Below are 136,777 nucleotides of genomic sequence, written 5' to 3'. Positions count from 1 at the left end.
TGCCGATGTGTCATGGGAATCGATCACGTGCTTTTTAGATGTAGGTCACATGATCCATATTGTTCTTAGACATGAAATATCCTACGGTCAAACAATGTTGGAGTAGGAATGATTAGGAAGTAAAAATAGAATTGAACTTCAAGGTATATGTTTCAAAATTCAATGTCAACCAATTTTACCCTGTCGACGCAACCGGCCTCGTGTGTAGTTGATCATAGTAAACCGTCATTTTTATTCGACCTTTCGTACTACAGATCTGTGATTTTGACCATTTGTTTTAGTGTTGTGACAATTATACCTTGTCAACTCAACTCCTCTGAGACCGTTTAGACATGAACTATCATACTTAGTAGAAGTGGTTGCCATCATCACTATATTATGCCGTCCTTTTAGTCTGACTACTTTGCGGGACTTATACTATTTTTTGGATGTATTGTATTATTGTCACCTTATTAATGCAGCTCCTCTGAAACCATTGGACAAAAAATGGTGAGATTGTTTGCCGTTATGTGTAAAAAGTAAAATGGCAAAAATATCGAACTCCAAGTAAAATTCAAAACTGAAAGCCTATTAACGAATGGCAAAATCAAAAGCTCAACCACATCAAACGAATGGAAAACAACTGTCATATTCCTGACTTGGTACAGGCATTTCCGTATGTAGACAAGGCGGATTCAACATAATTTTAGAGCTAGCTAAATCTCTCACTTGTGTGACAGTCGCATAAGATTCCAATTGACCCCATCATACCGTAATTTCATTTGACCATTGTAGTGCTATGGGTCTTCTTCTATAATTTGACAATCGTACCACAATTACATATTGTGACACACAATTTAATTCCTTCATTTTTATGGCGCAGGTTACATTTCCCTACGGCGTAGAAAATCGTGTTATATATTGACTTCAAAACCATATGGTTTATATAGGTACTTTTCTGTGGAATATAGACCATAAGTAGATACTTCCACTGTCGGTGTCATAATATAGCGTACTTTACCCTGATTCTGAAAATGTAAGATAATTAGACTCTTTCTAATTTCAAATTAAGGATGTTTGCTACTCTGTTTCAAAATAACAAGCTTTTTAAAAGACTGTTAGGAATTGAAAGTATATATATAAAGGAACTAAAAAAGAAGAAAAAATGAAGGGTAAGTGTGCTTGTTTTCGAGATATAAGCCATTGAAATCTGGCGGGAAATAATTCTCTCTAGACTTTTCATACATTTAACATGAGCACCCTTTTTTCAAAAAATATGAAAAAATAACAAGGATTTTATAGGATTTTTAAATATGGCTTTTTAAACTATGTGTAATAAAATTATGAAAAGAAAACTAGGGGTTAGTGGGGATTTTTTTTTTAAATGGCACTACATGGATAAAACCAGAGGATTCAGAAAATGTTTCAAAATATTCAAAAACAAGAGAAGCGAACATCCTTAAAACATTTCAGTGGTAATAACACCTATAAGAAGTCATATAATTGATTCAATTAAATGTATCAAATGAGCATTGCCAAAACCTTAACATCCATTTATACTTATACTTTATAGACACAAAAGACGCGATAACAAAAAGTAAAATAACAAAAATACCGAACTCCAAGGAAAATTCAAAACGGAAAGTCTCTTATCAAATGGCAAAATCAAAAGTTCAAATATATCAAACACATTAATTGAATGGAAAACAACATAATCATAATGACATAATATTGACATATGACCTCGATATCAGATTCCGAGTTATATCCAATGATTTTTAATGACTTGGTATCAGCTGATATGTATAAAACTACTTAAGTTAAGATTTGTTCCGAACGGACGGAATTTTCTACATGTCCTACGATAAATTAGTACCACGATTCGAAATCTTAACTTAAGTGATTTTATGCATATCAGCCAGGTCTTTGCGATTTACGAAATAAGGGGAAATAACACCTGTCAAATGTCGCTGGATCACTTCAGTCAGAACTGACCAAGGTTTTATAATGATATAACTTTGGTAACTGACGAGAAACGATGACACGAGGGGTGCACCTCTTACAAAGAAAAGAGTTAAGCAGGATAAGTTTCAAAATTAAAACAAATGTTCGATAGCATATGACAATAATCCGAACAAAACCAAAAGGTATTTACACAGAAAGGTGGAAAGACTTAAAGAACTAAATAATATAACCAGATACTGATTCATTATTTATATATCCGGTTTCACAATATCAAATATTCTTATTAGTTTTTTTTTCAGGCAGATATATTGCACACAATGATGAAGATATTGGAATCCGTCGTTATTTTCCTATCTTTCAATTTTGTAAAACTAGAAGTATCTCCAAATTTTGCAAAATGTATAGATAAGTTTTTCTATATGAACACTGCACCAATATTACAAGGACTGGTCGGTTCAACTCAAATATGTCAACGACTTGGAAACCAATATTATTACGCTACTGAATATGACACAACTAACAGAATTCCATACTATAGCTTATACACATTGTCGTTTGACAAGTGCGGCAGTCGCTATGATGGTTGGTTTGTTGAGCCTCAACTAGCCAACAAAAATGATCCAAGTATGGTACACATTAGCAGGGCAAACAACAATATAGCAACTTTCGGGATTAGACAAGCAGTAAATGTCGATTACACACGTAGCGGTTATGATAGGGGACATTTAAATCCACAGCTATACAATTGCGAAACTGAAGACAGTAGAAAAACGACAAATTCTTTAACCAATATCGCACCTCAAGTTCCTACATTTAATAAAGGAATATGGAACAAATTTGAAAACACTCTGTATGACATATCAAAAAAGTATTGTAATTTTGTAGGAGCAAGACGTTATTATATTACAGGCGTTCTACCGAGCAATGATAGGTTCATAAGTAATGGAAGAGTGAATGTACCTGATCACTACTGGACAGCCGTATGCTGTGATTCCTCTGGTGCGAATGGCGCCCTCCGTAACGAGGGGTGGTCGGCAGGATTTGTAGGTGGAAACGTTAATAACTCCTCAATTTTTATCTACTCAATACAGAATTTTTTACCAACCACCTCAACTACACTGTTTGCAGATTATAAAGATCAAAATGGAAATACAGTGAAAAACTGTCTGTTCAACCCGACTAAAGCGGACAATATTATTAACGAGATTGCCAGTACCGACGATCGCTTTATTAAAGAGAAGACTTCTTTGTTTAGTCGTGTATGTAAACATATTTACAATGGAGCGTGTTACCTTTATAATAGACTGTTTGGATAAATATGTCCATTAAATATGTCCATATATTTACTTGTTCTTTTAGATATAGTTATATGTTTTTTTATTTACTCAATAATATCCAAGATACTAATTGTATATACCCCGTGTGGTTTCATTAAAAATTTATGTAAGCTATGGTTGTGTTGTGTTTTGTTTTATTTTGTTTTTGTTTTTTATCAATGCAGTAGGGTTATAATATTTTTCACAGCAGATGTACTATCTCACGGGTTTATATTGGTTACTAGTAATTATTTGTGGTTCTTTATTGCTTGTCGTGCATTCTGTTTGTTGTTGGATAGTTGTGTTATCTAGTCAATAAAGATGTGTTGTGCTTTATAATAACTACTATATGATGTTGTAGTAATATGCATATGTGTGATATTGTAATATTACTAGGAGAATGTTACTATCAACATGATTAATGAGCATCTTATACGGTTGTGTCATACCAAATAAAATGTTCTTGATTTGTGAACCACTATTAACGGATTTGTCTATTATGTTCAGATGTACATTTATCCTTTGACTTCGTACTTTATTTGGTATTTTAAATTTTCCGAGAGTCACTGATGACTCTTTTAAAGGCGCGCGTCTGGCGTAAAAAACTTTAATCCTGGTATCTATGATTAGTCGATTTATTGATCATTTTTTATAAATTGATATAATTGCTTAATCTTTAGTTTTCTATGTTGTGTCAAGTGTACTTTTGTTTGTCTTTTTTATCTTTAGCCATGGCTTTGTCAGTTTATTTTCGATGTATGAGTTTGACTGTCCCTCTGGTGTCTTTCGTCCCTCCTTTACCTTCCAATAACATGATTAATGAACATGGTATACGGTTTTGGCATATCAACTTAAATGTTCATGTTTTTGAGAATCACTATTAACGTATTTCTCTATTATGTTAAGATGTACACTTATACTTTGACTTTGTACTTTACATTTTTATCCGGTATTTCAATAATAAAAAAAATCGATAGTCATTGGTTGGTCTTTTATATAAAAATTTGTTATATACATTGATTTTAATAACTCGTGGTTGTAATAATAAACGTTGTCACCCTCACGTCAATACGACGTCAATGAATATACAATTATGATTTTATTTCAAAACATGACAGTTACGCAATGTTTGAATTGATTCAAATATTGTACGTTACCCATTATGTGAGATGGGATAACTTTACGTTATATCAAACTAAATGATCATGAGCAATTCCTTTGTGAAATTTTGTCTTGAGCGTATTGATTTACAGTCCTTTTTTGGTTTGGGTGCTCACAAAATTGTAATAACATTCGCTAATTAAAATTTGGACACAAATATGCTTGAAGAAGGTTAATTGTTTCAGAAACAATCACCGAAATATTGTTTTCTCATAGATTTATACCCAACGTTGTCATGTACTCATAATTCATAACACCCATTTGTTCACCACTGAGTTAGTTTACATGTATCATCAGTCATACTTCAAAGTAGCCTACAAACTTCGAACAATAGAAATTGCATCTAAATCGGTTACAAATATTGAAACCCAAGTACATCTTATACAGAAATTCAGAGGTGTCCTTTGTTTTAAATAAACTCTATTCAAATGCTTACTAGCTTGCATATTTCAGAACAATCACACGAATATATAATTGAATTTTTCAATTATGAAATGAATTGTAAATTTCCTATCAAAATGCATATATCATTAACTTATATGCCTTTGTTCTATCAGGAGCCACTTAATTTCGTTTTATGTTGTGAGCAAGTATGGGATAATCCTCATCCGGAACTGCCACAGTCTCCCTTTGAGCTTCCGGTTGGCGTTTTATATCTGTACGATCTATCAATATAGATATATAACATAGTATTCAGATTTCAAATTTTTGTTTTCCAAACTATTTAAATTATCTTTATGCAAAATAAAACATTTCTCTAAAAATCATAAAAAAATATTTGCATTTATTTTGCAGTATTTTTGTACAGATTGTAAAATCTTTCCGTTTTTTTTTTTTTTTTACTTAAGAATTGAATGCTTCTTTTTGTAAATTTATTGGGGTGTAAAAGCGTTGACCGAAGTCCATTTTGTATGAAGCGCGGAAGCGCTTCATTCTAAAAATGTGCGCACGGTCAACGCTTTTACAACCCTATAAAGTTACAAAAAGAAGCATTCAATACTTATAATTACATTTTTAAGCTATGATCATGAAAACACGAATTTTATATATTTTTTTATTTAATTCACCTGTGCACTTTATTGTTGGACCACGTGTTATCATGAATGAAAAGTTGTATTGAGCAATGCAACTGATCACGGAATAACATGTGATGTGCAGTTACCCAATCAGAATAAAGTATTATAATGAAACATACATCTAATGTAATTATTTATTGATATGAGTCATTTTGTACCTGATGCAACATTCGGTGTACCAATATTCAAATGGTGCGTTTCCGTGTATATTGTCAAAGTCAGGTAAAACCTATCGTTTGAAGTAGCATAGTAGACATGACCCTCGCCTCTTTTGTTCTCTTTCGACAACTTTCTATATCTGTGACAAAAGTAATAGCTTTTGATTGGCTGGCAATAACTGAGAGGCACTCCAAGATCATATTCAATATCCTTGTAAAATACAACAGCTATGGGTGGATGCATGTGCTATCAGTGACACCCTTATGGATCTAAACTGTTTGCTTGCAGCAAACAAAAAGTTTGCAGGAACACAGAAAATAGTGTTTGCAGATGTTTGCCGCTAGCTGCAAACTTCCGGCAAACATTGCAGCTTTTTGCTGCAAGCTTGCGGCAAGTTTGCAGAAACATCAATGTTTTCCGTAAGATGGCCAGAAAGTTTACGATAATAAAGAATGTTTGTCGCATGATTACAGAAAACTTTGACCATTCTATATGTATACCGCAAGATTGCAGAAAATTTTGACCATTATATATGTTTGCAAGAACATTGCAAGAATTACACAATATTGACTGGGCATGTCTAGTTGGCACTTCCTGAAAGCTAACAATTTGAAATTGTGGCTAGGTCATGTTGGTTGTGTTTGGAAAATGTATTTCACATATAAGAGATCAAGGAGGCATTTTGATTCAATAATATATAGGATATTCAGTTACTATGTAATTTTGTAAGTACAAATAATGTATGCATAGAACTGTATGTTTTAATATATAAATTAATGTCATCATCATACATAATTAAGTATGCAACTATACATACATGTATGGGTGTTTGAAAAACTTTAGCTATTATATAAGTTTGAATTTTGTAACTGGTGTACTGTACCATGTTTATTAAAATTAAGTTCAATTCTGGAATGCAATTATAACCTAGCTTTATATTCAATACACACTAGAACACACCCGCGAAATCGCGGGCATACAGCTTGTGAACTGTTGTAGGATGATTTTTTGTAAAAGATATTATGTATGAAGAATTTCATAAAAGGTACCAAAAGCCCTCTCCCTTTTTCCAAAGTCAGATATTTGTTTCCTTTCTATTAAATTCAATTCATTTTCGTGTTTCTGGCTTCAGACTACAATTATTCTTCTCCTTTGCTACAATGCTTCGTTAAATCAATTAAAAATTTGCACCGTTTCAAACATGTAATAAATGTAACTGCTTGTATATAGACCATTATGAGTCTAACAAAATATGCTTCTAGGACAACCCTTCAGTGCTTTTTCTTTTAAGAGCCTTATTAACATGCCACTGGTAGGATATAAATCATGTATACATGACCGACTAAGGCTAATTTGAGGGGTGGTCGGAGGGGTCCTGATCCCAAAATCCCGGGCTTATAACCATGAAATCCCAAGATGCAGAATTTAAAGATGTCCCGAAATCGAAAAATATATTCCCTGATCCCGTAAGGATCAATCCCCAAATCCCGAGCTTAAAAACCCCCGATCCCGACGCCCCGAAAATGGTCCTGCCTCCTCTAATCTCTACATTACTTTCATTTTTGCCAAATCACTATTTTCCCTTTCACCAATATTTTGTTTTGCCCCATTTATGGGCATTATGTTTTCTAGTCTGTGCATCCATTGCATGCGTTCGGTCGTCCGTCCGTCTGTCTGTCCCGCTCCAGGTTAAAGTTTTTGGTCGAGGTAATTTTAGATGAAGTTGAGCATGTTTTACTTATTTTAATATATATATGCAAGTAGTATGACACCTTAAATAGTAAACATTTCAAAGAAACAGTAGACAGAATCAGACTTTCTATACTAACATAGAAAGTCCCTGGCAGAATACAGAGAGTCTCTATATATTAAAGTAGTATAATCGTAGTTTACATGTAGATAAACGCGAAAAATAATTGTCCTCTCTAAGGAGGTAGAATAGTTGTGATTCTTGCGATCTAAACACCATGATATGGAGAACGCTCAGTCTAAATGGCTTATCCATTTTTTCATTTTTGTTATCTATCATACGGTTGGTTGTACTTGTGTCTCATGTTTTACTTATTTTAATATATATGCAACTGGTATGACCCCTTAAATAGTAAACATTTCAAAGAAAACAGTAGACAGAATACAGAGAGTATCTATATATTAAAGTAGTATAATCGTGGTTTACATGTAGATAAAGGCGAAAAATAATTGTCCTCTATAAGGAGGTATAATATTCCAGTTGTGGTTCTTGCGATCTAAACACCATTATATGGAGAACGCTCTGATTGGCTTATTTATTTTTCATCTTTGTTATTTATCATACGATTGGTTGTATTTATGCATATTTCAAACCGGAAATCATATCTATGACTAAAAGTCAGTTTGATGACGGAATCATATCCGGACTCCTTTTTTGTCGTTTTTTTCCCAAAATAACAGGTATTAGAGCAAGGTGTATATGGCGATCAACCTTAGCGATCAGCCTTCGTTTGTTTCCATTACAAAACATTCAGAATGGTTGGGAAACTATTTTATTTTTATATTAATTAAACTAAAATACTATTTAAAATTAATTTAGTGTTATTTTTTTACTTTCAAATAAAAAAAATTGACATTATTCTGTAAATCGGAATAAACAAATTGAGGGAGAAATTATTTCGAATAAGTTTTCAGTCAAACGCATGTGTGATCAAGACAATCTAATATTTTTGGGAACCACGATTGCCTACATACTGACACTGACACTTGAACATAGAAAACACTTTTAAGGATGAGACAACGACCATGCTTACAGTAGTGATTGGGTTTTTAGATTAAGTAATATATTATTGTGTTATTTTTTCAATACAGCAAATGAATAAACTGACCACTGTACTATAAATTAACAAATTTATACAAGACAGGTTGAAAATCTTGTCTCCTAATTTCCAGGACTACATGGTATATTATGCAGGAAATGGTTGTGCTATACTTGTGTCACCTTTGGCAAGAGTACCTAAATACATGAAATAGGATTCAGATATACATTTCAACAGATATTTAATTTCAGTTGTTCGTTTGTTCATTTTATCCATCTCATAAAATTTGTAATAATAACAATTTGTAAATAAAGGCAACAGTAGTATACCGCTGTTCAAAACTCATAAATCCATGGACAAAAAACAAAACCGAGGGAAACGCAATAAATACAAGAGGAGAACAACCACACAACATCAAAATGCAACACACATAGAAACGGACCAAGCACCAGACAAAATCCCACGAGAGCAACGTCAACAAACATAACATCTAAACCAAACACATGAATTTGGGTTAGAAAAGTACCGTGACACGTCTTACAGTAATGTGAACCCACACTCAATAATAAGAGGAAATGTAACACACACTGAAATGAGCTATGCCATATTCCTGACTTGGTACAGGACATTTTTATGATATTTTAAATAAAACTTAAAATAAAGAATGTGATAAATGTTTTTTGAATTTAAACCATATGATCCAATAGACCTTATCGCTATTTGAACGCCATTTAATGAATGGCTGTTATTTATTTTGAATTTATTGAACCATAAAACTAGTTTTTGACTTCTTCCGCGAAGCGGATTATGTAAAATGTGAAGAGTCAAAAATTAGTTTTATGGTTCAATAAAATCAAAATAAATTATTGCCATTCATTATAAATAAATTTCTATCAAAAATAAGGCTCAAAAAACTTTTTATATTTTTTATATTAACAATAACAACGTACACACATCATGCACATGTTGGCGTTTGAATACACAACGTCAGAGTGGGCATGTCGCCAGCAAAATTGACAACATTGAAAATAAAACTAATAATTGTAACCAACCAGAAGACAGTAAAAACACCAAATTCATTTTTTACTGGATATCGCACAGGTTCCCGTAAAATTTTTACGTCATAAAACAAAACATCTAACGCTACAATGGAAAAGCGATTGTTGTATGCGTCAAAAGTTCAAGCGGCGGGGTTAGCGGGATTAGCGACAAGGTGTATAACATGTATGGTCTGGAACATATCTATAGACTATACTTAGCACCAGCCACTGATCCAGAATTTTTACACCTAATTTCAGTTCAGCTTCTTGGGGTGAACACTTAATTCTGGAGGCCTGCGAGACAAATTTATTTGATTAAAATGGATAGGGACGATACTGTTACATGTAATGCAGTACAAGCTGATGTTGTTTTGTCACATACACATGTATCAGTGGCATGTTTGTCCAATTTCTGTACTGTACCTTGTATTCTTTCACTTTAGATACATGAAATAAACTGAAAGTCATAAATCATGACATTTTCTAAAAAATCCACATTAGCTGTTCACACAATTTTTGTTTCTCATATGATTATGGCTAGATTCTTTGTGTTCATTTGCAAACATTGACACGATTGACGTCTCTCTGCATTTTATGCAATACAATGGCAGGTGAGTTTGAAATTAAATAAGGTTAACAGGTGAAGATGCCTTTTTTTGTAGGCTGCCATCTTAGTTTTGTGAGTTGGTTTGGTTTGTTTTTTTTACTATTTTGATGTTTCTTTTTCATATGGACTCCACAACAGCTGCTTTTAGGGCCAGGTTGATCAGCTGGGCAGTTGACTAACCAGAACGATGTGTTTATGTTAGATGAATCATTGAATCTGTAGTAGATGACTGCATTCTGCACTAAAGCTAAATACACATAGCCCTCAGACATCTGGGCAGCATATGACACTCGCCCATCCACAATCGGTTTCAGAGTGTTGCTAACATGGGTCTACTTGTAAGGGAGCCTCATAAACTAGTTTGTCGTTTAACCATCTCAGAATGTGTATTGCAGTCACATTCCAATGATGTATTGTTTGACCTTATGGGAAATAAGAATTACTTTGATAGGTTCTGTTTGTTTTCAAACGTTTCTTTAAAGCTACAAGAATTACACAAATTTTCTGATAACATACACACATGAACAGCAGTCGTTTCTACGATGTCAATTGCAGATTTCAAAACTTGAATGTGTATGATTGTGTAACCAAATCACCATGTCAATTTCAGCATACATTTAAAATTGAAAAATAAATGCAGAAAATGTGAGTTTTTTTGTCTTTCAAATCACAACCAATATACAGAATTAATTGCAGGATAAAGACAATAACTGTTTAGTGTCTTTTAATACATTGTATTAGCTGTATTTTTTTTACTTGCTCGAAACAGGAATAATAGCTTGCTAAAGCTTGCATTACACCTGTTTCCTAGCTTCATACAAATACAGCTGATATTTAAAGACACTAAACAGTTATTGTTTATGAATATGTTATCACAAAGATATAATGGTTGATCCCTTAACAAACCCTTAATTGTAATTAAAATAACATGATATTGTGACATGAAAACAACAGAGCATGAAATATCTCTTTGTAAATATATTTGGTAGCTAAAGACAACATGAAGGGTTCTACATGTTCTAGCTGCAGTATAAAAAGTGAAAAGAATATGAAATCAATGAGCTAAATACCAATCTTTTGTTATTTGTCTCTTTTTGGTAGCACAGAATCACCAAGAACTAATTTTATTAATCTTAGTATTACAAAATTATATGCATTTGCCTATACTAACAACATTATTTTGTCAAGTGTAGAGTTGGCAACATTTTAGCCCATTTTAATGTTAAAAACAGTATTTGGACACAAACTGAACTGAAGCTTTTTTTTACTTTTGTACAGATATTAGAAAGGTGAAATGTGTGCTCAATGGTGGATTGGAAAAAGAGGTAGCTGACAAATCAAAAGGAAAAAGAAGATTGAAACGTGAAAGGTTTTTGTAAATTATTTATATAAAATGCCAAAAAATTATTTAAAGTAGATTTGGTGTCTTTTTCTCAGCATCCCAGTTGGACATGTTCCAAAGGAAATTTCAATGATTAAAAAAAACATGCACAACCAGTGTGTGTTTTATCAAATGATCAAGGCTGTTATGGTTTAAAATGATCCCTTTTCAACCTCTCTATTGTTGGTTGTTCTATCAAGGCTGTTATGGTTTAAAATGATCCATTATCAACCCAATTATTGTTGTTTATTCTATCAAGGCTGTTATGGTTTGAAATTATCCATTATCAGCCTTACTATTGTTGTGTGTTCTATCAAGGCTGTTATGGTTTGAAATTATCAATTATCAGCCTTACTATTGTTGTGTGTTCTATCAAGGCTGTTATGGCTTGAAATTATCCATTATCAGCCTCACTATTGTTGTTTGTTCTATCAAGGCTGTTATGGTTTGAAATTATCCATTATCAGCCTTACTATTGTTGTTTGTTCTATCAAGGCTGTTATCATGGTTATGGTTTGAAATTATCCATTATCAACCCCACTTTTGTTGTTTGTTCTATCAAGGCTGTTATGGTTTGAAATTATCCATTATCAGCCTCACTATTATTGTTTGTTCTATCAAGGCTGTTATGGTTTGAAATTATCCATTATCAGCCTTACTATTGTTGTTTGTTCTATCAAGGCTGTTATGGTTTGAAATTATCCATTATCAGCCTTACTATTGTTGTTTGTTCTATCAAGGCTGTTATGGTTTGAAATTATACATTATCAGCCTTACTATTGTTGTTTATTCTATCAAGGCTGTTATGGCTTGAAATTATCCATTATCAACCCCACTTTTGTTGTTTGTTCTATCAAGGCTGTTATGGTTTGAAATTATCCATTATCAGCCTTACTATTGTTGTTTGTTCTATCAAGGCTGTTATGGTTTGAAATTATCCATTATCAGCCTTACTATTGTTGTGTGTTCTATCAAGGCTGTTATGGTTTGAAATTATCCATTATCAGCCTTACTATTGTTGTTTGTTCTATCAAGGCTGTTATGGTTTGAAATTATCCATTATCAGCCTTACTATTGTTGTGTGTTTTATCAAGGCTGTTATGGTTTGAAATTATCCATTATCAGCCTCACTATTGTTGTGTGTTCTATCAAGGCTGTTATGGTTTGAAATTATCCATTATCAGCCTTACTATTGTTGTGTGTTCTATCAAGGCTGTTATGGTTTGAAATTATCCATTATCAGCCTTACTTTTCATGCTATTGTTGTTTGTTCTTTCAAGGCTGTTATGGTTTGAAATTATCCATTATCAACCCCACTTTTGTTGTTTGTTCTATCAAGGCTATTATGGTTTGAAATTATCCATTATCAGCCTTACTATTGTTGTTTGTTCTATCAAGGCTGTTATGGTTTGAAATTATCCATTATCAGCCTTACTATTGTTGTGTGTTCTATCAAGGCTGTTATGGTTTGAAATTATCCATTATCAGCCTCACTATTGTTGTTTGTTCTATCAAGGCTGATACGGATTGAAATGATATATTTTAACCTCACTATTGTTGTTTGTTATATCAAGGCTGTTATGTGGGATTTTCAAATAATCTAACTTGACTGAAAACAACAATTTAACTTCATTTATAAAAAAGTGATTATTAAAAACTTCAAATTCCAATGTTAATTTTTTGTAGGGGAAAGTCCGTTAAAATATGACAAATTAATTGTTTCACAATATATACAACAAAAAATGTATCATATTTCTTACTTAGTACAAGTAAACGTTTTTTTATGCTAACTCAACCTCCCACTTGTATGACAGTTATTTTTAGTTTATAGCCAAAACTGTGGTTACCTACATCCCAAATATACATCACAATTGATTAAATTTTAATTTCAAGCTGAATTGTAAGTTTTTGAAAATATCGTTGTAAAATGAATAATAGCATTGAAAGAATAGTATTTATATTTCTTTATTTTGTCAGGAAAATCTTCAATTTGATGGACAAGAAATTTATAATAGTCTATTAAAGTCAATGCATGCTATTGTTCCTGTTGACAACCAGTACAGAGCGTTTTTAATGCAAGACTACAACATATGTTAGAAGACGTTAAAGGTAAAGAAAATTGTAAATATTACTGACATTACTGGTTTTGTTTTCAGTTTTAGAATAAATATGGAGACTTCATTAACTATTTTCTTCATTAACATTTTCCTGCTGTTAATGAATCCTCTAGTGATGGAAATATTGTTTTTTACCAACCACTAACCAGTACATATAAAGTCTTCATCTGAAGGAGAATACAATTATTGTAGATTGGTTCAATTCCAATGGGAGACAACTCTTGTACTATTCTACTTATTAACATTTTCCTTTAAGATATTTAATCCTATGGTGATGGAAATATTATTTTTTAACTAACCACTAACCAGTACATAAAAAGTCTTCATCTGAAAGAGAATACAATTATTGTAGATTGGTTCATTTCCAATGGGAGACAACTCTTGTACTATTCTACTTATTAACATTTTTCTTTAAGATATTTAATCCTATGGTGATGGAAATATTATTTTTTAACTAACCACTAACCAGTACATAAAAAGTCTTCATCTGAAGGAGAATACATTTATTGTAGATTGGTTCAATTCCAATGGGAGACAACTCTTGTACTATTCTACTTATTAACATTTTCCTTTAAGATATTTAATCCTATGGTGATGGAAATATTATTTTTACTAAGCACTAACCAGTACATAAAAAGTCTTCATCTGAAAGAGAATACAATTATTGTAGATTGGTTCAATTCCAATGGGAGACAACTCTTGTACTATTTTACTTATTAACATTTTCCTTTAAGATATTTAATCCTATGGTGATGGAAATATTATTTTTACTAAGCACTAACCAGTACATAAAAAGTCTTCATCTGAAGGAGAATACATTTATTGTAGATTGGTTCAATTCCAATGGGAGACAACTCTTGTACTATTTTACTTATTAACATTTTATGGTTTTGTTATTTTCTTCTTTAGTACCAAATAAAATCTGTTAAAAATAGGATGACACTTTAACATCTATTTCTTAAAAAATGTGTCATGAAACAGAGATGAAATATTTCATTTTTATAATCAACAGAGTGTTGTCAGCTGAAAACATAGAAAATGTGACACTTTATTTATTATATAGAATTTGTGTAAAATATAATTATTATTTGAAGAATTAACAGGAAAAACTATTTACCAGAAAAAGTTGAGACTGATTGTTTGCAGTTACTTATCCTTTTTGTGAGTTTACTTCAGAAACAATACACAGAATTTTTCAAAATTACTGCAGTAAATAATGTACAACAAACAATCACAATTACTCTACCCATCTGTACAAAAACTAGACATACAAAGAAAGGCAATGCTGAAACGATGCATCTTCTTTTACAAACATGCACTTATTATAATAGTATGCTGTCCAAATCCTGAGTTACACACATTGGTATGCTGGTTTATTAGGAAAGTTACTGCAGCTTATATAAAGGAATAATACCTTGGATATGTGGAAATAAATCATATGATTTCTACACACAAAAAGAGATAACAAAAATTAATTGCTATGCAAAATCAACTTTGCTAGGAAGTTTCAGATGAAAGTTTGAATCAAAACTTATCAAGAGGCAATGTAACTTGTATGTAGGAATATTTTGATGTTGTCATACAATGAAAGTGTTATATGCAAATGCATACTTCATTTCCCTGAAATAGTATGGTTGATATGTAAAACACTCGTTGTTAAGTAGTTTCTAAGCAAAATACCAGTCTGAAACTGCTGCATGGAACAAACCAGTTTGTTCGTATCAATAACATGTTTTCAAAAACTAAATGTAAGTAATGGGGGCAAATAGATATAGTAAGTGCTGAAATAGTATGGTTGCTTACTAAATTTCATTGAAAATAACACTTTATAACTGATGCATCTCAAAAACTAGCATGTACATGTTGTCAGACACTCAATGTAACAGTTATTTGTGCAAAAACATGCATAAAACGCCTGCATAAAAAATAGTATGTTTGCTCTGTAAAATCCATGTTGGTAGGTAGTTTCTACGCAAAGTACCTGTCTGAAAGTCATACATGGAACAAACTAGCTGGTATGTATCAATAATATGGTGTTGTCTAACGCTAAATGTAACGGTTACTTGTGCTATATCATGCATGAAACGCCTGCAATAGTATGGTTGCTAAGCATAATACAATAACTTACGATGTTTAAACTTAAAGGAAATAGAAACCCTTATACAGATTAAGATATAATGTTATTTTTAAACATAATATACCTTAGGGAGCTACCATTTCATTTTTATGGGGGGGCTAGGATGATATTTGAAAAAATTAGGCAGGACAGGAGTTTTGAGTAAAATAAAAAGGCAGGATGAGACACTTGCAAAAAAAAAAAGTCAAGACGACAATTTAGGTAAAAAAAAAGTCAGGATAAACTAAAAAAAAAAGGCAGGACCGAACAGAGTGAAAAATAAAAAGGCAGGACAGATATTACAGCTAAAAAAAATGCAGGACAAAATTTTTCATCCTAGCCCCCCCATAAAAATCAAATGGTAGCTCCCTTAAAAAACAGAGAAAAATTTCTTTGACAGAAAGCAGACACTGCAAGTTTGAATTTATGAATAGGTTGCCATGCAACCATCAAGTTACGTGGACAACTAAAAGTTGTTATTTCTTTTTGTAGTACCTGTCCAAGGGCTATAGATTACATGATACTTGGCATGATACAATCTATAGCCCTTGGGCAGGTACTACAAACTATGAATATGAACTGGTTCTAAGAGGGCACCAAAAATATCATTTTCATGAATTTTCCCTTCTTGAATATTTCCGGTCTAAATTTGAATCCAGACTTATAATCAAGGCAGTACATGTACAAAGACTGTTGCAACTGAAAGATTAAACTTTTTACCTTTGTTATACCCAGAATAGGTGACAACAGAGACATATATACGTGTATATATGTCTCTGGTGGCAACTATAGACTTCTACATTCAAAACGGTTTCGTATTTTACCTATTCAGACTTTCAGATGTTGACAAGTAAGGTAAAGGAAAATGATGAGAACATTTTCAAAATTTATGTTTTTCTAAATGAACTGTCTGGTACTTGGAAGCGGAATATGAATTGTAATTTTTAAAATGCCTTTTTACATCGAGATGACCGTTTGGTCATTCCGATGTATTGCTATCCCCTAAATTTACATTATGCAAATTAGTTTTGGGTTTTCAACCAATCTATAAAAATTAAAGATCCGCGGACATTATCTAGTGCAAGATAACATTACTACTTATCACTTGTTTCAAATTCACTTTTTCAATGGATACGCTAAAAAAAACCACACACATTTAAATATTAAAATGTTTTTCCGTTAGATATATTATTTAATATAAAAGTAAAAAAAATATTGCACACGTACCGACAATTGAGTTAAAGGTTGCGCAAGAATATCTCAAGAACGTTTTACGACACTCCTGGCAAGGACCGGTAACTCTGTAATTGCTTTTTTCGGGAAAATATGAATGGCTTCACATATCCAATCTTTTAGAAAATTCGATTTTTTTTTTTACAGAAGAGTGGCCACCATGCACGTGCACTGCACTATTATAAGAATGATATACACAATTATGTATACATGCAACTATTCAATTAATATAATATATAAAAACAAACCAGTGTATACTCTGGGACTATTATTATATTAGTATAATAATCCCAGGTACATGTATACTGATTTGTATCACTACAATATAATAGTTATTACGGTGCTGTTGAGTTTCCTGTCATTTATTCATCATCCACGTATTATCAACTTATATCAGAAAAAAGAATCTCTCTGTACATTAACCTCAGTTTCACAGCATTAAGATTAAGGATTTTAAAAGCATAAAACATATAAGATTTTGTAAAGTATTTGACTATTGACATGGCACAGTCGGTTTTTTTTTCTTCATAGCAACACCATTGTAAAATAGAAATTATTTGATAACCTAGTGATGACAGAGTTTATAAATTGCTCATCCAAACTATCGGTTTATCTATCAAGTTTATATAGTGCGGCTGGGAAATATGATTTATGAGACTAAACTTCATAATATGTAAATGAACTTAAAAAACCGAGGCTCCTGCCTAGGGACAGGCGCAAAAAAATACGGCAGGGTTAAACCTGATTTTGAAATCTCAACCATCCCCTATACCTCTAGCCAATGATATTTAAAAAACACATTATCAATAGGCTCAGAAAAACTCCGAGTGCGATGTCATAATTGACTAAAAAAACTAAGCAAAATTACAATAATACATAAATCAACAAATGACTACAAGCAGTTAGTTACATACCAGCCGAAGACATCAATCAAACTAATTAAAAGTTTATGTCTTCATCATTAGTTGTTTAAAATATATGAGAGGAACATAACCCGCATCATGCCAACAACTGGTTTTTAGAATCAATGTGTTTATTTCCAATGCAAAGACCTTATGAGTGAATCAAAATAGCACAAAAATACACAATTCTTAAAAGACCTGAGTCGTGACAGCAGTATTGTAACCATATCACTTCCGAAAACAAAATTTGAAGGTTTGTTAGCTTTTGAGGTGAATGCCGAAAGTTTTGTGCTTTGTTAAGAATATTACCCAGAAATATTTTATGTGAAATACCTGAATGTATAATATGTCTGCATGTTGATTTTTATTTACGAATGATGTACTTGTACCGATGATAAAATTTAGTAAATTTTGATATATATATATAACCATAGGAGATCAAATAAGTGAATATAAACAACTATAGATGACTATACTAGGACACCCGGAGGAGAGATGTAATGCTCCGTATAGAGAGATGTCCAATATATTTTAAACGTTGTACAATGACTTTTGCATTCAAATAAACAGACACCAGAAAACAATAAAAAGTTAGATTTGCTTACAGCGGTTTTATTAATGAATCATTGATCTTTTGTTTTAAATCAATATGATTGTAAAAATCGTTTTATGGATAGATATAGGAAGATGTGGTGTGAGTGCCAATAAGACAACTCTCCATCCAAATAACAATTAAAAAAAGTAAACCATTATAGGTCAATGTACGGCCTTCAACACGGAGCCTTGGCTCACACCGAACAACAAGCTACAAAGGGCCCCAAAATTACTAACTAGTGTAAAACCATTCAAACGGGAAAGCCAACGGTCTAATCTATATAAAAAAAATCGAGAAACAAGAAACACGTATAAATTACATAAAGATGTACTCTTTAATCTTGTAAGTTTTCCCATTGATTCACTATTGAATTTGTGGTCATTTAGGACTCGAGCATTGTATAATTCACTATTGCCTGTTGATTGATGTCTAGTAGCAAATATTTCATGTATATTTAGAACAAAAGAAAAAAATGCTATTAACTATTATTGTACAGCTTAGTTAATTGATTAGTTAGCGATTTCGTTAGTTCTTTTTTAGCATTATATGATACATTTGGTGTGATTATACACGATGTGCACAGCAAATTAAAGCAAGTTATTACTAAATCAAAGCACAATAAAGATTTACAGAGTTCTAATATACCAAAAGTGGTTTTCAATCTCCAAAGTCAAGAATAAACCGTTTGTTGCGGTGTTACATATTTGTTTTTCGTTCATTTTTGTACATAAATTGTGTCGTTAGTTTTCTCGTTTAAATGATTTTAGATTGTTAATTCGTGGTCTTTTAAAGTTGACTATGCATTGCAGTGTTGGCTTTGCTCATTGTTGAAAGCCGTACTGTGACGTATGATTAATTGTTAATTTTTGTGTCATTTGGTCTCTTGTGGAGAGTTGTCTCATTGGCAATCATACCACAGGCTTTTTTTTAATAACGCCAGGGCTGAAACAGAAAAAAAATACCAACAGACAAACAACAGTACACACAACAAATCATGGAATACCGAGGACTTACCCCCCCCCCCAAAAAAAAAAAAAAAAACCCAACAAAACACAAAACAAAGCTGGGGTGATCTCATGTGCTATTGAATGAGTAAGCAGGTCCTAGTCCACATACGGCACCCGTTGTGTTTGTGTAGGAAATGCAAAAGAGAATATAAGTATAAGAAGATAGGTCAATATCAGAAAGAAGAACAAACGGAATTAACGGAGGGCTAATTTCCAATTCGCCACTTGGAACTCTTGGTTTGATAGCTTCCTTGTGAACAGCAAGGAAATATAAGCCCTGGAAGATATGATTTGCTTCTTTTCTTTCTTGCTCGGGCGTTTGTATGAAGTCCGCCTAATATAAAGAAAAGAACAAGTCGACAAGAAGAAGAGCACAGTTAATTCCCATCAGAATGCAGAGTTTTTGTTGAACGTGCAACTCATGTGTAGTTGTCCTTACCCTTGGATCAAAGTAGAGGCTGATAAATCCCATTGTATTCAGGATCAGCCTTCATAACAACCATTAACAAAGTAGAGGCTGATAAATCCCATTTTATTCAGGATCAGCCTTCATAAAAACCATTAACAAAGTAGAGGCTGATAAATCCCATTTTATACAGGATCAGCCTTTATAAAAACCATTAACAAAGTAGAGGCTGATAAATCCCATTTTATACAGGATCAGCCTTCATAACAACCATTAACAAAGTAGAGGCTGATAAATCCCATTTTATTCAGGATCAACCTTCATAACAACCATTAACAAAGTACAGGCTGATAAATCCCATTTTATACAGGATCAGCCTTCATAACAACCATTAACAAAGTACAGGCTGGTAAATCCCATTTTATACAGGATCAGCCTTCATAAAAACCATTAACAAAGTAGAGGCTGATAAATCTCATTTTATTCAGGATCAGCCTTCATAAAAACCATTAACAAAGTAGAGGCTGATAAATCCCATTTTATTCAGGATCAGCCTTCATAAAAACCATTAACAAAGTACAGGCTGATAAATCCCATTTTATACAGGATCAGCCTTCATAACAACCATTAACAAAGTACAGGCTGATAAATCCCATTTTATTCAGGATCAACCTTCATAACAACCATTAACAAAGTACAGGCTGATAAATCCCATTTTATACAGGATCAGCCTTCATAACAACCATTAACAAAGTACAGGCTGATAAATCCCATTTTATTCAGGATCAACCTTCATAACAACCATTAACAAAGTACAGGCTGATAATCCCATTTTATACAGGATCAGCCTTCATAACAACCATTAACAAAGTACAGGCTGGTAAATCCCATTTTATACAGGATCAGCCTTCATAAAAACCATTAACAAAGTAGAGGCTGATAAATCTCATTTTATTCAGGATCAGCCTTCATAAAAACCATTAACAAAGTAGAGGCTGATAAATCCCATTTTATACAGGATCAGCCTTCATAACAACCATTAACAAAGTAGAGGCTGATAAATCCCATTTTATTCAGGATCAGCCTTCATAACAACCATTAACAAAGTAGAGGCTGATAAATCCCATTTTATTCAGGATCAACCTTCCTACAAACATTAATAAACACATAGAAAAATGTTAATAAGTAAAATAGTACAAGAGTTGTCTCCCATTGGAATTGAACCAATCTACAATAATTGTATTCTCCTTCAGATGAAGACTTTTTATGTTACTGTTAGTGGTTAGTAAAAAGTCATATTTCCATCACTGTAGGATTGAATATCTTAAAGGAAAATGTTAATAAGTAAAATAGTACAAGAGTTGTCTCCCATTGGAATTGAACCAATCTACAATAAATGTATTCTCCTTCAGATGAAGACTTTTTATGTACTGGTAAAATGTGAGTAAAAATAATATTACCATCACCATAGCATTAAATATCTTAAAGGAAAATGTTAATAAGTAAAATAGTACAAGAGTTGTCTCCCATTGGAATTGAACCAATCTACAATAAATGTATTCTCCTTCAGATGAAGACTTTTTATGTACTGGTTAGTGGTTAATAAAAATAATATTTCCATCACCATAGGATTAAATATCTTAAAGGAAAATGTTAATAAGTAAAATAGTACAAGAGTTGTCTCCCATTGGAATTGAACCAATCTACAATAAATGTATTCTCCTTCAGATAAAGACTTTTTATGAACTGGTTAGTGGTGAGTAAAAATAATATTACCATCACTGTAGGATTAAATATCTTAAATGAAAATGTTAATAAGTAAATTAGTAGAAGAGTTGTCTCCCATTGGAATTGAACCAATCTACAATAAATGTATTCTCCTTCAGATAAAGACTTTTTATGTACCTGTTAGTGGTTGGTAAAAAGTCATATTTCTATCACCATTGGATTAAATATCTTGATGAAAATGTTAATAAATAAAATAGTACAAGAGTTGTCTCCCATTGGAATTGAACCAATCTACAATAAATGTTTTCTCCTTCAGATGAAGCCTTTTTATGTATCTGTTAGTACAAATAATATTTCCATCACCATAGGATTCTATAACAGCAGGTAAATGTTAATGAGATCAGTTGTCTCTCATGTAGCTTTTTGTAAAAACCATACTTCAATCACCAGGGGATTAATTAACAGCAGGAAAATGTTTATAAGAAAATTGTACATGAATTTTCTCCTGTTTGAATTGAACCAAACTAATATGTTTTATCTACATATAAGTAAAGCCACTGACTAAACATTGAACTGTAAAATGAATGCAAAGACAAGTCAAACTACTTACCAAATGCATGTACAGCAATATAAAAAAAACATATAGTCCGGCGGCTTTGTAAAAAATTGTGCACATCCTGTTACAAGCATGAAATTTTGCATAGACCTTCCTCAAGTATTACTCTTTTATTTCAGATAGGGAGGCATTTGAAAAAAATGTCTCACTTCCGGTAAAATCCAAAATGGCGGACGTTATACTTAAATCAGCCCAATATCGAAGCCTAGCCTGTAAAAATGTCCTATTATCATGCTACTATCATAATATTTGGTACAGACCTTTGTGTTTTACTACTTTTGGATAAATTATATAGATTAGATGTCTTCAGAAACCCCACTTCCGGTTGAAATCCAATATGGCGGACATTGTACTTAAATAAGCTTATTTTTTAGGGAGGGTAATTGAAATGTGTTTTAACGTATTGCTACTATAATTACATTGTGTATGAACCTTTCTTTGGTGCTTCTGATGGAGACAATGTATAAGACATATGTCTTAAAAACCCTTACTTCCGGAAGTATCCAAAATGGCGGACAGAGAAATATCAATTTTTTATTCAAATTTTCAACTTTCTTCAAAATGTAAAGAAAATGATTTTATTTTGTGCTGGTCATTAAACTTTTGGCTTTAAGTTATCCCCAAAACCTCTTATTCTAGCATATTGTAAATGCTAAGATATAAAGTTGACACTTCCGGTAAAAATATGACGTAACTTTTAAAGATGAGTCCTCAATCTATTTCTTCGATGTACAGTTTTGGATAGATTGATTTAAACAAAATAAAATCGCTATAGTACTAAAAAATATTTAAAACTACTTCTATTTGGCCAAGAATACATGCTTATTCACAATCACCACCACATGCACACAAGGCAGTGCACGGGAGACCCGATTTTACACATTAAAAATAACTGCGGCATCCTTTCTTACATCCATAATGTACAAGCTTCTGAAAAAATGATGAGGTCTCAGAAAGAGTTTTTTTTAAAGGGACCCTCTTTGTCCCTTCGCAATCCATTAGTGACAAGACTAGGTAGCATAAGAGTCAATCCAAAGCTCGTCTCACTAAACACCTGCATTAGTATATTACACGTTTTACATGCTTGAAAAGACAAGAACAAGTCGTGGGAATAGCCTCACTTAAAATGAGATTTGTGCAAAAATTGACTTTCTTGGCTCGTTAATCATGTTAGATCTGATAAGTTTGTACAGTACTACCCCGGTGATTTAGGCTGATCAATCATCATTCTTTATGTTAAAGTCACATCTTCAAATACCATTAATGTCTCCCATGCAGTCTTTTTTTTCCTTTTCAAGCAAAGAGAGAACAGTATCACAACCCGTCATAAGGTATTGGTCAGAAATAAAAGTGTGTGATCACTCATTGCCTAGTGCATTAAAAAGGCCATTGATAGATATTAATCCAAAGATTTTTGCCTCCCCAAATACAATCAATAGTTCGTTTGCCCCTTTGTTACGGAATAGCGAAATACTGGTAGTTTTAACGCTGCTAAAAGAAGCAAGGGCAACATTTAGAGGAAAGGGAATACACAGACGAACCCAGGATTAAAAACATCCTCAAAGATGGGAAAGTTTTCTGAGAGATGACGACAGTAAGAAAGAACTTTTAAGTTTTCATTCATAGGAGCTTGCTCAATACAATTTTGAGTACAAGGTAGTTGAAGCAACAAATGCTCAGGATGTTTAGTGTTATCCACCACTTGATGATGTTTCAAGTTTAGCACCATGTTTACACGAAGAGACTGACACTAGAATCAAGATAGATGTGTCTGATGCAGTGAAACATAGACTTAACTGAGTCATGACTCAAACAGTCGATACTGATGTCATTGCTGTTTCCCTATTCCGTGACATAGGGCAGACAAACTTTGGTTTGCATTTAGAAGGGGAAAAGTGTAAGATATATATCAATCAATGACCTTTCAAATACACTAGGCATTAAAAGATAACACGTTCGCTGGAAGAGGAACTGCGTTGGTGACATTAATGGAGTTTGAAGATGTGACTATAGCATTTAGAATGATGATTGACCAGCCAACATCACCATATGGATTTGATGTTTAATGTCATTGAAAACGATACGTGGTTTTGTTGGAAGATAAAAAAAAGAAACAGATTAGGTTAACAAGGCAGGAAAATATGTGTTTTTGCAGAATTTATTAAGATGCGAGAAACAATACCACAGTCTTTGTAAATGTTGGAAATCAGCTCTCCGATTGTGAATTGCGGCCTACTGAGTATGCTGATTGGGTATTATGTCCTTACCTAAATAAAATACCTTGAAACTGAAATACGAGTGGATGAAGTCTTGGATGCGTATGGTAGTTATAGCAACAAATGGTCAGGATATTCTATCTTATCCACCACGTAATGTATTTCAAGTTCAGCACCAAGTTCACATTTAGAGGCAGACACTAAAATCATGGTGCATGTGTCTGATGCAGTGAAACACGCACTTAAACGAGTCATGATTCGAACAGTCGTTAATGATGATGTTGTCAATACTGTTTCGCTATTCCGTGACATAGGGGTAGACGTTGTGTTTGGGAGGGCAAGAGACTTTGGATTAATATCGATCAATGGCCTTTCAAATGCACTAGGCAATGAGTGATCTGGGTGATCTGTAACACTTATTGTTATCCGTGTCTTTACCTGTTGTGATATGGTTCTCTCTTTGCTTGAAAGGGGGGAAAAGACTATGTGGGAGACATTGATTGCATTTGAAGATGTGACTTTAACAAAAGGAATGATGATTAATCAGACTAAATCACCGGGGTTTTACTGTAAGATCGCACTAACTTAGCAGATGGGTATAACATGGTTAACGAAGCAAGAAAATAACTATTTGCGCAACAGGGACGGCTTTTCGAGGCTATTCCCTCAACTTGGTCTAGTCTTTTCCAGCATGTAAATAATGCAATATACTTATACAGGTGTTTAGGGAGACGAGCTTGGGATTGGCTCTTATGCTACCCACTCCAGGCGGGGACAAAGAGGATAACTTTTGAAAAACTCTTTTTGAGGCCTCATCATTTTGTCAAAAGCTTATACATTGTGGATGTAAGAAAGGATTCCGCGGTCATTTTTAATGTGGAAAATCGGGTATCCCGTGCACTGCCTTGTGTGCATGTCATGGTGACTGTGAATAAACATGTATTCTTGGCCAAATAGTAATAATTTTAAATAATTTTTAGTACTATAGTGATTTTATTTTGTTTTAATCAATCTATCCAAAACTCTAAATCGAAGAAATAGATTGAGGACTCATCTTTGAAATTTACGTCATATTTTTAACCGGAAGTGTCACATTTATATCTAAATATTTACAACATGCTAGAATAAGTGGTTTTGATGATAACTTTAAGCCAAAAGTTTAATGACCAGCACAAAATAAAATAATTTCTTTATTGATATTTCTCTGTCCGCCATTTTGGATATACCCGGAAGAAAGGGTTTTTATGACATATGTATCATGCATTGTATCCATCAGAAACACCAAAGAAAGGTTCATACACAATGTAATGATAGTAGCAATACGTTAAAACACATTTCAGTTACCCTCCCTAAAAAATAAGCTTATTTAAGTACAATGTCAGCCATATTGGATTTTAACCGAAAGTGGGGTTTCTGAAGACATCTAATCTATTTAATTTATCCAAAAGTAGTAAAAAACAAAGGTCTGTACCAAATATTATGATAGTAGCATGATAATAACACATTTTTACACGCTAGCCTTCGATATTGGGCTGATTTAAGTATGACGTCCGCCATTTTGGATTTTACCGGAAGTGAGACATTTTTTTCAAATGCCTCCCTATCTGAAATAAAAGAGTAATACTTGAGGAAGGTCTATGCAAAATTTCATGCTTGTAACAGGATGTGCACAATTCGTCTGAAATATGCTTGTAGCCGCCGGACTAATAGCTGGAAATGCTGTTTCTGCAGAAAATCTTTACACCTAAAAATATTTTTTTTAATTTTTTTTCACAAATAATCCATTAAATAAGAGATAATAAATTTAATAGAAAATGCATATCTTGTAGTAGACAGCATAACCCTTATCCAAGGTATCCAATTCTAAGAACTTTAAGAAGTATTTCAAATCTAAATGACAATAAGAATAAATTAAGAACAATAAAAGTGAGGCAACTGAAATTTAAACTTAATCTGAGTTTTGTGGAAAGATGCACTGTGTATGAATGACATATAACATTTGTTTGATGCAATCTGGATTAGAGACAAAAAACGAAAAAAATCAGAATTTCTATCCATGTGTAAAGGATTATAACTCTAGATTGGTAAAAGAGAAGCCTTGATTTGTGTTTGTTGTAATAAGCATAGGGTATAAGTTTTATAGCATTTTGTTTTGGCAAAATGAAGTTAGAGAACAGAAACCAATTTAGAGATGTACAGACTTACAGACAAGGCTTAAACTTAATGTCCCCTCAGATATGATGGGAACATTAAAAATAGAACATTTCAGTTCATGCTTTTATACCACTTTCCTGTGAGAATGGTTTTAAACCAGTCATTCTTGGGGCCCTTAAGCTTCTGTTCCATCTTCCATATGAGCCAAGGCTCTGTGTTGAAGGCCCTACTGTGACCTATAATGGTCAACTTTTACAAATTGTGACTAGGAAGGAGAGTTGTCTCATTGGCACTCAAACCATATCTTATTATTCTGTATTCATGATTTATAAGAAAATGTTTTTCTCTTTCTTAAAATATTTGTTTGAGTCTTTTGCCTGATGAACAAAGATGTAATGTTTTGTTTTTCTCAAAGAGTTTTTATTCTTATAAACTGTTGTTCAGCTACAATTACAAAAAGAAGTTAAAACTGCTTGACATGTACTAAATCTATTGAGGAATAATTTCAATTTTGAATTGGTACATAATACTTTATGATAATTGAATGTAATTAAAACTGAGATCATGACTTTTTTTTTGCTTTTTATACTTATTTACTATAATTTGGCTAACACTTATTCAAACCTTATTGGCCAAATGCTTCACTCTTTTCAGAGCATTTTGCTCTTTCGCTTTCTACTTTGATACTGGCCATGGTAACACCTACAAAGAAAATCTGTTTGATTAGAGTTACATTTTTCTAACAAATAAATCAATGGAATTGTTGTTTAAACAATCAAGCAATTGAAATTTGATATAACATTAGATACAAACTAAATTATGCATAATTCATTGTAAAGGAAGGATTTTTCCAAAAAAACAATCTTATAGAAATGTCTCTTTTTATACATAACTGACAATGGCAAGGAAAACACATTAAAAAAAAAAAAAAGGAACAAAAGAAACACTTTTTCTTTCCCTTATGTTTAATTTCCTTACAAACAAACAAACAAACAAACAAACAAACAGACAGACAGACAGACAGACAGACAGACAGACAGACAGACAGACAGACAGACAGACAGACAGACAGACAGACAGACAGACAGACAGACAGACAGACAGACAGACAGACAGACAGACAGACAGACAGACAGACAGACAGACAGACAGACAGACAGACAGTATAAATTAATGAACACAACAGGGGTTAAGTTTAGGAGGGAGGGACAAATGGACAGATTCAGATGAATTGTATATATGTTCTGCTTATATAATGCTGTACAGACTAATTCTACTGTGTAGTGCGCATATATAAACATAGACCTGCAATCCCACATGCAGAGGGAGTTTAGTGTCATATTTTTAAGCCCGTTGCTCTGATTACACAGATTACCTGTGGTTCTCAATATGGTGGAGGGATTTACCCCCTCCCCCCATTTATTCTACAATCAACAGCACAGGCACTTGTTTTTATCCATTGGAAGACCCCCTATCAACGCATATTTACAAATTATTTATAAATATACGTTGATAGGAGGGTCTTCAAATAGATAGAAACAAGTTCCTGTGTCAAGGTACGTGAAAGTTGTTTTAGTGTAAAAATAATTCAATTACTGACATACTGGTGTATGTTTTTTTTGCGAGAAAAGAAAGGGGAGTAATAAAATATTGTTTGAAGTGAACACATTGAAAATTTCTGTTTAAGCTACCTTGTGATTTTTCGTACGGGTGTGGATAGTAAACCCCACATTGACAGAAACAAGTGCCAATTCCAATCTCAATATTTTGTATTGTGCATTTTACCTTATCAATATCATGCTTATAATTATTGGTCCAGGAACACAGGCGCGGATCCAGAGGGGGGGGGGGTTCCGGGTGTTGGAACCCCCCCTTTTTTTGGACGATCAATGCATTTGTATGGGGAGGTGTAGTTGGACCCCCCCTTTTGTCCTGGGTTAGGAACCCCCCCTTTTTAAAATGGCTGGACCGCCCCTGGAACATATATACAGATATATACTGTTCCCAGATTGGTCTCATTCGTCAAAATAGATAGTAGTCGTTTCATGAATGTTCTGCCCAAAATGTCAATTTCTTTGCTTATTGTTTAGTTTCATATGTATATATATCATGTATATCAAGTTAAGTATCGGGAATGTTTACAAATTATTCTATACCATTACACTAATGTTACTCTTTCGTGTTGAGGTTAAAATGTAGTCGATAAGCGTCTAAAAGAATACGATAACATTAAAGAAATGCTCTAAACTGGACCCCTGTTGTGTTCACTTATCGCTACACTGACAACAGGTATGGCCTAAATCCCGTGGTCAGAATTCTGACCACGGGATTTAATAATTCGACGAGACTAGTACATCATGGGCTATGTTTAATTATATATTATACTGATAGCAAATCAAAGAAAAATTAGCACATTTATTACCCTACTGAGTTCTTAAGGGAATAAAAGATGCCGTCTCAGTTTGTCAAGAACATGTTAACACGCTCGTTGGTCATTTATCTGCGCTACTACCATGGGGTAAATTAACAGATACTTGTTTATCTTGGGCATCGCAGTATTAACACTCGAGGTCAATTTCCTATCACTTTAATTGGCCAATTTTATTAGCGAATCGTTGAATTTGTAAGACTCATCCAATTAATGCCAGTGTGACAATAGCTCCAACCCGTTCCTTCGGTGCAAAGCTATAGATAGAACGGCGGACCAGTTTAGAAATGCTCCCGCACATCTCGCGTGGTTTCAATTAACGAGACCTACTGAGGCTGATCCTTACGGCTACTAGCCGTATATGAGAAGCTATTATAGCTCAAAATAACTCAATCTGAATAATCATAAGAATGGATGACAAATGCGACTATGCATGTTACCTATAGGACACAGAGTCATGACGATTGATTTATTGTGGAAGGAAGAGAAGCGACACACAAAATGAGGTCTTCTCGTTTAATAGTATAGATTTGAGATTTATCTTTTTTCATTTCTTAATACAGGTATATGGTTTCATTTGAGAATGACCCCTGCCCCTTTTTCAAAACTCAAATGCATGTATGTATTTCCATAAATCTCATAAGTTTGCAAGAATTCTTTCAATGACTGTTTGTATACAGGCAGGAATTGACTTTTTTAAAATGTTGCTGTGTAATTTGAAAGAGATAAATTGAATGTGTCTACACACATGACATTTGTATATGTGTAGTTCCTGCAAGTTTGTCGCAAGTTTGCAAACAAACAATTGCCGCAAGCTTGCAGCAAAGAATTGCCGCAAGCTTGCGGCAAATCTAATTTGCATAATTATGTTTGCAGCAAGCTTGCTGCGACCTTCATTTGCATGGTAGAATGGTTGCGGCAATGTTTGCTGCAAACTTGCGGCAAGTGTTTGCCGTAGGGCTTATATTATGGTAAGGGCAATGTTGAAATAGTGCATTGAAAAACAAACAAAAAACTTCCGCGCTCCATACAAATGTGTTCGGTCAACACTTGTGCACCCAAATAAAATTATAACAAGAACCATTAAATTCTATGAATGTTTCATTAGAATCCGTAATTTTGACAACAATCGCGAGACATTCAAATATATCATATTGTATTTCCGTGTAAACATGATAAGTAAAATACAATATCTACGACTGCACGTGCTATTCGTCACAATGTTAAAAATAATGCATTAAAAAAAACGAAACCTCTTCTGTGAATCTAAAATTAATGGTTGTAGCATACAAAGGAATTATGAGTATTGGTTGCTTCTTTTTGTCGAGCCTTCGACTTTAGTCGAAAAATCGAGACATAGCGATTCTACATTCCGTCGTTGTCGTCGTCGTCGGTGGCGATGACAAATATTCACTCTGTGGTTAAAGTATTTGAAATTTTAATAACTTTCTTAAACTATTCTCGATGTGTACCAGACTTGGACAGAAGCTTGTTTATGATCATAACATAGTATCCAGAAGTAAATTTTGTAAAAATAAAATCATTTTTATCCGTATTTTACTTATAAATAGACTTAGTTTTTCTGCCAGGACACTAAACATTCACTTTGGTTAAAGTTGATTTTTTTTAGAATGCTTAAAATAAAAAAAAAAAAAAAAATAAAAAAAAAAAAAAAAAAAACAGTTGTTGGCATGACACGGGTTATGTTCTTCTCATATATTTTATGATAGTATGATACTAAACCCCTAACGGGAGGGATTGTACCTGATATTCATATGATGAAGACATAATCTTTCAATCAGTTTAATTGAGGTCTGGAGCTGGCATGTCAGTTAACTGCTAGTAGTCTGTTGTTATTTATGTATTATTGTCATTTTATTTATTTTCTTTTGTTACATCTTTTGACATCAGACTCGGACTTCTCTTGAACTGAATTTTAATGTGCGTATTGTTATTCTTTTACTTTTCTACATTGGCTAGAGGTATAGGGGGAGGGTTGAGATCTCATAAACATGTTTAACCCCGCCGCAATTTTGCGCCTGTCCCAAGTCAGGAGCCTCTGGCCTTTGTTAGTCTTGTATGATTTTAAATTTTAGTTTCTTGTGTATAATTCGGAGCTTAGTATGACGTCCATTATCACTGTACTATTATGCATATTTTAGGGGCCAGCTGAAGGACACCTACGGGTGCGGGAATTCTCGCTACATTGAAGACCCATTGGTTGCCTTCGGCTGTTGTTTGCTCTATGGTCGGGTGGTTGTCGCTTTGACATATTCACCATTTCCTTTCTCAATTTTATTTTATTAATAACTTACTTATACTATCCTGGATTTGTACCAAACTTGGACAGAAGCTTGTTTATGATCTAAAGCTTGTGTCTAAAAGGAAATTTTGTTTAAATTTTGTACATGTTTATCCGTATTTTATCCATAAATGGACTCAGTTTTTCTTCCAATTAATATAATTACATACAGCCTAGATCTGCAGATAAAGTTTTTTAAACATTTTTAGATTCATAAACTATCCTGTATTTTTAACAAACTTGGACAAAGCTTCTTACAATCAAAAGATGGTATCAAGAGGCATATTTTGATTGATTTTGCATCAATTTTGTTGGACATACGATTAAAAGCAAAAGTAGGCGAGACACTGGGTTCCGCGGAAACCGTACGAATGTTTATAACTGTATAGGAATGTTACAGTGTTGATCTCGGGCGCACATCTTTAACAATTGTGCATCGGTCAACGATTTTTACCCAAATAAAAGAATAAGATGTATTTAATTCTTAGAATGTTGCTTTTTACAACTAAAATTTTAAAACAGAAGAAAGTGGCAAAATTAGGTTTATCTGTTTAAGACCATTTGCTATTCTGCAAAAGTGGAAAGGGGGGGGGCTGGAGGATTTTGAAAATAAATAACTCAGCCTTGATAATCCCAAAAATAATGGTTTGTTCTGTGGTAATTTGAAAATAAAATATAACTTCCAATGTATTGAAAATAAATAACTCGGCAAGTCTGTTAAGCCATTTTGTAAATGCTATTTGTAAGTATGAGGTGGCACGAGATTCTTCATTAAATTCATCTTTTTTATTTTTTTAAAGAATGTCGGACACAGTTCCGAAATCTTATAATAATAAGAGTATAAATATTATCTAAATGATACTTGAAATGTCTGAAAGGAGGTGTCATTTAACTTGAGGTTTATTTTCTCAGTAACACTTAGCTCACTTTTTTCACAGCTAGGGACGTAACTTCATTGAGACAAATGACTCATCGACGAAATTTCAAAACCAAAAGCTTGTCTTCATATCAAATTGTTTTCAAGCCACATACCAATCTAATTTTTGAATAACATGTTTGCTAAATCCTACATATTGGTCTGTAGATGTTGGTCCTATAACCTAAAGACTTTTACTGAATCTATAAATTTTGCTTTGAGACCAAAATATTGTCAAAAATTAATAAAACAGAGTTTGCGTTTTCATATTAAGAAAGGGTCTATAGGAAACGCAAAGAAAGCATTTTGTTCATTTGTTCTTATATAGCTTCTTGGGTCCTTCAGCAGTTCAAAAATTCCGTCGAAGTTAAATTTTTACACTCACTCTGCTCATCGGAAATATGTTTGGCAATACTTTTAAAAGAGGCTTGTTACAGTCCAACTTTAATACCGTATATGTATGCAATCCATGTATATGCAGTCAGAAATGAATCTGCTCGGAAGATTCATTTCTGCAGATGACGATGATTTATTCTGATTCAATGGTACATAATGACTTGATTATACATGTATTATTTTATTTGATTTTTAAAGAATAAAAAAAAAATGAATTTAAAATTTGTTTTAATAAATATTTCAGAATGATATAGTTATGAAATTAAATAATCGGTCCCTTGTTTTCATAAAAATGAAAAATCCTGCTTCAACAGTGCAGAAAATAAATAATCGATCAAAAAGAAATCCTCCAGCCCACCCCACACCACGTGAATATCATGATCGTCCCCTTACCTTCTTACGCGTCCGTTAAATGATGAATCAAGTTAAAACAAAATTTTGTTTTGCCATGATGCCTCTAAAAACAGATTTTCATTATTTCAAGATTTCATAATTATTTAGACTATTTTCTCAGAAATAAAGCTGGAAATTGCAATAATCCATAATAATGTACATGATTTTTGAAACAAAATATGTTTTAGTAAATATGCTAAAAAATAATTAACGTTCGTTGTACATTTATTATGTTGTTTTCTTTTGGGTTAAAAATTTATTTTCAATGTCTAGATGATTCTATGCAGATACAGATATCCCAAGTGACACGTGACTCAAGTCTGAAAACCGGAAATGTAGGATTTATTTAGGATGTAAGCTAAAGACCGAAAAAATCAAGGTAGCGTCATATGAAAATCAACAATCATCTATCGTTTTGAAAACTATGATCAGTGATGATAACAGTCTAAACATGCTAAAGACGATATCGTACAAGGAGCATTCGAAATGTTTTATGAGCTCCTTTTCGACCATTTAATATCTAGGAAAGAGTAAGTGAAGAGAATCCACAGGCACTTGTTTCTATCCATTGGAAGACCCATGGCCACTATCAACGTATATAGTGGGTCTTCCAATGGATAGAAACAAGTGCCTGTGAGAGAATCACAGACTTTGAACTTGTTTTATTTTATACTTAAAGTAACAGTATAGTATCATTAGGGTAGGATAGTCCAAATACAAATACCGAAATATAAACAAAATGAAATACATTGTACCCTGAGCTGTAAAAAAAGTGAGGATGAAGATGAGGACCCAGCAGTTGCAATATTATACATTGTATGCAGATGTATCAACTCCAAGCACATGGGCTTGTTTAGGAATCGCCCAGAATCAGGGTCCCTTCGCCCTGAATCACGTTGGCCCTAGTACCTGTTCGCCCCAGTGGCGGATCCAGAAATTTTCATCAGTGGGGGCCCACTGACTGACCTAAGAGGGGGCCCACTCCAGTCACACTTCAGTGATTCCCTATATAAGCAACCAATTTTTTCCCAAAAAGGGGGGGCCCGGGCCCCCTGGACCCCCCCCCCCCCCCCCCCGAAATCCGCCTATGCACCCTGATACCTGTTTGCCCAGGGTCCATTCGCCCTGATTTTTATATTTTTCGAATTGTTGTCTAGTTGCATTATTCATGTTATTTTAAGCGTTTGAACAAAATATGTTCAAGTTTGTTGAAAAATTGACAGAATATTTATCATGTTTATAGGCGCTGGCTACAGTTACATGGAAATGTAACAATAATGAAAATATTATTGTTACATCGGAGACTAATTGCCGGAAATTGCCGGAATGCAAAGTTGGGTAAGGAACCGATTAATTACGAATGTAACAACGGTTACAATACATTGTGTTATTGTTACATGAAAAACAGAAATGTACGCTAGATTTATTAAATTTAAATCTTCTATAGTTGTGTTGCTTAATTCATTCATATGTACTGAATAATACTTGTAATAATGATAAATAATAAATATTATTATTCAACAAATAGTTTTACGTATAAATGGTTTTGATATTCTGAAAGGTACTACTTCAGATTAGTTAAGTGCCAAAGGCAAAAAATATAGTTTAATGGTTTGTTGACTTGTTGAGAACTCGGGCTGAGAAAAGTGTTCACTTTTTAACGTACTATTTAACTGCACACCTACATGTACTCTTATTACTGTCATTATACTTTGAACAATGAATGAAGAGATTCCTATTACCAAGTTTGTTTTGGATGAAAAATTTAAAACTTTGGATGCGTTTGAAACGAAACTGAAACAATATCAAGACACAAATTCGTTACAGCTATAGATACAAACGTAGCTCTAAAAAAATGATACATCAAAAGCAAAGTTTGCTAACTGCTAAGTTGGATACTGAAATCTGAGGTAAACTTAAAATCCATAATGGACGGCAATGCGATCATATTGAAAGACGACATATGAAACTATACCACATGCCTCCAACCAAAATATTGGAGGAGAATATCAACATTGCTACAGTAAAAAAAAGAATTTCTCACCATAAGCATGGCACACATTAAAGATTGCCTTACTGTCAGACCTAAACATGCTCCAAAAAGCATTAACTGGATATGTAGAAACTGTCATTGTAAATAAAAATTACAGAAATTGCATGTAATAATTGTATGTATTGTAATAACAAAATAAATATCTTCAACTTTTATTATTTAGTACATATTACAAGTCCCATCGTGCATTAATGCTGTTTGTCATGTAACAATAAGGCTATGTAACCGTAGCCTCAATGGTTATTGTTACATTCGTAATTAATCAGGTCCTTATCCAACCATGCATTCTGTCATTTAGTCTCCAATGTAACAATAATATTTTTATTATTGTTACATTTCCATGTAACCGCTGCCAGTGCCATATTTATATTGCCGCAATCAATTTATCATTTTCCCTTTGATTTGCAGAGTAGAATACTGGAATACAATGTATTTATCTTTATTGATATTTGTTAACAAAATAATTGTATTCAGTCAAGATTTCACAAATGTATGCAGTATGACTAGTCTTGGAGTATAAATAAATGAACTTGTAAATCCGTTTCATAATTTACAGTTCGTACATCATTGTTTTCATTAATTTCAAGCTGAATGTTTTATCAAAACAAAACGTTTGTTTTTATTATTAATCCATCAAAAGACAAGTATCACAATAATCAGTTATCATGGTTATCCAAATTATTTTGTCATTGAACAATTAATGATCCTTAACAAGCCATAAACTTTTAGATATTTTAATGTTTCCATAAACATGATAAATTTCAAGAATATACATGATATATACCATAGAAATATCTGAATAAGTTTATTCAACTTCAATGCCCTTAACAGTCAGGGGATTTACTTAAATGAGTGATTTTCTAAACCACTGATTTAAGTAACATTATTTCCATACAGATTGGAAGTAAGAGTTGTCTTTCTTTAATAATCACCTATTTAAGTAGTACAAATTAATCACTAGAAGAAGTGATTGAACTTTATTATATAGCTTTAAATATAGAATACTAATGATCCAGGGACTAATTATGTTTCTAAACTTATCAGAACCAACATCTGTGTTGTCTAGGATGACCAGGTCATTTCAGGCTTAAATTAAAATATTGTTTGTTTGCCCTTTACCGACCGACCCTATAAATTCGTTCCGCCTGAAAATCTTTTATTTGTATTTACCTGCAAGATTTTATTTTATTTTGTTTTTCCGTTCCTACAAATAATCTTATATTTGTATTTCCCGCTCAAAACATTTTTACTGGAATCCTCGGGTTTTATCTTTCCCGGATAAGGTCTAGTCCGTTTGGTATCACGTGAGCGTTTGACATGAACACTTGCATTTAGAGTTTCAAAGCATTTGTTAAAAATCATGATATGACGAACGTTACTCTGTGTCTTTATACTTGAAGAGTAGGGTTCATTAAAAAAAAGTTCGTCCAATACAAAATTATCAACGTGTGTACAAAATATTTTGTAAACGGATTTGTATCCTATGTAGGAATGCCTTTGGTGATCGGTGGATCAGGATGATTATGTTAACGATGCCTTCAACAAGCATTGATATATTATTTATATCTGACATGAACCAAAGGTCTGTAAAGTGGAGAATATTTGGCAGTAAAATCGCCAAGTTTTTCCATACAAATCATTTATAATTGCGATAAAAGATACGTGACAATTTTGTTTAAGTCTTGTATCATTTTTATTGGAAACCCAGGCATACAAGAACATTTAAACACACTAGGGACTGTTTCTACTAGTAATGTATGTCTGCCTGGACATATTTTACCAGGACAAAGTTATCTCAAACAGAAAACCTTTAGGTCGAGGTAAGCGTACAATGAACGTAGGACAGAATATTAGTGTATGAAGTAAAAAATCTCAAAAGTTCCAGGCATATTAATGTTGAAAGCCCTATATTTTTATATTTGAAAACAAAATAGTGCATATGAATTAATTTCACATTCTACATGATATTTTTTTCTTCAAAACTTCCTGGAACTTTATACTAGTCTAATAGTCCCTGAAATTTATTAGCAAAAACATACTTAAACAAAAGCAATACAGACAAAAATGACGTCATGCAGATTATGTATCTATAAAATAAAATATACCTACCTGCCTACCCATGACAAAAAATGTACCGAGCTCAGTTATTTTTTGGGAAAGAAAAATAAAATATTTTACCTACCTACCTACCCTGTTTCAAAACCTACCTACCCTGTTTCAAAACATAGGGTCGGAAAACAAACAATATTTTAATTAAGGCATCAGGTGATGACCTTGTACTGAATCTAGGATAATGACATAAAAATCACTTGTTTAAGTATCATACCTCAATTTCCTTCCCAAAAATCACTAATTTAAGTATCATTATTTTAATAACCCCCACTAATTTCAACACCCCCGAACAGTGAAATTTTTATCGCCGACAGTAGAATTTTATTACATAATCTGAAAGATGAACTTTACAGGAAAAATCTGTTAAGAAAGTATGAGTTTATTATGTAAAGCCATTATTATAGCATTTTTTCAACTAAAATAGAATTTACAGATAAATGATAGCACCAAAGGCATAAACCTTGCTACATAAAAGAAGCAAAAAGTTCTTTTTTTTCCAATTTTATTAATGAAAAGATATTATTAAAACATGTTAAACCTATGTGTTTAAAATTTGAGTAAAACTACAAAATCACAGCTTCAATTTTGCTACTCAAATAAGTGATTTAAAAATCACTTATTTCAGTAAGTCCCCTGACTGCTGAATATTAATATTTTTATAGTAGGGCAAACGGACTCCATCACGTCTATGGGGGAACGAACTCAGAGTGAACGGACCTAAGGCGAACATGTTGTTAGGGCGAACGGTCCCGATACCCTTGTTTAGTGGGTCAGACAAGGTTTTACTGTCAATGGCGGTCGCTATCCACCGTTTTATAATAGATAGAGATTGCAATGAAGGTGTCTTATATAGGATAGCAACTGCCATTGAGGTGTTTTACATAGGATAGCGACCGCCAATGAGGTGTTTTATATAGGATAGCGACCGCCATTGATGTGTTTTATATAGGAAAGTGACCGCCATTGATGTGTTTTATTTAGGATAGTGACCGCCATTGATGTGTTTTATATAGGATAGCGACCGCCATTGAGGTGTTTTATTTAGGATAGCGACCGCCATTGAGGTGTTTTACATAGGATAGCGACCGCCATTGAGGTGTTTTATTTAGGATAGTGACTGCCAATGAGGTGTTTTATATAGGATAGCGACCGCCATTGAGTTGTTTGATATAGGATAGTGACCGCCATTGATGTGTTTTATTTAGGATAGCGACCGCCAATGAGGTGTTTTATATAGGATAGTGACCGCCATTGATGTGTTTTATTTAGGATAACGACTGCCATTGAGGTGTTTTATATAGGATAGTGACCGCCATTGATGTGTTTTATTTAGGATAGCGACCGCCAATGAGGTGTTTTATATAGGATAGTGACTGCCATTGACAGTAAAACCTTGTGTGACCCACTTAACATTTACAAATTCCTGTGCTCCAAGCCACAGGGGCAAAAATCCTGCATAAGAAGAATAATCTTCAATCTTCGTCCGGTGTCTGTCATCTGTAAACTTTTAAAAAATCTTCTCCTCTGAAACTACTGGGCAAAATTTAACCAAACTTAGCCACAATCATCATTGGGTATCTATTTTTTTTAAATGTGTGACATGACCTGGCCAACCAACCAAGATGGCCACCATGGCTAAAAATAGAACATATGGGTAAAATGTAGATTTTGGCTTATAACTCTGAAACCAAAGCATTTAGAGCAAATCTGACATGGGGTTAAATTGTCTATTAGGTCAAGATTTATCTGCCCTGAAATTTTCAGACTAATCAGACAACCCTTTATTGGGTTGCTGCCCCGAAATTAGTAATTTGAAGGAAATTTTGCAGATTTTGGTTATTACATGTATCTTGAATATTGTTATAGAAAGAGATAAACTGTAAACTGCAATAATGTTCAGCAAAGTAAGATCTACAAATAAGTCGACATGAACAAAATAGTCAGTTGACCCCTTAAGGAGTTATTGCCCTTTATAGTCAATTTTTATATGTTGGTATCACGTTGGCGTCGTCTTTGTCGTCGTCGTCCGAATGCTTTTAGTTTTTGCACTCTAACTTTAGTAAAAGGGAATAGAACTCTATGAAATTTTAACACAAGGTTTATGACCACAAAAGGAAGGTTGGGATTGATTTTGGGAGTTTTGGTCCCAACATTTTAGGAATTAGGGGCCAAAAAGGGTCCAAATAAGCATTTTCTTGGTTTTCGCGCTATAAATTTAGTTTAAGTAAATAGAAATCAATGAAATTTTGACACAAGGTTTATGACCACAAAAGGAAGGTGGGGATTGATTTTGGGAGTTTTGGTTCCAACAGTGTAGGAATTAGGGGCAAAAAAAGGGCACAAATAAGCATTATTCTTGGTTTTCGCACCATAACTTTAGTATAAGTAAATAGAAATCTATGAAAGTTGAACACAAGGTTTATGACCATAAAAGGAAGGTTGGGGTTGATTTTGGGAGTTTTGGTCCCAACAGTTTAGGAGTAAGGGGCCCAAAGGGTCCAAAATTGAACTTTGTTTGATTTCATCAAAAATTGAATAATTGGGGTTCTTTGATATGCCGAATCTAACTGTATGTAGATTCTTAATTTTTGGTCCCGTTTTCAAATTGGTCTACATTAAGGTCCAAAGGGTCCAAAATTAAACTTAGTTTGATTTTAACAAAAATTGAATCCTTTGGGTTTTTTGATATGCTGAATCTAGAAATGTACTTAGATTTTTGATAATGGGTCCAGTTTTCAAGTTGGTCCAAATAGGGGTCCAAAATTAAACTTTGTTTGATTTCATCAAAAATTGAATAATTGGGGTTCTTTGATATGCAAAATCTAACTGTGTATGTAGATTCTTAAATTTTGGTCTCGTTTTCAAATTGGTCTACATTAAGGTCCAAAGGGTCCAAAATTAAACTAAGTTTGATTTTAACAAAAATTGAATTCTTGGGGGATCCAAAATTATTATATTAAGTATTGTGCAATAGCAAGAAATTTTCAATTGCACAGTATTGTGCAATAGCAAGAAATTTTCAATTGCACAGTATTGCACAATAGCAATCAATCTTCAATTGCACAGTATTGTGCAATAGCAAATATTTTCAATTGCACAGTATTGCGCAATAGCAAAAAATATCTAGTGCACAATATTGTGCAATAGCAAGAAATTTTGGAGTTATCTTTCTTTGTCCAGAATAGTAGTTGAATCAACTTAAATCATTGTTTTATACAATATACAATGTATATTCACTTTTACTACCAACTGATAAATTAAAATAATCTTTACCATTCAGTGATAACAAGCACTTTATTTTACATTTTAAAATTTTATGATGTATTTAAATGAGTAGTTATTGTTGCAAACTCCATTAGAAATTTGAATTGAGATCAGTTTTGGGAAAAGGGAAAGGGGGATGTGAAAAAAAATGGGGGGTGGGGGGTTAAATTTTTCTCATTTCATAAATAAAAAGAAAATTTCTTCAAACATTTTTTTGAGAGGATTAATATTCAACAGCATAGTGAATTGCTCAAAGGCAAAAAAAAATATTTTAAGTTCATTAGACCTTATTCATTCTGTGTCAGAAACCTATGCTGTGTCAACTATTTAATCACAATCCAAATTTAGAGCTGAATCCAGCTTGAATGTTGTGTCCATACTTGCCCCAACTGTTCATGGTTCAACCTCTGCGGTCGTATAAAGCTGTGCCCTGCGGAGCATCTGGTTAAAAATTTTCATAAATTTTTGTAAATTTTTGTAAATTTTAGAAAATATTTTCCACTGTAATTATTTGGCCAAGTTCATTATACATGTAGATAGAGATAATTGTAGCGACAAGAATGTTCAGTAAATAAAGATCTTAAAACACATCATCATCACCAAAACATAATTTTGTCATGAATTTATCTGTGTCCATTGTTTAATATGCACATAGACCAATTGTGAGCGACACAGGCTCTTGAGAGCCTCTAGTTTAAAAGTCAATAACTCTAAAATGAAATATGGAATCATCACCAAAAGTATACAGATCTTTAGATTAATATAGGTCAAAAGTGTGTAAAGTTTCAAGCATTAATCATAAATTATTTTAAGATATGGGGCAACATGCGAAAAAAACCACACCTGTTTTAGTTACAAAGTCCTGTAATTCAAAAAGTTTTAATCTTATTTTCGCTAAAAAAAGTATACAGATCATTTGACCATCATGATTTATATAAGAAACAATTATGGTACATGTATAACGTCTTATGAAATTTAGTTTATTATATATAAATTGTTCTCAAGTTAAGGTGCAACATGTTTACACCAGACAGATGGACAGAAAGACGGACGCCTGACAATTCTCCTGACAATTTTGACATGCATATTAAAAAAAGAAAAATTAGTATGATTCAATTAACTGGCTTTAATCATGTTAATAATCCAAAGTAATATCATGAATATTGGCTTCTTGAAAGGTTATTATATATTTTTACTAAGACACCTTCCTGTTGCAGCAAAATAAAAATAGCCTTTCGAGACATCATAAATTATGAGATGTATTTTATTTTCAAGCTCCAACTATCATGACTACAGTCCCTGTCACATAATAGTTATCAAAGGTACCAGGATTATAACTTAATACGCCAGACGCGCGTTTCGTCTACATAAGACTCATCATTGACGCTCATATCAAAATATTTATAAAGCCAAACAAGTACAAAGTTAAAGAGCAATGAGGATTCAAAATTCCAAAAAGTTGTGCCAAATACAGCTAAGGTAATCTATGCCTGGGATAAGAAAATCCTTAGTTTTTCGAAAAATTCAAAGTTTATAAAATTGGCACCACAGTTTTTGTGGAAAATTATTAAACTACCAGCCACATTCATTCTAGGCGACTTAGTCCTGGACTCATGAACACCTACAAATGTATGTGGACTCATCATTTTAAAACTGATGAGTCCACAGATTCATTCTTTTATTGTAGTTGTAAGTTTTAATTTTTCAATTGTTATACAAATGTTAAATTAAACAAATATATTTCATACACTTTTTCTTTTTACAAAAATATTTCAAATTCTAAGAAAAAGACATCCATGCTATATCCAGTAAAATATGTGAAATTACAATACACTGTTAAGAAGTTTACATGGGAGATAATCTAAAATCAGTTATCATTTATCATAATTATCTTCCCTTCTCTCCATTCATGCCATTTAAACTTCAAAGACATATTTTAAACGTGTTTTAGCTTTTTGTAAATGTATTTGTGCCAATAAAATATCATCTTTTGCATACAAAAACACCATTTTAGAAGAAGAAAAAAAATTCAAAAACTTGAATGTGGACATTTTTAGCTCACCTTGCACAAAGCATGCAAAGATGTTAATTGTCTGGCAAAAAGTAGAGAGCAGTCAAGCATTTTTACTAAATAAATGAAAGAAATACACTATGCATCTGTTTCAACATGTCCAATTTTCATGATATTATTTAAAACACCTTGAATTCTTGTCTATTTCATGCCAATTGCATGATATGATACACAAAGAGTTCTTGAGGAAAATATGGTGGTCCTTAATATTATTTGTATTACAAACATGACAAAATACTAAAATAGGGCGGGACCTTTGCAAATTTTGTTGGTCAAATGATAATGATTTAAATCCCTGGAACTCATTTCATTTCCTTTTGAGACTCTGTACACATGATACATGTTTATGTAAAAATTATCATTGATTGTTAAAATGAGACAGAAATAAGACATTGTATTAAAGACCAAAATTTAAAATCAATTTGACCAAGTTGGTAATTTACTATAGCTAGTACATTAGATCATAATCTGAATAATGATTTATAAACAAATGATAAATATAATGATTTATCACAATGTAATTTTAAATAGGTGCTGAAACATGGAAGGCAGCTATTTCATTCCTAGTCATGCAGAGGACCTGACGAAATGTATGTATGAACTACAGCAGGATGGGACATTCTGTGATGCAGGCCTTGAGTGTAAAGATGGCGTCATATTTGTTCATAAACTTGTTCTAATGGCATGTAGAAGTCCATATTTGAGGAATCAATTGGCGACAGAAAGTCAAGGTACAAGAGTTTATGTTAGTCTTAAGAATTATTCTTTAAAAACAGTTTGCTGTTTGGTGCAGACCCTATATACAGGACAGTCAAATATTTCCAAGGAGAATGAAGTAAAATTTAGACTTTTGTGTGAGACAATAGGGCTTGACAATATAAAATCTGAGGCTGAACATTTTATTCAGCTAGACCAAAATGTTAATGAAGTGGAAAGCATAAATCCATTTTGTGCTGTTCAAGTTGAAGAGGAAATAATAGAATACCAGGATGGAATCAAATGTACAGCACTGGTGGCATCTGCCAATCATGGACCAGATGACAACTTAGTTGACAGTACAATCACTGTTGATAATGTAGAGGATCTCAACAATGAAATCAGTGATGTGAAAGTTGATGGTGATACGGTTAAAATAAATCAAAATTTAGAAGTTGAAAGGGAAGCTAACAAATCTTTGGATCCGCCCACAATAAGAGAAACCAGAAGCAGCAAGAGAAGAAAAATTTACCACACTGATAACACTTCACAAGTAAAAGACAATGCCACCTCAGCTAACGTGGCAGAAATATTGGCCATTGCAAAACAATTGTCTGGAAAAGATGAAGACCAGCCATCTAAATCTGCTTCTACTTGTCTAGATCAAACTCAATCCAGTTTATGTTCTCTATGTAAAAAAGAATTTGTCAATGAAGGGGAAAATGTTACAGATCCAACCAAGACAGTTTGTACAGAATGTATAGTTCTATTTAGTGAAGAAACCAACCATGACCGAGAGATGGAAACTAAACCAGACCAAACACAAAGTTACAACAGTGAAGATGCTGGAGAAAACAGCGAAAAGGTATAAACAATGTTAATTTAAACTTTTTCTTATGCAATTTTTATACCACAGCAAAAATTGAAAAATTTTTGGTCGTATATTGGTATCACGTTGGCGTCAGCGTCGTCGTCATCGTCGTCCGAATAATTTTGGTTTTTGCACTATAAGGCCAACTAATATTAATTAGTAGATTTTCATCCAAAGTTTTGAAAAAAATGGGGCGGGTGGGAGGATTTTATTTTTTAAATTTTATTCAATTTGAAACCTTCTTGTGGCGTGAACTTCATATATATGCAAGTGTTATAATTACAAAATTTAGCTTATACCATGTAAATGTTTAAACATGTATAAAGAATCGTACATAATTCTTGAATAAACATCTCTGATTTGCAACGCGGACTGTTCTACATGCAATTGCTACTTTAGAAACATGATCAGCAAACAGTAAAACCATGGAGAAATTCTCTATTCATTTGACTACCAACTCCAAATTTATTTTGCTCTCTAAGCGATGGTTTGTAGTCCCCATAAACTTATGCAAATGCAATGGTATGCAGCACAAGTATTATGAATGAAATGAACACTCAAACAAGTGTTGCCAGGAATAGTAAAGTTGGCGCTTTTAAGATTCTCAAGTTATGCAAGAAGTGATGCATATATAATTACATTATAAATGGTATTTTGTGTTTTTAAACAAAAACAATAGCCATAGGTAAATCTAAGGGTTTTCTAGTACACAATGTGTATGTTTGCCGACTTTTTGAACTCTTTTTTTTTTCTACAAATTTGTTCCACGATTCTTGCACTTTGGAAATCATTCACAGCCCAAATTTGCTTACACAAAGTCAATGTATTATTAAATGAATCCACAATTTTCTGATGAAAGAAATTTCCAATTTGTGACATACATGTACCGCGATTTGCGTTGGACAAAGCGAATTTAATACTCGTAACCCGAATATATCATGCCATTCTGGTAATCTTTCTATATTCTCCGTAGATGATACTGTCATCATTGAGCAGCAGATTTTGTCAACGTAATCGTTTTAAAGTACTCTAAAACAAGAAATATGAAAACCGAAATTTTATAAACAGGAAGTTCGAATGAAACGAAATTATTGACGGTCACCGGTAACGGAAATGAACAAAATCCGGAAATCGTAAATTTTGCAAAATAAAAAAAATCGGGGCGGGCGGGGATGAAAATCTATCAATTAATTTTAAGATATGAAATTTAAACACAAGGTTCATGACCATAAAAGGAAGGTTTGGATGGATTTTGGAAGTTTTGGTCCCAATAATTTAGGAATTAGGGGCCAAAAAAGCCCAAATAAGCATTTTCGAGGTTTTCGGACTATAACTTTAGTTTAAGTTAATAGAAATCAATGATATTTTGACACAAGGTTTATGACCACAAAAGGAAGGTTGGGATTGATTTTGGGTGTTTTGGTTCCAACAGTTTAGGAATTAAGGGCCAAAAAAGGGCCCAAATAAGCATTATTCTTGTTTTTAGCACAATAACTTTAGTATAAGTAAATAGAAATCAATGAAATTTAAACACACTTGGTTTATGACCACAAAAGGAAGGTTGGGATTGATGGACCCAGTTTTCAAGTTGGAAAATCAGGATCCAAAATTATTATATTAAGTATTGTGCAATAGCAAGAAATTATCAATTGCACAGTATTCAGCAATAGCAAGAAATCTTCAATTGCACAGTATTGTGCAATAGCAAGAAATTTTCAATTGCACAGAATTGTGCAATAGCAAGAAATCTTCAATTTCACAGTATTGTGCAATAGCAAGTATTTCCAATTGCACAGTATTGCACAATAGCTAGAAATATATAATTGCACAATATTGGGCAATAGCAAGAAATTTTCAATTGGAGTTATCTTTCTTTGTCCAGAATAGGAGTTGAATCAATTTAAATCATTGTTTTATACAATATACAATTATATTCACTTTTACTACCAACTGATAAATTAAAACAATCTTTACCATGTTTACCATTCAGTGATAACAAGCACTTTTTTACATTTTAATATTTTATGATGTATTTAAATGATTAGTTATTGTAGCAAACTCCATTAGTAATTTGAATTGAGATCAGTTTTGGAATAAAGGAAAGGGGCATGTAAAAAAAATATGGGGGGAGGTTCAATTTTTCTCATTTAAGATTTCATAAATAAAAAGAAAATTTGTTTTTTGAGAGGATTAATATTCAACAGCATAGTGAATTGCTCAAAGGCAAAATCAAATTTTAAGGTAAACTTTATAATAAGACCACATTCTTTCTGTGTCAGAAACCTATGCTGTGTCAACTATTTAATCACAATCCAAATTTAGAGCTGAATTCAGCTTGAATGTTGTGTCCATACTTGCCCCAACCGTTCAGGGTTCAACCTCTGCGGTCGTATAAAGCTGCGCCCTGCAGAGCATCTGGTTAATATTTGGGCCCAGTTTTCAAATTGGTCCCCATTGAGGTATAAAGGGGCTAAAATTGAACATTATTTGATTTCATCAAAAAATGAATTCTTGGGGTTCTATGATATATGCTGAATCTAACCATGTATTTAGATTTTGGATATTGGACCATAATAGGTAAATGTCCAATTTAAAAATTTTCAAGTTTAAGTTCTAGATCACATTCATTCTGTGTCAGAGAACCTATTTTGTGTAAACTATTTAATTACAATCCAAATTCAGAGCTGTATCAAGCCTAAATGTTGTGTCCATACTTACCCCAACTGTTCAGGTTTCGACCTCTGCGGTCGTATAAAGCTGCATCTTGCTGAGCATCTGGTTACTACTGCCATAATCCATGTCATCATAATAATAATGAAATGTAATGAATTGAAGATTGTTTTTTTTTCATGCCCCACCTATGATAGTAGAGGGGCATTATGTTTTCTGGTCTGTGCCTCCGTTCATTTGTTCGTTTTCCCGTTCGTCCTGCTTCAGGTTAAAGTTTTTGGTCAAGGTAGTTTTTTGTTGACGCTGAAGTCCAATCAACTTGAAACTTAGTACACCTGTCGTTTGCAATAAGATCTTTCTAATTTTAAAAGCCAAATTAGACTTTTGACCCCAATTTCACGGTCCAATGAACATGATAGAAAATGAAAGTGGGAGTTTCAGGTTAAAGTTTATGGTCAAGGTAGTTTTTGATGAAGTTGGATTCTAAACAACTTGAAATTTAGTACACATATATTCCCTATGGTATGATCTTTCTAATTTTAATGCCAAATTAGATTTTTTACCCAATTTTACGGTCTATTGAAACTGGAAAATGATAGTGCGAGTGGGGCATCCGTGTACTTAGGACACATTCTTGTTTTCATGATAAATTATCAAGTAGGATTAGTTTAATCATTCTACATGTTCTAATAGCAATTAAAATGTGAAGTTTTGAAACAGTTTTATAATTTGTCAATTTAACATTAAATGAAAAAAAGATTTAACAAGTTTAGTGTAGTGTCTTTATACATGATTTTGGTTGGAGTTGTTTCCCTTTACTGACTTGTTGAAAGGGAATAATCTCATTGCAATACCAGCAATGACTTGTTGACTTTTATGACAAAAATTACACGTTGTGCATTTGAAGATATTTTAATTATTTGCACAAATGTACCATTTTTACATGCACATGCAAGTCAAATCATTTAAATAAGTCTTTACAACGATTTATCAACCCAGACAAACTCTCATGATATTTGCTGCTCTGAATATAACATTTAATCAAAAAGGGTTTCAAATGCTTTTAGCCAATGTTAGTAAGATTTTTGTTTTCATTTTTTCTGGTCAGAACAAATCTTTTCTGGAATCTGAGATTCTCTCATGCAACCCAAGTAAATTAAGATGTCTTGATTTTAAAAGCAGGTCTATACCTATGAAATACAAATTATCTATAAAAAAAATAGTAAATCACTTTCTCAAATTTATTTATGCATGCACTGCCTAAACAGAGCAACACATGCTCCTTGGAGCATCAATTTCATCTTTGACTAAGTTTGAGTTGATTTCTTTTTTCCACTTTTTAAAAATAAATTTTACCAGTGATCGATGACATCTGTTATATAAGCATACTGCTCTTGGGTGAAGGTGTTGTGATAAATTAACACATGAGAGAAAACACATTTTTAATAACAAAGGGCCTAATGAATGCCTTATTATTCACGTGTGCACTATTTTGTAAGAAGGACATGAATTCTAAAAAGATCAAGTGTTCATTAAACATTGTTTTCTCATGACTTAAATTGGGCTGATTTCCTGACAATGCAATAACGGCTTTAAACGTTCATTTGTTATTTAAATTGAAAAACATCACTAACATTTAAGATCTGCAAGAATAAATATTTGCAATAGTTTCAATCTGATTATAGGACAGTGTTGGTTTGGAAGAGGAATGTTTAAAGAAGACTTGTGAAGAAGGATCACCACTTCCGGGCCACATTTCCTTAGAAGAAGATGACAGTGATCCATTACCATTGTTACAACAACAAATTGTCAATGAAATAAACGATGAAATATCTGACAGAAGGCTTAGAAATAAGAGCCAACCAGATATAGGAAAGGATGAAACAGGTGAGACCAATCAAGAAATGTTATGGCATTGTAAAAAGTGTGACTTTTCAACATGTGATAAGAAGGAACAAGAGAAACACCGAAAGCATCACTCTTACCTCGAACGAAAGCTCCGAATGTCTGAACTATATAAATATCAAAAATACTTCTGTCATTTATGTGGAAATAAATATAAATCAGAAGACGGTTTGCAAAACCATAAAAAATTCATGCATCCGGACAAGCCATTATGGGTATGTAGGCTTAGCGGGTGTGCAGCTCGTTTTATGGAAGAATCTGCCTTACAAAAACATTTGTTATGGCACAAATCACAAGGTCTTCTGAAATGTATAAAATGTGCACAGGTATTCGTACTTAAAACTGCACTAAAAAGACATGAGGATTATTGTGTAAAAAAACTAATGTTTAGATGCGACATTTGCAATAAAGTGTATAAAGCTAAAGAGAGTCTTTCAAAACATATGAGAAAAATACATTTTCAAGGGGGAAAAGGATTCAATTACAGGGCATCCTTAAAGTTTAGCAATAATATTAACAGTATGACATCTGAAAATGATCAGAATAACGAAGCAAATTATCCAGTCGAGAATACATGTTTAGAAACCACGATGGAAGAGTTTAATGCTGATAATTATAATGTTGAGGAATTTGTTGAACGAGTGAACGAAATTTTACTCACTCAACAGAATGACAAATATTTAAAACAGACTCCAGATGTTTACCGATGTTCACATTGTGAGTTCTCAACAGAAGATAAGACACAGTATACTAAACATTACAAACATCATTATTACATTATTCGCAAGCAAAGGGATGCTGAACTCCAATCACAAACACCACATGATTTGAAAGAACATGATGGTGATGATGCTGATGAGGATGATACTGAGGGTATTGTTAAAACGTTGAATAAGGCTATTGATAAGGAACGAAAGTCGAAGGTTTATAAATGTGAGAAATGTGATTTTTCAACGAAAGATAATAAGGATTATGACAAGCATAGACGCCGCCATCTTTATTTAGAACGGAAAGAAACACATATTATTTGTAGATATTGTGGGTTGCACTACAGTAATAAACAAGCACTGAGACGACATGAGATCGCAACTCATTCCGAACAATCTTTTAAATGTGAGGTTAAAACCTGCAGTTGTGTATTCATGTATAAACATCAATTAGAAAAACACATATTAAATCATAAAAAAAGAGGTCTCCTGAAATGTAAGAAATGTAACAAGAAATTTCTTGTTAAAAGTAAGTTAACACTTCATGAAGACTCGTGCATAAGGAATATGACAACAAATGAACAATATCAGTGTCACTTATGCGGAAAACAGGTCGGGTCCAAATCAGGATTGTTAGGGCACATGAGGAAACATAATGATGGAATTTTTGATTGCTTTTGTGGAAAAACTTTTGACAGTATTAAAAATCTTAATCAGCATAAAAAATGTCATAATGTTAATACGGTTAAATCATGTTGTGAAAAAGACGTTTCCGAGGAGAGTGAAGAAAGCACCGATTCAGATTCAGATGAAATGGAAGATAGCACATCTGAAAGTTCAAGTGCAATGTTTAATTCGAAAAATATTACAGAAAAGCAAAAAAGTATTTGAATAATGCAAATTAAGAGTTCGTTATAGAATATGTTAATATCGCAGATTGTCACAAAATAACATCCATTGACATGGTCGATGGTAACAGCAAATGCAATAAGGAAGATGTGAGAAAGGAATATGACATGGCGTTTGTGAATAAGGGGGTTAGTTAATATTGAAGAACATGAAGAATACACAAAATGATAGTGATATGCTAAACGCTGGCATGGAATGAATTAATTTCTCCGATGTTGTAAAAGAAAGATATAATGGACTTAACGTAGTCCGGCTAATATATAGACACTCAAAACAATAAAAAAAGAAAAGTTCGAAATTGTTGTAAACATGTATTTTTAGCTATAGAAAGATATTATTGACTTAACGTAGTGACATTGAATACTCTGGCTAATATATAGAAACACAAAACAAAAAAAGAAAAGTTCGAATTTTATGTAAAAATGTATTATATTTTTATACGACCGCAAAATTTGAAAAAATTTTCGTCGTATATTGCTATCACGTTGGCGTCGTCGTCGTCGTCGTCGTCCGAATACTTTTAGTTTTCGCACTCTAACTTTAGTAAAAGTGAATGGAAATCTATGAAATTTTAACACAAGGTTTATGACCACAAAAGGAAGGTTGGTATTGATTTTGGGAGTTGTGGTCCCAACATTTTAGGAATTAAGGGCCAAAAAGGGCCCAAATAAGCATTTTCTTGGTTTTCGCACTATAACTTTAGTTTAAGTTAATAGAAATCTATGAAATTTTGACACAAGGTTTATGACCACAAAAGAACGGTTGGGATTGATTTGGGAGTTTTGGTTTCAACAGTTTAGGAATTAGGGGCCAAAAAAGGGCCCAAATAAGCATTATTCTTGGTTTTCGCACAATAACTTTAGTTTAAGTAAATAGAAATCAATGAAATTTAAACACAATGTTAATGACTACAAAAGGAAGGTTGGTATTGATTTTGGGAGTTTAGGTCCCAACAGTTTAGGAATTGGGGGCCAAAAAGGGACCCAAATAAGCATTTTTCTTGGTTTTCGCACCATAACGTTAGTATAAGTAAATAGAAATCTATGAAATTTAAACACAAGGTTTATGACCATATAAGGAAGGTTGGTATTGATTTTGGGAGTTTTGGTCCCAACAGAATAAGGGGCCCAAAGGGTCCAAAATTGAACTTTGTGTGATTTCATCAAAAATTGAATAATTGGGGTTCTTTGATATGCCAATTCTAACTATGTATGTAGATTCTTAATTTTTGGTCCCGTTTTCAAATTGGTCTACATTAAGGTCCAAAGGGTCCAAAATTAAACTTAGTTTGATTTTAACAAAAATTAAATCCTTGGGGTTCTTTGATATGCTGAATCTAAAAATGTACTTAGATTTTTAATTATTGGCCTAGTTTTCAAGTTAGTCCAAATTGGGGTCCAAAATTAAACTTTGTTTGTTTTCATCAAAAATTGAATAATTGGGGTTCTTTGATATGCCAAATCTAACTGTGTATGTAGATTCTTAATTTTTGGTCCAGTTTTCAAATTGGTCTACATTAAGGTCCAAAGGGTCCAAAATTAAACTAAGTTTGATTTTAACAAAAATTAAATTCTTGGGCTTATTTGATATGCTTTATCTAAATATGTACTTTGATTTTTGATTATGGACCCAGTTTTCAAGTTGGTCCAAATCAGGATTCCATATCAAGTATTGTGCAATAGCAAGAAATTTTCAATTGCACAGTATTGCACAATAGCAAGAAATATCTAATTGCACAATATTGTGCAATAGCAATTAATTTTCAATTGGAGTTATCTTTCTTTGTATAGAATAGTAGTTGATAATATATGTTGGAAATTTGCCAGACATGACTATGATGTCATTTTCTATTTTTATTTGCCAATAACTTTATGTAAATAACTTCATTGGAAATTTGCCAATATAAAATGTTGCTGATGAAGCTTTTTTTCCTTATCTTATCTAAAATGTTTTTAGATAATGTATGTTGGACATTTGCCAGACATGACTATGATGTCATTTTCTATTTTTATTTGCCAATAACTTTATGTAAATAACTTCATTGGAAATTTGCCAATATAAAATGTTGCTGATGAAGTTTTTTTTATTGTTTTCTACAATAAACAATGTATATTCACTTTTACTACCAACCAATCTTTACCATTCAGTGATAACAAACACTTTATTTTACATTTTACATTTTAATATTTTATGATGTATTTAAAAGAGTAGTTATATTTTTGAGAGGATTAATATTCAACAGCATAGTAAATTGCTCAAAGGCAAAAAAAAAAACTTTTAAGTTCATTAGACCACATTCATTCTGTGTCAGAAACCTATGCTGTGTCAACTATTTAATTTTAGATTTAAAAAGTTTGAAGAAGAAATCTTTAATTGATTTGTAAAATCTTGACATTTGTTTTGTGTAAAAAAAAAACCATGTAATGTCAAAAATTTGATCACAATCCAAATTCAGAGCTGTATCACGCTTGAATGTTTTGTCCATACTTGCCCCAACTGTTCAGGGTTCGACCTCTGCGGTCGTATAAAGCTGCGCCCTGCGGAGCACCTGGTTTCTTATGCGTTTAACTGATATTGCAGAAATATCGACATAGTCGATCTGACACAGGCGATGGCAGTCACGTCGGTGTTAGCAAACCTCTTTAAAGTTAAGTATTTCAGAAGGTACAAACTGTAGAACATGTAGAAGACCAAAATCCATGTTTTGAATATATATGCCTAATGTTTTAAAGTTTCCGTCGGTCATTTGTTCATTGTTCTTGCTCTCATTTTCATGGTTCAGTGATTACTTAAAAAAAGTTTTCTTTATTTGTCTCTTTCTATGAGTAATATAGCTATTTGGTATCTGTGTACCTTGTAAAGTCATTATTCTAGTTAGATTCTCACATGACCTCGACCTCTATTTATCAGGCAGTATAGAGTATAGGGGATATGTCTGCTATATTTAATTTGAAGTAAGTGATTATTGTAAGTTGAAACAAATTATTCAACTCAAACACGCCCTTATATACAAAGGTGCACTGGATCTTCTCTTTTCGATACAATGGTTACCCATTTTTTTGAATTTTTTCTTGAGTCACATTATGGAAGGGCAGATACGAAAATTACTGAATTAATAGATTGATATGTTTTCTGTCCGTGGTAAATTTTTAAAAAGTCGGAGATTATGCATTTTCTACATTTAACTTGAAAGATATACATGTCGTCGACTTGATATCTAATTGTTATGCTTACCTATGCACTAGACCAATTGAAAACCTATGCAAATGGTGTTTTAAAATAGAACAATTTGTAATTGAGAAGAAAATTGTAATTTTGTTGGTTTCTATTAACTTTTAAAAGTGATCTCACTATAGTAAACATTACATTAAGCATTTGCCGCCTTCTCTAACAAAGAACTTCGATTCTTTTATTTTATTCCAACCGAGTACGTGACTGAGTATGGTTAGGTTGAATATATATTTATATATTTTCGACTGAACTTTAAGCAATAAAATGGCTCAATAAACATTGTATTATATCTTTTGATCTCAATTTTTTTCTGTTTTTATCTGCGACTTCTTACTTTCTGCCATTATCATGATTATGCCAGCAGAAGAATATATATATTTCCATGTACATTTTGAACAATCTCATCGTTAACGTTTTAATCAACTATTTCGGTTATAAATTATTGGCCCTAAATATTCAGCTTTTAGTGTTCCTGAAGAAGGTTGACCCAGAACAGCGCTTCAGTCGTAACTTTTAACATTTTGTTTTCATTTTTGATTAATTGCATGACGATCATGTGCACATATTGCCTTGTATCAATGGTTTCAGTTCGAAGTATTGGTACGGTAGGAGCACACTGAATTCATGGTGTCGCAATGAACGTTGTGCTAGTCTGGAATGTGGGAGGTTTTTGATATATTTCTTACGCTGAAACTAAGAGTAAGATCAAATATTAGTAGCTTGGAGCCAGAATAGTACTGTTATAAGGTATCTACATAAACGCATCATAAATAGATAGCAGGATGAACATTTTGTATTTGCGCCAGACGAGCATGTCGTCTACAAAAGACTTATGTAATAGTTGCCGTTGTACATTAAGCGCCAATCTATTCATCTGTAGGTGCCGGCATTTTGAAAATCATTTTCAAAAGTTTTATATCGGCGATAAATGGTAATCTCTTTGGGAATCTAATATAAAAATATTTTCACTACGGTGCCACTTTTTTTACTTGGATACTTCCAAGAGGGACTTCAATAATGGTACATACAAATATTCTTATCCCCAATTCGATGAGAAAAAAATATTCTGTGCAAGCAGAGGTAAAAAAAAATTATTCTGAATCCAGATATTCACCCTACCTTAATATAGTGTTAATTTTTTTTCAACTAAATCATGTGATAAATAGCGATGAAAACTGAATAAAATTGTTAGCTCTTGTTATTTGTGCATTTTTAAGTTATCGTACGACAATCAAATGTAAAATCACAAAAATACTGAACTCAGAGGAAAATCAATTCGGAAAGTCCATAATCACATGGCAAAATCAAATAACAAAACGCATCAAAAACGAATGTACAAGAACTGTCATATTCCTGACTTGGTACAGGCATTTTCAAATGTAGAAAATGGTGGATTAAACCTGGTTCTATAGCGCTAACCCTCTCACAATTTATCAGAACACAAAAACATCAACTTTGAGCAAAGAAAAAGAACACAGGTGTGTCCAGTCAGAATGTGCCGTGTAAAAGGAGTGCCACGCTTTTAAGTGCACGAGGAATTTTTCCATTTTTGGCGAAACACCAATGTTGCCCTCGAAAAACCTGTACAAGGTAAAATGCGGATTTTTAAGTCAAGTATTCACTTCTGGAACGCCGCTGAAAACTGGATATTTAACAGTCTAGTAAATATAAGAACCGAAAAAATTGACGAGGTTTTTGGCCAAAGTGACGATAAACATATCAAAATCCATCTATAAGGGCTACTTTGCCCGAGGGAGTTGATTCCTATAAGTTTCTTTGTAATTTGCATGTAAAACAACCTATTTTAAATAATCGGTTTTTGGTTGCCAATGACATATTTCATGAATTTTCAGGAACAAACTAGCAATAAATGCAACAAAAAGGGGTTTTGCTTGTTATTCATAGTGATGAAAACGTAATTTTTCAATTAGTTTTTTATGTCTGAAGCTAGCATATGTCAGTAACTGCTAGAAATTTATAAAGTAGTCCTTTGTTAATTTATTATCATTGTCATTTTGATTACTTTCTTCTGTTCCCTATTCTGACATATAATTTGGATTTCTTTTAAAGTTCATTTTACTGGCGTATTGATGGGGGTTTGTTTTTTCTACATTGGCTAGAGGTAGTGGGGTAAGATTGTGGTCTAAACATACATATTTACTCCCGCCGCATTTGGGAGAGATCCGTTTGTGCCAAAATTGCGTCCTTATACTTTTTTCTCTAATGCTACGTTTGCGCCACCTATTTTAAATTACATGGTATCATTTGCGCCAAACATAAAACATACGATTGCACCAATAAGAAATAAAATGACTTTCCTCCTCCTTTTTTCGGACTTTGAACCGGCAGTTCACAAGGCATTTTTTTCCTTTTCTGAAACATTCTTTCTACTTACTGCTGTTGCATGGGTATTTCCCAATTTAATGTGTTTAGTAGCTTGTAACTTCAATTTATTGTTCAGTTCATAATAATTCCTGTGGAATGCTCCTGCTCCATTACTGGTAACTGGTACGTGTTCTACTCTATTCTACCATATAGTTACCGCCTTCATCAAATTGAAGATTATGTCACAGGAGAAAACTTATTACAACAAGACAAAGATAAAAAAAATGTACATTTTTTTTTAATACGAAAATTTAAAAATAAATGTTAAGATGCTATAATTGAGTTAAAAGTGATGCTTTGAAATTGAAGATTTGAAAGAGTCTACTGAAGTGCAATTTACAATTATATCCGGTAGTTTGTTCCAGTCGGTAATAGTTCTTGGAAAATATTATTCTTTTCTGTGCTGTGATGAAATTTGGACGCTTTTCGAATTAGAATGTCTTGTTTGTCTCTGAATTATTTATCTCACACTCTAACCTTATATTATTATTAGAGATTTAGATCAACTAATTTGATGCCGGTTTAAATATTTTTTTAATAGATGCACGACTTTAAAATTTCTGAACACTGCTATACCATTTGATGTCTATTATGTTTTATAAAAAAGACGTCTTCTTTTAATTATTTATTTTATATTTAAAAATGATTTCATATAGTTCGTTCTATTTATTCCTGACTAATGATAATTATTAATAGTGATAATTTTCCGTATTTTACTTATAAATGGACTTAGTATTTCTGTGGGGAAACATCAAATTCACTCTGTGGTTAAAGTTTTTAAAATTTTAATAACTTTCTGAAACTATCCTTGGTTTGTACCACACTTAAACAGAAAATTGTTTATAATCATAAGATAGTATCCAGAAGTATACTTTGTAAAAAAAAGAACATTTTTTCCGTATTTTACTTTTAAATGGACTTTGGTTTTTTTTTGCGGGGTAACATTACATTTACTCTGTGGTTAAAGATTTTTAAATCTTAATCTTTCTTAAACTATCCTGGGTTTGTATTAAACTTAGACAGAAGCTTGTTTATGATCATCAGATAGTATCCAGAAGTAAATTTTGTAAAAAAAATGATTCATTTTTTCCGTATTTTACTTTTAAATGAACTGAGATTTTCTTCCAGATAACATTACATACAGTCTGCAGTTTAAGTTTTTAAAACATTTATTTGATTCAAAAACTATCCTAGATTTTTACCAAACTTGGACAGAAGCTTCTTACAATCAAAAGATAGTATCAATTAGGAGGAATATTTTGATTGATTTTTTTCCCTCATTTTTGTTGAGCCTGCGATTTACAGCAAAAGTCGGTGGGAAACAGGGTTTCGTGGAACCCTTACATATTTTTAAGATTGAAAAATGAAAAATCACTTTAAGAGGGAAACTCATAGATTTTTAGTAATAACTAACATCGCCATTTCTTTAATTTAAAAGAATATGTAAGGAAACAATAGTGCACACGAGAACCATCATAGTAAACAAAAAACCTATTAACAAGAACCTCACCCAAATCTGGGTGTGATCTCAGGTAATCTGAGAAGGTAAGCAGATCCTTGTCCTCCTGTAGAAACATCCATATCGCTCACATGCTTGCATTTCCTATCATGATTTTCTTGATAGAGGGTTACTGCTCACAAGGATGCTATTAAACCAAGAGTTCCAAATGGTGAAGTTGAAATCATCCCTTCGTAAATTTTACGGACGCCATCACGAGTTGGTTGACCGTTATGGAATAACCGTTTCACAAATGATATCGGATATGTTCCTTACGTCGTAGCTACAATCCCCTTCCCTTTCATGAATTTGACCTACCGAATTAGACTATTTACCGGATTTGTAATCACATAAGCAACACGACGAGTGCCGCATGTGGAGCAGGATCTGCTTACCCTTACGGAGCACCTGAGATCACCCCTAGTTTTTGTTGGGGTTCGTGTTGTTTATTCTTTAGTTTTCTATGTTGTGTCATGTGTGCTATTGTTTTTCTGTTTGTCTTTTTCATTTTTAGCCATGGCGTTGTCAGTTTGTTTTAGATTTACGAGTTTTACTGTCCCTTTGGTATCTTTCATCCCTCTTTTATTACGAGCCTTATAAGTCTAATTCTAAAACTGGCTCTGCAAGAATAAATTGTATTTAAAATTCTAAATGAAAAATAAATAATTTCAATTTAATTATAGGATATTGTCGATTTGGAAGAGGAATGTATTAAGAAGACTGGAAAAGAAGGATCAATACTTCCAGAACGCATTTTCTTAGAAGAAGGTGACAGAGATCAATTACCCTGCTTACAAGAACAAATACTCATTGATGAATGTGAAAGCTATCAAATATCTGACAAAAAGCTTAGAAATAAGAGCCAATTAAATAAAGTAAGGAACGAGTCAGGTGACACCAATCAAGAAAAGTTGTGGCATTGTAAAAAGTGTGAATTTTCAACAGGTGACAAGGAGGAACAGGTGAGACACAGACAACGTCACTGTTACCTTGAACGAAGACTTAGAATGTATAAACTATGTAAACCTCCAAAATATTCATGTGATAAATGCGGAAAGGAATACGAATTAGAAAACACTTTGATTAAACATCAAGAAATAGTGCATTCGGCTAAGCCTATATTGAGATGTGTACTTGGAGGGTGTAAATCACGTTTCGTGGAAGAATCTGCTTTACAAAAGCATTTGTTATGGCATAAATCACAAGGAGTCCTGAAATGTAGGAAATGTACACAGGTATTTGTACTAAAGGGTGCACTGAAAAGACACGAGGATTATTGTGTCAAAAGATTAATGTTTCGATGTGACATTTGTAATAAAGTGTATAAAGCCCAAAAAAATCTTTCTGAACATATAAGTAAAATTCATTGTCAGGGGGGTAAAGGTTTCAATTTTAAGGAATCTTTAAAGTTAAGCAGAAGTATCAACAGTATGGCTTCTGTAGTTGATAATAATAAAAGAGCAAGTTTAACAGTCGAGAATACTACTACGATGGAAGAGTTTAATGCTGATAATGTTGAGGAATTTGTTGAACGGATGAATTCAATTTTACTCACCCAGAGAAACGAAAACAAATCAAAACAGACACAAGACGTTTATCGTTGTTCACATTGTGAGTTCTCAACAGAAGATAAGACACAGTATACTAAACATTACAGACACCATGCTTACCTTATAAGAAAGCAAAAGAATGCTGAACCACAATCACACACTTGTGATAAGTGTGAAACAGCGCATAAAACTACGCTTGCCTCGAAAGTTCAAACGGAAAAGGTACATTCTTTGGTATTTGAATGCTTAGAGTAAGGTTGTTTTAAATATTTTTCTGATGAACACAAGTTGAATGAACATTTATTAGAGCATAAGAAAACTGGTTTAATACAATGTGGGAAATGTGCAAAATCCTTCGTTACAAAACATGATTTGATAGAACATGAGGATAGCTGCCTTCCTATGGAAACTGGTGGTGAAACCGATGAAAACAACGACATGAACGACGATGATGTTGATGATGATAATGACGACATTGAGGGTATTGTTAAAACGTTAAATAAGGCTATCAATAAGAAAAGGACAAAGGTTTATAATTGTGATGAATGTAATTTTTCAACGAAAGATTATAAAAAATATAACAACCACAAACGACGCCATCCTCATTTAAATTCGAAAGAAACAAAGGTTTATACTTGTAGATGTTGTGTGTTGACCTTCAAGACCACATCAGGAAGGAGTAAACATGAGCTCACTTTTCATTCGGATCAATTTTATAAATGCAATGTTAAATCCTGCACTAGTGTATTTAAGTATAAACATGAATTAGAAAAACACATATTAAATCATAAAAATAATGGTCTTTTGAAATGCAAGAAATGTAACAAGAAATTTGTTTATAGAAGTAAGTTAACACCACACGAAGATACATGCATAAGGAATATGACAGCAAACGAACAGACTCAAGGTCACTTATGCGGAAATAGTTTGGAAGAAAATCAGCAGGATTATTTGGACACGTGAGAAAACATAAAGATGAAATGTTCGATTGCTTTTGTGGACAAATATTTGACAGTTTTCAAAATCTCAATTAATATTACAAAAAAATGTCGTAATGATCTTATGCTTGAACCGTTTTGCGAGAAAGAAATTTCCAAAGAGAGTGACGATAGTACCGATTCAGATTAAGATGAAATGGAAGACCGCACACAAAACCCGAGAAAAAACAAAAACGTTTGAACTTTATGTTTTCGTGCATAAACATATGAAGAGTGATCCAGCTGCGGCGTGGGCACAGCAGTGTTTACAAGCTTCAAAGGCTTAATTTTTCATACTTTAAAAAAGCTTTATATTTTGTCAAAAATATTTATGCTAGGAAGTTTTCGTCTTTCATTTGTCGATTTTCCTTTACCGTATTTAAATGGTACAGATCTACCTTATTTGGTATATGAAATAATAGTACTTTGAACATATGTCCATTTGGCAGGTGTCATCTCCCTTGGCCTTATGTGCAATGGTTCGGTGTAGAGTGAAGTTTTTATGTGTTAGTCTATTTTCTTATATTGTATGCAATAGGTAAAATATATTTAATGCATAAAAATATTTTACGATGTACATGTCAGTCGAACATGTTTTTATTATACCGTTTTTAACCGGATTTTTGTGACAAAAATGTCGGTTATTGATTTGGGGATGTACGGCGGGCGGCCGGGCGGTCGGGCGGGCGGGCGGGCGGGCGGCAATCAAATGTTGTCCGTGCATTAACTCATGAACCGTTCAACCAAAGCTTTTAAAATTTTAATATGTTATTACTGACAACTATACGAAGGTCAAGTTCAATAATGGCGATTTTGACTTTTACCGTTCAGGAGTTATGGTTCTTGAAAGATTGAAAAATGGAGTTGTGCGTGCATTTACGCATGAACTGTTCTACCAAAGCTTCCCAAATTTTAATATGTTGTTACTAATGAAAGAATGGAGGTCAAGTTCAATAATGACGAATTTGACTTTTACCGTTCAGGAGTTATGGTTCTTGAAAGATTGAAAAATGGAGTTTCCAGTTGTGTCCGTGCATTTATGCATGAACTGTTCTACCAAAGCTTCTGAAATTTTTTATATGATGTTACTGATGACAAAATGGAGGTCAAGTTCAATAATGACGATTTTGACTTTTACCGTTCAGGAGTTATGGTTCTTGAAAAATTGAAAAATGGTTTTTCCCGTCGTGTCCGTGCATTTTCTCATGAACCATTCAACCAAAGCTTTTGAAATTTTAATATGTTGTTACTGATGACAAAATAGAGGTCAAGTTCAATAATGACGATTTTGACTTTTACCGTTCAGGAGTTATGGTTCTTGAAAGATCGTAAAATGGCGTTTCCGTTCAGGTTGTTGCATTTACTCATGAACCATTCAATCTAAGCTTTTCAAATTTTAATATGTTGATACTGATGACAAAATGGAGGTCAAATTTGATATTGACGATTTTCACTTTCACCATTCATCAGTAATGGTTCTTGTGATATTGCCAGGACACAAATAAATGTTAATAAATCCGGTTTGCTGTCGTTGTGACAGCCTCTTGTTTGTTTTGTGTTCTTTGGTTCATTTCTATTATTTAATTCTATAAGTATTCTGAGTCATCTATATTTGGTGTATTGAATGATTGCAAACTTTTGTTTTCTTTTTTTCACTTTTTTATGATTCAACCAGACAAAATCAAATTCAATTATTTGTTCATATGTCGTTGTCAATTGTCTTAAAAGAAACCAATATTTATAAATAAAAATGCTGCCTAAAGCAACTAAGAATCAATCAATTGATAAATTAAAAAAAATAGATATTTAAAATTGAGAATGGAAATGGGGAATATGTCAAAGAGACAACAACCCAACCATAGAAAAACAACAGCAGAAGGTTACCATCAGGTCTGCAATGTAGTGAGAAATTCCCGCACCCGGAGGCGTCCTTCAGCTGGCCCCTAAACAAATATATACTAGTTTAGTGATAAAGAACGCCATACTAATTTAAAATAAAATAATACAAGACTAACAAAGGCCAGAGGCTCCTAACTTGGGACAGGCGCAAAAATACGGCGGGGTTAAACATGTTTGTAAGATCTCAACCCTCCCCCTATTCCTCTAGCCCATGTAGAAAAGTAAACGCATAACAATACGCACATTAAAATTCAGTTCAAGAGAAGTCCGAGTCTGATGTCAGGAGATGTAACCAAAGAAAATAAACAAAATGACAATAATACATAAATAACAACAGACTACTAGCAGTTAACTGACATGCCAGCTCCAGACTTCAATTAAACTGACTGAAAGATTATGATTTTATCATATGAACATCAGGCACATCATTAGTATCATACCATCATAACATATATGAGAAGAACATAACCCGTGTCATGCCGACAACTGGTTTTTGAATAAATGTGTTTAGTTCCGATGCAAAGACCCTATAAGTGAATCAATATTAACGCCAAAATATGCAATCTTTAATGACCTGACAACAGTATCGTAACTATATCCCTTCTCAATAAGTCTATACAAAGGTTTTGTTAGTTTCTAAGGTAAATACTGACACCTTTGTGCTTTATAAAGAATATTTCCATAAAAAATTGGATGTGAAATACCTGAACGTATAAGAAGTCTGCATGTTGACCTATATTTACGAATAATGTTCTTATACCGATGATAAAATTCAGTAAATGTTTTGACTAGTTTGTGATATCGATACCCCTGGTGTAATAATATTTCAGTAATACATAAATTTATCTCGTTTAGTATGCAAATGTTTCAAATGATAAACATATATTTAAGGTCAAAATGCAAATTTGATAATACAACGTATAATTCCTCTTTTTTTCATGCATGTTAAATAAGACATAATAATACATGTTATCACAGGTAATATTGTGTTGATAATTTGCTTGTTGACACTTCATCTTAATGCAAGATGATTGCTCTGAAACTATTGTTTTTTTTCAAACGTTTTTTTACTGTTGACTCTATTTATTTATTAATATTTTTAATATCTAACATGTCTAAGGATTCAGGGGGCACGATCTATATGAGTTAATCATGTAAAAAAAAAATGTTTATAGTATTACTCAAATACTCGTGGATGAATTATCACGTGCTTTGTTAATGTAGTGTTCTACGCTTCTTTCTGCATGTTATGTAAAAGGTAATAGCCCAACATACATGTGAAATAGTGAGAAAAAATAGATGACTTCAATAAGTTGTACATATCAAATTTCAACATGTCCAAGGAAGCTTAGGCCGTTAGTTTTCTCGTTTGAATTGTTTGCATTGTCATTTCGGGGTCTTTGAGAGCTGACGATGTGGTATGGGCTTTGTTCATTGTTGAAGGCAGTACGGTGACCTGTCCGTGTTAATTTCTGTGTTATTTTGGTCTCTTGTGGCAATCATACCATATCTTCTTTTTTTATATTCTTGAACTTACAAGAAGTAAATAGTTTCCATAAAAAATATTGTGACAGAGGGGGTGTTTTTATATTTTGCGTCGTATATAATGGTATCATGCCGTCTGCGTCGTCGTCCGAAGATCCATTTAGTTTCCGGACAAAAAATTTTGTTTTAGCGCATGGATCTCTTTAAATTTTTATCAGAAGGTTCAATAGCATTAAAAGAAGGTTTGGATTGATTTTGGATGTTATGGTCCCAATAGTGCAGGAATAAGGGGTCTAAAACGGGGCCCAAAATAAGCATTTTTGTAGTTTTCAAACAATAACTTGTGTTTAAGTGTATGAATCTTTTTGAAATTATATCACAAGTTTCCATACCATGAAGGGATAGTTATTGAATTTGGTTTTTTGTTTGCTCAAATTTGTTTGGAATTAGAGGCAAAAGGGTCATAAAGGAGACAAAACTAGGTGTTTCTGGTCAATGGACATTTAAGACAATGTAAAAGTAGAGTAAAGGAAACATTTAGCATTCAATGTTGGTTATGTTCTGATTTACTTTCCTTACACTACTTGTAAATTATGTATAAAGAAATGTCAGGTTTTGGAATAATTGCATGAAAGGGGGTGGTAGCACTTTTCATTTTTTTTCTTCAAGCTTCTGAAATTCCAAATGTTTGCAAAGTTTGAAGAAGAAATGTTTAATTGCACAATATATCACAAGATTTGTAAGATCTTCACATTTGTTTTGTGTCAGAAACTCATATTATGTCAAAAATTTGATCACATTACAAATTTAGAGCTGTATCAAGCTGTGTCTATACTTCCCCAACTGTTTAGAGTTCGTTCTCTGCGGTCGTATAATGCTGCGCGTTGCGGAGCACCAGCTGGTTATTGTTTATATTGTAGAAGTTTGAGTGTCATGTTTTAATTAGATTTTCACTTTATCGGGATACCAACAAAAACTTTGAAAGCTACAAAAATTACTATTTTATTTATAAAAAGTGTGTAGGTTCTGCCCAGGCACTTAAGCTGTTGATGTTGATGTTTTGATAGTGGTGTCAAACATCAATCAATCAATCAATATACTTTGAGTCAAAAACCATAATCTTGCTGAACCTAAACAGAAGATAAAGAATTCTTTTTTTTTTTTGTTGTCTATAGTTTTATCACTGTGGCATATACTCTTTGTATATCTTATTAACCTATAATCTTCCCTCAAAACACTGTACTGAGCTTTTGTATTTTATAGTAAAAATGTTTCATTTATAATGTTTATATATTTTTTTAAATGGTGAGTTGTTATTAAAATATTGAATGGAATTGAATTGTGAACTTGTATTTTCAAGGAATTCGGTTTTTTTTCTCACAAATGCATAAGTAATATGAGTACATTTGACCTATGTGGAATCATTTTGTTTAGAAGCATTAATAATTCACATAAGGAAACAAAGGGATTGCGATTGTCTTTGTTGTCATAATGGTCGTGTGCTTTAATCATATTGTAAAAGAAAAGACATTTTCAAGGAAAATGAAGACATTGCAAATTTTGATGATGACGAGGAAAGTACACAGTATTCATTTATTATATAATTACAAGTTCCGGGTCGAATCTGATAGTGATACTGATACTAAATGTCACATGTATGTATGTTTTATAACTCCCTCCTTTAAAAGAAGCACCACCGTTGATAATGGTGTAAAGGAGGACTTTAACAAACTACATAGATACATATTAATGTTAGTATTAGCCTAACCAATTTCCCAGGATTGCTGTAACTGGTCTTAATACAAGAGAGTTAATCTCACCCCAAAACATATGTGCAAAATAAAAAAACATTCAATCACACATTCAGCTGATTCACTCATCCTCAAAATATATAAAACTACGAAAGCAATTATATGCAAAATAAGAGATAGGGCCACCATAAAGCCGCACAAATACAATGGCACTAACAGAAAACCAGTAGGGACATACTTAGATTACGGCTAAAAGTAAGAAAACCAGGACTTATTAAAATAGAAAGATTTTAAGAGCAGAGAAAACTGAACGCCTTACAATCAACATGCCTTTATCAAAACCTCATTGGTTGATATCTTCGGCGGAAGTACATGTGATACATCCTTATTCTTTCAATCTCCAATCTGTAGGAAGGTCGTGCTCCACGTGTTGTCGGCAAAGTAACTATATTCTTTAACTTTTACTTACATTAGCTTTGGTGGCTTTAAGACCTTGGTGGTCATTTATATATGCCTTGGTGGCAATAGACCAAGGTGGTCATTTATATATGCCTTGGTGGCAATAGACCTAGATGGTCATTTATTTATGCCTAGGTGGCAATAGACCTAGGTGTTCATTTATATATGCCTTGGTGGCAAACAACCTAGGTGGTAATTTTTATGATATTTTACATTTTCCTTGGTGGCAACATTGAATTGAAAATACTAGCCTTGGGGGCGTCAAGACATTAACGTCTGTGTGATAGAACTTACTAGATGGTAATGTTTGACCTTGGTGGCAAAATGCTTTGGGATTTACACCCTGGGGTAGTTATTATCAAGGGGGTCTCATTGGGGGTTCCGATCCCGGATCCCGCTGACTGTTTTTTGTCAGATTCCCGTATCCCGCTTACACTATGTACGTAAGCAATTCTCATTTTTTGTCATTTCCCGGGACGGGTCCCGCAAGACCTAATTTCCCGTTTTCACGACACAATAATTTGACTTTCACGTTTCACGCTTACGAAAAATAGGCAATCCCGCGTCACGCTTAGACCCCAATGAGACCCACTATCAACCCATATGGTCAGATATTTGTTATGCCTTGCGCCGATTAAACGCAGGGCAAAGTAATATCGCTATAATAAATATGTGCGGAAGTGGCGGCTCTGGCCATTTTGGAAACCTGTATAGTTGAAAGGAAAATCATAAATTGTTTATAGGGTAAGTAGTTTCTTTTGTTACTTTTGAGTGTTGTGGACTTTTCATTGATTATTACATCGTACATACTTATTGAAAATGCTTTTTAAAGAATTTGTTAGAAAAGAATAGAATTATCGAGAAAGTGGAGTAATTTAGTGTGACATGTCACTTGATATTAATGGTGTTTTCCGGAGTGGTGTGTATTGAATTCTAAGGTGTCTTCGTCGAGGTCCGCGTTCAGCGGTCTGTTTGTTTGTACATAGAATTGAATAGAATGTTTTTGTTTTCAGGTGGTGTTACCTACAGCTTTGACAAGCTGATGAATGAAGGAGAAACAATATGACATTGCACAATGATTCATGTCAATGAGTTCGAACAACCTAAAAGGAAAGGATTTTTCTGATCAAAATATGGTGAGAACATATTGCAATTTAAGTAATGTTTTGATTTTTGAAAATAGGAAAATAATGAATGGGAAAAATATGGATAAAACACTAAATTATGTATGTCTGTGTTGCGAAAGACAGAATATGCCAATATGACACGGTACTAAAAAAAAATCATGATGTTTGCTATTGGATGTGTATATTTCATTGACGTGTCTGTTGAAAAATGTCACAAAAACATTATCAATCATATTCTATTACTTGGGAGATTAAATAATGGTTGCAATATATTTTTGTTTTGTTTTATTTAATAAATATATTTATTTTGTATACTAGTACAAATGTATACTTAAACTTTATGTATGATTGTTAAATTTTTTAATTTAGATTTCTTTGTCTACAGTTCGAGGGACACTGATTACCTAGTGGTTTTCCACGTGAATTGTAGGCAAAGGGATTTTTCCTTTTCAAAGTGTGACTAATGCTGTCTTAAGTACAAACAAACATCTTGTTATTGGTTAATATATTTTCAGCAGACGTGTGAAGAATCAAGCGGAAATACAATTGTCTATGTTCCTGATTAGGAAGTATAAGAGTGTGATTGATTCAACAACAGTAAAGAAAGAGACAAGCCAGCATAGTTTACACTTGGAGGTGAAGTCACTTTGCTTACAAGGTTTCTACGTGCTAAAGACATTATCAAAATAATGAAAATATTCATTTTGATAGGAGTTCATTGCCTTAACCCAGCTTAACTCAACTTTTAAGTCTGTATGTGGTCAAATTCGTGAGAATTTATTGAATTGTGAACTATTTTTAAAGAACTGTGTATTAAATGTTTAGTAGCGTTTTAAAGTTATTAAGGAATAATATTTAATAAAAGTGCTGAAGATATTTTTGTTTTGAGTATTGGGAATACTGTTCCTTAAGGCAAGCCTTGCTAGTGGTGTAATTTGAGATTGGCCTGCAAAAATGCTGTATGGACTATAGAGTTTTCTATGCCCATAACTTAACATGAACGTGATGCAAGATTATATCAATCACTGATATGTGTATAACCTCATTGGTTGATATCTTCGGCGGAAGTACATGTGATACATCCTCATTCTTTCAATATCCAAGTGTTGATTGGTTTAAGGACTATGTTTGGTCAGCAATGTATTGCCTGTTTGGATTGATGAGGTTCTTAATAAGTTCCCCCCTCTCCCACCAATAATTACCAAAATGTGGATATGGTTTTATATTTATGTTTTAATATTGGTATAACATGTATGCATTTTGGGTTGATGAGCACGAGACAACATTAGAAAAACATAAGCATTATCATGGGATAATGTTGACAAAACAAACCTTCGCTTTATCGATTTTCAAGGGAAAGGTCAATTAGGGCAAGTGTTTTGGTATGTTTGTGTGTGCTTTTTCATTACGATGGTAAAAATAAAATTATATATCCTGGATGACAATAATGTTGATTATAATGCTTCATTTTATGAGCTCCAGAGTAGTTATATAACTGAGAAACAACTGCGCACTATATCCGGTAAGCTCTTCTGCATTGCATTGTGCATAGAAGTCCACATTTTGGTTTCTGAAACGTTTAGATATTATCTTGTATTCGGTTCTTTCCTCTAGAGTTTTCTATGCCCATAACTTAACATGAACTGGATGCAAGATTATATCAATCACTGAGGAAATGTGTAGATGAAAATACGAATACTAGTAATCCAGTCTTAAAAAGAAGCCGTGCAAGTATAAAGTAGGAATTGAAATTGAGAATGTAAATGGGGATTGTGTCAAAGAGACAACAACCCGACCATAGAGCAGACAACAGCCAAAAGGCCACCAATGGGTTTTCAATGCAGCGAGAATCTCCCGCACCAGGAGGAGTCCTTAAGCTGGCCCCTAAACAATTAGCAATACACAGTTAGGAAGTTGGTTTTGAAATTCCGACCAGGTGAGTTTGTCTAATAAGAAAGTTGGTGGACAATACAATCCATTGTTATATATATATATATATATATTATATATATGAGTCTGAAAGATTGTGTAACAATACCGATAAATAGATGGAAAACAAAACACTAAAAAGTGTTGAATATCATTGCACAAAGATGGAAAAACTGAACAGATGATATTCATATATATATATATATATATGTAGCTGAAGGATAATGAAACGTTCAAAGGGCTTTGTATGAACATGAAGATTGATTATTGCTTCCGGTTTGTCTGTTCTCAGACTAAAATTTGTGGACAGATGTAAATGCCAAATTTTGCCAAAGGTTATAATGAACCTGAAGACAAACAGTGTCTGTTCATGAACATGAAAACGCTTTGACGAAATCTGTTAAAATTTAGAAATGTTTGTTTCCTGAAACTAAATGACGGCCAAGTTCAATTTTCACTACTTTAGCTTGTTTTTTGTTGTTGTTGTTGAGTTGCAAAATGTAATTTAACTATATAAACTTGAATTATTTCCCTTTGAAAAAAATGTTTTATTATATAAATCTGATTTATTTTCATTTGAGCAGAAATTAATAAATAATTTCTATTTCTTATGTTTATTTTGAGTTTATCCTTTTGAACAGTTTTATTAAATGATTTAAAAGTAATTATAAAAAAATGAATTCTTGGGGTTCTTTGATATTGTGTTTCTAACGATGTACTTGCAATATTGGAACATAATTATACTAGTAAAATAAATGTCTAATTTCATTTTTTTTTCAGTTTTCTATGACCACGTTTTGTGTCACATACCTATGCTGTGTCAAATATTCAAATACAAACCAAATGGAGAGCTGTTTTTCAGCTTATATGTTGTGTCCATACTTGCGCAACTTTTCAAATTCACCTCTCTAGGGAAATCCAGTTTGCTGTCCCTCTTTCAGCATCTTGTTTATGAATGTAATAACGAAATGGAATGCATCACATTTCCTTTTTTTCATGTGAAACTTTGGCTTTATAAGTCGATTATTTTCCTTATTTCAAAAGCAAAGACATATAAATCGTATATCTTTGGAATCAGTGAAAAGAAAACTGATTAGAAGTCAATTGAAATTCGAACTGACTATTTCAAACCAGAAGTATCTTATCATGATATCCTTGTTTATATGAAAAGACTAATTAGTTTGATATATAATTTTTGGGAATCTGTGTCAAGTTAGTTATCTTCGGTCAGGGTTTTAGTTTTTGAATGTTTCTTTTGTAATTAAAAAGTTGTTCTTTGTCTATAAAAAAGTTTGTTAAAAATTGTGTTGGAGTATTTTCGGGGAAAAAATAATCTAGAATAACAAAAATAGATTCTATAAACTTACAAGCATATTTGAATTTGTTTTCAAATTGTTGTATTTCTCGACTCATAAATGCTACATGTAACATTTTCCGATAGGCAGATGCTGTGCAACGAATTATATATGCATGAAATTCAGATATTTGCTCCAAAAGCCTATACTTTGCAATAAGAAAGATTATCGTGTGTTTAATTTGTTATATTATTCTGTATGGAAAAGAAGAAGAAGAAATAGAGATGAACTATGAAGAAAAATGATAATTGCATACGAGGCAGTTGTTTCGAAGAGAATATCCTTTAAGGAAGCATGCATTCACGAAATTCAAGACTCCTGATAGCAAACTACGCGATAGAGTGAAAAAAAGAAATCCTACGAAAGGGAGAAGAGGACAAAATACAACCCTGGATCAAAATCAATCAGAAAAATTGACCAAATGTATAATGATATGCTGTTGAAACGGATATAATTACACAATAAATGAACTGTGTACGTTATCAAGTCAATATGCTGTAAGCCTTGGCAAGCGAAAGCACGATAAACCAGTCACAAAACATTGGTTTTATTTCTTGTGTGATAACTTTCCTAAGGTGGAAGAATTGAGGGTTAAACTTGCACAAATGGATATAACGTAAACACGTGATTTGGCACGTGTCTCAAGTTTTTTTCATATTTGTCTTCTTGTGTGAACAAACATGACTTGTTCAATTTATAGTTTAAGCTCTTTATAATTATCTTACTCATTTCCTTCGGCACAAGCTACCACGGGATCAGAAAATTCTTCTCGTGAACAGACATGACCTGTATGTATATTGGAATGGGCAGAATAAACACAAATAAACTTAATTGTTCTTCCAGCAGACGAAAACAAGGCCATTCAGCCATTACAAGTTGATTGTTTAAGTGCTTTTGAACGTGTGTTTACGAACAACTGTAAAGCTAGCGTTTTAGGCTCGCAGTTGGAAAGATCTAAACGTTTACTTTATGTAAAGCTGTTTCAGATGCATACCAACATGCATTTACATGTTAAGAAATTCAGCGTTCTTTCAGAATTCAAAATATTCCCGATTCATACATAAATTATTTGACAGGATTGCACTTTCTGAAGCCAATATCAAATGCAATCGCTAGTAAAAAAAAAACAAAAAAAAAACTAAGATACATTGAAGAAATATCAGTGTATCTACATAGGAAGGATTTTTATCTGTTTGGCAAGAGGGAAAAGTATTAAAAATACACAAAAGTCGGGGGTCAATTGACACATGATTAACAAAATATTTAGAGTCTTGACATTTTTCCACTTGAACAGTTTATAGTAACACATAGCTCGATGAAATCATCTTGTATGTAACGAAATTTGAAATTCACATCAAATAAAAACGTTTTAAAAATGTTTCATCCTGTATGAAATTTACCGGACGTCATTCTATAAAATATTTTACACATTATCTGACTGGTTAACCGACATACATATATTACGTATTAAAAATTAAACATTATTTCTTTTCTCATGTTTGTCACATAACAATATATTTTGTCAAATCGTGACTGCTTTGTTGTATTTACATCCTGCTCGGAAGAAAGGATATGTACTGGTTAAATCATGTCCACCCTATCGTTTCCTTTTGTAGCTTTTTTTTTTTAATTTTCTATCGAAAGTTATGCCAGTTGGCAAGTAGTATTGTATTGGCAAAACGTGATGCGTACTTCACTGTCCTGTAATTAGCTCATTTTGATTGAAATTGAACAGCAATACCTTCCATTTAAGTCAAATCTAATTAATACAATATTGATCAATGGAACAATATATAACCAAACAACACAAATATCTAGACAGTTATTTGAAGTCCAGCATACTGTCTTCAACACTAGACGGATGTCTGTACAAGTTCAAGCACAAATATAGTGGAGATTTCGAGAATGTATGAATATATTTATTATGAAAAATCTACTGAAGTTTCCACAACACAATGATATTATGATATATATATAACATAATATTATACAAAGAAGCATGGAGTATAATTTTGTTCGTTCCTCAGTTAATTGTCCTAGAAGTCAAATAAGGTTGATTGATTTTTGTCTGTGTAACGTCCACTGGCACAACTTAATGGATATTTAGAAAATTCAGTTTTTGTTATGCTGTTACCTTGCATAGTATTTGCTTGTTGAGAGGTATATCGCTTTTTATGACTTGCTCAGCTGAATTCATAATTATTTGTTTTTTGGGGTTAGACAAGTGATATATCAACTGTGTCTGGCCTTAGAACCGGTGCAAGTTAGCATATTAGATTAATATCATTTCATTATATACTGCATAGGCTTTAGTTTTCTATATTGAGTTTTGTGAACTGTTGTTTTTCTTTTCGTAGTTATTGTCTCGTCTGCGACGAAAGTCACAGTATGCGAGACAAAGGTATTACTATCCGGTGGCGGCGGCGTAAACTATTTGTATAAAGCTTTATATTTCAGAAGGTAGAATACCTTGATGCTTCATATTTTGTATGCAGATACTTTATGTTACGAAGTGTCCGTCAAACATATGTACATTGTCCTTGACCTCATTTTAATGGTTCAGCGATTTAAAAAAAAAAAAAATTTCACATGTGAATTGTTTACTTATTATGAGTAATAGGACAATTATATTTAGAATATGGGTTCCTTGAAATGTCTTCATGTCCATCTGACACAGTTCACCTGACCTGGACCTCATTTCATGGATCAGTGATCAATGTTAAAGTTACGTGATTATGTCCGTTTCTCGAATACTATAAGCAGTAGGTGAACTATAGTTGGTGTATGAAATTATTGTAATGGGTATATGTCAGTCTGGAAGAGTTAATCTGACCTTGACCTCATTTTCAAGGTTCATTGGTCAATGATAAGTTTTGTGTTTTGGTCAGTTTTTCAAGTACCATACGCAAGTCAACTATATTTGGTGTATGGAATGATTGTAAGGTGTACATGTCTCTCTGGCAGGTATCATCTGACCTTGATCTCATTTTTATGGTTCAGTGGCCAATGTTAAGTTTTTTTGTTTTGGTCTGTTTTTTAATTAGCATACACAATATGTCAACTATATTTGGTGTATAAAAAAATGTAAGGTGTGTATGTCTGTCTGACCTTATCCTCATTGTCATAGATCTTTCGAAATGTTAAGTTTCTGTAAAGATTTTAGTACCTTTAAGACTTTCAACACAAAATCAGTGGTCAGTAATGCAGGCGAGACATTTCAGCGTGTATACTCTTGTTTGTTTTGGTCATGACTTTGTCAGTTTGTCCTCGGCTTGTGAGTGTGAACATTTCTTTGTTATCTTTTGCCTCTCTTTTATAAGGTTTATCGACTCTCCTCAATTTCTACTAAACAGGGAACCTTTTCTATGAGCTTATTCTTGTAACTCCTCTTACACTTACTGCAGTGAGTTGAGAGTGTATGCTCTATGTCGAAGGCCTCGTTGTGAATTTGAGATGAAGAGTAGCAATGAAAATGATTTTCCTTAAAACCATATAAAATTTCTGAATTTTTAAATGATTTAGAAAGTTATTTTCCTAAATAAGCAACGCACTTTGTTAAGCATGTTAAAGGAAGTGCACATGATAGCATGTTGATGATGCATTTACATACCTATTTAATTGTATATACTCATACGTAGATTAACAACGCATGTCCGTTTTTGGACGGAAGGGGTGGGTGAAAAATTATCTTAAATAAAAAAAACACTGCTGTGAAATTAACGTCATTACATTTTCTCTAATCATTCAAACAGGAAAACTAACGGTAAGTTTTTCCTCATTAGTCAATGTTAGTGAACTTTTAGTATGACATTTATCAAATGTTTGTTTTATCATTCTTTAAGAATCAAAGAATAATTAATATAAGTGGAAGATCAATCATTTCAATTTAATTTTACAAGAGAATTTTTTTCAAATGGAAAATGAAGGTCAAATTATAATTATTTATTCTTCACGCGTGCAAAAGGCGTGCATTCTTCACAGTAATGCAATGATTGATATAAAAAGGGGAGTTTGGAGTATTCGCTGGACTGTTTGATCACGACATAAAAAATTACTTCGCTTTTCCAAGTACAGGAACCCGGTCAGCAGTTGTCTTTATTAACATGTTACCTTTATTTTATATTCATGAATTTTTTATGTTTATCGTCTAGTTTCGAGACCTTTTACTATTCGATACAGATGCTTGCTGACCTCTAAATGTTATGTATTTATTAATTGTTTCTTTTGATTGCTACAGCACATTAACGTAGGTCTCCGTAAAATTCGCAACTCTTCTTCGTGATACTCGAAGATGTTTCTTTTAGTCAATACATTGCGTTTATGTGTTTTCATATACCAAATCAAATAAATGCTAAACAGATTATAGAAAAGAAGGTTATTATAATGGGGTAAAATAACGGTACCAATTATCCTCTTTTGTGTTTTAAAGGTAGTAGTTACACCATAAAAAACGAGGTAAAAAGGATACAACTATAGTTAAACATTTAAAGTGCCGTATAAACCCATATTTAACTTTTTTTAAAGTAGAATCGCACAGTAGAGTGTTTCTCTTTTTTTATATTGTTTGCATTCTTTTCTAAAACTTCCAAAATAACACGAATACAAAGAAATATGTTTCCATTTTTGATATTGTTATGTTCAACGTTTAGGGAAATAGTAAATAATATTATTAAAACTGACAACCATTCTTTTCTAGCTTTTCTAATGAATTGTTTTTAGTTAATTCCAAATTCTGTATCTGTAATGCAGTTTTTGTCTCGCTTTGACGGACTCAAAAAGCGAGACAAAGGTATACTGTTTCCGGCGTCAGCGGCCGCGTCAACAATTTATTAGTTTGTGATTAAGTCAGTTTAAGGGCATACGATACAGTTTTGATCCTGTATTTACAAGTTCGTGAAAATTTGCATATAGGCTATTTTTTACCTGATTAAATCAAATATGTAATAAAAAATATACTTTCATGTGCTACTTTTTGAGTAAAATGAGGTCGAAATTTTGTATATTTGCTCAAAATTCAGATTTGTTGCCGTAAAGTCTTTTTCGAAAGAAAGACATAACTTTTTTGTTATAAAAGATAAACACAAATTGTTTTTTGTTAAATAATCGGTAATTTCTGTATTTTATAAGTATCCTAAAAAATTATGCATTTTTTATTCAGAAATAACTAATATTTATCAAATGTTCATGAATTGAGGAAAGTACGTCATTTTTTGCTGCATGTTTATCAAAATTAAAAAAAATCCTCTATTTACAGTTTTATAAAATTTGGGTCACATAATCTCCCTGCAAAATGAAACAAATTGCTGTTTTGAAAAATAGGGGTCCATGAACTCGTTTTCAAATTAAATCAGTTTGAATGATAAAAATCAGTCGAAAAATGCATCTTTTCCCGATATGTCACAGTTTGACGTCGCAAAAATAACATTTTACGTTAGCAACGTCATTACCTCCCCTGTAACTGTATCGTATGCCCTTAAGGTAAACCACTAGTGGTATGTCAATGGTATATGGTATGTAGTTGTATTAGAATTGTCTCATCTCGTTTCCATGAGGAATTATTTGGTCCCATACCTCAATCATGGTCTATTGACTTTGAAACTTTTCATTAGCTTACTTGTATTAGTTTGTGATCAGATCAGTTAATACGGAAACACTAGTGGTAGGTCAATGATATTTTGTATGCATATATATAAGCATTGGCTCATCTCATTTCCATGGAGATTAATCTACCCTGTACCTTCAGTCAAACTTCATTGACTTTGAATATTTTGGCTAGCTTACATGTCAAAGTATTCAAACTATGGAAGAAGCGAATCGATAAAAACTTTTCTTATATCACATAGCGATATTGTCTAATATCAATTGTAAATATGCAGACATTCCATGCGGAAAATGTTGTTTTCGGCAACGAAAAATTAAGAAAATACTCACTTTAAAACTTTTTGTTCAAATATAAACAACAATTGAGTCTAAATATAAATTCAGAAGTTAGTTAGAAGCAAACGTTTATGTCCGTGTAAAATTTGAAGTGCTGTGTCCTATATACATCAATATTCAAATGCTATTAGTTCTAATATCAATGCGATCCTTTTAAAATATCATAGCGGTGTTTTTGTTATATCAATATTAGTACTTATTAGTATTAATATTTGACTGCTGTACCCATATTTTGACAATTTTGCCTATTATGTCTGATTTGATCACGCATCGTTGTAAATATGACAAAATTTGATGAGAATGCCATACACGTGAGAGGTTTAGCGCTGTAAAACCAGATTCAATCCACCATTATCAAAATTTGAAAATGCCAGTACCGATTGGGTTAAATAAACAATGTCGTAATCAAATAGCTAAGTATCAAACTTATTGTTCACATATATAAAATTTAGCAAATTTAATAATAAAGGCACAGAAACAATATATATCTGATATGCTCGCAACACATGCATTGAAGATTTTCTTTATTGATAACAATGAAACTATAACTTGTGACAAAGATGAATCATACGGTCCTCCTTCAGATTGATTCGACAAAATTTGACCTGTACTTTTGAATCTCTTTTTTTATATACAAATTAGACCGTTGGTTTTCTTGTTTGAATGGTTTAACACTAGTAATTTTTTGGTTCCTATATAGCGTGGTTTTCGCTGTGAGCCAATGCTCCGTGTTTAAGGCCCTACTTTGATCTATAAAGGTTTACTTGAAACTAATTATTTCTTTGATGGTAAGTTGTCTCATTCGGACTCATGCACCATCTTCTTATATCTATAAATCTTTAAAATTTCTCATTATAAATAACTGCTTCCCAGTCCTCTAAAAACGTCATTTGGGTGCTGAATCTTTTGTAAAATGCAATATGAACTAGCACACTTCTAAAGCTTAAACGGTAACGACAGTTATGATGGTACAAGAACGATTACGTCAATAAACATACTAAATACACAGCACTGAACGATCTAAATTTATAAATATAGAAAAGATGTATACACATTTCTAACGTCAACAGACATTTACATTTTATTTTTTTGTTTTCTAATTTTTTTAATATTCATTGAAGAAACGAATTTATAACAAGCGATTCGGATTGTTATTTTGCACTAAGAAATGTTCGCGTATTTATACGATCGATTACTAGTCAAAAACAAAAGTCAAATCTCTGTGGCAACAATACATCGGAATGCCCACGCGGCGAGCTGATTATGTTCATGGAGATATCGATATACCAACGCGAAAAGTCTTTGATATCCGAAAAGAACTGTTTTCCTTTTCAATATTTTTTTCTATGTTAATAATGAATACATTTTCTGTTTGACAAGATTTTTGATTTTCATTGTATCTGAAGTTGTTTAATTTATAGTCTGAGGCTACTCATTTGGTATCTTCAAAGTTCGGGACATCAGCATTTGTACATTTTAATTTGTTTGGAATGTTTATTTTACCATTTGAATATTCGTAATTTTGAGCTGTATTGGATTGGATTGTTTGAATGAATGTTTTTTTTTCTTTTAAGTAATGATATTTTTTGTCTATTTCGATATTACCCATGTGGCTAGGCTATAGCAGTGGGTTCTCAAGGAGAGATCCATCCGTTTTTAAAAGGGGGAGGTTCCAAACCCAGGATAAAAGGGGGGTTCAAACCATATTTCCCCATTCAAATACATTGATCGGCAAAAATAGGGGGTTTCCAACCCCCGACCCCCCTAGATCCGCCACTGGACCTATATTAGAATCTAATAGGTAGGTAGACTATTTACAACCGCATTTAAATTCCGCCATTGCATCATCACTTCAAGTAGAATTAGTCGGTTAAACCATGTGATTGAAAACAATAGACTGGACAGCTTGTTAACACTTTCAACTATCAATAGGGCAAAATTTTCGAAATTATATAGTAGTATCTTTGACTTATAGGTGATTTTGGCTTAGCAAACAAATGAATTCATCTCAATTGCATTCCACTGAATTTGCTACATGATATTTATTGAATGTGTACATCTACAAATGATAAATCGCACTTTTATGTTTCATTTATCCAACAATCCAATTTTCTCGTTTAAATACACCTTGCTTGTTATTACATAAAATAATTCATAGAAAATTATACAGCAGACGAATGTCGTGTTAAATGTCACCCTGTTTTAAGAAAAGAGTCATTACTTTATACCAAAAATCTGCCTTTCTTCGTACAAATGCTAAAATTCGTCTGAAATTTCCCACAATGCAACTCGTTGATATAATACAATATCGCTCGTTAATATAATACAATATCGCTCGTTGATATAAGAAAAGTTTATATCGATTCGCTTCTTCCATAGACTGGTATTGCTATTTTAATTTCAATATTTGCATTTTACTATCAAAATATCAAAAAGGCGAGACATGTCTCTGTGTGAACAGTTTATTTTAGTCTCTGGTGCATGATTTTCTTATTGTTAATTATTTTTGGCTTTTAACTAGCTTTCATTTACTGCAAGTACTCTCAAGAAATATCAAAGGTACCAGGATTATAATTTAGTACGCCAGACGCGCGTTTCGTCTACACAAGACTCATCAGTGACGATCATATCAAAATATTATAAAGTCAAACAAGTACACAGTTGAAGAGCATTGAGGATCCAAAATTCCAAAAAGTTGTCAATCGTACTTTCGTGTTAATTTGACCTGTTGACACAATTTGTAATGCATTTCTGTTATTCAATGTTTTCTTATTTTGTGTTATATCTCGTCTCACTATTTTTAATATGTACAACCTTTGATGATATTTTCACTTCTGTACTCGTACTCTGAACAACAAATTTATTAATTTTGTAAAAACTGTTTAATTTCATACTCCTAACAGCAAAAATTTTCTTATTTGAATTTACCTATGAACGTTGTATTATTTAACACCATTTTGTCGCAGGTGATAGTTGTCTTATTGACACTCTTCCTACATATTTTTTATAACTTCCTATAATGGTATATAGGCACCTACGTTTTAATATTGTATTTATATTGTGTCATTTGTTCATTATATGTTTACTTGTTTTTGTTTAAATGTCTTTTTGATCGAGTTAAGCCATTTCAATTGATATTTTATAGTGTGTCTTTTTATGTTGTAATGTTATGCTACTTTCTCAGGTTAAGATGAAAATGGGCGCCTGTTAAAACGTTTCAACCCGCTGTAATTTGTATGCACCTATCCCTAGTCAGGAGCCTGTTGTTCGGTGGTTGTCGTTTGTTAGTGTGGTTCATAAGTGTTTCTCGTTTCTCTTTTTTATATAGATTAAACCCTTTGGGTTTCCTGTTTGAATTGTTTTACACTAGTCATGTTAGGGCCCTTTATAGCTTGTTGTTCGGTGTGAGCCATGCTCCGTGTTAAAAACTGTACTTTGACCTATAACTTTTAACTTTTTATACAATGTGACTTATTTATATTGCATGTCATTTATCCGTTTACATAATTTTGCGCTTGTTTTTTAATCTGTCAACCCGTATGGATTCTGTAATAGTAGAAATGAGAAAAGGAGGTAAATTAAGGAGGACTTTAATTACAAAATTATAAGCCTGGTATATGTGATGGGTTTTTACAACCACTTGTGTCAATGACAGCGCGTATGGACGTTTCAACCCTGTTGAATCACCAGCCTTTTATTCAGCATTATAATTTTGTTGACACGAAATATCATTGATATGTTCATTTAGCTGAACATTTACTGTTTATGATTTGAATTATTGGAAACAGTAAGAGTTTTCTACTCCAAGGGATAGATTGTCACAGCCTTATATTTGGCACAACATCTAGTCATTACTACAAAGCCATGTGTCACATTAGTATATAAATAGAGTGACAGGCCTTGAGTTGCCTTTCGATGGAACTTTAATTTATTTCCCTACGCGCTCAAATGCATTTTTTTTAATTCAAGAAAATGTTCTGCTATCACACATTCTAGAGGCGTTTTATCGTAACACTTTCTTAGCAAACAGCTGATGAATCTAGGGAAACCCCACTTTGGTTAAAAACTAAAAAAAATATTCTTCTGATTTTGCCGCAGGCAATGACATTATTCATGATTTTGACTTACGAAAATCTATATAAGTATATAAAGAACGTCCTGAAATATCCAAACAATTAATTTGGTTGATGTATTCTTTAAACGTTCCAAAGTGTCCCGATATTTAGAACATAAGGTTGAAAAGTACATTTCGTCGTACCGTTTAAAGAAATTTAATTCCTAGAAGCCATGATCACCAAAGCCCACTTGTTTTCTTAGAACAATTTTCCTACGGAAATATTCACAACATGATTGAATAATCTGCCACTACTCTCGTATTCTCGTTAAAAAGCAATCAAGCAAACATAACTTTAAACAAAATAAATTAGAAACCGATTGATCAGATGAAAAATCGAAATGTAAATTGGTTGGGAAGAATGTAGGATAGCTGCAAAAGATTGACCTTTCAAGATAATACCTACATGTCTTCCTCGCAGTCTTTGGCGTAAAGAGATTGTCATACGTACCTCTTTTTTCAAATAAAAACCAACAAAACCGGAGTTGACTGTGTACTTGTACAACTCTCAAAGTAAAATGGACAGTCATTAGCACAGGTTTAATCGGACAAGAAATAAGTCCTGGTAATCAAACGAAATGGCAGCTTTTATTTCACTAATGATCCCTTGAATACTTTCTTGAATGACGATGTACATTTACCTACTGATGTAGAATATTTTATTTCTCAGACGTCAGAGAACATCGGACTAGCCCCCGCCGAGAGCTGCAAATATCACATTTTTTTTTGTATTATTATAAAATTAAAGTTGCATTAACGTTGACTCAACTTTTAATGTCTTTAAAATTTGTTCCAAGTTTTATCATCATGTGTAGTTGACCATAGTATATCGTCATTTTTATTCGACCTTTTTTACGGGAGTAAAGGGACTTTGGCTATTTTTTTAAGTGTTGTGATAATAATACCTTGTCAACTCAACTACTCTGAGACCGTTTTGACACAAAGCTTTCATACTAAGTAGGATTGATGGCCATATATCGTCATTTTGGTCTGACTATTTTACGGGAGTTATGGTACTTTTACTATTCTTTGAAGTATTGTATTAATGTCACCTTATTAATGCAGCTCTTCTGAAATCATCAGCCAGAAAACTTTCATACTTGGTAAGATTGTTTGCCATCATGTGTAATTTACCTCATGATACCGTGATTTTCATTTGACCATTTTAGTGTTGTGAGTCTTTTACCGTACTATATATTTACCATCATACCACAATTACACATTGTGACACACAATCTTATTCTTCATTTATAGGGCGCGGGGTACATTTCACTACGGCATAGAAATCTTTTTCTATGTCTATTCCACATGGTTTCATTGTACATTTCTGTGGAATGCAGACCAGAATTAGATACTTCCGCTTTACATAATGGTCTTCTGTGTCATAATATAGCTGAATTTAAACAGATTCTGAAATTGTATGATATCTCTAGCTAGACTCTATAAGTGTAAACACAATAATTTTGGTTTGCATAATATCACGTACAGATAATAATTTTTAGGTAAAGTACATCCTTTCATTATCAGAAGACCCATGCTTTTATGATGTATCAGTTTGAAATATATTTAAATTACTCTCAAATTAAAACATTCAGGGGTAATAACACCCGAACAAAACCAAAAGGTCTTTACACAGAAATAATAAGAAAACTGGATACTGAATAATTTTTATGTACCATGCTTCACAATATTATTAATTCGTGTTGTTCATTTCAGGCGATACATTGTTCACAATGATGAAAGTATTTGGAACCGTTGTCATTTTCCTATCTTTTAATTTTGTAAAACTAGAAGTATCGCCAAATTTTACAAAATGTATTGATGAGTTTTTCTACCAGAAGACTGCACCAATGTTGAAAGGACTGGTCGGATCAACTCAAATCTGTCAACGACTTGGTAACCAATATTATTACGCTACTGAATATGACACAACAAACAGAATTCCGTACTATAGCGCATACACATTGTCGTTTGATAAGTGCGGCAGTCGCTATAATGGTTGGTTTGTTGAGCCTCAACTAGCAAATCAAATAAATCCAAGTATGGTACAAATCAACAAAGCAAACAACAATATAGCAACATTCGGGGGAAAACAAGCAGTAGATGTCGACTATACAGGTAGCGGTTTTGATAGGGGACATTTAAATCCACAGCTATACCATTGCGAAACTAACGATAGTAGAAAATCGACAAATACTTTAACTAATATTGCACCTCAAGTCCGTTCATTTAATCAAGGAATATGGAATAAATTTGAAAACACTCTCTATAACATCTCAAAAAAGTATTGTAATTTTGTAGGAGCAAGACGTTATTATATTACAGGCGTCTTACCGAGCAATTCTAGGTCCATAAGTAATGGAAGAGTGAATGTACCTGATCACTACTGGACAGCCGTATGCTGCGATTCCTCAGGTGCAAATGGCGCCCTCCGTAATGAGGGATGGTCTGCAGGATTTGTAGGCGAAAACGTTGAAAACTCCTCAATATTTATCTACTCAATACAGAATTTTTTACCAACCACCTCAACTACACTGTTTGCAGATTATAAAGATCAAAATGGATATACAGTGAAAAACTGTCTGTTCAACCAGCATAAAGCAGACAATATTATTAACGAGATTGCCAGTACCGACGATCGCTTTATTAAAGAGAAGACTTCTTTGTTTGCTCGTGTATGTAAATATATTTACAATGGAGCGTGTTCCTTTTATAATAGGGTGTTTGGATAAATATGTCCATTTAATATGTCCATATATTTACTTGTTCTTTTAGATATAGTTATTTATTTTTTTATGTACTCAATAATATCCAAGATACTTATTTTATATACCTCTTGTGGTTTCATTAAAAAATTATATCAGCTATGGTTGTGTTTTGTTTAATTTTGTTTTTTATCATTGCCTCAGAGATCATTGCAGTAGGGTTATAATATTTTTCACAGCAGATGTGCTATCTCACGGGTTTATATTGGTTACTAGTAATTATTTGTGGTTCTTTATTGCTTGTCGTGCATTCTGTTTGTTGTTGGATAGTTGTGTTATCTAGTCAATAAAGATGTGTTGTGCTTTATAATAACTACTATATGCTGTTGTAGTAATATGCATATGTGTGATATTGTAGTATTACTAGGAGAATGTTACTATCAACATGATTAATGAGCATCTTATACGGTTGTGTCATACCAAATAAAATGTTCTTGATTTCGTGAACCACTATTAACGGATTTGTCTATTATGTTCAGATGTACATTTATCCTTTGACTTCGTACTTTATTTGGTATTTTAAATTTTTGGAGAGTCACTGATGAGTCTTTTAAAGGCGCGCGTCTGGCGTACAAAATTTTAATCCTGGTATATATGATTAGTTTATTTATTGATCATTTATAAATTGACTAATTCTATACTCTCAGTGGTTTGCCTATGCTGGCCATACTGTTCCATATTACTTTTTATGCAGAGCTCATTTTTAGGCAGTGATGTGCGCAATAAAGTTGATGATTTGGTTTACGTTATGTAATACCTGTGTCACAGATGAAGACGGCTATGTTGAACTTGTCTTTGCCATAATTACACAAACTTTCCCGATTGAGACATCAACCAATTCGACTATCACAGACATTTTACTTCCAATGAGTGATACGACGGATGATAGTGGTAGAACGGGAACAGCTTAAACTTCGGGAATACTAGCGACCACCTTTAGTTTAGTTTATAAGGGGTTTCTGTTGCTTTTTGTAAAACATTTTTATTTCATTTTATTTCATTTTATTAATTAGATTTCTAAAACAGTACTGGGGATAAAATTGAAGTTTTTTTTATTGTTAATGTATGAGTGAAAAGAGTATTAGAGAGTCCGCTATGTCTACATGTCTGATTTCAAGTGTGTACATACGCCTCTAAAATTCTGTCGTCCGAAACTCCTTAGCTTATTAGCTAAAACTAGATAGTTTGATGTGCCCATGTGTCATGGGAATCGATCACGTCCTTTTTAGATGTAACTAGGTCACATGATCCATATTGTTCTTAGACACGAAATATCCTACGATCAAACAATGTTGGAGTAAGAATGATTAGGAAGTAAAAATAGTATTGAACTTCAAGGTATATGTTTCCAAATTCAATGTCAACCAATTGTACTCTGTCGACGCATCCGGCCTTTTTTTTTCTTTTTTTAAGTTCATGCGGTTTCATCAATTTATGTTTGTTACCTTGATTTGTCTTCTAAATATTTTTATGAGCTTGACCATCAATAAACTATTGTTGTCTTAAATATTGCAATGGTTTACACACAAAACAACATGTACCATTCGCCACTTCAGTATCTAAAGCCCCATGGGTAATTTCATTGTTCGTATCCAAAAATGAAAACAACGTCACGTTGTTGGTTTTGGTGAACAGTTAATATGTTTATGTTATATACGGATGATTACTTGCATGAATAAATCACTGATAGTTAATCATAGAAATTTGTTTTGCCAGTAGAAAATGAAAACAACACGTTTTATAAATTTCATGCGTTCGAAGCGCTTTTCTGGATTTACCTGATTTAAGTGACTAAAAGATGTTTCAACGAGAAAATCGCAATGTTTCAAACGTTTTGTATTTTGCAAAAACGTTTCAGTTAATTTGTTTGAAACTGCTGTTAATTATAGATGATTATAGATTCGATCAAATAAATTTGAGAGCGCCGAGAGGTCTTAGTAGTTCTACTGTTTCACTTGCCTGTCAACATGTAGGTTGAGAGCTCAAACACCGCACATGGTAGTTGCGTTCGACTATAATCTTTATTTAATAGGATTGCCAGTTTTCCTGCAGAAGATCAGCGTTTCTCTCCAGACACTCCGGCTTCAACTTGATTGAAACTGCTGTTGATTATAGATGAATCTAGATTCGATCCAATTGATTGAGGGAGCCTTCGTGGCCGAGTGATCTAAGTGGTTCATCTACTCCTTTCAATTGCCTGTCAACACTGAAGTTTAATTGACTTGAATTACCAGTTTTTCTACGGAAGGTTCTCTCCGGGAACTCTGACTTTCTCTACTTTTAAAAATTGATTGACTGTTCATACACATATCAAATTTCAATATAAATTGAGGTTTGTGTGTTATTGAAACAGCAACCCAACGACATAAAAATATTAAACATCTAAGAAACCAAACAAATAAAAGGACACATGTGAATGAATGAATGACAAAAATAAATGAATCTTTATTCAACTAATATGGATATAAAGATTTAGTAAACACAGAACATGTTGGAGCACGCGCATAACTACACAAAAAAAAACAGTATCGACATGCATTTGTAAAATACATATTATATATATACATTGATATTCATAACTCGTGGTTGTAAAAATAAAATGAATTATTGAGTGTTGTCGCTTCCGCGTGGTTCGTCGTCAATGAATATACATTTATGATTTTTGGTAAATATGACAATTACGCGATGCTTGAGTTGATTCAAATATTTTACGTAACATATTACCAGAATAGGTGAAATGGGATAACTTAAAGTTATAATTCTCAAATGTTGTATGCATTTCCCGCCATATCAAACCACTAATCAGTCTTCATTAGAGAAACAGATTATTCCAATTTACCCAATGAACGTATACACTATTTATATACTATCTGTGATTTCATTTTAAAAATTTAAGAATGGATAAATATTGTTATAAACGAGGCGTTTTGGAATAATCAACATTCTATTGAAACTCGGTGTTCTGAACACCATTTTGAATGCCTCCTTGCGGTTGTAAATGTAGGTTGTTGGCTATGAACCCTGAACTATAGTCCTGTTGTTGTTGTTGTTGGGTTGAAATATTTCCAATAACAGGCTGAAGTTGTACGGATGGTACATATTGATTTGTGATCTGTGGTAGTTGAACTGCCATCATCGTCGGTTATTGTTGCAGTTGTGATACATTCTGTTGTTGCTGAAAACTTGTTGCAGGTTGTTGATTGGTTGTCGATAATTGTTGTGGCATGTTTTGCTGTAGATTGGGTTGTACCTGAATCATTGTTGGCTGATGTACAATTTGTAGTGGGGCTGCTTGTTGTTGAATATTTTGTAGTGGCTGATTGTACCTGTTGTGGTATAAATAAGCGTCTTCAGTACTCTGAATTTTGTGAACTTTTATATGATCATGATATAATGTGTCTGCAAGAAACGAAGACTGATGATTTAGATACAATAAATCTTCCTGGTTTTATTTTTCATATGAAAAACAGACAAAAATATGGGAAAAAATCTGGTGGTATTATTCTAGCATATAAAGAAAAACTTAATAATTATTTAGAACTATTAGAAACAGATTCAAAAAATACATTCTGGTTCAAACTCTCTTCGGTTTTTTCAAAAATAGATGAGGATGTTGTCTTTGGTATAGTATACATCCCACCAGCAAACTCCGTATATCACCAGCCAGATACTTTCGATCAAGTTGAAAATGAAATACGTACCTTTTCTCAAAATTTTAAATATATTTGTTTATTGGGCGATTTTAATGGCAGAACTGCAGATGAACCAGATTATTTTGAGATCGAAACACATGAACACGAGCAAGATTTTTCGGAATTGATACAAGATAATTTAAATTGCTTAGAGACTCTTAATATTGACAGAAAAAGAAAGAGTATGGATACTGTAAAAACCCGTTCTGGTCAGAAATTATTAGAATAATGTAAAGGTAACGACCTGTTAATTGTTAATGGTCGTATTGGTGATGATAAACATGAATCTGGTAAATTAACATGTAAAAATACCAGCGTTATTGATTACTGTATTTGTAAATATGATTTTCTTAAATTTGTTTCAAACTTTAAAGTTAAAGAGTTTTCACGTTTATACTCAGATGTTCACTCTTCAATTACCACTTCTTTACACAGGAATGAATTTACTGCTGTCAATGACCAAATTGACAATACATGCGATAGTTCAGTTAACTGTAGAGTTAAAAAGTGGGACGTGTCAAAAAAAACTTCATATGTTGATAATATAGATAAAGAAAAACTTCAAGTTTTGTATACTGATTTGGAAGAAACTTTGAGTGACAATTTAGATAAGGATAAAGTTAATTCTTTTGTTAGCAAATTAAGCAATCTTTTTATTGAAAGTGCAAAGAATACTTTTGGTTCCCGAAAAGATACGCAAAAACGAAAATCTACAAATAAGAAGCCTAAGGGAGATAAACCTTGTTTTAACGAAGAATGTAGATTCGAAAGACAAAACTATCGTAAACTAAAAAGAAAGCTTAAGTTTAGAAAAACAGATACACTTAAACGAGAGGTTTTAGAAGCAGAGGAACAATATAAAAAGACACTCGATGCGAATAGTAAAAAGTATAGAAAGCAAATGCGTAGTAAACTTAAAAATATGAAAACTTCCGACCCGAAAGAGTATTGGAATCTTTGGAATAGGGGTAAACAGAAAAAGCAACCAAATCTTCCGCTCGAGGACTTATTCAACTTTTTAAAAAAAAACTGAACCAAACGGTTGAAGAACCCCCTAATCGAGAAATGTCTAATACAGATATATTTGATAATGTTGATATTGATCATTTAAACAATCAAATTAGTGCCTACATTTCCAGAGAAGAAATAGCTAAATGCATTAAAAATCTGAAGAATAACAAAGCCTGCGGTGAAGATTATGTAGTAAATGAATACATGAAATCTACTGCAGATTTATTTCTTCCGATCTATGAAAAGCTATTTAATCTCATATTTGACTCCGGCGTTTTGCCCGATATTTGGCTAATTGGAAATATAAAACCTATATATAAAGGTAAAGGCAACCAGTTTGATCCAAAAAAATCCGTCCGATAACAATTTTGAGTTACCTTCTGGCAAATTATTTACAGCTATACTAAATGAAAGATTATGTCTTTTCTCTGAAGAAACACTCTTGCTAAATGAAAATCAATTTGGATTTCGAAAATCATACTCTACAACTGATAGTTTGTTTGCTCTACACTCATTTTTTGAAATTTTGAAATATAGAAATAAAAACCTGTTTTGTGCATTCGTCGATTTTGAAAAGGCGTTTGACACGGTTTGGAGAGAGGCTCTCTGGTATAAACTTCTTTTAAATGGTATTAAAGGGAAAATATATAATGTTATTTTAAATATGTATAAAGATATTAAATGCTGTGTTACATATAATAAACAGAAATCAGACTATTTCTCATTTGATATTGGTGTACGGCAAGGTGAGAATTTGTCGCCTTTTCTGTTTGCCTTATTTTTGAACGATTTGCAAGATTTTTTAGAAAAGGAAAATCTTCAGGGTCTTAATGTAATTTCAGATTTACTAGAAGATAAGTTAAACATTTACCTGAAACTTTTTGTTCTGCTATATGCAGACGATACGGTCCTAATGTCTGAATCAAAAGAAGACTTACAAAAAATATTAAACAAATTTGGAGAGTACTGTAATATATGGAGACTGAAGGTAAATGTTAACAAAACCAAAGTCATGGTATTTTCCAGGGCAAGGCCTTGTGCAGATTTAAATTTTTCCTAAAATGGGGCAGATATAGATATAGTTCATGAATTTAACTATCTTGGTATACTATTTAGCAGGACCGGCAATTTCAGTAAAGCAATAAAAAAGCAAGCAGAGAAGGCAACAAAAGTAATGTACGAGGTTTTAAAAAGAGGTCGCATTCATAATTTAGCAATTGAATGTCAACTAGAACTGTTTAATAAAATGGTAAAGCCCATTCTTTTGTATGGCTCAGAAGTATGGGGATTTTGTAAAAATATTCAATGTATTGAAAGGGTACAATAACGATTTTGTAAATTGTTACTTAAGTTAAAATCATCCACCCATACTATATGATTTATGGTGAACTTGGCATTTTTCCTGTTCAACTAGATATCAAACTAAAAATGAGTTCATTTTGGACACGACTTTTATCTGGAAAGGATTCAAAACTGTCTTATTTAGTTTATCAATTATTATACAAATTGTCGGTCGACAATCGTTTTGAATCGCAATGGTTAAAGTTTTTGAGAAACATTTTTAATGGTACTGGCTTTTCCTATATTTGGACAACTCAGCTTTTTCCTAGCTCAGATTGGCTTATCCCTTCGATAAAAATGCGGCTACATGATCAATTTAGACAGGAATGGCATTCAGTTATGTTAAATTCACCAAAATCTATAAATTATAGATTGTTTAAGGAGACATTTCAGTTTGAATGTTTTTTAAATATATTGGAAGATAAAGATATCTATACGCTGTGTAAGTTTAGAACCACAAATCATAGACTTCCTATAGAAACAGTACGGTGGAATGGTATAGAAAGGGAAAATAGAAAATGTTTGAAATGTAATAATAACTGTATTGGTGACGAATATCATTATATTCTGGAATGTAAATTATTTGAAAATGACAGAAAAAACTAATTGATAAAAATTTGTGGCAAAGGCCAAATATTTTGAAATTCAAAGAAATAATGAGTTGTACTAACAAGCTTAAATTAGAAAAACTATGTAGATTTATACGCCAAATAAATAAATCATTTGTTCTCTAGGCAATAACATAACCCCCATTTTGTATATTCTGTACATACTGACATATGTGTATGTGTGTATTTCACGATAGTTAGTGTATGCCTGTGTGTATGTATGTTTGTGTATAAGATGTTATTATAAATAAGTTTGTTTTCATTGCTATATGTATGTATATCTCTGTACCGTTGTACCTTATGGTTTATGAGATGAAAGATTATTATTATTATGGTATGCAGTTGTACATAATTAGCATTGGGACATCTCATTTCCATGGAGATTAATTGGCCCTGCCCCCCTTGGTCATGGTCATGACCTTAATATATATTACTGCAACAGCTTGTCAGCTTAACTTCTTTGAAACCACACAACAGAATTTTACGAAACTTTGTAGTTAGCTGGGACTATTGTACTAACGGGACTGGAAACTGATCGATCTGTTGAGTTTTCATTGCTCCGATAGCGGAATATTGATTTTATGTTTGATTGACAGCTTATCGTGTCACGCAGTAAATTACCAATCGGTACATGTTAACAATAGATTTCGGCAAACAAGTCAGCATTATATAAAGAAAAACAGTTAAAATTGGTGGATTTGAAATAAAGAATAGTTATTGAATCAATTAGTTTAAATGCAAAAAATAGATATTTTTTACGAAAAATATTAATAAGTAGTCAATATATTAGTGTTGAAAATAAACCAGATATAGTCCAAATGCCGGCACTTTACTTGACCACTAAGAAAACAACGTGTCAAAGGTTAACAGATCATAAATAATCCTGATGAAAACAATAAATGTGCAATAAAAACAATGTTGACAATTTCAATTCCTAATTAATTCATATAACAAAAGTTACCCTGGTCTCGTGAAAATATAGCCACATTGTTTTGAACTTTTGTAAACTTCGTGTTGAAACCAAAATTTCAATATTGTGTTAAACATACACAATTAAACGTACTGTCTTTGTTTAATATATGTTTACGCATGCACTATTATTATTGTATTATAATTGTATACTAATTTCTCTATAACATCATGTTTATGAGAATAAAATATTCGTATATATTTGTTGTAGAAAGATAGAATTTGCTTTAAAATATAACAATGCATAACTTAATTTAACGTTTCAGTTGTAAATTTAAAAAATGTTGCAAATAAAATCCCTCTACCGGAGGCTGGCTTCACCTGGCCCCTAAACAAAAATGTGTACTTGTTTAGTGAAAATGGACGTCAGACTTCACTCCAAAACATATAGATGAACTAAAACTAAAAAAAACATACAAGACTAACAAAGGCCAGAGGCTCCTGACTTGGGTCAGGCGCAAAAAATGCGGCGGGGTTAAACATATTTTGTGAGATCTCAACCCTCCCCTATACCTCTAGCCAATGTAGAACAAACAAACACATAGCAATACACACAACAAAACTCAGTTTAAAATAAATCTGAGTCCGATGTCAGAATATTTAACAAAAGAAACTAAGACAAATGACAATGATACATAAATTAACAAAGAACTACTAGCAGTTACTGAAATGGCAGCTCCAGACCTCAATTAAACTGATTAAAAGATTATGTCTTCATCTTATGAAAATCAAGCGCAATCCCCCCCCCCCTCCCCCCGTTAGGGGTTTAGTATCATACCATCACAAAACCTGTCAGGTTTATAAGTACATGTATTCGGGTAACCTTTAAACAAATTAACTTTCCAAGAAAATCATGCACTGAAGCCAACTATGGTTTTCTCTGAACTCTTTTTTAAATCTTAACTACATAAATATTCGTACCATATATGTAATTTAATCTTTTAGTTTAGTCATGTGACCATTGGTTAATGTATAAAAGGAGATTGTGCTTTTTATTTAATCGCCTCATTCCAAAGTATGCGCACGTACTTCATCTATAGTAAATCTTAGGTAAGCCAATTTAGTATTTTCTTTTTTATTTCAATACCATTTTCAGAAACATGACCATTTACAGAAACATGGTATATAAAAGGTAGAAAATAATTATTCTCATATTATTTTCTTATTTGGTAGTCATTATTTTTTTACATTAATTAATTCTAAAGTTTTAAATTAAAATTTTAAACACGTGCATGCAATTTTCTTCTTTTTATTTTCGATTTTATGAGCACTTAGACTGGAGGGTTTGGAGTCTGATTTAAAAAATAATGTATTTACAATCACAATGTTACATGTCAGATGAATATGAATTTTGCTTTGAACTAAACTGACAGACTGAACCGGATTTTCAACGGACAAATTATGCCCCTTAGCAGAGAAATGTTCCGATATGAATATATCCGGACCGTTGCTTACAAGTTTGTGCCAGTACACTTTCGTTTTATGATCCCGTTATTTTAATGAAACTCTGTTTTAACATTATTATCAAAAAGTCTCTTTTTAAGAACTTATTAATGTATAGTGCTTTATTTGTTGTTTTAGGATGACTGATTTCTGACGAATATATTTTATTATGCAAACAAAAAACTGTGTTTTAAAGTTATTATTAAAAGTCTCTTTTGAACAAATTGATTATTTATACTTTTTATCTGTATTATTGGCGAAAAATAAATGTTTCTTTTTTCGGCACAAAAAAAAATGTTCTTTGGCGCAAAAGCAATGCACCGGATAACAGTGAACAGGAAAAGCATGTCACTCTTGTACCCAGATACATTTTTATAACTGTAGGCCGATATGTCTTTGCTCTTAATGTCGCATTTTCATCGGAAAAGCAGTGGTTTGACCTGATCGCGATGATAATTACTTTTTATATCGTTATGGTAAGACCAACTATCTACAAAATTGACAGAGCTGCATATCATTTCGCTTTTAAGCTTGTGATTTTCTTAGAGCAATTTCCTAATACATGTAGTTTAAAAGTTTGGTTGGCTTGCTTGCTTTGTTTGTATAAATGTTTGTTCAAGCATTGTTATTAAGATTGACATCTGCAATCATTAGATAGCTTGTATAATGTTATTGGATGTTAAGTATGATGCAGAGTATAATGTATTTATACAAACTTTTTCTTTTTCCAAACAACTTTTTCCTATTTTTTAGTCGCTTGAATTTAAAGTATACTTGAACAATTTCATGATCAACGTTTGGTATGAAATATGTTTTATTTCTTTGTTTATTGAATATTTCTATTATCAGCCGTAAACCTGCCTATTTGGGAACAAATTTTGTAACATGTGAATTTTTTCTTCATTCTGTGTATTTCTCTAACACATCTTTTATTTTGATGTTATCCTTCATTCATTTTTTTTGTACTTCTAAATGTTTCAATTATATATTTTGTTCAATTTGCAATTTATGTTATTAGAGTCTTATTTCATTTTTATAAAGTTAGAATATAGCTAGATTTTGTAAAATATTATTGTTCTAATTTGTTTTGACAAAGTATCACAAAACAAAATATGTAAATAACAACTTTTCTCCATGTTTATTTTAAGGAAGTTAGCTTCTTAGTTTCAAAATAAATAGCTTTCCATAACACTAGTATATATTGATAGGGGATTAATTCAGGAAGCGAAAAAGCAAAAAAAATAAAATAAATATAGAGGTCAATGTGTTTGTTTTAGAGATATTAGCCATTGAAATTTTGGCGGGAAAATGTTCTTTATTGATTTTTCATTGCTTTATCATTGACACGTTAAAGTTCTCAACATCTATTAAAAACTAAATAAAATGTTATAAGACTTTACAAATGGCTTATAATTAAACATGTAAAAGATTTATAAAAAGAAAAATGGGGGTCAATGGGCAAAATTTTTTAAGGAATTCAAATGGATAAAACCACAGGATTTCGAAAATCTGACAAAAATTCCAAAACATGACAAGCAAACATCCTTAAGTTACATTGATTAATTACTAGTCATTATGTGATTCACACTCACATCAATGAAGTACTATCAAAATATTTCCTGATTGTTCAACATTTAAACTTAAAATTAGATGGTTTTCAAGAGAATAAACTGAAGTTCCTACTTTGTCCGATATCACTCTAACGACTGACGGCCTGTTTTAAATTACGACTTGCTTGGAGGGGGGAGGGGGCGTCAGACGTTAAATAAACCATGGAGTAGGTCACACGGCACAAACAAGTCTTAGAATGAATAGTCAGACGTCAGATCACATTGGAATATTTCCCAACGACAGCTGTAAAAATCTCAATATCTGATTGTTTTGGATATGCATTGGTGTGGACTCAACATCTAACATTTTAAAAACTTATTCCAAGTTTTACCATCATGTGTAGTTGATCATAGTAAACCGTCATTTTTATTCGACCTTTCGTACTGCAGCTCTGTGATTTTGACTTTTTTTTAGTGTTGTGACAATTATACCTTGTAAACTCAACTCCTCTGAGACCGTTTTGACATAAAGCGTTCATACTTAGTAGAATTGGTTGCCATCATCAGTAATTGACTATATTATGCCGTCATTTTGGTCTGACTACTTTACGGGACTTATTGCACTTTCACTATTTATTGCATGTATTGTATTATTGTCACCTTATTAATGCAGCTCCTTTGAAACCATTGGACAGAAAATGCTGAGATTGTTTGCCATTATGTGTAAAAAGTAAAATGACAAAAATACCGAACTTCAAGTAAAATTCAAAACTGAAAGCCCTTTAACGAATGGCAAAATCAAAAGTTTAACCACATCAAACGAATGGAAAACAACTGTCATACTCCTGACTTGGTACAGGGATTTCCGTATGTAGACAAGGCGGATTCAACATAGTTTTAGAGCTAGCTAAATCTCTCACTTGTGTGATAGTCGCATAAGATTCCAATTGACCCCATCATACCGTAATTTCATTTGACCATTGCAGTGCTATGGGTCTTCTTCTATAATTTGACAATCGTACCACAATTACACATTGTGACACAAAATTTAATTCCTTCATTTATATGGCGCAGGTTACATTTCCCTACGGCGTAGAAAATCTTGTTTTATATTGATTTCAAAACAATATGGTTTATATAGGTACTTTTCTGTGGAATATAGACCATAAGTAGATACTTCCACTGTCGGTGTCATAATAAAGCGTACTTTAACCTGATTCTGAAAATGTAACATATTTTAAAAGACTTATTCTTCAAATAAGTGCAGAAAACAATAATTTCAGTTTCCATAATATCACGTCTAGATAACCTTTTTAAGGTCAAGTACACCTTTCATTATCAGAAGACAATGTGGTTTTTGTAATGTATCAGTTTGAAATATATTAAATTACTTTCAAATTAAGGATGTTTGCTACTCTGTTTCAAAATAACAAGCTTTTTAAAAGACTGTTATGAATTGAAAGTATATATATAAAGGAACAAAAAGAAGAAAAAATGAAGGGTAAGTCTGTTTGTTTTCGAGATATAAGCCATTGAAATTTGGCGGGAAATAATTCTCTCTAGACTTTTCATATATTTAACATTAGCACCCTTTTTCTTTCAAAAAATATGAAAAAATAACAAAGATTTTATAGGATTTTTAAATATGTCTTTTTAAACTATGTGTAATAAAATTATGAAAAGAAAAGTAGGAGTTAGCGGGATTTTTTTTTAAATGGCACTACATGGATAAAACCAGAGGATTCAGAAAATGTTTCAAAATATTCAATAACAAGAGGAGCGAACATCCTTAAAACATTTCAGTGGTAATAACACCTATAAGAAGTCATATGATTGATTCAACTAAATGTATCAACATTTCAGTGGTAATAACACCTATAAGAAGTCATATGATTGATTCAACTAAATGTATCAACATTTCAGTGGTAATAACACCTATAAGAAGTCATATGATTGATTCAACTAAATGTATCAACATTTCAGTGGTAATAACACCTATAAGAAGTCATATGATTGATTCAACTAAATGTATCAACATTTCAGTGGTAATAACACCTATAAGAAGTCATATGATTGATTCAACTAAATGTATCAAATGAGCATTGCCAAAACCTTAACATCTATTTATACTTATACTTTATAGACAGAAGAGACGCGATAACAAAAAGTAAAATAACAAAAATACCGAAGTCCAAGGAAAATTCAAAACGGAAAGTCTCTTATCAAATGGCAAAATCAAAAGTTCAAACATATCAAACACATTAATTGAATGGAAAACAACTTAATCATAATGAAATAATATTGACATATGACCTCTTTATCAGATTCCGAGTTATATCCAATGATTTTTAATGACTTGGTATCAGCTGATATGCATAAAACTACTTAAGTTAAGATTTGTTCCGAACGGACGGAATTTTCTACATGTCCTACGATAAATTAGTACCACGATTGGAAATCTTAACTTAAGTGGTTTTATGCATATCAGGGTCTTTGCGACTTACGAAATAAGGGGAAATAACACCTGTCAAATGTCGCTGGATCACTTCAGTCAGAACTGACCAAGGTATTATAATGATATAACTTTGGTAACTGACGAGAAACGATGACACGAGGGGTGCACCTCTTACAAAGAAAAGAGTTAAGCAGGATAAGTTTCAAAATTAAAACAAATGTTCGATATCATATGACAATAATCCGAACAAAACCAAAAGGTATTTACACAGAAAGGTGGAAAGACTTAAAGAACTCAATAATATAACCAGATACTGATTCATTATTTATATATCCGGTTTCACAATATCAAATATTCTTATTGGGTTTTTTTTTTTCAGGCAGATATATTGCACACAATGATGAAGATATTGGAATCCGTCGTTATTTTCCTATCTTTCAATTTTGTAAAACTAGAAGTATCTCCAAATTTTGCAAAATGTATAGATAAGTTTTTCTATATGAACACTGCACCAATATTAAAAGGACTGGTCGGTTCAACTCAAATATGTCAACGACTTGGAAACCAATATTATTACGCTACTGAATATGACACAAAAAACAGAATTCCATACTATAGCTTATACACATTGTCGTTTGACAAGTGCGGCAGTCGCTATAATGGTTGGTTTGTTGAGCCTCAACTATCCAACAAAAATGATCCAAGTATGGTTTTACTAGACATTAGCAGGGCAAACAACAATATAGCAACGTTCGGGAGTAAACAAGCAGTAAATGTCGATTACACACGTAGCGGTTATGATAGGGGACATTTGAATCCACAGCTATACCATTGCGAAACTGAAGACAGTAGAAAAGCAACAAATTCTTTAACCAATATCGCACCTCAAGTTCCTACATTTAATCAAGGAATATGGAATGTATTTGAAACCACTCTGTATGACATATCAAAAAAGTATTGTAATTTTGTAGGAGCAAGACGTTATTATATTACAGGCGTTCTACCGAGCAATGATAGGTTCATAAGTAATGGAAGAGTGAATGTACCTGATCACTACTGGACAGCCGTATGCTGTGATTCCTCTGGTGCGAATGGCGCCCTCCGTAACGAGGGGTGGTCGGCAGGATTTGTAGGTGGAAACGTTAATAACTCCTCAATTTTTATCTACTCAATACAGAACTTTTTACCAACCACCTCAACTACACTGTTTGCAGATTATAAAGATCAAAATGGAAATACAGTGAAAAACTGTCTGTTCAACCCGACTAAAGCGGACAATATTATTAACGAGATTGCCAGTACCGACGGTCGCTTTATTAAAGAGGAGACTTCTTTCTTTAGTCGTGTATGTAAACATATTTACGATCGAGCGTGTTCCCTTTATAATATGGTGTTTGGATAAATATGTCCATTAAATATATCCATACATTTACTTGTTCTTTTAGATATAGTTATATATTTTTTTATTTACTCAATAATATCCAAGATACTAATTTTATATACCCCTTGTGGTTTCATTAAAAATATATGTAAGCTATGGTTGTGTTTTGTTTTATTTTGCTTTTGTTTTTTATCAATGCAGTAGGGTTATAATATTTTTCACAGCAGATGTGCTATCTCACGGGTTTATATTGGTTACTAGTAATTATTTGTGGTTCTTTATTGCTTTTCGTGCATTCTGTTTGTTGTTGGATTGTTGTGTTATCTAGCCAATAAAGATGTGTTGTGCTTTATAATAACTACTATATGATGTTGTAGTAATATGCATATGTGTGATATTGTAATATTACTAGGAGAATGTTACTATCAACATGATTAATGAGCATCTTATACGGTTGTGTCATACCAAATAAAATGTTCTTGATTTTGTGAACCACTATTAACGGATTTGTCTATTATGTTCAGATGTACATTTATCCTTTGACTTCGTACTTTATTTGGTATTTTAAATTTTCCGAGAGTCACTGATGACTCTTTTAAAGGCGCGCGTCTGGCGTAAAAAACTTTAATCCTGGTATCTATGATTAGTCGATTTATTGATCATTTATAAATTGACTAATTCTATACTCTCAGTGGTTTGCCTATGCTGGCCATACTGTTCCATATTACTTTTTATGCAGAGCTCATTTGCAGGCAGTGATGTGCGCAATAAAGTTGATGATTTGGTTTACGTTATGTAATACCTGTGTCACAGTTGAAGACGGCTATGTTGAACTTGTCTTTGCCATAATTACACCAACTTTCCATGTTGAGACATCAACCAACTCGACTATCACAGACATTTTCCTTCCAATGAGTGATACGACGGATGATAGTTGTAGAGCGGGAACAGCTTACACTTCGGGAATACTAGCAATCACCTCTAGTTAAGTTTATAAGGGGTTCCTGTTGCTTTTTGTAAAACATTTTTATTTCATTTTATTAATTTTGATTTCTAAAACAGTACTGGGGATAAAATTGAAGTTTTTTTTTTGTTGTTAATGTATGTTTGAAAAGAGTATTAGAGAGTCCGCTATGTCTACATGTCTGATTTCAAGTGTGTACATACGCCTCTAAAAACCCGTCGTCCGAAACGCATTAGCTCAATAGCTAAAACTATATAGTTTGATGTGCCGATGTGTCATGGGAATCGATCACGTTCTTTTTAGATGTAGGTCACATGATCCATATTGTTCTTAGACACGAAATATCCTACGGTCAAACAATGTTGGAGTAAGAATGATTAGGAAGTAAAAATAGTATTGAACTTCAAGGTATATGTTTCAAAATTCAATGTCAACCAATTTTCCCCTGACGACGCAACCGGCCTCGTGTGTAGTTGATCATAGTAAACCGTCATTTTTATTCGACCTTGCGTACTGCAGCTCTGTGATTTTGACCATTTTTTTTAGTGTTGTGACAATTATACCTTGTCAACTCAACTCCTCTGAGACCATTTTGACATAAAGCTTTTATACATTGTACTTAGTAGAATTGGTTGCCATCATCAGTAATTGACTATATTATGCCGTCATTTTGGTCTGATTACTTTACGGGACTTATTCCACTTTTACTATTTTTTGGATGTATGTATTATTGTCACCTTATTAATGCAGCTCCTCTGAAACCATTGGACAGAAAATGCTGAGGTTGCCATTATGTGTAAAAAGTAAAATGACAAAAATACCGAACTCCAAGTAAAATTCAGAACTGAAAGCCCATTAACGAATGACAAAATCAAAAGCCCAACCACATCAAACGAATGGAAAACAACTGTCATATTCCTGACTTGGTACAGGCATTTCCGTATGTAGACCAGGCGTATTCAACATAGTTTTAGAGATAAATAAATCTCTCACTTGTGTGACAGTCGCATAAGATTCCAATTGACCCCATCATACCGTAATTTCATTTGACCATTGTAGCGCTATGGGTCTTCTACCATAATTTGACAATCGTACCACAATCACTGGTGGTAAGCGGATGGTCGTAACTAAAAGTTACGACCATCCGGAAATGGGAGACAACTCTAGGGATAAGTTTTTCTTTTCCGATTTTCGTGCACTAAAAGGTTCATTTGAACCAAACCGCTTGTCTCGTACATACTATTCGGCAGTTCGGTGATATTAAAACCAAATTTGATGCATTAAAACATTCCAATTTTCGTAAAATAGTCATTCAAAAATTCAAGCATGATGGTCGTAACTTTAAATGTGTGATGGTCGTAACTTCAACTATAGTATTTTGGATGATGGTCGTAACCGACACAAGATGGTCGTAACTTTGAAAGATGACCGTAGCTCGAGTATTTAGACAAACTTGTATTAATGTATTTTAATTGTTAAGGTAATAGACTCAGATGTAATATATGATTTGCTACAAACAATACTATTTGTAACTCTGGTAATGATATGCAGAAATCAAGCTAGAGAATTATTAAACATACACATTTCTGATGGATTTCAAACGCTCATCTCATAGGAGCAACAGTGAAAACTAATAAATAAAAATAAATAAATAAATAAATAATCTTTATTTCAAGAGGATGATCCCATTAGTTAAAACTAACCTTCCTGAGAGTCCTCAAAATAATAATAACATAGTTATAAGTACACACAGTATTATAAAGTTATATTATACACAATATACAATTATTATTGAAATAATAATGAAAAGGCATATTAATTTGCACAATTGATGAAAAATTTGTAACATTTTGTTTTAAAAGATACAAGTGTATCACTCATTTTGATTTCATTTGGTAAACTGTTCCATATTTGAGAACCTGAATATGTAAATGTTTTCTTTAAAAAAATTGTTTTTGGTTTTGGAAGATTTAATAGTTTTTTATCAGCTGAACGTAAGTTATAGTTTTGATTATCAGTAAAATGAAAATTTTCTTCTAAATAGTTAGGAACCATACCATTAATTGATTTAAATACAAGTATTGCCTTTTGGTATTGAATTCGTTTTTCCACATTTAACCAGTGTAAACTATTAAACAATAAACTGGATGATGTCATTATGTCAGCTTCTACTATAACCCTAGCAGATTTCTTTAATAATTTATTAAGTTTATCTATTCCACTCTCACAACAACTTCCCCATATATTGCAACAATAATCAAATAATGGCAGAATATAAGCATTAAAATAGATAATACGTATATGCATAGGTAAATATTTTCTTATCTTTTGTAATAAGTTGATTCTATTTGATATAGTAATTGACATTTTATCTTTTTGCTGACTCCAATTAAAGTTTTTGTCAATATATAAACCAAGTAGTTTTTCACAATCTACATTTTCTATTTGTTCATTTGAAATATTGATATCAAAATTGTTTCCAGTTAAACAAAGCCATTGTTTTGAACCAATAATCATTGATTTACTCTTTTTTGGCATTTAATTTTATACAATTTTGCGAGCACCAGTTTTCAATTACATGAATATCATTTTGAAGGTTAGAAGCTAACTGAATTACATCATTACCTTTACAATGTAATGTAGAATCGTCTGCATATAAATCTATTAATGAATGTTCTATATTAAGTGGTAAATCATTGATATATAAAATAAATAACAAAGGGCCCAGGATAGAACCTTGTGATACACCAGTTTTTCTGCATTTAGTATTAGACATGACGTTATTGACCTTAACTTGTTGGCTTCGTTCAAACAAGTATGACTTAAACCAGTCAAGTGTACTATTAGAAACATTATAATATTCAAGTTTTTTCAATAAAATTATATGATTAACCAGATCAAAAGCTTTCTTTAAATCTAAAAATATAACTCCATTTATCTCTCCATTATCTTTTTTTGCTAACCATTCATCTACTAATTTAGTATGTGCAGTAGTATACGAATGTTTAGTTCTGAAACCTGACTGTGTAGTATTAAGAAGGTCATTACTATTTAAAAATATATACAAACTATTAGCTATATGTCGTTCCATGATTTTAGATAGACAAGCCAAAACTGCTATTGGTCTATAATTATCAGGATTACAGGCATTGCCACTTTTAAAAATTGGGCATACTCTTGCAGTTTTAAAAATACTTGGAAATTTACCATAATTGATGTTTAGATATATGTCAAAGCTGGTAAAATGACATTGCTGCACATACTCAAAATAATTGGTCCGACATCATCTAAACCAGTTGCTTTCGACTTGTCAAGTTTTTTAAATACATATTTACATCTAAAATGCTCATTTCTGGTATAATGAATTTTTCACTACCCCTTTGTAACTTTGATTTTACAAATTTATTAAGTGCATCAATTTAATCAACTCGCATTAAGCCAAAAAGTATGTTAGGGTTGAGAATTGATATATTTTTTACTGTACGTTAAGGCATTAAATTATTAAATGCACGTGTATTCCCTTATATTTGTTTTTAGTATTTTTTATTTACGACTTTTTTTTTTATCTGCAATCATGTCGGCAGATGAAATTATTAAACGTACAGTCTGAACAATCATCTTTAAATCATTTATTGCAGCTCTTATGTCTTAGAGTTTTTGAGTCTTTGTTTACTCCTTGACTTTTTTTAAATTGTTATTGTCTTATAAACTATTGGCCTTCAAATATTCGTCTTTTGGTCTTTCATGAGGAAATAGAATCCACAAATGCACTTCTGAGTAAGGGTTGAGTTCAATATCGTAGCTGCTACGTAGATCTTGACGATTGAACATGCAGCTATAGACTAGTTGTTACATAGATATTGATAGCAGCTACGTAGCCGCTACGATATTGAACTCAACCCAGGATTTTATTACGTGTTGTCGTTATTTTTTATCGATTACATAACGATTATATATTGCTGTATAGTATTGATATTAGTTCTAAGTATTGGTACGGAATGAAAACTGAATCCATGGTGTCGCAATGATCATTGTGTTAACTTCGAAAGTAGGAAAATTGTTGATATATATTTTACACTGCTACATGCACTGAATTTAAGAGTAAAATAAAATACTTGTTTGTAGCCAGGATAATTTTACAAAGACTAAATGTACTGCGGCAATTATTACATACAAATCCCGGTATGCAGGTTGAAAATCATGTGTAAGTTATATGTTTACATTGTATGAATGGCTACAAGCTACTCATGGACTTCGTCATTGGGCATTACTGTGCACCTGATTATCAGCTTGATTTCACCAAACAACAATATGACGTCTAAGCATCCAGGCTAAAAATAAAGCGTATGTTATTTTTAAAACTCAGGTACGGACCTGCGAATTCGCGGGTATGCTCTAGTCTCGATAACGACCTTCATAACCTATCAATATGTTAAGCTTATTTTGACTCCTTATTAATACTCTTTCGACTTAATGTATCATTCTTCAATTGAAGATTTAAAAAAATCAACTAGTAAGTACATCCTCAAAAAGTTTATGTTTGCAATAGATGCGAATTCCAATCGGAAAAAAAATTAGGATACTGCTATTTCATGTGATGTCCAATTTGTTAATTTGTTTCTTAAACTCATTTATTTTGTAATTAAAACAATTACATGTATTTGATACATTTTGTGCTTTTTATTTCTAACAAAGAATGATCATAACCAGAGCTGTGTTTCTTGTTTTAAAATGATTTCTCCACTTTTGAGAAATTTACATTGTTAATGAATTTAACCGCTTACATTAATTCAACTATTTGCCTCTTTATTAATTTTATACATTATATTTTAAGAATATATGACTGTTCATTTCATTTTGTATTGTTTCGTTCGATTCGTTCCAATTTTCTTCTTTACAGGTATCCCTCTCTCCATCTAGTTTTTATTATTTGGTGAAACAAATATATAATATGATATATGATATATTCATATAACAGAAGACACGTTTAGAACTCTTGACTGGTTCGGTTACATTTGAAAAATTTGGAATTTTAAATCGAACTTTAATCAAAATTCCCCAAAACTAATTAATATTTGAAAACTTTTAAAATTTCTGAATTGATAAGTGTTACACGCATTGAAATTGCTTTATTTTACATTGTATGTAAAAAATGAAAAAAAAATATCTTCAGAAGTACATCATATGAAATACTAGTATGCATATAATAAAAGACACGTTTAAAACTCTTGACTTGCCTTATTCGGTCTTATTTAAAACAGAGTTACGACCATCACAAATTTAAGTTACGACCATCCTCAATATTTTGTTATTTTAGTTACGACCATCATGCTTGAATTTTTGAATGACTATTTTACGAAAATTGGAATGTTTTAATGCATCAAATTTGGTTTTAATATCACCGGACTGTCGAATAGTATGTACGAGACAAGCGGTTTGGTTCAAATGAACCTTTTAGTGCACAAAAATCGGAAAAGTAAAACTTATGCCTAGAGTTGTCTCCCATCTCCGGATGGTCGTAACTTTTAGTTACGACCATCCGCTTACCACCAGTGCACAATTACACATTGTGACACACGATTCAATTCCTTCATTTATATGACGCAGGTTACATTTCCCTACGGCGTAGAAAATCTTGTTTTATATTGATTTCAAAACCATATGGTTTATAGGTATGTGGAATGTGGACCATAAGTAGATACTTCCGCTGTCGGTGTCATTATATAGCGTACTTTACCCTGATTCTGAAAATGTAGCATATTTTAAAAGATTTATTCTTAAAATAAGTGTAGAAAACAATAATTTCAGTTTGCATAATATCACGTCTAGATAACCATTTTAAGGTCATGTCCACCTTTCATTATCAGAAGACAATGTGGTTTTTGTAATGCATCAGTTTGAAATATATTAAATTACTTTCAAATTAAGGATGTTTGCTACTCTGTTTAAAAAAAAACAAGCTTTTTAAAAGACTGTTATGAATTCAAGGAATATAAATAAAGGAACTAAAAAAGAAGAAAAAATGAAGGGTCCGTGTGCTTGTTTTCGAGATATAAGCCATGGAAATTTGGCGGGAAATAATTCTCTCTAGACTTTTCATATATTTAAATTAGCACCCTTTTTCTTTCAAAAAATATGAAAAAATAACAAGGATTTTATAGGATTTTTAAATATGTCTTTTTAAACTATGTGTAATAAAATTATGAAAAGAAAACTAGGGGTTAGCGGGGATTTTTTTTTTAAATGGCACTACATGGATAAAACCAGAGGATTCAGAAAATATTTCAAAATATTCAAAAACAAGAGGAGCGAACATCCTTAAAACATTTCAGTGGTAATAACACCTATAAGAAGTCATATGATTGATTCAACTAAATGTATCAACATTTCAGTGGTAATAACACCTATAAGAAGTCATATGATTGATTCAACTAAATGTATCAACATTTCAGTGGTAATAACACCTATAAGAAGTCATATGATTGATTCAACTAAATGTATCAACATTTCAGTGGTAATAACACCTATAAGAAGTCATATGATTGATTCAACTAAATGTATCAACATTTCAGTGGTAATAACACCTATAAGAAGTCATATGATTGATTCAACTAAATGTATCAACATTTCAGTGGTAATAACACCTATAAGAAGTCATATGATTGATTCAACTAAATGTATCAAATGAGCATTGCCAAAACCTTAACATCTATTTATACTTATACTTTATAGACACAAGAGACGCGATAACAAAAAGTAAAATAACAAAAATACCGAACTCCAAGGAACATTCAAAACGGAAAGTCTCTTATCAAATGGCAAAATCAAGAGTTCAAACATATCAAACACATTCATTGAATGGAAAACAACATAATCATAATGACATAATATTGACATATGACCTCGATATCAGATTCCGAGTTATATCCAATGATTTTTAATGACTTGGTATCAGCTGATATGCATAAAACTACTTAAGTTAAGATTTGTTCCAAACGGACGGAATTTTCTACATGTCCTACGATAAATTAGTACCACGATTGGAAATCTTAACTTAAGTGGTTTTATGCATATCAGGGTCTTTGCGACTTACGAAATAAGGGGAAATAACACCTGTCAAATGTCGCTGGATCACTTCAGTCAGAACTGACCAAGGTATTATAATGATATAACTTTGGTAACTGACGAGAAACGATGACACGAGGGGTGCACCTCTTACAAAGAAAAGAGTTAAGCAGGATAAGTTTCAAAATTAAAACAAATGTTCGATATCATATGACAATAATCCGAACAAAACCAAAAGGTATTTACACAGAAAGGTGGAAAGACTTAAAGAACTCAATAATATAACCAGATACTGATTCATTATTTATATATCCGGTTTCACAATATCAAATATTCTTATTGGGGTTTTTTTTTCAGGCAGATATATTGCACACAATGATGAAGATATTGGAATCCGTCGTTATTTTCCTATCTTTCAATTTTGTAAAACTAGAAGTATCTCCAAATTTTGCAAAATGTATAGATAAGCTTTTCTATATGAACACTGCACCATTATCACAAGGACTGGTCGGTTCAACTCAAATCTGTCAACGACTTGGAAACCAATATTATTACGCTACTGAATATGACACAAAAAACAGAATTCCTTACTATAGTTTATACACATTGTCGTTTGACAAGTGCGGCAGTCGCTATGATGGTTGGTTTGTTGAGCCTCAACTAGCCGACAAAAATGATCCAAGTATGGTACTTATAAGCGGGGCAAACAACAATATAGCAACTTTCGGGAGAAAACAAGCAGTAAATGTCGATTACACGGGTAGCGGTTATGATAGAGGACATTTGAACCCACAGCTATACCATTGCGAAACTAGAGACAGTAGAAAAGCAACAAATTCTTTAACCAATATTGCACCTCAAGTTCCTACATTTAATCAAGGAATATGGAACAAATTTGAAAACACTCTGTATGACATATCAAAAAAGTATTGTAATTTTGTAGGAGCAAGACGCTATTATATTACAGGCGTTCTACCGAGCAATGATAGGTTCATAAGTAATGGAAGAGTGAATGTACCTGATCACTACTGGACAGCCGTATGCTGTGATTCCTCTGGTGCGAATGGCACCCTCCGTAACGAGGGGTGGTCGGCAGGAATTTTAGGTGGAAACGTTTATAACCCCTCAATTTTTATCTACTCAATACAGAATTTTTTACCAACCACCTCAACTACACTGTTTGCAGATTATAAAGATCAAAATGGAAATACAGTGAAAAACTGTCTGTTCAACCCGACTAAAGCGGACAATATTATTAACGAGATTGCCAGTACCGACGGTCGCTTTATTAAAGAGGAGACTTCTTTCTTTAGTCGTGTATGTAAACATATTTACGATGGAGCGTGTTCCCTTTATAATATGGTGTTTGGATAAATATGTCCATTAAATATATCCATACATTTACTTGTTCTTTTAGATATAGTTATTTATTTTTTTATTTACTCAATTATATCCAAGATACTAATTTTATATACCCCTTGTGGTTTCATTAAAAAAAATTATGTACGCTATGGTTGTGTTGTGTTTTGTTTTTGTTTTTTATCATTGCAGTAGGGTTATAATATTTTTCACAGCAGATGTGCTATCTCACGGGTTTATATTGGTTACTAGTAATTATTTGTGGTTCTTTATTGCTTGTCTTGCATTCTGTTTGTTGTTGGATAGTTGTGTTATCTCGTCAATAAAGATGTGTTGTGCTTCATAATAACTACTATATGCTGTTGTAGTAATATGCATATGTGTGATATTGTAATATTACTAGGAGAATGTTACTATCAACATGATTAATGAGCATCTTATGCGGTTGTGTCATACCAAATAAAATGTTCTTGATTTCGTGAACCACTATTAACGGATTTGTCTATTATGTTCAGATGTACATTTATCCTTTGACTTCGTACTTTATTTGGTATTTTAAATTTTCCGAGAGTCACTGATGAGTCTTTTAAAGGCGCGCGTCTGGCGCAAAAAACTTTACTCCTGGTATCTATGATTAGTCGATTTATTAATCATTTATAAATTGACTAATTCTATACTCTCAGTGGTTTGCCTATGCTGGCCATACTGTTCCATATTACTTTTTATGCAGAGCTCATTTGGAGGCAGTGATGTGCGCAATAAAGTTGATGATTTGGTTTACGTTATGTAATACCTGTGTCACAGTTGAAGACGGCTATGTTGAACTTATCTTTGCCATAATTACACCAACATTCAATGTTGAGACATCAATCAACTCGACTATCACAGACATTTTACTTCCAATGAGTGATACGACGGATGATAGTTGTAGAACGGGAACAGCTTACACTTCGGGAATAATAGCAATCACCTCTAGTTAAGTTTATAAGGAGTTCCTGTTGCTTTTTGTAAAACATTTTTATTTCATTTCATTTTATTTCATTTTATTAATTTTGATTTCTAAAACAGTACTGGGGATAAAATTGAAGTTTTTTTTATTGTTAATGTATGTTTGAAAAGAGTATTAGAGAGTCCGCTATGTCTACATGTCTGATTTCAAGTGTGTACATACGCCTCTAAAAACCCGTCGTCCGAAACGCATTAGCTCATTAGCTAATATAAAAAAGAAGATGTGGTATGATTGCCAATGAGACAACTATCCACAAAAGACAAAAATGACACAGACATTAACAACTATAGGACACCGTAAAACTAGATAGTTTGATGTGCCGATGTGTCATGGGAATCGATCACCTGCTTTTTAGAGATGCAGGTCACATGATCCATGTTGTTCTTAGACACGAAATATCCTACGGTCAAACAATGTTGGAGTAAGAATGATTAGGAAGTAAAAATAGATTTGAACTTCAAGGTATATGTTTCAAAATTCAATGTCAACCAATTTTCCCCTATCGACGCAACCGGTCTCGTGTGTAGTTAATCATAGTAAACCGTCATTTTTTATTCGACCTTTCGTACTGCAGTTCTGTGATTTTGACCATTTTATTTAGTGTTGTGACAATTATACCTTGTCAACTCAACTCCTCTGAGACCATTTTGAGATAAAGCTTTCATACTTAGTAGAATTGGTTGCCATCATCTGTAATTGACTATATTATGCCGTCATTTTAATCTGACTACTTAACGGGACTTATTGCACTTTTACTATTTTTTGGATGTATTGTATTATTGTCACCTTATTAATGCAGCTCCTCTGAAACCATTGGACAGAAAATGCTGAGATTGTTTGCCATTATGTGTAAAAAGTAAAATGACAAAAATACCGAACTCCAAGTGAAATTCAAAACTAAAAGCCCATTAACGAATGGCAAAATTAAAAGCTCAACCACATCAAACGAATGGAAAACAACTGTCATATTGCTGACTTGGTACAGGCATTTCCGTATGTAGACAAGGCGGATTCAACATAGTTTTAGAGCTAGCTAAATCTCTCACTTGTGTGACAGTCGCATAAGATTCCAATTGACCCCATCATACCGTAATTTCATTTGACCATTGTAGTGCTATATATATGGGTCTTCTACCATAATTTTACAATCGTACCACAATTACACATTTACACATTGTGACACACAATTTAATTCCTTCATTTATATGGCGCAGGTTACATTTGCCTACGGCGTAGAAAATCTTGTTATATATTGATTTCAAAACCATATGGTTTATATAGGAACTTTTCTGTGGAATATAGACCATAAGTAGAAACTTCCGCTGTCGGTGTCTTAATATAGTGTACTTTACCCTTTATTCTGAAAATGTACGATATTTAGACTCTTATTCTAAAAAAAATGCAGAAAACAATAATTTCAGTTTGCATAATACCACGTCTAGATAACCTTTTTGATGTCAAGTACACCTTTCATTATCAGAAGACCCTGTGGTTTTTGTAAAGTATCAGTTTGAAATATATTAAATTACTTTCAAATTAAGGATGTTTGCTACTCTGTTTCAAAATAACAAGCTTTTTAAAAGACTGTTATGAATTGAAAGTATATATATAAAGGAACTAAAAAAGAAGAAAAAATGAAGGGTAAGTGTGCTTGTTTTCGAGATATAAGCCATTGAAATTTGACGGGAAATAATTCTCTCTAGACTTTTCATACATTTCACATGAGCACCCTTTTTCTTTCAAAAAATATGAAAAAATAACAAAGATTTTATAGGATTTTTAAATATGGCTTTTTAAACTATGTGTAATAAAATTATGAAAAGAAAAGTAGGGGTCAGCGGGGATTTTTTTTTAAATGGCACTACATGGATAAAACCAGAGGATTCAGAAAATATTTCAAAATATTCAAAAACAAGAGGAGCGAACATCCTTAAAACATTTCAGTGGTAATAACACCTATAAGAAGTCATATGATTGATTCAACTAAATGTATCAACATTTCAGTGGTAATAACACCTATAAGAAGTCATATGATTGATTCAACTAAATGTATCAACATTTCAGTGGTAATAACACCTATAAGAAGTCATATGATTGATTCAACTAAATGTATCAACATTTCAGTGGTAATAACACCTATAAGAAGTCATATGATTGATTCAACTAAATGTATCAACATTTCAGTGGTAATAACATCTATAAGAAGTCATATGATTGATTCAACTAAATGTATCAACATTTCAGTGGTAATAACACCTATAAGAAGTCATATGATTGATTCAACTAAATGTATCAAATGAGCATTGCCAAAACCTTAACATTCATTTATACTTATACTTTATAGACACAAGAGACGCGATAACAAAAAGTAAAATAACAAAAATACCGAACTCCAAGGAAAATTCAAAACGGAAAGTCTCTTATCAAATGGCAAAATCAAAAGTTCAAACATATCAAACACATTAATTGAATGGAAAACAACATAATCATAATGACATAATATTGACATATGACCTCGATATTAGATTCCAATGATTTTTAATGACTTGGTATCAAAATTAAAACAAATGTTCGATATCATATGACAATAATCCGAACAAAACCAAAAGGTATTCACACAGAAAGGTGGAAAGACTTAAAGAACTTAATAATATAACCAGATACTGATTCATTATTGATATATCCGTTTTCACAATATCAAATATTCTTATTGGTTTTTATTTCAGGCAGATATATTGCACACAATGATGAATATATTAGAATCCGTCGTTATTTTCCTATCTTTCAATTTTGTAAAATTAGAGGTATCTCCAAAGTTTGCAAAATGTATAGATCAGTTTTTCTATATGAACACTGCACCATTATCACAAGGACTGGTCGGTTCAACTCAAATCTGTCAACGACTTGGAAACCAATATTATTACGCTACTGAATATGACACAAAAAACAGAATTCCATACTATAGTTTATACACATTGTCGTTTGACAAGTGCGGCAGTCGCTATAATGGTTGGTTTGTTGAGCCTCAACTAGCCGACAAAAATGATCCGAGCATGGTACTTATAAGCGGGGCAAACAACAATATAGCAACTTTCGGGAGAAAACAAGCAGTAAATGTCGATTACACGGGTAGCGGTTATGATAGGGGACATTTGAATCCACAGCTATACCATTGCGAAACTGAAGACAGTAGAAAAGCAACAAATTCTTTAACCAATATCGCACCTCAAGTTCCTACATTTAATCAAGGAATATGGAAGAAATTTGAAAACACTCTGTATGACATATCAAAAACGTATTGTAATTTTGTAGGAGCAAGACGTTATTATATTACAGGCGTATTACCGAGCAATAATAGGTTCATAAGTAATGGAAGAGTAAATGTACCTGATCACTACTGGACAGCCGTATGCTGTGATTCCTCTGGTGCGAATGGCGCCCTCCGTAACGAGGGGTGGTCGGCAGGATTTTTAGGTGGAAACGTAAATAACCCCTCAATTTTTATCTACTCAATACAGATTTTTTTACCAACCACCTCAACTACACTGTTTGCAGATTATAAAGATCAAAATGGAAATACAGTGAAAAACTGTCTGTTCAACCAGACTAAAGCGGACAATATTATTAACGAGATTGCCAGTACCGACGATCGCTTTATTAAAGAGGAGACTTCTTTCTTTAGTCGTGTATGTAAACATATTTACGATGGAGCGTGTTCCCTTTATAATATGGTGTTTGGATAAATATGTCCATTAAATATATCCATACATTTACTTGTTCTTTTAGATATAGTTATATATTTTTTTATTTACTCAATAATATCCAAGATACTAATTTTATATACCCCTTGTGGTTTCATTAAAAATATATGTAAGCTATGGTTGTGTTTTGTTTTGTTTTGCTTTTGTTTTTTATCAATGCAGTAGGGTTATAATATTTTTCACAGCAGATGTGCTATCTCACGGGTTTATATTGGTTACTAGTAATTAATTGTGGTTCTTTACTGCTTGTCGTGCATTCTGTTTGTTGTTGGATAGTTGTGTTATCTAGTCAATAAAGATGTATTGTGCTTTATAATAACTACTATATGCTGTTGTAGTAATATGCATATGTGTGATATTGTAGTATTACTAGGAGAATGTAACTATCAACATGATTAATGAGCATCTTATACGGTTGTGTCATACCAAATTTAATGTTCTTGATTTCGTGAACCACTATTAACGGATTTGTCTATTATGTTCAGATGTACATTTATCCTTTGACTTCGTACTTTATTTGGTATTTTAAATTTTCCGAGAGTCACTGATGAGTCTTTTAAAGGCGCGCGTCTGGCGTAAAAAAAACTTTAATCCTGGTATCTATGATTAGTTTATTTATTGATCATTTATAAATTGACTAATTCTATACTCTCAGTGGTTTGCCTATGCTGGCCATACTGTTCCATATTACTTTTTATGCAGAGCTCATTTGGAGGCAGTGATGTGCGCAATAAAGTTGATGATTTGGTTTACGTTATGTAATACCTGTGTCACAGTTGAAGACGGCTATGTTGAACTTGTTTTTGCCATAATTACACCAATTTTCCCGGTTGAGACATCAACCAATTCGACTATCACAGACATTTTACTTCCAATGAGCGATACGACGGATGATAGTGGTAGAACGGGAACAGCTTACACTTCGGGAATACTAGCAATCACATCTAGTTTAGGTTATAAGGAGTTCCTGTTGCTTTTTGTAAAACATTTTTATTTCATTTCATTTTATTAATTTAGATTTCTAAAACAGTACTGGGGATAAAATTGAAGTTTTTTTTTATTGTTAATGTATGTTTGAAAAGAGTATTAGAGAGTCCGCTATGTCTACATGTCTGATTTCAAGTGTGTACATACGCCTCTAAAAACCCGTCGTCCGAAACGCATTAGCTCATTAGCTAAAACTAAATAGTTTGATGTGCCGATGTGTCATGGGAATCGATCACGTGCTTTTTATATGTAGGTCACATGATCCATATTGTTCTTAGACACGAAATATCCTACTGTCAAACAATCTTGGAGTAAGAATGATTAGGAAGTAAAAATAGTATTAAACTTCAAGGTATATGTTTCAAAATTCAATGTCAACCAATTTTCCCCTGTCGATGCAACCGGCCTCTTTTTTTTCTTTTTTAAGTTCATGCGGTTTCATCAATTTATGTTTATTACCTTGATTTGTCTTCTAAATAATTTTATGAGCTTGACTATCAATAAACTATTGTTGTCTAAATATTGCAATGATTTACACACACAACAACATGTACTATTCGCCACTTCAGAATCTAAAGCCCCATGGGTAATTTCATTGTTCGTAAACAACGTCACGTTGTTGGTTTTGGTGAACAGTTTAAAATATGTTTATGTTATAGCAGATAGAGTATTTTTGAATCTTCATTGTACAATAGGAAGACCCCTGTCCGTTAGTATTCTACATATGGATGATTACTTGCAAGAATAATTCACTGATAGTTAATCATAGAAATTTGTTTTCCAGTAAAAAATGAAAACAACACGTTATATAAATTTCATGCGTTCGAAGCGCTTTTCTGGATTTACCTAATTTTACTGACTAAAAGATGTTTCAACGAGAAAGTCGCAATGTTTCTAACGTTTTGTATTTTGCAAAAACGTTTCAGTTAATTTGTTTGAAACTGCTGTTAATTATAGATGATTATAGATTCGATCCAATTGATTGAGGGAGCCTTCGTGGCCGAGTGATCTAAGTTGTTCATCTACTCCTTTCAATTGCCTGTCAACACTGAAGTTTAATTGACTTGAATTACCAGTTTATCTACGGAAGGTTCTCTCCGGGAACTCTGACTTTCTCTACTTTTAAAAATTGATTGACTGTTCATACACATATCAAATTTCAATATAAATTGAGGTTTGTGTGTTATTGAAACAGCAACCCAATGACATAAAAATATTAAACATCTAAGAAACCAAACAAATAAAAGGACACATGCGAATGAATGAATGACAAACATAAATGAATCTTTATTCAACTAATATGGATATAAAGATTTAGTAAACACAGAACATGTTGGAGCACGCGCATAACTACACAAAAAAAAAACAGTATCGACATGCATTTGTAAAATACATATTATATATATACATTGATATTCATAACTCGTGGTTGTAAAAATAAAATGAATTATTGAGTGTTGTCGCTTCCGCGTGGTTCGTCGTCAATGAATATACATTTATGATTTTTGGTAAATATGACAATTACGCGATGCTTGAGTTGATTCAAATATTTTACGTAACATATTACCAGAATAGGTGAAATGGGATAACTTAAAGTTATAATTGTCAAATGTTGTATGCATTTCCCGCCATATCAAACCACTAATCAGTCTTCATTAGAGAAACAGATTATTCCAATTTACCCAATGAACGTATACACTATTTATATACTATCTGTGATTTCATTTTAAAAATTTAAGAATGGATAAATATTGTTATAAACGAGGCGTTTTGGAATAATCAACATTCTATTGAAACTCGGTGTTCTGAACACCATTTTGAATGCCTCCTTGCGGTTATAAATGGAGGTTGTTGGCTATGAACCCTGAACTATAGTCCTGTTGTTGTTGTTGGGTTGAAATATTTCCAATAACAGGCTGAAGTTGTACGGATGGTACATATTGATTTGTGATCTGTGGTAGTTGAACTGCCATCATCGTCGGTTATTGTTGCAGTTGTGATACATTCTGTTGTTGCTGAAAACTTGTTGCAGGTTGTTGATTGGTTGTCGATAATTGTTGTGGCATGTTTTGCTGTAGATTGGGTTGTACCTGAATCATTGTTGGCTGATGTACAATTTGTAGTGGGGCTGCTTGTTGTTGAATATTTTGTAGTGGCTGATTGTACCTGTTGTGGTATAAATAAGCGTCTTCAGTACTCTGAATTTTGTGAACTTTTATATGATCATGATATAATGTGTCTGCAAGAAACGAAGACTGATGATTTAGATACAATAAATCTTCCTGGTTTTATTTTTCATATGAAAAACAGACAAAAATATGGGAAAAATCTGGTGGTATTATTTTAGCATATAAAGAAAAACTTAATAATTATTTAGAACTATTAGAAACAGATTCAAAAAATACATTCTGGTTCAAACTCTCTTCGGTTTTTTCAAAAATAGATGAGGATGTTGTCTTTGGTATAGTATACATCCCACCAGAAAACTCCGTATATCACCAGCCAGATACTTTCGATCAAATTGAAAATGAAATACGTACCTTTTCTCAAAATTCTAAATATATTTGTTTATTGGGCGATTTTAATGGCAGAACTGCAGATGAACCAGATTATTTTGAGATCGAAACACATAAACACGAGCAAGATTTTTCGGAATTGATACAAGATAATTTAAATTGCTTAGAGACTCTTAATATTGACAGAAAAAGAAAGAGTATGGATACTGTAAAAACCCGTTCTGGTCAGAAATTATTAGAATAATGTAAAGGTAACGACCTGTTAATTGTTAATGGTCGTATTGGTGATGATAAACATGAATCTGGTAAATTAACATGTAAAAATACCAGCGTTATTGATTACTGTATTTGTAAATATGATTTTCTTAAATTTGTTTCAAACTTTAAAGTTAAAGAGTTTTCACGTTTATACTCAGATGTTCACTCTTCAATTACCACTTCTTTACACAGGAATGAATTTACTGCTGTCAATGACCAAATTGACAATACATGCGATAGTTCAGTTAACTGTAGAGTTAAAAAGTGGGACGTGTCAAAAAAAACTTCATATGTTGATAATATAGATAAAGAAAAACTTCAAGTTTTGTATACTGATTTGGAAGAAACTTTGAGTGACAATTTAGATAAGGATAAAGTTAATTCTTTTGTTAGCAAATTAAGCAATCTTTTTATTGAAAGTGCAAAGAATACTTTTAGTTCCCGAAAAGATACGCAAAAACGAAAATCTACAAATAAGAAGCCTAAGGGAGATAAACCTTGTTTTAACGAAGAATGTAGATTCGAAAGACAAAACTATCGTAAACTAAAAAGAAAGCTTAAGTTTAGAAAAACAGATACACTTAAACGAGAGGTTTTAGAAGCAGAGGAACAATATAAAAAGACACTCGATGCGAATAGTAAAAAGTATAGAAAGCAAATGCGTAGTAAACTTAAAAATATGAAAACTTCCGACCCGAAAGAGTATTGGAATCTTTGGAATAGGGGTAAATAGAAAAAGCAACCAAATCTTCCGCTCGAGGACTTATTCGACTTTTTTAAAAAACTGAACCAAACGGTTGAAGAACCCCCTAATCGAGAAATGTCTAATACAGATATATTTGATAATGTTGATATTGATCATTTAAACAATCAAATTAGTGCCTACATTTCCAGAGAAGAAATAGCTAAATGCATTAAAAATCTGAAGAATAACAAAGCCTGCGGTGAAGATTATGTAGTAAATGAATACATGAAATCTACTGCAGATTTATTTCTTCCGATCTATGAAAAGCTATTTAATCTCATATTTGACTCCGGCGTTTTGCCCGATATTTGGCTAATTGGAAATATAAAACCTATATATAAAGGTAAAGGCAACCAGTTTGATCCAAAAAAAATCCGTCCGATAACAATTTTGAGTTACCTTCTGGCAAATTATTTACAGCTATACTAAATGAAAGATTATGTCTTTTCTCTGAAGAAACACTCTTGCTAAATGAAAATCAATTTGGATTTCGAAAATCATACTCTACAACTGATAGTTTGTTTGCTCTACACTCATTTTTTGAAATTTTGAAATATAGAAATAAAAACCTGTTTTGTGCATTCGTCGATTTTGAAAAGGCGTTTGACACGGTTTGGAGAGAGGCTCTCTGGTATAAACTTCTTTTAAATGGTATTAAAGGGAAAATATATAATGTTATTTTAAATATGTATAAAGATATTAAATGCTGTGTTACATATAATAAACAGAAATCAGACTATTTCTCATGTGATATTGGTGTACGGCAAGGTGAGAATTTGTCGCCTTTTCTGTTTGCCTTATTTTTGAACGATTTGCAAGATTTTTTAGAAAAGGAAAATCTTCAGGGTCTTAACGTAATTTCAGATTTACTAGAAGATAAGTTAAACATTTACCTGAAACTTTTTGTTCTGCTATATGCAGACGATACGGTCCTAATGTCTGAATCAAAAGAAGACTTACAAAAAATATTAAACAAATTTGGACAGTACTGTAATATATGGAGACTGAAGGTAAATGTTAACAAAACCAAAGTCATGGTATTTTCCAGGGCAAGGCCTTGTGCAGATTAAAATTTTTCCTAAAATGGGGCAGATATAGATATAGTTCATGAATTTAACTATCTTGGTATACTATTTAGCAGGACCGGCAATTTCAGTAAAGCAATAAAAAAGCAAGCAGAGAAGGCAACAAAAGTAATGTACGAGGTTTTAAAAAGAGGTCGCATTCATAATTTAGCAATTGAATGTCAACTAGAACTGTTTAATAAAATGGTAAAGCCCATTCTTTTGTATGGCTCAGAAGTATGGAGATTTTGTAAAAATATTCAATGTATTGAAAGGGTACAATAACGATTTTGTAAATTGTTACTTAAGTTAAAATCATCCACCCCATACTATATGATTTATGGTGAACTTGGCATTTTTCCTGTTCAACTAGATATCAAACTAAAAATGAGTTCATTTTGGACACGACTTTTATCTGGGAAGGATTCAAAACTGTCTTATTTAGTTTATCAATTATTATACAAATTGTCGGTCGACAATCGTTTTGAATCGCAATGGTTAAAGTTTTTGAGAAACATTTTTAATGGTACTGGCTTTTCCTATATTTGGACAACTCAGCTTTTTCCTAGCTCAGATTGGCTTATCCCTTCGATAAAAATGCGGCTACATGATCAATTTAGACAGGAATGGCATTCAGTTATGTTAAATTCACCAAAATCTATAAATTATAGATTGTTTAAGGAGACATTTCAGTTTGAATGTTTTTTAAATATATTGGAAGATAAAGATATCTATACGCTGTGTAAGTTTAGAACCACAAATCATAGACTTCCTATAGAAACAGTACGGTGGAATGGTATAGAAAGGGAAAATAGAAAATGTTTGAAATGTAATAATAACTGTATTGGTGACGAATATCATTATATTCTGGAATGTAAATTATTTGAAAATGACAGAAAAAACTAATTGATAAAAATTTGTGGCAAAGGCCAAATATTTTGAAATTCAAAGAAATAATGAGTTGTACTAACAAGCTTAAATTAGAAAAACTATGTAGATTTATACGCCAAATAAATAAATCATTTGTTCTCTAGGCAATAACATAACCCCCATTTTGTATATTCTGTACATACTGACATATGTGTATGTGTGTATTTCACGATAGTTAGTGTATGCCTGTGTGTATGTATGTTTGTGTATAAAATGTTATTATAAATAAGTTTGTTTTCATTGCTATATGTATGTATATCTCTGTACCGTTGTACCTTATGGTTTATGAGATTAAAGATTATTATTATTATGGTATGCAGTTGTACATAATTAGCATTGGGTCATCTCATTTCCATGGAGATTAATTGGCCCTGCCCCCCTTGGTCATGGTCATGACCTTAATATATATTACTGCAACAGCTTGTCAGCTTAACTTCTTTGAAACCACACAACAGAATTTTACGAAACTTTGTAGTTAGCTGGGACTATTGTACTAACGGGACTGGAAACTGATCGATCTGTTGAGTTTTCATTGCTCCGATATCGGAATATTGATTTTATGTTTGATTGACAGCTTATCGTGTCACGCAGTAAATTACCAATCGGTACATGTTAACAATAGATTTCGGCAAACAAGTCAGCATTATATAAAGAAAAACAGTTAAAATTGGTGGATTTGAAATAAAGAATAGTTATTGAATCAATTAGTTTAAATGCAAAAAATAGATATTTTTTACGAAAAATATTAATAAGTAGTCAATATATTAGTGTTGAAAATAAACCAGATATAGTCCAAATGCCGGCACTTTACTTGACCACTAAGAAAACAACGTGTCAAAGGTTAACAGATCATAAATAATCCTGATGAAAACAATAAATGTGCAATAAAAACAATGTTGACAATTTCAATTCCTAATTAATTCATATAACAAAAGTTACCCTGGTCTCGTGAAAATATAGCCACATTGTTTTGAACTTTTGTAAACTTCGTGTTGAAACCAAAATTTCAATATTGTGTTAAACATACACAATTAAACGTACTGTCTTTGTTTAATATATGTTTACGCATGCACTATTATTATTGTATTATAATTGTATACTAATTTCTCTATAACATCATGTTTATGAGAATAAAATATTCGTATATATTTGTTGTAGAAAGATAGAATTTGCTTTAAAATATAACAATGCATAACTTAATTTAACGTTTCAGTTGTAAATTTAAAAAATGTTGCAAATAAAATCCCTCACCCGGAGGCTGGCTTCACCTGGCCCCTAAACAAAAATGTGTACTTGTTTAGTGAAAATGGACGTCAGACTTCACTCCAAAACATATAGATGAACTAAAACTAAAAAAAACATACAAGACTAACAAAGGCCAGAGGCTCCTGACTTGGTACAGGCGCAAAAAATGCGGCGGGGTTAAACATATTTTGTGAGATCTCAACCCTCCCCTATACCTCTAGCCAATGTAGAACAAACAAACACATAGCAATACACACAACAAAACTCCGTTTAAAATAAATGTGAGTCCGATGTCAGAATACTTAACAAAAGAAACTAAGACAAATGACAATGATACATAAATTAACAAAGGTCTACTAGCAGTTACTGAAATGGCAGCTCCAGACCTCAATTAAACTGATTAAAAGATTATGTCTTCATCTTATGAAAATCAAGCGCAATCCCCCCCCCCCCCCCCCCCCCCCCCCCCCGTTAGGGGTTTAGTATCATACCATCACAAAACCTGTCAGGTTTATAAGTACATGTATTCGGGTAACCTTTAAACAAATTAACTTTCCAAGAAAATCATGCACTGAAGCCAACTATGGTTTTCTCTGAACTCTTTTTTAAATCTTAACTACATAAATATTCGTACCATATATGTAATTTAATCTTTTAGTTTAGTCATGTGACCATTGGTTAATGTATAAAAGGAGATTGTGCTTTTAATTTAATCGCCTCATTCCAAAGTATGCGCACGTACTTCATCTATAGTAAATCTTAGGTAAGCCAATTTAGTATTTTCTTTTTTATTTCAATACCGTTTTCAGAAACATGGTATATAAAAGGTAGAAAATAATTATTCTCATATTATTTTCTTATTTGGTAGTCATTATTTTTTTACATTAATTAATTCTAAAGTTTTAAATTAAAATTTTAAACACGTGCATGCAATTTTCTTCTTTTTATTTTCGATTTTATGAGCACTTAGACTGGAGGGTTTGGAGTCGGATTTAAAAAATAATGTATTTACAATCACAATGTTACATGTCAGATGAATATGAATTTTGCTTAGAACTAAACTGACAGACTGAACAGGATTTTCAACGGACAAAGTATGCCCCTTAGCAGAGAAATGTTCCGATATGAATATATCCGGACCGTTGCTTACAAGTTTGTGCCAGTACACTTTCGTTTTATGATCCCGTTATTTTAATGAAACTCTGTTTTAACATTATTATCAAAAAGTCTCTTTTTAAGAACTTATTAATGTATAGTGCTTTATTTGTTGTTTTAGGATGACTGATTTCTGACGAATATATTTTATTATGCAAACAAAAAACTGTGTTTTAAAGTTATTATTAAAAGTCTCTTTTGAACAAATTGATTATTTATACTTTTTATCTGTATTATTGGCGAAAAATAAATGTTTCTTTTTTCGGCACAAAAAAAAAAGTTCTTTGGCGCAAAAGCAATGCACCGGATAACAGTGAACAGGAAAAGCATGTCACTCTTGTACCCAGATACATTATTATAACTGTAGGCCGATATGTCTTTGCTCTTAATGTCGCATTTTCATCGGAAAAGCAGTGGTTTGACCTGATCGCGATGATAATTACTTTTTATATCGTTATGGTAAGACCAACTATCTACAAAATTGACAGAGCTGCATATCATTTCGCTTTTAAGCTTGTGATTTTCTTAGAGCAATTTCCTAATACATGTAGTTTAAAGGTTTGGTTGGCTTGCTTGCTTTGTTTGTATAAATGTTTGTTCAAGCATTGTTATTAAGATTGACATCTGCAATCATTAGATAGCTTGTATAATGTTATTGGATGTTAAGTATGATGCAGAGTATAATGTATTTATACAAACTTTTTCTTTTTCCAAACAACTTTTTCCTATTTTTTAGTCGCTTGAATTTAAAGTATACTTGAACAATTTCATGATCAACGTTTGGTATGAAATATGTTTTATTTCTTTGTTTATTGAATATTTCTATTATCAGCCTTAAACCTGCCTATTTGGGAACAAATTTTGTAACATGTGAATTTTTTCTTCATTCTGTGTATTTCTCTAACACATCTTTTATTTTGATGTTATCCTTCATTCATCTTTTTGTACTTCTAAATGTTTCAATTATATATTTTGTTCAATTTGCAATTTATGTTATTAGAGTCTTATTTCATTTTTATAAAGTTAGAATATAGCTAGATTTTGTAAAATATTATTGTTCTTATTTGTTTTGACAAAGTATCACAAAACAAAATATGTAAATAACAACTTTTCTCCATGTTTATTTTAAGGAAGTTCGCTACATAGTTTCAAAATAAATAGCTTTCCATAACACTAGTATATATTGATAGGGGATTAATTCAGGAAGCGAAAAAGCAAAAAAAAATAAAATAAATATAGAGGTCAATGTGTTTGTTTTAGAGATATTAGCCATTGAAATTTTGGCGGGAAAATGTTCTTTATTGATTTTTCATTGCTTTATCATTGACACGTTAAAGTTCTCAACATCTATTAAAAACTAAATAAAATGTTATAAGACTTTACAAATGGCTTATAATTAAACATGTAAAAGATTTTAAAAAAAAGAAAAATGGGGGTCAATGGGCAAAATTTTTTAAGGAATTCAAATGGATAAAACCACAGGATTTCGAAAATCTGACAAAAATTCCAAAACATGACAAGCGAACATCCTTAAGTTACATTGATTATGTGATTCACACTCACATCAATGAAGTACTATCAAAATATTTCCTGATTGTTCAACATTTAAACTTAAAATTAGATGGTTTTCAAGAAAATAAACTGAAGTTCCTACTTTGTCCGATATCACTCTAACGACTGACGGCCTGTTTTAAATTACGACTTGCTTGGAACGGGGGGCGTCAGACGTTAGATCAATCATGGAGTAGGTCACACGGCACAAACAAGTCTTAGAATGAATAGTCAGACGTCAGATCACATTGGAATATTTCCCAACGACAGCTGTAAAAATCTTAATATCTGATTGTTTTGGATATGCATTGGTGTGGACTCAACATCTAACATTTTAAAAACTTATTCCAAGTTTTATCATCATGTGCAGTTGATCATAGTAAACCGTCATTTTTATTCGACCTTTCGTACTGCAGCTCTGTGATTTTGACTTTTTTTTTTAGTGTTGTGACAATTGTACCTTGTAAACTCAACTCCTCTGAGACCGTTTTGACATAAAGCTTTCATACTTAGTAGAATTGGTTGCCATCATCAGTAATTGACTATATGATGCCGTCATTTTGGTCTTACTTTACGGGACTTATTGCACTTTCACTATTTATTGGATGTATTGTATCATTGTCACCTTATTAATGCAGCTCCTCTGAAACTATTGGACAGAAAATGCTGAGATTGTTTGCCATTATGTGTAAAAAGTAAAATGACAAAAATACCGAACTTCAAGTAAAATTCGAAACTGAAAGCCCATTAACGAATGGCAAAATCAAAAGCTTAACCACATCAAACGAATGGAAAACAACTGTCATACTCCTGATTTGGTACAGGCATTTCCGTATGTAGACAAGTCGGATTCAACATATAGTTTTAGAGCTAGCTAAATCTCTCACTTGTGTGACAGTCGCATAATATTCCAATTGACCCCATCATACCGTAATTTCATTTGACCATTGTAGTGCTATGGGTCTTCTACCATAATTTGACAATCGTACCACAATTACACATTGTGACACACAATTCAATTCCTTCATTTATATGGCGCAGGTTACATTTCCCTACGGCGTAGAAAATCTTGTTTTATATTGATTTCAAAACCATATGGTTTATAGGTATGTGGAATGTAGACCATAAGTAGATACTTCCGCTGTCGGTGTCATAATATAGCGTACTTTACCCTGATTCTGAAAATGTAACATATTTTAAAAGACTTATTCTTAAAATAAGTGGAGAAAACAATAATTTCAGTTTCCATAATATCACGTCTAGATAACCTTTTTAAGGTCAAGTACACCTTTCATTATCAGAAGACAATGTGGTTTTTGTAATGTATCAGTTTGAAATATATTAAATTACTTTCAAATTAAGGATGTTTGCTACTCTGTTTCAAAATAACAAGCTTTTTAAAAGACTGTTATGAATTGAAAGTATATATATAAAGGAACTAAAAAGAAGAAAAAATGAAGGGTAAGTCTGTTTGTTTTCGAGATATAAGCCATTGAAATTTGGCGGGAAATAATTCTCTCTAGACTTTTCATACATTTAACATGAGCACCTTTTTTCCAAAAATATAAAAAAAATAACAAGGATTTTATAGGATTTTTAAATATGGCTTTTTAAACTATGTGTAATAAAATTATGAAAAGAAAACTAGGGGTTAGTGGGGATTTTTTTTTTAAATGGCACTACATGGATAAAACCAGAGGATGCAGAAAATGTTTCAAAATATTCAAAAACAAGAGTAGCGAACATCCTTAAAACAATTTCAGTGGTAATAACACCTATAAGAAGTCATATGATTGATTCAACTAAATGTATCAAATGAGCATTGCCAAAACCTTAACATCCATTTATACTTATACTTTATAGACACAAGAGACGCGATAACAAAAAGTGAAATAACAAAAATACCGAACTCCAAGAAAAATTCAAAACGGAAAGTCTCTTATCAAATGGCAAAATCAAAGTTCAAACATATCAAACACATTCATTGAATGGAAAACAACATAATCATAATGACATAATATTGACATATGACCTCGATATCAGATTCCGAGTTATATCCAATGATTTTTAATGACTTGGTATCAGCTGATATGCATAAAACTACGTAAGTTAAGATTTGTTCCGAACGGACGGAATTTTCTACATGTCCTACGATAAATTAGTACCACGATTGGAAATCTTAACTTAAGTGGTTTTATGCATATCAGGGTCTTTGCGACTTACGAAATAAGGAGAAATAACACCTGTCAAATGTCGCTGGATCACTTCAGTCAGAACTGACCAAGGTATTATAATGATATAACTTTGGTAACTGACGAGAAACGATGACACGAGGGGTACACCTCTCACAAAGAAAAGAGTTAAGCAGGATAAGTTTCAAAATTAAAACAAATGTTCGATATCATATGACAATAATCCGAACAAAACCAAAAGGTATTTACACAGAAAGGTGGAAAGACTTAAAGAACTGAATAATATAACTAGATACTGATTCATTATTTATATATCCGGTTTCACAATATCAAATATTCTTATTGGGTTTTTTTTTCAGGCAGATATATTGCACACAATGATGAAGATATTGGAATCCGTCGTTATTTTCCTATCTTTCAATTTTGTAAAGCTAGAAGTATCTCCAAATTTTGCAAAATGTATAGATAAGTTTTTCTATATGAACACTGCACCAATATTACAAGGACTGGTCGGTTCAACTCAAATATGTCAACGACTTGGAAACCAATATTATTACGCTACTGAATATGACACAAAAAACAGAATTCCATACTATAGCTTATACACATTGTCGTTTGACAAGTGCGGCAGTCGCTATGGTGGTTGGTTTGTTGAGCCTCAACTAGCCGACAACAATTATCCAAGTATGGTACACATAAGCAAGGCAAACAACAATATAGCAACTTTTGGGAGAAAACAAGCAGTAAATGTCGATTACACGGGTAGTGGTTTTGATAGGGGACATTTGAATCCACAGCTTTACCATTGCGAAACTGAAGACAGTAGAAAAGCAACAAATTCTTTAACCAATATTGCACCTCAAGTCTCTTCATTTAATCAAGGAATATGGAATGTTTTTGAAACCACTCTGTATGACATATCAAAAAAGTATTGTAATTTTGTAGGAGCAAGACGTTATTATATTACAGGCGTTCTACCGAGCAATGATAGGTTCATCAGTAATGGAAGAGTGAATGTACCTGATCACTCATGGACAGCCGTATGCTGTGATTCCTCTGGTGCGAATGGCGCCCTCCGTAACGAGGGGTGGTCGGCAGGATTTGTAGGTGGAAACGTTAATAACTCCTCAATTTTTATCTACTCAATACAGAATTTTTTACCAACCACCTCAACTACACTGTTTGCAGATTATAAAGATCAAAATGGAAATACAGTGAAAAACTGTCTGTTCAACCAGACTAAAGCGGACAATATTATTAACGAGATTGCCAGTACCGACGATCGCTTCATTAAAGAGAAGACTTCTTTGTTTAGTCGTGTATGTAAACATATTTACAATGGAGCGTGTTACCTTTATAATAGACTCTTTGGATAAATATGTCCATATATTTACTTGTTATTTTAGATATAGTTATATATTTTTTTATTTACTCAATAATATCCAAGATACTAATTTTATATACCCCGTGTGGTTTCATTAAAAATTGATGTAAGCTATGGTTGTGTTGTGTTTTGTTTTATTTTGTTTTTGTTTTTTATCATTGCAGTAGGGTTGTAATATTTTTCACAGCAGATGTGCTATCTCACGGGTTTATATTGGTTACTAGTAGTTATTTGTGGTTCTTTATTGCTTGTCGTGCATTCTGTTTGTTGTTGGATAGTTGTGATATCTAGTCAATAAAGATGTGTTGTATTTTATAATAACTACTATATGCTGTTGTAGTAATATGCATATGTGTGATATTGTTGTATTACTAGGAGAATGTTACTATCAACATGATTAATGAGCATCTTATACGGTTGTGTCATACCAAATAAAATGTTCTTGATTTCGTGAACCACTATTAACGGATTTGTCTATTATGTTCAGATGTACATTTATCCTTTGACTTCGTACTTTATTTGGTATTTTAAATTTTCCGAGAGTCACTGATGAGTCTTTTAAAGGCGCGCGTCTGGCGTAAAAAAACTTTAATCCTGGTATCTATGATTAGTCGATTTATTAATCATTTATAAATTGACTAATTCTATGCTCTCAGTGGTTTGCCTATGCTGGCCATACTGTTCCATATTACTTTTTATGCAGAGCTCATTTGGAGGCAGTGATGTGCGCAATAAAGTTGTCGATTTGGTTTACGTTATGTAATACCTGTGTCACAGTTGAAGACGGCTATGTTGAACTTGTCTTTGCCATAATTACACCAACTTTCAATGTTGAGACATCAATCAACTCGACTATCACAGACATTTCACTTCCAATGAGTGATACGACGGATGATAGTTGTAGAACAGGAACAGCTTACACTTCGGGAGTACTAGCAATCACCTCTAGTTAAGTTTATAAGGAGTTCCTGTTGCTTTTTGTAAAACTTTTTTATTTCATTTTATTTCATTTTATTAATTTTGATTTCTAAAACAGTACTGGGGATAAAATTGAAGTTTTTTTTATTGTTAATGTATGTTTGAAAAGAGTATTAGAGAGTCCGCTATGTCTACATGTCTGATTTCAAGTGTGTACATACACCTCTAAAAACCCGTCGTCCGAAACGCATTAGCTCAATAGCTAATATAAAAAGGAAGATGTGGTATGATTACCAATGAGACAACTATCCACAAAAGACCAAAATAACACAGACATTAACAACTATAGGTCACCGTAAAACTAGATAGTTTGATGTGCCGATGTGTCATGGGAATCGATCACGTGCATTTTAGATGTAGGTCACATGATCCATATTGTTCTTAGACACGAAATATCCTACGGTCAAACAATGTTGGAGTTAGAATGATTAGGAAGTAAAAATAGTATTGAACTTCAAGGTATATGTTTCAAAATTCAATGTCAACCAAATTTCCCCTGTCGACGCAACCGGCCTCGTGTGTAGTTAATCATAGTAAACCGTCATTTTTTATTCGACCTTTCGTACTGCAGTTCTGTGATTTTGACCATTTTTTTTAGTGTTGTGACAATTATACCTTGTCAACTCATCTCCTCTGAGACCATTTTGACATAAAGCTTTCATACTTAGTAGAATTGGTTGCCATCATCAGTAATTGACTATATTATGCGGTCATTTTAGTCTGACTACTTTACCGGACTTATTGCACTTTTACTATTTTTTGGATGTATTGTATTAGTGTCACCTTATTAATGCAGCTCCTCTGAAACCATTGGACAGAAAATGCTGAGATTGTTTGCCATTATGTGTAAAAAGTAAAATGACAAAAATACCAAACTCCAAGTAAAATTCAAAACTGAAAGCCCATTAACGAATGGCAAAATCAAAAGCTCAACCACATCAAACGAATGGAAAACAACTGTCATATTCCTGACTTGGTACTGGCATTTCCGTATGTAGACAAGGCGGATTTAACATAGTTTTAGAGCTAGCTAAATCTCTCACTTGTGTGATAGTCGCATAAGATTCCAATTGACCCCATCATACCGTAATTTCATTTGACCATTGTAGCGCTATGGGTCTTCTACCATAATTTGACAATCGTACCACAATTACACATTGTGACACACAATTTAATTCCTTCATTTATATGGCGCAGGTTACATTTGCCTACGGCGTAGAAAATCTTGTTATATATTGATTTCAAAACCATATGGTTTATATAGGTAGTTTTCTGTGGAATGTAGACCATAAGTAGATACTTCCGCTGTCAGTGTCATAATATAGCGTACTTTACCCTGATTCTGAAAATGTAACATATTTTAAAAGACTTATTCTTAAAATAAGTGCAGAAAACAATCATTTTAGTTTACATGATAACCTTTTTAAGGTCAAGTACACCTTTCATTATCAGAAGACCCTGTGGTTTTAGTAAAGTATCAGTTTGAAATATATTAAATTACTTTCAAATTAAGGATGTTTGCTACTCTGTTTCAAAATAACAAGCTTTTTAAAAGACTGTTAGGAATTGAAAGTATATATATAAAGGAACTAAAAAAGAAGAAAAAATGAAGGGTAAGTGTGCTTGTTTTCGAGATATAAGCCATTGAAATCTGGCGGGAAATAATTCTCTCTAGACTTTTCATACATTTAACATGAGCACCCTTTTTTTCAAAAAATATGAAAAAATAACAAGGATTTGATAGGATTTTTAAATATGATGTCTTTTTTAACTATGTGTAATAAAATTATGAAAAGAAAAGTAGGGGTTAGCGGGGATTTTTTGTTTAAATGGCACTACATGGATAAAACCAGAGGATTCAGAAAATGTTTCAAAATATTCAAAAACAAGAGGAGCGAATATCCTTAAAACATTTCAGTGGTAATAACACCTATAAGAAGTCATATGATTGATTCAACTAAATGTATCAACATTTCAGTGGTAATAACACCTATAAGAAGTCATATGATTGATTCAACTAAATGTATCAACATTTCAGTGGTAATAACACCTATAAGAAGTCATATGATTGATTCAACTAAATGTATCAAATGAGCATTGCCAAAACCTTAACATCTATTTATACTTATACTTTATAGACACAAGAGACGCGATAACAAAAAGTAAAATAACAAAAATACCGAACTCCAAGGAAAATTCAAAACGGAAAGTCTCTTATCAAATGGCAAAATCAAAAGTTCAAACATATCAAACATATCAAACACATTAATTGAATGGAAAACAACATAATCATAATGACATAATATTGACATATGACCTCGATATCAGATTCCGAGTTATATCCAATGATTTTTAATGACTTGCATTTGGTATCAGCTGATATGCATAAAACTACTTAAGTTAAGATTTGTTCCGAACGGACGGATTTTTCTACATGTCCTACGATAAATTAGTACCACGATTGGAAATCTTAACTTAAGTGGTTTTATGCATATCAGCCAGGTCTTTGCGACTTAGGAAATAAGGGGAAATAACACCTATCATATGTCGCTGGATCGCTTCAGTCAGAACTGACCAAGGTATAATAATGATATAACTTTGGTAACCGACGAGAAACGATGACACGAGGGGTGCACCTCTTACAAAGAAAAGAGTTTAAGCAGGATAAGTTTCAAAATCAAAACAAATATTCGATATCATATGACAATAATCCGAACAAAACCAAAAGGTATTTACACAGAAAGGTGGAAATACTTAAAGAATTTAATACTATAACCAGATACTGATTCATTATTTATATATCCGGTTGCACAATATCAAATATTCTTATTGGGGTTTTTTTCAGGCAGATATATTGCACACAATGATGAATATAATGGAATCTGTCGTTTTTTTCCTATCTTTCAATTTTGTAAAACTAGAAGTAACTCCAAAGTTTGCAAAATGTATAGATAAGTTTTTCTACATGAACACTGCACCAATGTTGAAAGGACTGGTCCGTTCAACCCAAATCTGTCAACGACTCCAAAACCGATATTATTACGCTACTGAATATGACACAACTAACAGAATTCCACACTATAGCGCATACACATTGTCGTTTGATAAGTGCTGCAACCGGTATAAGAAATGGTTTGTTGAGCCTCAACTAGCCGACAAAAAAATCCAAATATGCTAGAAATCAACAAAGCAAACAACAATATAGCAACTTTCGGGAGAAAACAAGCAGTAAATGTCGATTACACACGTAGCGGTTATGATAGGGGACATTTGAATCCACAGCTATACCATTGCGAAACGGAAGGTAGTAGAAAAGCGACAAATACCAATATCGCACCTCAAGTCTCTTCATTTAATCAAGGAATATGGAATGTTTTTTAAACCACTCTGTATGACATCACAAAAAGGGATTGCAATTTTGTAGGAGCAAGACGTTATTTTATCACTGGCGTTCTACCAAGCAATAGTAGGTTCATTAGTGATGGAAGAGTGAATGTACCTGATCACTACTGGACAGCCGTATGCTGTGATTCCTCAGGTGCGAAGGACGACCTCTTAACAGAAGGATGGTCGGCAGGATTTATAGGTGAAAACAAAGCTGTACCCTTAGTTTCAATCTATACAATACAGAAGTTTTTACCAACTTTTTCAATTAAACTCTTTGCAGATTACACGGATGTAAATGGAAACACAGTAGAAAATTGTCTGTGCAACCGTACTAAAGCGGACAGTATTATAAACGAGATTGCAAGTACCGACACTCGCTTCATTATAAAGTAGACTTCTTTGTTTAGGTAGCAACACACATCTCGTCAAAAAAAAACCTTAAAATTGCCACTCATAATTTTTAATCACCCTCTTTCCCTTGCTTTATAACAAATAATGCTCAATGTGTTATGTATGTACATGTATATGGAAAAAACACCTGCCATATAATTGATTTCCAATAATTGAAATGGTGTAACATGGCAACAATCTGAATTTATTTGATACACAATAATGAGAAGGAGGGTTAAAATGTCACGAAAGTCCCCAAAATTTGGTACAGAGAAATTTTTAATTTATATCCATTGATATCTTTTCTGAAACTATATTACATTTATCTATTAAGATGTCAAAAATAAATCATATACATTTCACCTCATTTTCCATAAAATTCAATTGAATATTTCGAGTGTCAATTATTTGTTGAAAAACACTACAATAATTACTTGACCTATGGGCGGTACGAATGAGCAAAAACGGTTCATAAAACATGCACAAAATAATCTTGAAGGTCACATAAACCCACTTGAAGGCTATAGTATTCTTCAGCTATCTTAATATCAATTTTATTGCACAAAAACTTTTATATCCAAAAAGTTCACCATGGCCAAAACGCCAAACTGAACTCCTTACTGTGAATTGCTACCTTAGGAGTATATATTAATTTATTTACAAGGTAGCATGTATTTTTTAGTGTGTTTCAATAAATATGTTCATTTATGTTCATATAATTAAATTAACCTTAAGATATATTTATGTACTTTTGTTATATTCTCAATAATATGCAAGATACTTAGAGTATATACCTCTTGCGGTTGCATCATAAATGTAAGTAAGCTATGATTTTGTTTTATTTTCATTAGTTTTTTTGTTGTTTTAGCTGTTGGTTTTTTTTTCATTGCAGTAGGGTTATAATATTTTTCACAACATGTCTGCCATCTCACTGGTTTATATTGTTTACTAGTAAATATTTGTGGTTCCTTCATTAATTCATTGCTGGTCGTGCATTCTGTTACTTGTCGGGTAGTTGTATTATCTTGCCTGCACTTCAATTGGTATTTGCATTAGTCAATAAAGATGCTTTATAGTAGCTACTATACCGGTATATGATGTTGTAGTAATATGAATATGTGTGACATTGTAGTATATTTCTAGAAGACTGTACCTAGAGTTCAAATAGTGAAGTTAAAATCATCCCGTCGTAATTTTTACAGACGCCATCACGAGTTGGTTGACCTTTATGGAATGACCGTTTCACAGATGATATCGGATATGTTCCATGCGTCTTAACTCTAATCCCCTTCCATTTAATGAATGTGACCTACCGAATAAGACTATTTACCGAATATTTTATAACATGAGCAACAAGACGGGTGTCACATGTGGAGCAGGATCTGCTTACCCTTCCGGAGTACCTGAGATCACCCCCGGTTTTTGCGTGGGTTCGTGTTGCTTATTCTTTAGTTTTCTATGTTGTGTCATGTGTACTTTTGTTTGTTTGTTTGTCTTTTTCATTTTTAGCCATGGCTTTGTCAGTTTATTTTCGATTTATGATTTTGACCGTCCCTCTGGTGTCTTTCTCCCCTCCTTTACACTTCAATAACATGGTTAATGAACATCTTATACGGTTTTGGCATATCAACTAAAATGTTCATGTTTTTGAGAATCACTATTAACGTATTTCTCTATTATGTTAAGATGTACACTTATACTTTGACTTCGTACTTTACATTTTTATCCGGTATTTTAATAAAAAACAAGAATGTGTCCAAAGTACATGGATACCCCACTCCATCATTGTCCATGTTCCATGGACCGTGAAATATGATAAAAATCTAATCTGGCATTAAAATTAGAAAGATTATTCTATAGGGAACATGTGTACTAAGTTTCAAGTTGATTTGACTTCAATTTCATCAAAAACTACTTTGACCAAAAACTTTAACCTGAAACTCCCATTTTCATTTTCTATGTTATGTTGACTGTGAAATTGAGGTCAAAAGTCTAATTTGGCTTTAAAATTAGAAAGATCATATCATAAGCAACAAGTGTACTTAGTTTCAAGTTGATTGGACTTCAGTTTCATCAAAAACTACCTTGACCAAAAACTTTAACCTGAAACGCCCACTTTCATTTTCTATGTTAAGTGGACTGTGAAATTGGGGCCAAAAGTCTAATTTAGCTTTAACATTAGAAGAATCATATCATAAGCAACAAGTGTACTAAGTTTCAAGTTGATTGGACTTCAGCTTCACCAAAAACTACCTTGACCAAAAACCTAACCTGAAACTCCCACTTTCATTTTCTATGTTCAATGGACCGTGAAATTGGGGTCAACAGTCTAATTTGGCTTTAAAATTAGAAAGATCATATCATAAGCAACAAGTCTACTAAGTTTCAAGTTGATTGGACTTCAGTTTCATCAAAAACTACCTTGACCAAAAACTTTAAACTGAAACTCCCACTTTCATATTCTATGTTTAATGGACAGTGAAATTGGGGTCAAAAGTCTAATTTGGCTTTAAAATTAGAAAGATCATATCATAAGCAACAAGTGTACTAAGTTTCAAGTTGATTGGACTTCAGCTTCATCAAAAACTACCTTGACCAAAAACTTTAACTTGAAGCGGGACGAACGAACGGACGAACGGACGGTCGAACGGAGCCACAGACCAGAAAACATAATGCCCCTCTACTATCGTAGGTGGGGCATAAAAAAATCGTCAGTCACTGGTGGGTCTTTCATATAAAAACTTGTTATATATGTCGTGTACATGTTATTATTTTGTACAGGTTATTACCTGTACAAAAAATTTATATAAGTAATTACTTGTATGAAGCCATCATACAGGCTATTACTTGCACAAATACAATTGTACAAGTAATTACTAGTACAATTTTTACTGAGAAAAAGATAATAACTCGTACAAATCATTATTTTACCTTAGTCTATTTGAAGTTCTCTCTTTTAACAAATAATTTATAACTTAGCCAAAAGGTATAAACTTTCAATAATCCTGGTACCTTTGATAACTATTTCATTCAGATGTGTGAACAGTGTGTTTTGAAAAAAAGTCGCTCTGAAACCAAGTGGATCATGCACTACCAGGATCACCAAATAATTCAGTGTACTTCAAGACAAAAAGAGCAGCTGGAGTGGCTTACCAACTCACTGACTTTTTTTACCTTTGGGAGCTCCACATATTCTGCAAAGTGATAATTGAAGTGAATGTACGTCTAATGTAAATACAGAACTTAAACATTTTTGGACAGAGCTAAAATTGGTGCATGGTAGACCACGTTACCCTCAAAGTTAGGGGTCCGTCGAAAGAGCAAACTCTGAGGTTAACTGCAGGAAAGATGTACAACTGCTTTCTTTAAGTTGTGGCTAAGGACATGTTCACTGCAGCTGTCGAGGTGGCTGTAAGACAGGCAAATGTAAAGACAAAAGATTGAACTTGTTGGGTAATTACAGATGTCATGCGTCCTTGTCGTATGCAAACGTGATATCTAATCTATTAGGCTTGACTTTTGTTTCCAATATATGATATAATGTATGCAACTTTTAATGATTTATGTTTGGAAAAAAATGGTAGAAGGGTTACAAATCATTTTTGCTTCTTTTTGTAATGATTTATGTTTGAAAATAGTAGAAGGGTTACAATTTATTTTTGCTTTTAACGGCGTTGTCACTGTCCCCAGAAGTCCGTATTTAAGTGGCATCAAGCTTTTTAGCTTAATTTGCTCAAGGTGTCATGTTAGCTTATGTTATTTCTTTGCGTCCGCCGTTCGTCTGTAAACTTCTTACATTTCATAATCAATACTAATAAACAATTGAAAAAAAAATTCCAGACTAACAAACTCAAAGATAAGAGTTTTAAATAAGGAGAAACAAATATAACTAAAAGATAGTGAGTTGTACAAGTTATTATCTTTTTCTCCACAAAAATTGTACAGGTTATTACCTGTACAATTATATTTGTACAAGTAATAACCTGTATGGTGGCTTCATACAAGTAATTACTTGTATAAAATGTTTGTACAAGTAATAATCTGTACAAAATAATAAAATGTACACGACATATACATTGATTATAATAACTCGTGGTTGTAATAATAAACGTTGTCACCCTCACGTCAATACGACGTCAATGAATATACAATTATGATTTTATTTCAAAAGATGACAGTTACGCAATGTTTGAATTGATTCAAATATTTGTACGTTACCCATTATGTGAGATGGGATAACTTTACGTTTATATCAAACTAAATGATCATGAGCAATTCCTTTGTAAAATTTTGTCTTGAGCGTATTAATTATCAGTTCTTTTTTGATTTTGGTGCCCACAAAATTGTAATAACATTCGCTCATTAAAATTTGGACACAAATATGCTTGAGGAAGGTTGTTTCAGAAGCAATCACTGAAATGTTGATTTTCTCATAGATGTATATCCTACGTTGTCATGTATTCATAATTCATAACACCCATTTGTTCACCACTGAGTTTGTTTGCATGTATCATCAGTCATACTTCAAGTTAGAGGACAAACTTCGAACAATAGAAATTGCATCTAAACCGGTTACAAATATTGAAACCCAAGTACATTTTATACAGAAATTCAGAGGTGTCCTTGGTTTTAAATAACCTCTATTCATTGACAAATGCTTACTAGCTTGCATATTTTAGAATAATCACACGAATATATAATTGAATTTTTATGATATGAATTTCCTTTCAAAATGCATATACCATGTATACTGTTAACTTACATGTCTTTGTTCTACCAGGAACCACTTGATTTCGTTTTATGTTGTGAGCAGGTATGGGGTAATCCTCATCCGGAACTGCGACAGTTTCCTTTTGAGCTTCCGGTTGGCGTTTTATATGTGTACGATCTAGATATTAATATAGATATATAACATATTCAGTTTTCAAATTTTTGTTTTTCAAACTTTTTAAATTATCTTTATGCAATATAAAACATTTCTCTGAAAATCATAAAAAAATATTTGCATTTATTTTGCAGTATTTTTGTACAGATTGTAAAATGTTTCCGGTTTTTTTTATTATTGATATGAGTCATATATGTACCTGATGCAACATTCGGTGTACCAATATTTAAATGGTGCGTTTCCGTGTATATTGTCAAAGTCGGGTAAAACCTATCGTTTGAAGAAGCATAGTAGACATGACCATCGCCTCTCTTGTTCTCTTTCGACAACTTTCTATCCGTGACAAAAGTAACAATCTTTAATGAATCTTAACTTGAAAAGAATGTGACCAAATTATAACGATTCGTAAAATCGATCATAATCCTTACTTTTGATTGGCTTTTGATTGGCTGGCAATAACTGAGATGCACTCCAAGATCATATTCAATTTCCTTGTAAATTACAACAGCTATGACTGGGTGCATGTGCTATCAGTGACACCCTTGTGGAACTAAATTGTTTGCTTGCGGCAAACAAAAAGTTTGCGGGAACACAGAAAATAGTGTTTGCAGATGTTTGCCGCTAGCTGCAAACTTCCGGCAAACATTGCATGCAGCTTTTTGCTGCAAGCTTGTGGCAAGTTTGCAGAAACATCAATGTTTGCCGAAAGATTGCCAGAAAGTTTAAGATAATAAAGAATGTTTGCCGCAAGATTGCAGAAAACTTTAACCATTCTATATGTTTGCCGCAAAATTGCAGAAAACTTTGACCATTATATATGTTTACAAGAACATTGCAAGAATTACACAATATTGACTGGGCATACCTTGTTGGCACTTCCTGGAAGCTAACAATTTGAAATTGTGGCTAGGTCATGCTGGTTGTGTTTGGAAAATGCATTTCATATATAAGAGATAAAGAAGGCATTTTGGTTCTATAATATAGGATATTCAGTATGTAATTTTGTAAGTACAAATAATTCATGCATAGAACTGCATGTTTTAAAAAAAGGCAACAGTAGTATACCGCTGTTCAAACTCATAAATCCATGGACAAAAAACAAAATCGGGGTAACAAACTAAAACTGAGGGAAACGCATTAAACATAAGAGGAGAACAACGACACAACACTACAATGTAACACACACAAAAACGGACCAAGCATCAGACAAAAACCCACGTGAATAACAAATATAACATCAAAACCAAATACATGAATTTAGGATAGACAAGTACCGTGACACGTCTTATCGCAATTTGAATTTACACTCAAAAATAAGAGAAAACAAACGACGCAACGTTAAAATGAAACACACACAGAAACGAACTATAATATAACAATGGCCATATTCCTGACTTGGTACAGGACATTTTTAAAGGAAAAAATGGTGGGTTGAACCTGGTTTTGTGGCATGCCAAACCTCCCTCTTTTATAGCCATGTGAAATATAACATTAAAATGACAACTCAACACCACAGGACTACAATATAAATAAATTGGAGAACACATATATTAATTAATGTCATCATCATACATAATTAAGTATGCAACTATACATACATGTATGTGTGTTTGAAAAAGTGTAGCTATTATCTATACTATTAAACGAGAAGACCTCATTTTGTGTGTCGTTCTCTTCCTTCCACAATAAATTAATCATCATGCCTCTGTGTTCTTTAGGTAACATGCATAGTCGCATTTGTCATCCATTCTTATGATTATTTAGATTGAGTTATTTTGGGAGAA

At 32.5% G+C, this 136,777-nt stretch overlaps 6 protein-coding genes and 2 long non-coding RNA genes across 9 annotated transcripts; 7 read left to right on the top strand and 1 right to left on the bottom strand.

Moving 5' to 3' along the window:
• Positions 1 to 2,363: 2,363 nt before the first annotated feature.
• Positions 2,364 to 3,260, top strand: LOC139526499 (endonuclease domain-containing 1 protein-like). The gene has a single exon (XM_071321651.1). It carries the CDS (start codon positions 2,364 to 2,366, stop codon positions 3,258 to 3,260), a length of 897 nt encoding a protein of 298 aa, XP_071177752.1.
• Positions 3,261 to 10,045: 6,785 nt separating this feature from the next.
• LOC139526145 (uncharacterized) lies at positions 10,046 to 11,462 on the top strand. Its single transcript, XR_011665147.1, has 2 exons — positions 10,046 to 10,096; positions 11,371 to 11,462. It is a non-coding gene; the product is annotated as an uncharacterized lncRNA (long non-coding RNA).
• Positions 11,463 to 26,117: 14,655 nt separating this feature from the next.
• On the bottom strand, positions 26,118 to 28,762 carry LOC139526144 (uncharacterized). Its single transcript, XR_011665146.1, has 3 exons — positions 28,720 to 28,762; positions 27,188 to 27,265; positions 26,118 to 26,153 (listed from the first exon to the last, which is right to left on the bottom strand). It is a non-coding gene; the product is annotated as an uncharacterized lncRNA (long non-coding RNA).
• A 4,591-nt stretch (positions 28,763 to 33,353) lies between these two features.
• LOC139527924 (zinc finger protein 260-like) lies at positions 33,354 to 60,499 on the top strand. Of its 2 annotated transcripts, none has more exons than XM_071323604.1 (3): positions 33,354 to 33,528; positions 43,030 to 44,059; positions 58,054 to 60,499. In XM_071323604.1, the coding sequence occupies exons 2-3, from the start codon at positions 43,040 to 43,042 to the stop codon at positions 59,173 to 59,175; spliced, it is 2,142 nt and encodes a 713-aa protein (XP_071179705.1). In that variant the 5' UTR covers positions 33,354 to 33,528; positions 43,030 to 43,039; the 3' UTR covers positions 59,176 to 60,499. The 2 variants fall into 2 exon arrangements, with proteins under 2 accessions (XP_071179705.1, XP_071179704.1); XM_071323603.1 differs by lacking the exon at positions 58,054 to 60,499 and adding an exon at positions 48,421 to 50,659 and having other exon boundaries at positions 33,390 to 33,528.
• A 13,028-nt stretch (positions 60,500 to 73,527) lies between these two features.
• On the top strand, positions 73,528 to 82,711 carry LOC139527921 (endonuclease domain-containing 1 protein-like). Its single transcript, XM_071323599.1, has 2 exons — positions 73,528 to 73,665; positions 81,670 to 82,711. Exon 2 carries the CDS (start codon positions 81,687 to 81,689, stop codon positions 82,683 to 82,685), a length of 999 nt encoding a protein of 332 aa, XP_071179700.1. The 5' UTR covers positions 73,528 to 73,665; positions 81,670 to 81,686; the 3' UTR covers positions 82,686 to 82,711.
• Positions 82,712 to 96,286: 13,575 nt separating this feature from the next.
• Positions 96,287 to 97,189, top strand: LOC139526498 (endonuclease domain-containing 1 protein-like). Its single transcript, XM_071321650.1, has one exon. It carries the CDS (start codon positions 96,287 to 96,289, stop codon positions 97,187 to 97,189), a length of 903 nt encoding a protein of 300 aa, XP_071177751.1.
• An 8,485-nt stretch (positions 97,190 to 105,674) lies between these two features.
• On the top strand, positions 105,675 to 106,571 carry LOC139526497 (endonuclease domain-containing 1 protein-like). The gene has a single exon (XM_071321649.1). The coding sequence runs from the start codon at positions 105,675 to 105,677 to the stop codon at positions 106,569 to 106,571; it is 897 nt and encodes a 298-aa protein (XP_071177750.1).
• A 3,840-nt stretch (positions 106,572 to 110,411) lies between these two features.
• Positions 110,412 to 111,308, top strand: LOC139526496 (endonuclease domain-containing 1 protein-like). Its single transcript, XM_071321647.1, has one exon. The coding sequence runs from the start codon at positions 110,412 to 110,414 to the stop codon at positions 111,306 to 111,308; it is 897 nt and encodes a 298-aa protein (XP_071177748.1).
• The last annotated feature ends 25,469 nt before the right edge of the window (positions 111,309 to 136,777 follow it).

Source organism: Mytilus edulis, chromosome 6 (assembly GCF_963676685.1).
Source record: "Mytilus edulis chromosome 6, xbMytEdul2.2, whole genome shotgun sequence".
NCBI classification, from domain to species: Eukaryota; Metazoa; Mollusca; class Bivalvia; order Mytilida; family Mytilidae; genus Mytilus; species Mytilus edulis.
Note: the sequence above shows the minus strand (reverse complement) of the source record. Positions and strands in the feature narration are given on the sequence as shown.

What these genes read in the sequence shown, in the direction of transcription:
- LOC139526499 (XM_071321651.1), top strand. Translation starts at nt 2,364, where the DNA reads ATGAACACTGCACCAATATTACAAGGACTGGTCGGTTCAACTCAAATA.
- LOC139527924 (XM_071323603.1), top strand. Translation starts at nt 43,040, where the DNA reads ATGGAAGGCAGCTATTTCATTCCTAGTCATGCAGAGGACCTGACGAAA. An exon ending in CTGGAGAAAACAGCGAAAAG is followed by an intron (nt 44,060 to 48,420) that starts GTATAAACAATG and finishes ATCTGATTATAG; the next exon opens with GACAGTGTTGGTTTGGAAGA.
- LOC139527921 (XM_071323599.1), top strand. Translation starts at nt 81,687, where the DNA reads ATGATGAAAGTATTTGGAACCGTTGTCATTTTCCTATCTTTTAATTTT.
- LOC139526498 (XM_071321650.1), top strand. Translation starts at nt 96,287, where the DNA reads ATGAACACTGCACCAATATTAAAAGGACTGGTCGGTTCAACTCAAATA.
- LOC139526497 (XM_071321649.1), top strand. Translation starts at nt 105,675, where the DNA reads ATGAACACTGCACCATTATCACAAGGACTGGTCGGTTCAACTCAAATC.
- LOC139526496 (XM_071321647.1), top strand. Translation starts at nt 110,412, where the DNA reads ATGAACACTGCACCATTATCACAAGGACTGGTCGGTTCAACTCAAATC.